Genomic DNA, 144,179 nt, shown 5'->3' with positions numbered 1-144,179 from the left:
CAGAAATGGACCATTAAGGTAAATGCATGATGCCCAAAGGCCCTTGAAATTGGCTGTAAAATTCATTTTAATCTAATCACCAATACTTACATCCTTATCACCACTAGGTGTCACTACAGATCCACAGCTCAAATAATCTGGTGCAAACTGGAAACCAGATGTGCACTGAGCAATTCATGTTTTTTCATTAAAAAGCAGCAAATGTCAATTGGGACATATGTGCTTGGTCACAGAGGTACAAAATAATAAACATTCTTTCAAAACAATAGAATAACCTTGTGATGGAGTTCCAATGGCAACCTATGGCTATCAGAAATTTATTTTTAAAAATTAACATAGATTTATTTATACTCAAGGAGGGGGAGAAAAAACCCTAGAACTTTAGACCACTTCCTTGTCTCCTACAGGTTGATCCCAAGTACTGATTCATGTTCAATTGTGTTTAGTATTCAGGGGCTGAAGTTTACCTTTAAACCACGTTTTTAAAAGGTTAGTCAATATTACTGCAATACTTTAGAAAGTATTACTTTTAATAACCCAAAAGAATAATTTGTATTCTAAGTCAGAATTATGCAAAGAAACAGATTTCCCAAATATCTCTCCACACGGAATACAGCTGGCCTAACTCAAGTTAAAGCTTAATATGAATAGTTGTAAAGTGTACTGATGTAGAAGTATCCAAATTACCTGACTTTATAAAGGCTCCTTATATTCATAAATTTGATTATCCTCTTCCCTAACTAGAAAATATTTTCAGAATGAGTCATATAATAATTACATCTTGTAAATGGAAGGGGCCCTAAAAATCTTCTGGTACAACTTTCATTTTGATGAGAAAACTGGACTGGACTCTGAGAGATTAAATGACTAGTACAAGGTTAAAAACTAGGTAGTAGCAGTCTCAACCAGGACCAGTACTCTTCTTTACACCGCAGAATGCTCTCATGTGAATTTACCTCAAACCTCTCTATGGTTCCTAACAGATTAAGGACATGCACCTAGACTGACAATTCCAAAAAAAATTCCATGCTAAGTCATGCACAAATAACAGCAGATTCCTTCCACATCCACCACTATAACTCTCCCTCTCATTTGGAAAGGTAGCAGCTACAGTTTTCCTGGTAAATGCTTATGGAAATTGAAGCAATTAGTATTTTTGTATGTTATGCATGTGCTCACCTCCAGCTTATTTTTCTGTGGGAGGAAAAAAGCAAACACAAAATGGAGAGAATCTAATTAATTTGAAGACTAATGGGTAACCTCATCTCTAATTAAGATGCAGTAGTACCCTAATTAAAATCCCCTAGCAATGACAAACTGTGGACTTGGCTATATTGTTGGGGAAAGGGTAAAAAAGGAGGTAAATTCAATTATATAGCAATGACAGGATCTTATTTAAATGTGTAATTAAAATCTCTACTTCTTAATGACATACTGGACCTAATTATGGATTTGCTGTCTACGGTGTTAATTAATTCATTCTAAGTTGGCAATATACATACAGCACTGATACATGTAAGTAAAGCCTACCATCGCCCAACCTAGATGACGGGAATCCAAGTTAAACAGGACTTTAGGATTGTCTTATGTGGGTGTTGGGGATTAAATGACAATGGCTGTGGGTGTTTGCTGATAGCCCAGAGAAAAAGTGTTTACACTGTCTAGACAAGTACGTACACAGGAAAGAAGGGCTTGAATTTTAAACAGTGAAGTGAATATGCATCTTTATACAGAAAGGGTTCTCTCACCAGAAATCCAGTTCACAGAAAGCTTTGGGAACGAAAAGCTTAATCATAAAAGGACTTCCAGAGAAAAAAATTAAAGAATATTAACTTCCCTCACATTTTTCCAAATCATGATTTATAGCTGCACTAGCTCAGAAAAATGATAGCTCCCCTTGGATCCAAGCGTCAGAGCTAAAAAACTGGGGAAAATTTTCTAGAAGACACAAGATTAGGACACACCAAGAAGAATCTAAACAGAATGAATTCCAGCTTCCACAAAATACTTAAAACTAAGAGCTAGAACTTTTCCTTAGCCTGCCAGCAGAGGTCAGTTCTTAGCCTGGGTTCCACAGATGAGCTTCAGAGGGTCTACGAAGCCCTTGAAATTACATTCACAATTCTATGTTTACAGAAAGAGAAATTTTCTAGGCTCAATCTATAGCTTTCATTCAGTTCATTAAAGGACCCCCGAACCAATAAAGATTAAGAACTGCTGTTCTACCTGAGCAACATAAATAAGACTGCCACTGATGACCCTTAGCTATTTAACAGTCAGTAAAAATACGGGCAGCTTTCACCATCTCAAGAGCAAGACATTCAAAAGATAAATAATCAACATGTCAATATGTTTAGCTAAATTTGTTTTTACTGGAAACAAGTATTTTTACTGGAAGCAAATAACATCAAAACAGGTGCCTATTATAGGCCAATCTAAAGCAATGTTTAAATATTCCTTCCTGGATTTCTCAAAGAAGTAAAAATAGAACCACCATCCAATCCAGCAATCCCATTACTGGGAATCTACCCAAAGGAAAAAGAAATCAAATATATAAAAAAAGATACCTGCACTGGTATGTTGATTGGAGCATTATTCACAACAGCAAAGATACAGAATCAACCCAAGTGTCCATCGACAGACGACTGGATAAAGAAAATGTGGTATATACACATGATGGAACACTATTCAGCCATAAAAAGAATGAAATCATGTCTTTTGCAGCAACATGGATGGAACTGGAGGCCATTATCTTAAGTAAAACAACTCAAAGACAAATACCACGTGTTCTCACTTACAAGTGGGAGCTAAATCATGTGTACATATGGAAGCAGAATGTGGACAGTGGAGACTCAGAGGGGTCAGGGAGATGGATGACAGGAAGTTGCTTGGTGGGTACAATGTACATTTCTTTAGTGACATATGGCGCTGAAGGCCCTGACTTCACCACAATACAATATATCAAGGTAGCAACACTGGACTGTACCCCATGAATATATATGAATAAATAATAAATGGAAACTAAATATTCCTTCCTGCCTAAACCCAAAAGAAAAGGATTTTCTGATCTATCATGCTACACATTTCTACAAGAATGCACCTCTATGAAAGGAAATGCAGCCCCTGCCTTTTGTAAAGAACTCCACGGCAAACTAACATTACTTTTCAAATCTCAACTGTTTTTATTTTTTTTTAAGTAAGCAGTGGTATATATGTCATCTTTTTAAACGTTTCTTTTAGGAACAGCTTATAGAAAATGGCACCCTGGGACCTTCAGCTCTGTGTTCCAAAAATTCTCTTTCAAGAATCTGATGAAATTTCTTTAAAAACTCTTAAAAACGAAGATAATACACCTGGCCTAATTAAAACAATCTGAAAAATAGTTGTATCCTGGTGGAAAGCTTCAAGTCTTTTCAAGTTCCTCAAAAATGCCACTATATGCCACTGTACTACAGGTCAAGGAGGATGGATTTCCAAAGTTATCACTTGTTGATGGTTCCTGGTCGTCTCAGGCGTATCCTATAATCACTGGTTACCACGCATCATTTCTTGTAGATAAATGGTATTCATGTGATAGGCTGCCATCCAACTCGGATGTCTCTGAGCATTCCAGTAATATGACTGAGATGCAGCAGCATAATACTCTTGCCATGCCCTGTAGTAAGCTCTCCAGTACTCCTCATAATCCTGATAGGTATCAGAAAAACTCGGATGTGTTTCCCCATGACAGTCACACCAACCATCTTCCTGGGGTTCTGTCTGCAATCGATAGGAAGATCGCCGGGGTAGGTGTCTCCGGCTCTGCTTAGCTCTCTGGCTGACCCCCTCTTTATGCCTTGCCTTTATCTGGATTTCAGGTGATTCCTGATATTCCTCTAGATTGGGGGTGTCATTTCCATTCAGAGTTTGTTCCAAAGAGATACAACCATCCACAGGAGCAGATTCAGAATCTTTCAGCTGATTATCTGAAGAACCTTCCAAGTATGACTTATTTCCTTTGCTCTGGGAAGAAGTCCTCGAGCTATAAGAATCACTGTCACTCTCAGAGTCTCCAGATTGGCTACTACTTGCCAATATCTGGACTCTCTCCTCAGTAACTCTATTTCTCACGAAACCATTTTGAGGATTCACACTCTGATCCCCAGCACCTGTATAGTGCCGGATGATTTCCACAGGTTTCTCTAACCCCTCTTTAATATAGTGTTCATAATCCTCTACCAATTCTGCAAAGGTGAAAGTGCATGGCTGATGGGTTTTAAAGGAAGACAGACAAGGAATTTTGGGGAGTGACACAGGTAAAGCATCTGTGACCTGGTGCTGACTGTTGGCAGAGTTCTCAACAGGGGTCTGAACAGATTTCTTCAGTTGCTCTTCTGATGGTATGGCACAGCCCAGTTCTTTTGAAGACACTGCTTTTTCTACGATTCCACACTCTGAGTGGCTTTTCACAGGAAGCTTTTGTTTGGTATTATTTTTTGGTTTGACTGACTGTGCAGATACAGAAGTATTTCTAGAGGAAGCCAAGTGGTTACCATGAGCTTTCTGAGTTTGAAAGGTTCTCTCCATTTTTTGAATTTGCTTTTTCAGGGGTTGCGTAGGTACACTTGCTAAGCTATAGGTATGCACAGCAGCTTTAACCTCCACATCCCAATCCAAACATTCTTCCATCAGACCAGGAGGAATGGGATCTACACACACAAAAAAGAAAGTATTAAAATTCTCAAGCTACTCTAGACCAGTATTTTCTGAATATTTCATAAAGTTGTTTTTTTTTTTTCTGAGACAGAGTCTTGCTTTGTTGCCCAGGCTAGAGTGAGTGCTCTGGCATCAGCCTAGCTCACAGCAACCTCAAACTCCTGGGCTTAAGCAATCCTACTGCCTCAGCCTCCCAAGTAGCTGGGACTACAGGCATGCACCACCATGCCTAGCTAATTTTTTCTATATATATTTTTAGTTGGCCAGCTAATTTCTTTCTATTTTTAGTAGAGACGAGGTCTCGCTCTTGCTCAGGCTGGTCTTGAACTCCTGACCTCGAGCGATCCACCCGCCTCGGCCTCCCAGAGTGCTAGGATTACAGGTGTGAGCCACCACGCCCGGCCTTCATAAAGTTTTCCATGGTCAAACAAGTTTAAGAAACAAAATATGCAAATAATATATACTGAGAAGCTTAAGAAACATATTAATATTTTAAAAGAGCTAACCAATGCTTCATTAAAGAAATTTGCCTGAGAAATACGTAAGATCCATCTCATACTCACAAGCACTACCAACCCTTTATTCCCATCAGAAAAGAGCTTACTCTAGGGGTGCATACAAATCGGCACCAATTCTCCCATCTTTTCTCCTGTCCCTTCCCCCAGCCCCTCCCCTTTATCTTGCTACTGCTGACAGCAAAACAAGATATGAGAAAATGGATTGTGCTCTCCAAAGCTTATCAACTAGGAAATATATCTGCAACTCTGTACACCCAACTAAAGCTGTCAGCCTATACTCCAACATGCGGAAATCACTGCCCTTAACAGCAGAAAGAAAACCTCTATGGGGAGAAAAGGCTAGATGACTGTGAAAAGACCTGTGGTACCAATGACACATCTAACTCTTTAAAAATTTTCTGGCTTCAAAATTTCCTATTCCATCCAGATGTGACAATTTTCCTCTACCTGTACACTCAGATCTTTCCAAAGTGTGACCAATTTTCGTCTTAGGCAGACAAGATATTCTGAGTCCCTGCTTTCCAAAGATCTTGCCTGTCTGTTGTTGTTGCTTATGTTCCATGTATCTGAAACCCACTAAATCTCTCAGGTCTGGATTCTTCAGTGGAGCTTCTTGATCCTTTGCTACACTCTATAACTAAAACTGATTCCTACTCAGATGATATCCCTTGCTTGCCTAGGCCTATCACACAGGCCAATTTCCCTCCTATCTCTGCCCAGGCACCTCATCTAAACAGTCCTTGTCATACAAGTTCCCAGTCCAATATAGATCAAACAGCATGAATATCATTTTCTCATGATTTCTGGGCTCTGTTAACATTACATAAAGATCCAAATATATCATTTTCCAGTATCTAAAGACAAATTTTATTTTTATCACTAGATGCTATGATACTGAATCCTATAAGAAATCATCTATCAATTTTCAATTTATGTTTTTCCATATCAAACTACCAATAGACCTATACATAGAAAGAACTGACAGTTTTAGAACTGATACAAAATCTAAAGAACCTGAAGGCCACCTACTCTAAAATATTTTATAAATCAGGACATTAAGCTTAGGGCAATTAAAGAGATTTGTAAAAGTTCATAAAATGAATTATTACCAAGCCAGAACTACTAGAATACATAGTAGTCCCAGATCTGTGCTTAATCTAGCTTTGTAAAATAACTGAAGAAATTAAATAAAAAATCGGCAAAATACTCAGTTATATTTATTCAATAACTACACATCCCATATTCTACGAGGTCACGCATACATTTATGCATATGTAGCTATATATGCATATTTATAATGTATACTCTCAATGTAACATGCACATCAAATAAACCATATTTCCACCCAAGAGTTTTTTAGGGTTTTTTTTTAAGGTATCATTAATAGTTTCAAACACTGTTTCCAAGATAACACTTAAAAAGCAGCACAAAAAATGAATGACTAAAACCAAGAAAAAAACACTTCAGATTTTTCAAGATAGTTTTCAAATTAAAGATACTATTCCTTACCCATGGTGACAAAGAATATGGCAAGAATTACCTTCACAGCAACTTAAAACAGGTAAAATATCCCCTCTTATATCAAAGAGCAAAATAAAATTGCAAGGCCACTAACTAAAAAAATACAGAATATTTTTCATTTACCAATAATAGTTAGCTTGCAGACCTCTCCCTACTACTTATTAGCTGTAACACCTTTACTTTACTTAACCTCTTTTATGCCTAAATATCCTCATCTACAAAAAACAGATAATAATCATACATATCTCATAGGATCATGGTGAAAATTAAATGAGTTACTATCATACAGTACTGGGAACAGTACCCAACCTATCAAAAGCACTGTTAGCTATTATTTTTATTATGCCGATCATCCCTACAATTATTATTTTGACAGCAAAATGAAACAGACAAAATATACCTGGTAAAGGGAGAAGGTTGATATTACATTTCTGAGCAATTTTCATCATTACATTTTCTTCTTCTCCCCGGCAACAGTAGGTCACTGTCAGTCCCAAAGTACCTAAAGCAGAGGGTATATTAAGTAGTAAATCATTTTCACCTAAGTGACATTCCAAGTCCACCTGTCACATTATATATTCCTCCCCTTAAAGAAAGCACTCAAACTTTTTTCATTTTCCTTTTTTTTTTACCAAAACGTCCAGCTCTGCCAATCCGATGCATATATGTCTCCCAGTCCAATGGTACATCCAGATTTACAACCAGATTCACCTTCTCAGCATCAATCCCACGGGAAGTCTTGAATTGAACAAGACAGCAATTATTTGTTTGCATTAACTATAGCCTGGCTACCAATATACACTATATTCTTCTAGTATAACCAAAAGCCAAATTAAGAACACAAGGATATTTATGAGCGGAGGAAAAGGAAATTCATTCCTAATGACTGACAAATTTTAAGAACAAAGATCAAAATATTAAAGACATTTTAAGAAAGCATTTTCCCCAGCATTGAAAAGATAATTATCTTCTGGTATTCTGGTTAGATACACCCACATAATAGATGAAATCTGTACATATGATAATAGAACATATGTCAAGATGGATTAGTCACCCAAACTGAACAGGAAATTTACCAAATCTGTGGAAATGAGGACTCTGCAATGAAACTGCTTCAGTTTAGCCATAGCATCAAGACGCTGATTCTGATTCATGTTGCCTGAAAAGACCCAAAAAGAAAGTCATAAAAACAACTAAGCTAATACATATTTATCAAATCCACAAAAAGCAAAAATCATAACTCCCAGTCTTAACACTTTAAATACACCATCCAGAGTTAATTCTGTCCTTCTGTGCAAATCTGGGTTAAGATCTAAAGTGGGGATCTTTTAAAATATGGTTTAAGTAATGAACTTGAAATTCAAAAATCAATTTTAAATGGTGACCACGCTATACCTATAGATATAACATTTTATCTGCAAAGTTACATATGAAATACAAGCCATTCTTAGGAAAATAAAATTGCTTTAATCGACTGTTTATAAATTTGTTGTTGAAGTGTGATCTATAGTCAAAATATTGGTTCATTAGAAAACAATCTCGCCAGTATCTCATGATAAACCACGACTAAACAAGCTCAAGCTAACAGGTTAAAAACTGAGACACAAACAAAACTCCAAACTCCAAAAAGGATCTCACTGATCAAAAAAATTCCCGTAAGTCTTTCATTCCTATTAGGCCAGTTGTAATAATTTAACTGTGGCAAGAACCAAATCACTTTTGCCTTCCACAAGACCATGATTCAGTCATTTCAGTTAGTAATTCTTAGCATTTTAACAATGATTACATAAAGAAACAAAATAGTTTTCTCTTAAGACAACAATGACAAACTTAGTTTTACAGAATTAAGTTCTTTGTGGATACAACTCAAAGAGATTCTAATAAAATTGTCTTTGCACACTAGTTTTCTAATTTTTTACTATATACCAAGTTACTTCTTAAAAATATAAGGATATTGATCAAATTCCAATGAAAAGTAAGCCTGAAATTTCCTTTACTCTGAAGATTCAGAGTAATCTCACACTCACAAGATAACCCATGAGGTAGCGTTTCTTTCTCCTGACTTTGGAGGCTTCAAGTCAGCACACCAAACAAAGATTAAAGGAAGAGATGAACCTACCTGAAATGCACTCAGCAGGAAAGCCTTTAGTAGATAGGATATCAGCCAAATGTTGTGCTCTATGAAAAATAACATAAAAGGCTATAATTTTACAAATATTGCCCCATGCCTATTCTTTTATTTCACAAATTCCCCAGATGACCTTTTAAGTTACATTACCTGCTGTGCAAATTAGAAAAGACTAAAGCTTGATTAAAAGGAATTCTGCTGAAGAGTTCCTGTAAATGCTGAGCCTTTTCCTCAAAAATCTTATGGGCCAAAGGGTATGAATTGACAATTTTGTAATACTGCTTCAAACCTACAAAGAAGTCAAGAGCTGTTAAACGTATCTGCTATCGCCTAATGGCAACTACAAAACAGCAATGGACAAGTACACAAAGGAAAGTTCCAGAATATCACAAAAAAAAAAAAAAAAAACCAACATAAGTATCCAAAATCTGTACACACCTATCAGACTTGGATCACTGGAATTCAGCCTTACAAAAGTGGGATCTCTCATGTACTTTGTCAAAGCATTAGCCAAAAATTCGGGGTAAGTAGCTGATACTGCCAACATCTGTTTACTGGCAGGCAAAGAAGAATAAATCCAACTGCAAAATAGAAGAAAAATATATGGAAATTATTCGGACAGTAATCACCACCTGGAAAAGCCAAAGATAGATACTTTGGGGCAACATTTTAACAGTCAAGTTAGTTAGTTATTTTTCTTACTTAATTTGCTCCTGGAAGCTGCCTTCTTCTAAGAGCTTATCTGCTTCATCAAGAATAAAGAGACGTATACTGCCTGGGTTCAAGTAGTCAAGTTCTATAAGTTGCTTAATCCTGCCTAAATTCCAGGAAAAAACATATTGAAATGTTTATGATATATCAAATTTGTGCAAACCTCAGCCAGTGTTGTTACTCTACTTATTCACAGGGTGTACTGCTCAATTTCTTGACTCAACCTTGTTATGCATTGACACACTAAACCACAAATTAGAAATCTTGAGTTCTGATCTTTTTTAAACCCATTATTTTTCCCTCATGTTCCATCACCAATAAGTATGAAAAATAAACACCATTCCTATCAAAAGACTTGAGTACTAAGGCACTAAATGCTAGATTCTAATTCTGAGTAATTCATGACCCAAAGACTAATAGAGAAGCCAAAGAATAATCCCAACCCATGACTGAGAAAGACTTCCTGAAAGTCATCTCATTTCTCCTCATCTCAGAAGTCTATCTCATGCATATTCTCAAACATCCTTATGATTGGAGATTTCATAAATTCCATTGGTAATCCAGCCATGTGCCTATATTTCATTGGTTTAATGCTCTTCATTTCTAATCAAAATAATTATCAGTTATCAAAAACTCCTACTTATCCTCATTATTATATCAAAAGTATTAAGTTGTTTAAAAGCTCATCACCAACAGACTTTGTTATCTTACCAGGAGATCCAACAGCAATATGACACTTTTTAAGTCTGGTTTTGTCTTGTGATAACGGGGTCCCTCCAATAAAGACATGACACTCTAAGCCTTCCATTTTGATTCCAATAGCTGTGATAACAGAATGTATCTGTACGGCAATCTCTCTTGTAGGAGCCAAGATCAAAATCTAAAAAAATGTAAAATATACTTTTAATGGGTCAAAGGAATAAATATACATGATTGGCACATTCATTATATAATGCACTGTATTTCATTTAAGTGACTGTTTAAAATGATGAGCTTTTACTGAAAAGGGAAAATACAGTTCTTCCTCAGTATCAGCAGGGGACTGGTTCCAAGACACCCAACCGATAACAAAATCAGATGCTCAAGTCACTTACATAAAATGACATATGTGCATATAACCTATGCACATCCTCCCATATATTTTTAGATTAGTTATAATACCTAATATAATGTAAGTACTATATAAACAGCCGTACTATATTTTTTATTTATTGTTTCATTGGGTTTACCCCCCTAATATTTTCTATCCAGTTAGTTGAATCCTTGGATGCAGAACCTGCAGAAACAGAGGGCTGACTATACTCCATTCATTCATTCATCCATTCATTCAACAAATACTAAGTAAGAACCTACTATGTGCTAGGCAACACACTAGTTCCTAGGGAATCAACTGTTAAGAGTACAGTCTTTGCCCTTATGGCACCTTCATTCTTAGATGATAAGAATATACACAAAAAAACAAAAATAAATGGCAGGTAATGAAAAGTATGATTAAAAAAAAACAAACAAGGAAAGAAGAAAGTAGTCATTCTAAATGAGGGAATCAAGAAGGCCCCCCTAAGGAGGTAACATTTGAGCACAGACCTACATGTATAGCATAGAGTAGAGCTAGCTATGAGACACCTGGGGAAGCATTTGTAGGATGAGGAAACAGCAAATGCAAAGGCTTTAAGATGGTAGCGTTCTTGGTGTATTTGAGGAACAGCAAAAAGACCATGTGGCTGGACAGCTGGACAGAATTAGGAGGAAAGAAAAGGAGATCAGAGATCTAGCTACAGGGTCTAGATCACAAAAGGCCTTGAGAGCCAGGTGACAACCTTATAATGTAATTGCTAGAGGAGAAGGTAAACATGTATGTTCTCAACTACAAAAAGGAAAAATCTGCTTTAAAAAAAAAAAAAAAAAAAAAGACTAGGAGAAAATATGCCAAAACTGTTAATAGCATTTTCTCTCTAGGTAGGTGAGATTACAGACTGTCTTCTGATACCTCCTCTCTTCTATTTTTCTGAATTTTCCTAATTTTCAAAAATGAGTATTACTTTGATACACACACAAAAGATAATGTACATAACTTTGATGACACAAAGATCTTAAATAAAAAATACGAATTTTACTTATGAAATTTTTCCAGGGTTTTGGCATTTGATCTGCTGCCAAATTGTCAGAAACCAAAATCTCAAATACACCTTAATCTACAATTAGACTAGCCCAGGTCCTTCAGAATTAGGAGGATTTCCTATGTGCAGCATCACCCAGAATTTGGTAGATATTAGAACTCAAAAACCTTCCCAGATGATGAATATTGGTATCCCAGGTTAAAAACCACTGTTGAAGATTCATCATCAGTCATACATGTGACTGAGAACTTCAAATAAAGTCTGCCATAACTACTAAATTATGAAATAGAATCATATCTAATTTATCTTTGAAATCCCAATGTCTGGCATACTGTTTATATGCAATATGGACTCAAAAAATCTTTGTTGAAGAAATGATCCTCAAACCCAAATCTGCTAATTTGGATAAGGCAATCTTAGAAATATTCCAAGACAACCTAAAAGATAGATCAATATGATACGTCACAGAGCTTTAACACATTGACTGACACACTAGAAAAAAATTTTTTTCCTTGGGGCCACGGTGTTTTATTACACAATTAGAATAATAAAAACTTTGAATACAAAATGATCCCTTCTAATTTAATGAAAAATGTTATTTTTTATTATTTACTGTGTTTTTTCAATAAAAAAGCAATATGAAAACTTGAAAATTAGTAATATAAAAAGTAATGTGAAAACTTGAAAAATAGTTCATAAGGGTCAAGTGTTTCTCTTGACTTGTTAGGCTCAAGTGTCATTTAAAGGTAAGCATAAATAGAAAAAAGACATTCATTGACTTCTATTCATTTAATCCACGTTTTTAGAATTAAATTGTAACAATAGGAACATCAACAAGTAATATTTTCACAAACCAACTGCAGGGTTTTGCCCAGGTTTTGCTTCATAAGGCCCCAGGCTCAAAACTAGTGAGAGTTAAACACAACTCATATGGCAGTTAATGTGTTAAGAACCACCTGCAGTTACCAACAATAGCCAGGGAACCACATTACCATGACTGCAGACAAATGCTAAGTCTCACCACAATCTAGTCAGTAAGTAAAAGAATAATGAATCCGTCTGTATTCTCAAATAATGACAAAACTGACACATACAGTAGTCTTATTCTATTTAAAGTAATAATAGAAAATTCCAAACACTAATAATGTATCATTGGTCACTATCCACACCACCACCACTCAACAACCTCAGTAACTATCTTTGCTTTTTTATACTTTTCATGGTTTAACTCAATCACTCATCAAGTTCACCTTTGAGCAGCTACTGATATCTCATTTGACCTGTGGTAAAATCCACATAACACATCTTCCTTTGGGTCCTCTGGGCTAACTCACCTGGGTACTTAAGTTTTCAAGAACAAGAGAGTCCAAAGCAATGGTGGAGAATACACAGGTTTTCCCAGTGCCAGATTTAGCCTGAACGATTAAATCTGCAGAAGAAAAAACAAAATCACCAGCCAGGATCAGCTTCAGTACCAACATGGAATCAGAAATCTCAAAGGGTGTCCAGAGGCACCTTCAGTTTCAGCTGATTCTCAAAAACGCACGAGGCCATATCCAGTCACATGCCTGGTCTCCGAACCGCTACCGTTTATCTTCTCAAACTTAGAACCACTTGTCAGTGCTGGAAAGGGCCCTAGCTTCGAGTTCAATAGTGCGCCCTCGTTTTACAAACGAATTCAGAGAGGCTCGAAGGAATGCAGGGCGCCAAGGCCAGCACCGGCGGCCGACCCCCGGCTCTTTCCCGGCCACCCCGCGGGCCAGGCCTCCGCCGCCCCTCGGCGCCCTCACCCTTCCCTCGGGCCCTCCCGACCTCTCCGGGGTCCCCGCCCTCACCGAGCCCGCAGCGCCCCAGCGGGATGGCCTTGAGCTGCACGGGCGAGGGCCTCTCGAAGCCGGCCGCCCGCAGCCCCTCCAGCACCGGCCGCGAAAGCAGCAGCGACTCGAAGTCCGCCGGCTCCGCCAGTAGGACGTCCCCCGTGCGGGTCCGCGGGCCGCTGACATCGTGAGCCGTCCGCAGGCTCCGCACGGTCCCAGGGCTTGGCTCTGGGGCCGAGACCTGCACGGCCACACCTTCCGCTGGCACAGCGCGCTCCGCCGCCGCTAAGGCCGCCGGGGGTTCAAACGCCGCCGCCATGCTAGCCGCGCCGCCAGGTCTCGCGGTACTCGAGAAGAGGCGCGGAGCCTGGGAGCGAGAAGAGGGAAAACTTTATCGATAGTCCTTCCGCGAAGACACGGACACGCCGGGCCTGGGAGGGGAGCGGCGGGGAGGGACGGAAGTCCCTCCGGAGAGAGACTCCGGAACACTAACGACAGCAAAAAAAAAAAAAAAAAAAAAATGTGGCCTGAGGAAGGTAGGAAGAAGAGGAAAGGTGAGGCTACCGGTGCGCCGCTGCCTGCGGCCTGCAGAGGGCGCCGCGGGCCCACGGTGGGGGCGCCGCCCCGCCTTATGCCTCTTCAGGGAGGGTCGTCCAGCCCTGCCGGCCGCGTCGCGGCCGCCGCCCTCTCAACGCTCTCTGTGATGCGCGCAGTGCGTCACTCCCCGGTCCCGCCGCGCGGTCGCCTCTTCCCTAACAGTTCTCCGTCCGCACCCCGACTCCCCACCTCCTCTGTGCTCGCAGAGAGCGCCCGGGGGCTGGCAAGACCTACGGATGTGCCCCGCTGGCTGGTATTTGTCTGTCTGCAGTACGGCCCTGTTCATCTCCGTGTCCCCAACCCCTAGCACAGTCCCCCCGGCATACGGTGATGTCTGAGAAAAGTAAATTGAGTTGGAACTTGGACCTGGACTGACAACTCCCAAGTTCATGTCTCTGCCGTAGATCTCTTTCTACACTCTCCACCTACCTCCTCAACATCTCCACTGAGATGCCTAATAGACATCTCAGATTTAACATCACTTCTGTGTGTCGCTCCTCCCACCACCGTTTCATGAGTAGTCAACTAGCGGTCTTTACACTTTTTCTTACAGGAGATTTCTGCTCAAATAGCACCTTTTCAAAGAGGTCTTTCTTAAACACCCTAAGACAGCTCTCCCATCCTGTCCGCTCCCTGGCTTTTCCCATCAATTTCTATTCCTTTGTTCTGCCTTATTTTCCTTTATGATACTTATAACTACCTGAAATTATATGGGTCTGTCGTTTGTCTCCCCCACTCTGTGAGGACCGAGACCTATTCTGTCTTGTTCTCTGCTGTATCACTAGCAGAAAAAACAGAATCCAACACATAGGAAATGCTCAATAATTATTAAATGAATGACCTCCTATAGCAAAGTCTTAGTCATAATGCCAAATTTAAATATTCTTTTCTGAAACCCAACCTTGTTCCTAATTCCAAACCTAAAGATATTCTGCATCCAATCCCAACTTTGTCCTCAGATTAGAATCCTGGTCATTGATTGTCCCCTACCCCATTTATACACACACATACACACAGGGATGGTCCAGATTCCGTATGATGTAGGAGGGGCTTTGGCATCATAATCCCATGAGAAGATGGTCCTGAAGATGCATTTTGCTTAGAAACTTACAAAACACTGAGAAAATGCCAAGTGTCCACATGAAGGAAGGGAGACTGATGGGAGAGTGGGATGGAACTAAAGGTCCCAGGCTTCCTCTTAGTAGCCCCACCTTGTTCACCCACCTAATCCTCAGACCGCAAACCTGGGAGTTATTGTTGGCTCCACCTTCTATCCTTCCCCGCTTTCTAACAATTTACTGAACACAGATAATTTTGCTTCCAAATATTTCATCCATTCCTCTTCTTCAGTCTCCATAGGATCTGCCCTATTTTAGGTCCCTTCGTCATCCTAACTATTGTGAAAACCTCCTGAATGGTCTCCCTGCCCAGAGTTTCTTCTCTATCCCAGCCATGCACCCTGTTGGTGCTGCAGTGATCTTTAAGTGGGTATCTTAGGTTGTTTGGGTCTAGCTTCAGATCCTGCTCCTTTTGACATCCTTTTTATTCCATACCCCAGGGTCCTACTTCACATTATAAATAATTCTAGTCTAGCTCTTATCATGTTTTATTTACTTGTTTATGTGTCTGCCTCACACTAAATAAACTATGAGCTTCTGAAGGACAGGAATTTTGTCATCCTAGGCTGCTCTCCAGCCCAGCACCAGGCACTTGGTGGACATAAACATTGAATGGCTGATATCTTGCTCAAAAATCTCTGCTGGGTCTCCTTGCTCACAACAGTGGTTGTTGTAGCATTCACACTAGACACTGCTGAGGAACCCCATACTCACCCCAAGAAAACCAGAACAATTAGTTTTTCAGAAAAGAACATTTATAGTTTTGTAGGCATTCTGTTATTGCATTTGTTGTTTATGATGTTTTACAGACAAAAATATTGGAGTAACATTATTGGGATTAAATTGTATTGCTGTGGCTAAAAACACAAATCAATAAAATTTTTTCCTCACTAGTTAAAAATTGTAACAATGTTGTTGACCATAATTTTTAGTGCTGTAAAGATAAAACACAAAGGCAATAGGTGATTTAATAAATAGGTAAGGTGTGAGAGTAACACATACAGAAATCGGCTGGATTGTGTCTGCCTCCCGGCTTTCCCCAGGATAAATCACAATGGGACCCCTGCCTTTTTGGCAGAGCAGCCCACCTACCTCCAACCAGACCAAACTACACCAACTCCTAATGCTCCATGGCTTGTAACACCTCAGTGCCTTTGTTTATGCTGTTCCATTTACCAGGAAACCCTTTCCAGGGAGCTGGAGGAGGGAGAGAGTCTTGGGTGAATGGAAGAGATAAGAGTGAGCCTTTGACTCACAAGGGATGTTGCAATTCAAATGATCCTGTCCAGTCATTTTGCAGCGGACGCTTCTGAGCCCAGAGGGAAGGAAAACAATGTAAATGAAGGCATGAGATTAAGGTAGCCCACCTTGAGTGTGAGGATCAGTGGGATGTGGAAAGAAGAGAAGAAAACTAAGGTTTTGTAGCCACTCTTTCTCCTTATTGGGCCCTCAAAGCAACAATAGGTAGGCAATGTTATTTGCATTCAATCCACAAATATCTCTTTATTCATTCTTTCAACAAAAATCTTCTGAACACCTGCTATAAATCAGCCAAATGCTAGAGATACAAAAATGGAACAAAATAAACAGAACCTCTGCACTCAAGGAGAAAGATGCACACCAACAGGTGGCCTCATTCACTGTAAAGTGCGGGATGATACTGAAGCCAAAGAGGGCCAGCTAACACACATGTGGTGTGCCAGGAAAGGTTTAGCAGTCAGGATTAGACTTGATTGAAAGTAAGATCCCGAAATAGGGCCGGGCGCGGTGGCTCACACCTATAATCCTAGCACTCTGGGAGGCAGGGGCTGGAGGATAGCTCGAGGTCAGGAGTTCGAGACCAGCCTGAGCAAGAGCAAGACCCCCGTCTCTACTAAAAATAGAAAGAAATTAGCTGGACAACTACAAATATATAGAAAAAAATTAGCCAGGCATGGTGGTGCATGCCTGTAGTCCCAGCTACTCGGGAGGCTGAGGCAGAAGGATTGCTTTAAGCCGAGGAGTTTGAAGTTGCTATGAGCTAGGCTGACACCATGGCACTCCTCTAGCCTGGACAACAGAGTGAGACTCTGTCTCCAAAAAAAAAACAGTCAGCCTGTTACAGGGGAGGGGAAGATGGGGGTCTGAAGATGAGGAAAACCATAGCACATTCTAAGAGAGTTTAGAATACAAATGGGAGAGTGAGCTGTGATGAGGCAGGAGAGGTGAGCTATAGGCCAGATCAGTGTCTGGACTTTATCCTAAAAGCTTTCTGTGTCTCAGATGCTAAAGAAGGTGCTGCCCTCAAGTAACTCCTCAGAGGAAGAATAAGTAATCTGTTCAAAGTCACAGAGGTCATAAATGGGATTGGAACTCAGATCTATTTGATAGCAAAGCCCAGGCTCTTTCTACCCCCTGTCCTAAAAGAGTTGATAGCCCAGCTGGGGAAATGGTCAAGCATGAAATATGCAAGTAGCACAAGCTGGTGTAAAATCATATGCAGTACTGACATTTTTCAGGGCCTTAGTTGTTCATAGTGTGGCTGTCACGTGGGAGAGAGTGAGAACTTCTGAGAAATTGAAGAAAACAGCTTTTGGTATTCAGAGAGCACTAGCTTTCTTCTCTGTGCCCTCCTCATCCCCACCACAAATCGAAGTGGCTTAAAGTGTGTATGGAATTATGAGAAAAACTACACATCCAAGATCATTCGTTACCTTACCTAATTCCCGGAGTTCAGCACTTTTGCCAAGATATCGGCACCAGGAGACAAAGCTCAAGTCCTGTGAGGCAGCGGGGGCCCATATTCTGAGCTTATCCCGAAGGATGAATAAGGAGTTCATCAGGCGGTGGGGGTGGATGGAGAGCTCACCAGGCAAAGTCTCAGAAAGATATTCTGGGCAAAGGGAACAGTTTGTGTAGAGGCGTGGAAGCATGAAAGCCCATAGTAGTTTAGGGAAGCTAAGTCCTTTGGTGTGAGCAGAGGCAAGTATGGCAGCAATTACCAAGAAATGAGGGTGCAGAGATACATTGGCCCCACCTTATGGAGCACCTTGTTGCCACCAGAAGGAGTATAAAATGAGCGTGTTATGCTCTTCCAAATGGGGGTAGTGTTATTTAGGGATAAAGAGAAATACAGCTGGCAATATAGATTGGGGCTTGATTTTTAAAAACTGAGAAGTTTGGAACTTAACTTGCAGACTTTGGAGGGTCACCTAAGTTTGGGAACTAATTTGAGGCAGGTAATGACAAGGCCCACTTTATACACTGTTTCGTATACCTAACAGCTCCTGGGTCTTTAGGTGTTGGTTTCCAAGCACCAGTGCTACCCCTACATACATGCTGTTTATCCAACAAACCATGATTGAGCATGTGCTTCCGAGTCCCTTTCCCTAGACTGGGGTATTTTCATTGCTATATTCCTCAGTGCATCTGCTCAGTGGACTGGCACCATCCATACACTTAAATTGTGTCATGTTTATCAAGAAACAACATCTGCCCTTCCGGATAGAATGTATGGTTTCGTGACCCTGCTCAGTCCTAACTGTCTATTTCCCAACATGGAGAATAGCCATTTTACATGTGTCCCCTGGCTTATGGGGTTACCATATCTTCAGTACTTCCTCAGACAGGAATTAGGAGAGAAGGAGAAGTAGCAAAGACCTGAGCCCCTGCACTCTGCACAGCCACCTCCTGCCATGGGGATTTGTCTGGCTGGCTTTTGGAAAAGAACCCTGGTGATCCTCCCTCATGCCCCAGACCAAACTCCCCTTGGTCCAAGGCCCGCATTGATTAATTGCCCCATTTAACGCCACTGCATCAGTATTTAGGGAGGAAGGCAGCACGATTGCTCTTCTCGGGCACATTTGCTCTTCTTCTTGTGAGAAAGGGGCCCAATTCATTCTTGTCCAGGCAGCATAATAAATAACCTACCTCTTTTGGCAGGGAGTTTATTAGAGACTGATGGGACACTTAACAATAACTGGGGGCCTGTGATTTATTAGGTAGGGAGGTTCATGGCGTCTCTGAAGACTGGGAACATGGAATTTAATTGATAAAGCGCCTGTCAGCAGCAATGAGATGCACTCAATAGAATATGCATTTGAGGGATTCTCTTTGGACCTGTCAGGGAGGGTTTCTGCTAATCATATTCAGCTCCTGTGGATGGTGGTGTCTGCTGGATATCTGGGTGAGAGACAAATGGCAGGGAGGGGACTCTGAAAGGGGCCCAGGGAGGGGTGCACCTGTCAGTTGCCTGGCGCAATAGAAGAATGTGACACAAATGAGCAAAAGGGAAAAGGATTTCCCTCACCCTAAGTGAGGGCTCCCATTCAAGAGGCCTTTGTCTCTCTTCTGTGAGCTACTCAAGAGAATAAGAGGTGCTGAGCACCCACTTCCTGGAAATAGAGGAAAATGAAAGGGTTAAACAAGAAAGGAGATTTGTTCTGAAATTTGGAAATCCCTAAACCTTCAGGTTTCTGCCCCAGAGACCCCTTTGCCTTTTCTTTCGGACACTGACACTCATACACACACACACACACACACACACAGCACAGTTACCTCACACCCACACATCAACCCCTGAACTGACTCAGGTGGCATCTCCTCCTGTCACTGCTGCTTCTATGCCAAGAACAGAACCCCAGGAACTCAGATGGACGGGGCTTCATCCTGTTGTTGTTGTTGTTTGTTGTTGCTACTGTCTCCCAGCTCCAGAGCCCCCAGAATCCAGGCTGAAATGCTAGTGGTCTGGTGGGTGCAGAGCATGCAGCTACATAACCCTCTTCACCTCCCTCCACCCCAGTTCCTGACAATAAGGGAGATTGGTTTTATCTCTGAGGGCCATCAGTGATGGCACAGCTCTGTCCTCAGGCAGCCTCGAGCCTTTGCAGGGCAGCTCTGCTCACATTTTCTATTCCCCCACCCTTCGGGCTTTGCACAGCCTTAAACAAGGCCATGTAAGGCTCGGCGAGGGGCTTTCTCAGGCCAGAGCCTGTTTTCCCTCCTTTGATCCTCCCGCATCTATTCTTAGGCCCCAGGAGATTGGTCTGCCTCCTCATTCCCTCCAGGGAGAGAAAGGGAGGGGGAGGCAACAGCCAGGGAAGAAGAAGTAATTGTCACTGTCTAATCTGAGCTTCGATGGTGACACTCAGGGACCTCTGAGCAGGATGGATACAGCAACTGGTTTGATTAAATCAAACCTCTCCCGAAACCTTGTTAAATTAAACTGACAGGCCCTGAGCAGATGAGGGAGGGCAGCAAGATCATCGCCTCGGGTGGGGGTGGGGGAGGGGTGTCGGTAAGAAGATCAGACGGAAGCAGAGCATCAGCCTGCCCTTTTTCTTATTTGCTGACTATAGATAGGAGATGAGATTTATGGATGTGAGATGCTTAAGTACCTGGCTGAGCACAGGCTGTGGAAACTGACGCAGAGGCAGACTGTTGCCTCCCAGTAGGCTTGGCAAATTCCCTTGGCAGGCAGGCCTCACATTTAGAACAGGGCTCTCAGCATTTCAAAGGCCTTTGCATACTTTACCTCCACAACAGGCAGGTAGCAGTGGGGTTATTTGTCCCACTTTATAGTTAGAGAAACCGAGACATTAGAGATTACAGGGCCAATCTAGAGTGGGTCCAAGAACCCAGGTTTCCTGCCTCCCAGTCCTGGCATACACCGCCTCCGACATTATGCCATATGGCAGAATTTCCTAGGATTTAGTCCCTGGAGCACCATCTTTTCTTCCACCCACTAGAAATGTAAACCACACAGCCTGCTTCCTGGGCCATCAGAAAAATGCCAATTCCCAACTGGCCTAGTGCAGGCTGCCTGCAAAGCACACGGCTAGCTTCCAAAGGTCCCAGGGCCGTTCTAATTTCCTCATATCGCTCTCCCCCATGCCCAAGCCCTTCCAAGTCATTTCCACTCTACCTAATTACAGTTCAGGGGAGGGGTGGTGGCGGGAGAGACATTGTTAGCAATACCAGCAAACAGCAACAGTAGAAGGATAACACTGATACCCTGCTGGCTTCCTCACCTGTCACCCAGCTCCTCTCCTGCCAAAGCTAATTTTCCACTCACCAGTGGCTGAGAGCTCATTTCAGAGTGTCTGAGCCACACACACACTCACACATGTAGATGGGTACACAGTACCTTCCTGAGCAGAGTAACGCCTCACCCAGGATGCCCTTGTCCTCACTTCACATGCACTCCAATGGTGTGTTTATTGACACATCCACCCCTTTCCAATCTCTTTTTCAGTCGGGAGGACCCTGGGATGGGGACGCTGGTAAAGGTGGTACACACTGATTACCAAAGCACAGCTGTTGGGCCCTGCCTCCTCCCAACCTCATCATACCTCAGGCTGCATATCAGCTAACGATCGGATCCTGGACAGAGGGAGCTAAGGACCGGGGAAGAAGAGAGGAGGACAATTGTATGAGGAAGCTGGGTGAGAGAGACGGCACACAGTGGTAAAATTTGCTTGAAGACAAACAATTGGAGAGTACCGATGTGCCACAGCAGACATGGTATCATCTTGCTCTTTCTTTCTCTATGGTTACCATGTGGGTTTTGGTCACTACTCATGACCCGAAAAAGATAGACAAACAGCAGACAGACAGATAGGTCAGAGATGCTTAGACAGACAAATATCGCCAGCCTCCTGAACTCATCTTTGCTGTTATGATTGGCCACACCCAAACCCAACATCTCCACTCTATCTATCTGAAATCATTCAACAGGTTCCTCCAAGGCAAGGAGTTGGATTCCTCTGGAAACGCCTGCCATAGTGAGGTGGAAGGAAAGGAAGTTTTGCCTGGGGCAGTGGTCGCTGGGCCTGGATTCTGTGCTGATTCTGCCCTTCCCAACCTGGGTGACCTAAGGCGAGTCACTTAACATGTCTGTGCTACAATTTTCTGACTTGTAAAATCACCTACTCCGGCAGAAAATGCAGTCTATTAGAGTTTTTAGAACTTTAGAGATCACAGAGGCGAAAACTGAGGCCCAAAGAAGTTAAATTCTTGTCCAAAGCCACACAGTAAGGGAGTGGAATGACAGAGAGGACACGGGTTCTGGAGCAAGGGCCAGTTCTCATGGTGGCCCCAGCACACCTGGCTGTGTGACCTGAGGCAAGTTACTGTCTCCTCATCTTCCCTTTCTCATCTGCAGAATGGAGGAACAGCACTTACCTCCCAGGGTTTGTGAAGAATAGATGAATGCCTGACACAAGGAAAGCCTTCAATATATGTTACGTTAGGACTATTTTTAGTAATGGAACAGAGGTTCAAACCCACATATCTGCTCTTCCGGTCTTTCAGTAAGGCCACAATGCCCTGATTAACTCTAAGGTCCTTTTTAGCTCCAAAATTCTATGATTCTATGTCAGAAAGATTAAAATGAAAGTTATTTCCAAAACCCTACAGGCAGAGACACAAAGGACTATTTGGGGGATTCATTATTCACTCTCTATTGCCTCAGTCACTTTCTGTGGGTGATGATTCATGGAGAATAATCACAGCAAAGAAAACCTGTCCAATGCCAGGGAGGAGGGAGGGCGATAAAACCCAAACTCCTTTGCATGTTCAGCTCCTATTCTCCAGTATGTATCTTCATTTGTTAAGTGGTGACAGTGTTTCTTGGCCTCATCGCCTTTCCTCGCTGGGAATTTGAAGCTTTCTCTTGGTATAGACTATTGTTAATGGTAGTCACTGCCCACCCTGGCACCACCCCCCAAAACCCCAGGGAGAGGATCCTGCCTCTCTCTGGCCAAGCAAAAGCCCTCACAGAAATAGCCGTTACCCTGGCTTCTCTCAGGGTCTCCAGGTTGAAATCTCCACTGTACTCCAAGGTGATGTCTGACCAGGGATAGGGTAGTTTTCTGGCCCCTGCAAAACAACAAAGCAGGCTCAAGAGCCACCCTGGTGAGAGCAAATGTTCAGTTAGCCAAACCTGAGATGTGGCCTCTTTTTCTCCTCACCCCATGGCCTCAGGAGGAGAAGCAGGTAGCTTTTCTTTCCCGGTTGCTAACAAGTCTCTCCCTGGCAGGCTGCCAACCCTCCTGGTCCTTGCTTACAGCTGGTGGAGATGGCCAAGTAGTATGTAATAAAATGAGCCTTTGCTCTCAGTTACCGGCTGTGGTAAGGTTACAGGGAAGCCTCTAGGGAGTCAGACGTTGCAGAATGTCTCCAAGAGGATTCTGGGAACAGCCACTTTCCTTCTTGGTATAGTTCACATCTACCAGCATTAGTTTGCACAAAAACCATGAGTATTTCCCTTAGCTATGCCCTGGCATTCCTCAGGTGTTCTTTGCAGTTGAAAAATATTTGCTTTTCCAGTAAATGTTTGCAAAATGGAAATATTTGCTTCCCAAGTAGCAACGGGACCTTTGTTTAGGCACCATAAGCACCAAGCCCATAGCTGCAAATAATTCCATATAGGAATGAGTATCAGCCCATAGCCTAACTTGTTCATCATTTGAACTAATCTGATTTTGCACTTAAAATTCTCACTGAATAATTCAGGAGAAAACTCCTGGGAGCATTCATATATGAAGTTTACTCAAAATACCATACTGCTATTTCTTCCTCCAGCACCTTCCTTCTGTCCCCCTCCAAAAAGTTTTAGCAACTGCATAACTGAGAGTCTGATCTTGAAGCCCAGTGACTTTGCAAAGAAGTTAAGGTTGTGATAGTGGTGGTCTAAGTTAGCACTATGGGTAAAAATGGTGGCAATGGTGGATGTGGAGCTATCAGAACTCACTCCCACAATAGCTTTCATCAGTTAAACAATCCACCTCCTGATTTCTGCAGAGTAGAGTAGTAGAAAAAGTGCTATCTTGGAAACTGGGAGACCCTATGAAACATTATACAGACCAAGCTCTTTGGACATCAGTTGCTACATCTACAAATGGGGAGAATGACACTCTGTTTGAAGACACCCAAAGCTAACAGAGCTTTTTTTGGGAGATAGAGTCTTGTTCTGTCATCCAGGCTGGAGTGCAGTGGCACAGTCGTAGCTCACTGCAACCTCAGATTCCTGGGCTAAAGTGATCTTTTCACCTCAGCCTCCCAAGTAGCTGGGACTCCAGATGCACACCACTACACTGGGCTAAATCATGGAGCTGTTTATGACTGGAATTTTTGATTCCTCCACCCAATTAGAAGTGATTGACTTTTCTTTAAAACCCAAAGTTAATGTTTCTTTTGGAACTGAGAGGCTTTCCCGACACATGGACCCCTTCATCCTCTCTGCTGTCCCTCCTGGTATTGGAATTATAAAGGGCAGAGGAGGCCAGACCTCTGTCTAAGGTGGACAGAGGAAGATGTCACGAAAGCTAGGAGTTGGATTCTTTCAAGAATAGCTGGGCCTCAGTCCAGTCCCCCCGCCCCCCACCATCCCGATATGTTCACACACAGACACGTACACAGTCTCTGCTCAGCACCTCTGGGCCAGCAATCAGGCAGGGTCCTCTCCCCAGAGAGAAACAGTTCTGCAGTGATATCTGAACACATTCCAACAGCACATGTTTATCTCTAGGGTCAGCCTTTCCTGTTGATGCTCAGGAGGCATCAGGGGAGGGGGGAAGAGGATTGGGATGATGGTTGTTGGCAGCCACAAAGGGCAAGGAATGAGGGCAATGGGGATACGGACCCCACCCTTAGGAGAGTGATGTTATGATGAGGTTTCCAGACTGTGTGTGGCCATGTGTTTCTTTCCTCACATCCCTAGCTCTTCTCTTATTAATGGAGATGTGAAGTTGGACACAGCCTCTTCCAGAGCTGGCTAGGACCTGGTGGGTGGGGACCTCCAGGTGGGGAACACAGGACCTGGAGCCAGGAGAATGGCAGCGTTTCCATTGCTCAGTGTAGGACCAGAGCTCTGTTGGGACATAACTGGTTCTACCTCTTCCTTTGAGCTCATCCATCGGTGCCAAGACCTTCAGGCTCTGGCAGTGGGACAAAGAGGGCCACCCCCTCTGACTAGGCAAGGCAATCAAATCCCAAGAGTTTGACACCCTTGGACACAGTTTCCAGGAGCCACACCCTCTCCCTCAGGAAAAGTGCCCGCCACCAGCCAGGGTCAATGCCCAGGTAGCTTCTCAAGACTCCATCCCCACTCTGAACAGCTTCGAGAAAGTATGTTCACAACCAATCTCAAGACTTTTGATTTCTTTATTATTTATTTTCAAATGAGATAATCTCATCCTCCCTCCAGGCTGAGTTCAGCAGGTGGGAGGAAGGAGGCTGAGCCATCTGATTCCTTTTTAGCAAAAATGAATCATGTCCCCCAACCCCCATTCTCAGCCCAGAAATATTTACCCATGTTTATGTAACCATGGCAACAGGCTTTATTCTGTATCACTTAAACTCCTAAAAAAAAAAAAAAACGAAAGAAAGAAAGAAAAAGAAAAGATAGAAAAGAAAAAGCAGAAGGCAACTCTTTCCCTACTTCTGCCTTTTCCTCTGCCCAGATGAGAGCTACCTCTTCAGAAACAAGGTGAGAGAGAGACCCACACACACTCCTGGCCTTCTCGGGGGCAAGGGAACAAGTAATTGCAATGGCCTAGTACCACGAAAGGACTTCAGAGGTAGACAGTAATTGTCCTCCAAAGTCCTGTGGGAACTACACAGTAATAGCACCTCTAACTTGTCTGGGACCTCTCTTTTGAGCTTTGCACTGAGATTATGGTTATCGATTTTTTTTCTTGCCTTTACCTTAAAAATGGATGGAATGTGAGCTGGCTTAGCTAACAATATATTCTTCATCTGTAAGATGGGGTAAACATTCTCCTGGGCCTGACTACTCCACAGATCATTGTCAGAAGAGAGTTTTGTAAGGAATACAAAGTATTAGACTCACATAGGTTTAACCTATAAACAAGGGAAATAGATCCAATAAAAGGAAAGCATTTGTGTGAGGTCATACTTTGTTGTCAACGGCATAGAAGACCAAAACACTCAGTGCTAGGTTCTTGCCAAGAGATCAGCCTGCTTCTTTTGGAGTTTTAACCATGGCTAGCCTTCTAACTTTCACGCAGATTCCAGCCCATGAGGTCTCAGAGATGGAGAAAACCAGGGCTTAAAACTTGACCCTAAAGACTATTTCAGCCACAGATCCACAAATGTTTAGTCAGTTTCTTACAGCCTGCCCCTGTGCGGGCGGGAGAGCTAACCGTGAGCAAACCAAGGCCCTCCAGGTTGGGAACCCTTTTGCGGTGTCTCTCACTATGTAAGGGGCCTTCCGTGGGCTGTCAGTGGCCGGGTCCTGCTGTCTGTACTAGAATATTCAACTCCAGAACTCGTTCAGCTGGGCTGGAAACAGCAGCTCCGCCTTAAGCTCCCACTCTGAACACCCCGTGAGTCCCAAGGAAAGGGTCTTTTGGAGAATTTACTGCCACAGCTGCAAAAAAGTGGGAGGGCCGATGCTGCCCAGACGGGCGGGGCCCCACTCAGCTGGCTTGGCGAGAGGCTGGCCACCGAGACAGAGGCTTCGGACCAGGTCTGTCCCTCCGGTGCTTCCCTTTACTTTGCCCATGCTCTCCCGCTGCCCCGGCTTCGCCCAAACGGGACTCAGGGCCAGGCCGAAAGGCGCGGGCAAGGTCCCTTGTGATTGAAGACCTGGGGTTAAATGGAGAGTAGAGGCCGTTCAGCTGGAATCTGCAGAGCCTTCACTTCTGCTAAAGAGACTCTCTCACTCTTTCTGTCTCTGCCTTCCCTTCCCTCTCTCCACCTCCTTTCCTAGTTAGCTGAACTGGCGCTCTTGGCTGACACGGATCGGAACGACCGCGGCGCTTGCGTTTTCCCTTCGCGCCTTCTCTCGCGTCCTTATAGTTTTTGTTCCTGCAGAAACCCCAAATCCTGCCTGGGGCCAACTTTCCCACGTTAGTCACCTTAAAAACCACACGTCGCTAATTGCTCTAATTACTCTCCCGGCCTGCGACACCGCCCCCGGCCGGCCCAGCCCAGGGGCGCGGCGTCTCCGCGCGCGGTGGCGACTGCGGCGCCGGAGGGCGCGGAGGCCGGCGCGGCGGGGCCGGGGCGCGGCGGGGGGGAGCTGCCCGCCCGGCCTGCGGCCCCTCTCGAGTCCGTCGGCCGCAACTCCGTCCCCCAGGGCCGGCTGGAGTTCGCACAACTCAGCGCCCGGGCTGTGCCTGTTGAATCAAAAATAACATCCGAGCATCTTCCAGTTCCCCCACCCGCTTCCCCAACCTGAAAGCGCTTCGCCAAAGGCCAGAGAGTCGGGTAGGATAACTGATGCGGAGTCCTGGGGAGAGAAAAGCCCCCTCGCCGCCCCCTGCCCACACCACTGAAAGCATCCCCATCCCATTACCCCGTTTTATGTGTTCATAAATAATCACCAGCTGAAGTTACCGCGTTTAGTGTTATTTTACCTGTTTGTCTCCCCTCCGCTCCTCCCTGGTAAGCTCTCGAGAGCAGAGCCCCCGCCTGTCTTGTTCCGCACCCGGCCCCGCAGCCCTGCCCGGGGCGCAGAGCCCCCACTGCTCTGTGTTAAATAAGAGAACGGAACGAGCGGCGGCTACCGTGCTCCGCAGGCGAGGTGAGGGCTGGGAGGACCTTACTCTAGGAGATGAGGTGGAGCCACACTTCCAGAGTCCCCTTTGGAAAAAAAAAAAAAAAGAGCTTCTAAAGGACTTCTGGGGAGATTGGCGGGTGTTCCCTTCCTGATCAGAGTTCGGGAAAAGTGACTGACACTATGCCTCTTGCTGAGACCGCTACCCAGTCTCTACTGACAAAACTATGCTCGCCGTTTATAACCGAACAGGGGCTCATGTGGTTTGTTGCCCGGCGTCGCGGTGCACCCCAGCCGCGCCGGCCGGGACCGGGGGTCTCCTCGCCAGCCCCGCGGTGGCCGCCGCCCGGGCCCTGTGCACACAGAGCGGCGAGGTCCACCCGCAGCAGCCCAGCCCGGCCCCCCGGAGCGCTCTGCCCATTGGCTGCAGACATTCCCCCTGAATTGCCATTGGCGGGCCCGCCCTTCCCTCCGCCCCCAGCAGCGACCGCGCTCGGCGAGCGGCTGGGGACCCGCTCCGAGCCCCGGCTCCGAGCAGAGGCTTGGCGCCGCGCTGCCAGAGGCGCGGAGCGCCCGCACAGAGAGCCCGCGGAGCGCCAGTTCTCAGTGGGGACAGGGCTCCCACCCGGGGACTCTCCCGTGGAGCCGAGCTCGACAAATGGGCGCATGAAGAAGGAGAGCAGGGAAATGGACTGCTATTTGCGCCGTCTCAAACAGGAGCTGGTAAGAGCGCAGCTGGCGCCTGGGGCGGGGACGGGTGCTTCTCCCCGACGGGTACCTGGCCCCGCCGAGACGCGTGCAGCCGGGACTGGTGCGGGAGGAGGAAAGCCTGGGAGGAGGGGAGAGGACGCGGACCCGCAGGCAGAGGGCAGGGCCTGTCCTTACAAGGGGCCACGAGAAAACTTCGAGCAAAGATTTGTGGGGAGGGCAGAGCAAGTGACAGAGAGACACAGAGAGCAAGCCAACCAAGCTGAAATGTGACACAGAGAAACCGAGGGAGAAAAGAGGGCACATCCAGAGACTGACAGACACACAGACGGAGTGAGACTCCGGCGCCGCTGACACCCAGGCCTGGGGAAGCAGACGCTGGTGCCCGGGTGCGGGGGCTGCGCGGGGCACCGCGGTGCGCGCGGACAGGCGGGACGCGGGAGGAGGCCGCGCGGGCCGGGTCTCTGCCCGGGGCAGGAGGTCAGCCGGACCGCTCGCTCGAAGGGAGCTGCCACCGCCCTGGGCCCCCAGCTCTGCCGGGCTTGGCAGCGCTGGCGCGGCTGCGGGGGCAGGCTTGGCCGGCTGTCTGCCCGGGCTTGTCTGCCAGCAGGGAGGGGGCTGGCAGCTGTAATGACGGGGGAGGGCCCTGCGCGGGAGGAGGGGTGCTGCCTGGCAGATCGCGAGCGGGAGCTGCGGAGGCCCAGCCAGATGTCAGGTCTGGGCTTGGGGAGCGCACAGGGAGCGTGCGGAGGCCCCGAGGTGCAGAGGCTGAGAGAAGTAGCTCAGTCTGGGAGGAAAAAGAAAAAAAAAAAAAAAAAAAAAACCACTGAAGTGAGAGGAGTGGGGTCTGCTAAAGCTATGTAAGGGAGGCCCAGGTTGATTCTCACTGACTTCATATACCACCCGCCCCCGATCCTGCCACCTGCCACCTGTCTTATTCCTTCATCCACCAGAGTTCAGGCAGTTATAATGCTCATGCGCCTCCTTCTCTGCTTTGCCCATTTCTCTTTCAAGCAGTCCCGCTCTGTGTCTTTGCCTCCCTCTCTGACTTTTTTTCTCTTTTAGTTTGTCCGTCTTGGACTTGACTATTCTCAGTCTCACTTTTTCTCCCTTCCCCTTCTTACTTTTCAGAGTCAGGGGCACCCAGGCGCACAACAGCAGTCCTGGATCCAGAAAGTGCCAGGTCGTGGTTTTCCAGATCCCCTGACAGCCTTTCCCACTCGTGCCTGCAAAGGCCACACTCTTCCTGCTTCAGATACTTCAGAGGGAACTTGGCACTGCTAGGGGCCAGCTTGGGGGGTGGGGTGGGCGGAGCTCGAAGCGGCAGGTGTGCTCATTGATGCTTCCTGACAAAGTCACCTTGCCACTCTTCTCTGTCGTCCCACTTCTGGGCCTGCCTTCTCAGATCAATGATCATTTCTTTAGTCCTTCCTCCGGTGGCTCTTTTTGTGGTGACACTCAGATGCAAAAGTTACTGACTCAGAGAAATACTTTTTCGGTGAAAGACAGAAATAACCATTGCTGCTCTTTTGAACTTATAAATGCCCCTTTCCATACTAGTTTTCACATGCTTCTCAGGTCAGTTTGGATGGCTGGCCCCAGCCCACACATAAATAATTCTCATTTTTCCCATTCATGTGTCCAATACCAGAAAGAAAGGTCAAGATTATCACAGATAATGTCTGAGATCCAAGACCCATGCTGAGAAAGAATCTAATAGAATCCTCCCCTTTGTGCTTGGAATTGGGGACCACACCACCCACCTCAGGATCTGCCTTAATAGAGGGTTTGTGGGTGTTCCTGGCATGGGCTCGAATTTTAAAATCCTACTGATTTGCATTTTTTACAGCACTCTAGGTGGGAGGTGGTGAGGGGAGGAAGACAGAGTCTGCGGATGCCAGGAGAATAAAAAAGGCAAATAGGAATCTTCACTAAGCTGAGCTCCAGATCTTGATTTGCACCCTCTCCTGCCAAGCACTTGAGCCCCCTGTGCCTGGGAGGAGGAAGGGGAGAGGCTGAAGGCCCCAAGCTCCCCATTAGCTTTCATTTGGCCCTTTGTCTGAGCAGCTTCAGCCTTTGACTCTCTTGGAGAGGAAGCCAAATGCCTGGCCTGGGTCCCAGAATGACACTCAGATGGGAGAGCTCTGCACCCCCACACCCATGGTGCTCCGCCCCTCCCCAGTGCCAGCCTGCTCAGAGATGAGACAGAGCAGAGGGACGGGCAGAGCTAGTAGGGTTTCACACATACTCTGCCACCTTGGCTCAACGCTTAGGTAGCTGGGCCAAATCACAGTGCCTCAGTATCCCCAGTGGTAGCAAAGGGGAAAGTAGAGCTGGGTTAGCCCATGGTCAGCCCTTTAGCTGCCTTTCTCTAAAGACTGTAGGGATTGAATTCAACGCAGTTTGGTTGTGGCTGAGATAGGAAGGTATTGGCTCGTTTATACCCCAGGTCTGTAATGGAGTGGGAAAGGCATACAGTTGGCTTATGTCATGAGCTGGGGGTGGTTGTGGGGGTTTGCACTGCAGATGGTTCATCCCAGGCAGGATCTCTCTTGCCACCCAGGAGAACTCTCTGTTGCCTGCCTCTGCCCTAAGTTGATGTGTACCCAGGAATGGCCTCATGTAATACTGGTCAAGTTCTACATTTATTTATTTCACTAAATTCCCTTCACGTTGCTTGCAAGAAGCAAATGTCCAACAGACACTGTGGGAAAAGGAAACATTAGCAGATTGTGAAATTCGCTTTGTTGTGGGTGTTTTGTGCTCCGCTCCTGCATCCTGGTCCTATCCTTGGCCCAGAAAAACCTAGACAAGAAGAATCTATTCTGCAAACCAAAGTAGCAGAATTTCCAAATTCCCTGAAACAGAAAATGTGCATTATAACAAGTAAGTACTAGGGGAAGGCTGAGGGCTTGGGGATCCTGGCTCAATTAGGTTGATATCTAGAGCGCCGGCCCTTTCCTCCTGTCTGCAAGGGGAAGGGGATCGGGTTTCAGGGATGAAATGTGGCAGGAGAAGTAGCAGCAGCTGACACACTTCTTCATTAGGATGAGAAGGTCAGGGCTGCAACAGCCCGGCAGGGAACACATCTCTTTCCCCCCTGCGGCCGGCAAAGAGGGGCCCGGCCTGAATACAAGGCCTTGGGACCAGCTGTTCCTTACACATGGCTCCCTTGTGGGCTTCCAACAAATGGGGTAGACAGAGGCACACAGAGGAAGCAGATGTAAGATGCTCACAGGGCATTCTTCGTGAGTTCAGGTCAGTGTAAAACAAATGCAATGCATAAAGGCTGAGTGATCGGGGCTCATGAACTACAGCCAGGCTGAGAAGGCTTCCTGGAGGACGGGAGGTTGGAGGAGGCCATCTCTGGGAATGTCCATCCTAGCTGAGGCATGAGGAAGCAGCAGACGGACTTCCCACAGGCTGGGGAAGGTCCTCCTAGGAAAACCTGGTATTCCCAGAAGGCATTTCTCTAGCCTCTAGTGGCCACAAGTTCAGATGGTTATGGGTAAGGATCAGGGCCTAAAGGCAAAATAAGAAGAAAAGCAGGAGATGGAGGAGATCCAATAGGAACAGCCTTCAGCTCTTGGGGCAAAAGGCCAAATTACCTGAGGCAGAAAAAGGCTTCTGCAAAGAATCTCATAATGCAGTCTTCCTTGATGTTTAAAGCTAGGGGGAAGGGGGCTTTGGGCCTAGACAGACAATGTGGTCAGTGGGAAGTATGTGGAGCATAGGATTTGGGGTCAGGCCAACTTGAACTCAAATCCTATCTCTGTGTATCCCTAACATTTTACTTACCCTGTGTCTTGGTTTTCTCATCTCTAAAATGGGGTTTAAAAATACCTACTTTATTCAGCTACTGCGAAGACTAAAAGACAAAACCAGAGCCTCCCCGACTGTATGTCCTTCATACATAACACAGCGCCTGACGTGTTGTAGGTACTTGGTAAACTCTTGATGATGGATTGATTAGACTGGTTTGCATAAGAGTCATTCACTCACAGAACATGTTTATTGAGTTCATCTTATGTTTAAGGCATTTACCAGGCACTAGTGCTAGAGTTACAAATATATACAGACACGGATCCTGTCTTCAGGGATCTCACAGTTTAATAGAAGAGATAATAACATTAATTGATGTTAGCGTTGATATGCCAGACATAGAATGTATTATGCCATTTAATTGTCAAAGCAACACTAAGAAGTTGTATTTTCATTATCCTCATTTTATAAATGAGAAAATAAAGGCAAGTTATAGAACTGCTAAGGTCATAGAGCTGCTAAGCAGAGGAGCGAGGTTTCAGACCAGCCAGTCTGGCCGCAGAGCTTATGCTCTTAAACCAGCACAGGTATGCAAACCTCTAGTACAGAAATAGAGGATTTGTGCTGTTTAAGAGGCACAGGTTCAGTGCTCTGAGAAGGGAGAAATAACCTCCAACTGGGAGATCAGGGAAAGCTTTGTGTCATGGAAGAGGTAGCATTTAAGCTAGACTTTGAGGGATAAATAGGGACAGGGGAAAAACAGCATTCCAGGCAGAATGAAACAAATGAGCACAGAAGCTGAAGTAGTGAGATATCTGCAGACCAACTTGAGTTTGGCTAGAACATAGGTTATGTGCAGAGAAACAGTGGGTAACAGGGCTAAAAGAATTGTTGAGTGCAGACTAAGGAGGGCCTTGAATGTTATGCTAAAGAATCTGACTTTTTCTATGTGCATTGGAGAGAGGCATAATCAGAGATGTGCCCTGGGATCTAGGAGGTGGGGTGGGGTGAAAGTGGGGGGAGGGAGGAAATTGAGGCAGGAGAATGAGTTAGAAGGTTATTACAAGAGTCCAGGCAAGAGATTATGAAGGCCTAAAGCAGAAAGGAGAAGAGGAAGGTAACTTCTTAAGGTCCCTTGGCTACCCAAGGAATTCGATTGACTGCAGTGGAGAGGAGCGGAAGCTGGCCGGAGGGAGGAGGGCTTGCTGAGGCTAAGAGGCCAGCTCCCCGAGGAAGCAACATCGCGCCCCTCTCTCCATCTGCCATCTGCCTCTTGCCTGAGTGTGTGACCCCCAGTGGATGGCTCCGTTGGGAAAGTGGGCTCATCCATTTCACATCCTGCAGTCCTCCTTTCTTTACTCTCTTCCCTCCTACCGCTCTTGGCACAGTTTTCACTTTACCTTCCTGTTGCGAGTTCCAGCCAAGAGTGCGGGGCTGTGAGGTCCCTATTCACTGAGCTGGAGAATGGGCCACTTGGCAAAAGCCGGGCTTTTCCCGTTTCCGGCCCTGAGCCTCCTCCTAGCTTCCCCAGGACTGAAAGGAACAGTGTGGCATCTTGTGAGTGATGGGGGGTGGGGGACGTGAGGCAGGGCACACTGCCAGGTCCACGGGCAAAGCTGGAGCCTGTGTCAAAAGATTCTGGCTGAGCTGGGAGAGGGCGTGAGATGGATGGATGGAGGGCACAGCTGTGGGATCAGCCAGGGGCATGGGGAGGCTTGGGAAGGGAGCCGAGGATGCTTACGTCACGCTTGCCCATCCCCACTTGTCCCTCACCACAAAGGGCCCAGCTAGTGCCAAGGAGGAGGGTGCTGTCCATGGCCGGCTGACCCCACATTACCCCCTCGAGGGCTCAGGGCTGGAGGTCCAGGATGGTGGGAGCTGGCTTCCCAACCACATCTTCCCTGTCAGCCCCAGGCACCCCTCTCCAGATGATTCAGTGAAGAGAAGCCTTCCGTGGAGAGCCGTGAAAGGAAGGACTTCATGCTCTTCCTCTCCATATGGTGGCAATTGCCCTTTGCACTTCCTGCTGACTGTCCTGGTTTCTTCGCACAACAATCCCATGAGGCTGAGAGGCCAGGGATTATGACGACATGGAGTCAGCCAGCCAGCCTTGGGGTCCCAGCCCTCTCACCAATAAGCCTCAGGACCTCAGGCAATAAATAGATCAGTGCTTCTACCATTGGTGCTCAGGATGATGTTGTGCAATGCTCAGATGAAAACCTTTAGTTTGATATATGTATATATATATTTATAGTTACCATCTGTCCGTGGCAAGTGATGGACACTTCATACAAGCTCCATTATAAATACATTTATTTACATAAATAGTAGATTTAAATAAAGTATTAAATAGGAGACTAGGCCCTGCGTAGACACGGTGAAAATCATGAAGGAGGTCTGGGGAAGAAAGCTTAGGAAACACCGAGGGAGAAGATGGATCTCTCAGAGCCCTGGTTTCCTAGTCTTTGAGGGGTTTGTGCCACCTGGTAGCCACCTCCCAGAGTCAGCGTGACGTAGAGGCACACGTGTGAGGGGTTATCCTTTAACGGACACAGAACCCGAGCATGAAAGGTTGGCACCGGTGCCCCGTGCCATGTGGCCGAGTTAGCCCGCTAGGACTCCAGGCCAGGTCCCCAGACTAGTGTGGGCCACGCGGCTCAGATACAGTGAGGAAGCCGGGGCTGGTCTACACCCCAGCCAGGGAGGCGGAAGTTTGACATGCAGAAAATGTTCAGAATGAAATCTCGGGAGGCCCAGGGGACGCTGGCGGTGGGAGGTGGACTGTGGGTGGTATGGAGGCAAGAGGGGGGATGGCAAGACCTTTCCCAGCCCTTCTCAGAAGGGATTCCCATGACCTTCCCTGGGATATGCTTCTTAAGGGCTTCACCTTGGATGGTGGAGCAGGTAAGCTCTGTGAGAGCCCTGCGGCGGGGAAGAGGGAGCGGCTGTTAGATCCATCAGGACCCACTAGACATGGTGAATTCTCCAGCTGACTCCCCAGACCAGGTCGGGCATGATTTGGTCCCTGTTCTGAGGAAGATCCTGAGGGTCTGAGACACGAGGAGGCCAGGGAGGCACTCAGCGCCCTGCTGCCTGGAGACTGGGATTCCGAACTGTTAATTTCTAGCTCAGGATTTTCTCTCTCTGAGCTGACCCTCTCCTTTGTTCCACACCCCGCACTGCTCCCTCTTTCCCCTCTTCAGTTCCTGAGGCAAGAGAAGCCCTGGGATCTAAGAAGGTCCCACGCTCCAGATGAAGAGAACAGCTTGGCCTCTGGCTCTTCCTTCTCGGGTGACATCAGCCCCCTGGGGTCAGTCCCGGAAAGGCTGCCCTGTGCTCCCCTCTCAGTCAACACCCAGCTGATGCTCCTGCTTCCCTGCTCTCCTGGCCTCCCGGTTTCCCACGACTCAGCTTCCTTCTTCCATTCTCATCCCTCTCACAGCTGCCTTCTTGCCCTTCAGTGTCAGCACCCTGTCTGGCTGGGCCAACTGGGCTCGTGTGGGAGTGGGCGGGGGATGCGGGGCATCCCTCTCCTTCCCCTCCCCTTCCCCTGCATGGGGCAGGGGTGCAGGGGAAGGGGCAGGACAAGACATGTATTTCTCCTTGATTAGACCAGATATGATGAATGCAATCCTGTCATTACTATGTGTTAAGTTTCACGGAGGAGGAAATGTTCTGGAAGTACACAGGAAGTCTTAAATTAACAGCCAAAATTCTCCGAATGCTTCCTTTGTGCCACGCGGAGATACCCATCACCTCACCTAATGTGTATCTAGCTGTATGAGGCGGGAACTATTATTCCCATTTTAAAGAATGGAGAAATTGAAAAACAGAGACTTTAAACAATATGCCCAGGTCACACAGCTACCATGTGGCAGAGCTGAGATTTGAACTTTGTCCCATTTGTCTCCAGAACCCAAGTTCGTAACCAATACAGAATATTATTTTCCATATGGGAGCAGCTTCAGCCCTTGCTTACTTAAATGGAGCCTCTGTTTTATGGGCAGCCCTGAATTCATGCACACCACACACATTCATTCTCACTGGAAAACTGTACAAAATGTCAGCATTATTTCTTATGGATTTTTCCACACTGGAAGAGATTGAATGGGGTCATTTCATTCCTCCCACTGCCTCTGACCTGGGCTGTGTTTAGCCTTCTGGCAGGAGGCCTGCCAGCTCGGGCTCCTTGCCTCTTGGTGACATGAAACCTTGGGAAACGCCCTGAGTCTTCCTCCCTGTGTGGTGAGTTACCGTGTGAAGGTAGCAAGCTGTCTGGAGGGATGCTGGGGTCAGAGTGGTACCCAATATATGTTTCATGGGTACGTAGCAAGTGCAAGCACTAGCGAGGTTCTGGGGTGACATAATGATGTACAGATCTCAGTCCCTGCCCTCAAGTGGTAGACACTCAATAAAAATATCCAGAGTGACTGAGCATTTAACCCCTGGAGGACATGAGCAAGTGCATGAGTAGCAGACTATGGGGAAGGGCACATTAAGTATTACAGAAGAGGTTTTAGCAGGAGCATGGCGGGTACGTCTAAGGGAGAAGGGTTGTGTCTGGAACTGAAAGCTAGAATTCTGTCATGGAGGGTCTTGACTGCAGAATAGAGTCTGGGTGATGGCGAGTCATGAGTGAGATGACAGGTGGTGTGTGCTGGGAAGACTGATCAGCCCCTCATGTGTCCGGTGGCTTAAAAGCCTTCTAGGAAGCTTCTGCAGTGTTCCAGGGGACGGGTGGAAAGACACAGGACATTTGAGGGAGGGGGAATCGAACACAGTACAGATTAAGTTGGATAGGAGCAGAAGTGGTTGAATGGAGAAGGCAAAAATGACTCTGAGGTTCCAGGTAAGGATGACAAGGACAGGGGCATTGAGGAAGGGGAGAAAAATAGGGAAGTCAGAAGGAGAAGCAGCTTGCCAGGAAGGAACCAAGTTTGGTTTGGGGCTTAAACTCTCCTCTGACTCTGCTCTGGGTCTTACCAGCTGCAGCTGGGTGCTTCTGAAAGGAAGGGGTCAGGATGGTAGAAGCAAAGAGGCCAGAGCCAGGGGCCATCAACAACATGCGCAGCCACTCCACAGGCTCTGTGTCCCTTGCTGCTGCTGCTGCCACCCAAATGGCGTGTACTTGCCCAAGCAGTCTGGCAAACCCAGAGCTGTCAGGGCCCAGAACCACCACTTCCCGCCCTGTCTTGAGGAAAGCGCACAAAGTGTGGGCAATCCCCACACCTCAGCAAAGGCCTCCTTGCCCTCAGGACAGTCCGTCCACCACTGTCCTTTCGTGCTGCTGGCTCACTGGGAGCCTGGCCCAGATCCCCCCATCCCTGCCAGGGCCAGGGTTGGCAGGGGAGGTTTTGACCCAGAAGCCTGAGAGGGTCAGCTGCCAGCCCAGCCCTGCAGAGCCTCCTCCACGCCTGCCCTTCTGATCCCTCTACTCCTCCACCCTCTGGGCTTAGCTCTGTGCATTAAGACAAGCCTGGGAGGTAAGATGATCCCACGGTTCTCTGGAGGGCTTAAGAAACAGATGGTCCCCGCACATGAGGTTTGCTGTTGGTAACTTGATCAGGATCCGGGCAGGGAGCTGGCAGGACCAAGGCAGCTTGGGCCCGGGGACTGGGAACCTTGTGAATGTTATCAGACACAGCCTCCCCTCCCTGGCCTCCAAATTCGGCCCTCACCCAAGTCAATCTCTCAACCCCTTCCAGCTGGCACATGGGATCCAGGCCTTAGACACTCACAAAGGGGCTGGGAGAACTGGCCCCCAGGATCCCCACTCTGGCTTGGCCAGGGCAGCACAGCAATTGGGCTGAGAAGGCAGGAAGAGTGTTGGAGCCAAGTCTGAGAGCAGCTGAGAGAGGACAGGTGTTTGGGAGGGAGAGACAGGCTGGGAAGAGCTGGGCAAGGGCTTCCAGCAAATAGGAGTTAGTTTCCTGGCCTTGTCTCCCTCCTGACCAGTCGGATGTGAACAGCAATTAAAGGAACCCCCAGGCCTACCCTTTCTCTTTGGGAATCTAAGCTCCTCCTCATTTCCTAATGTCCCTTTCAACCCTTCTCCACTGACCTGTAGAGCTGCAGCCCCCAACCCCCAGGCTGTGGACTGGTTTGGGTCAGTGGCCTGCTAGGAACTGGGCCACACAGCAGGAGGTGAGCCCGGAGAGCCAAGCAAAGCTTCATCTGTATTTACAGCCACTCCCCATCGCATAAGTGCACTGCATAACCTCTGCCTCCTGTCAGATCGGCAGCAGCATCAGATTCTCATAGGAGTGCAAACCCTACCGTAAACCGTGCATGCGAGGGATCTAGGTTGCGCACTCCTTATGAGAATCTGATGCCTGATGATCTGAGGTGGAGCTGAGGTTGTGCTGCTAGTGCTGGGGAGTGGCTGCAAATACAGATTATCATTAGCAGCGAGGTTTGACTGCACTTGAATCATCCTGAAACCCTCTCCCCCCGCCCCCACCCTGGTCCGTGGAAAAATTGTCTTCCATAAAACCAGTCCCTGGTGTCAAAAAGGTTGGGGACCACTGCTATAGAGGACAGAGCAGCCTTAAAACCCAGCTCTACTACCCAGCCATCTGGAGGCAGCACAGGTTGAGCATCCCTTACCTGAAATGCTTGGGACCAGAAGTGTTTTGGATTTCAGATTTCTTTGGATTTTGGAGTATTTACATATATGCAATGAGATGTCTTGGGTATGGGACCCAAGTCAAAACATGAAATTCGTTTGGGTGGGCATGGTGGCTCATGCCTGTAATCCCAGCACTTTGGGAGGTCAATGCAGGAGGATTGCTTGAGGCCAGGAGTTAGAGACCAGGCTGGGCAACATAGAGAGACTCCATCTCTACAGAAAAATAGAAAAATTATCTGGCTATAAAATTATCTGGCACATGCCTGTAGTCCCAGCTACTTGGGAGGCTGAGGCAGGAGGATCACTTGAGCACAGGAATTTGGGGTTGCAGTGAGCTACGACAATGCCACTGCACTCTAACCTGGGCAACAGAGCTAGAGTGTCTCAAAAAAACAAAACAAAACAAAACAAACAAACAAACAGAAAAACCATGTCAGTCCTCCAAAAGTTTTGGATTTTGGAGCATTTCAAATTTTGAAGTTTTAGATTAGGGATGCTAAACCTGTATTTGGTAGTTAGGACATTTGGAGTGAGACAGTCTTGTGTTTGAGCTCTGTGAGCTGTGAGACCTTAGGTAATTTACTTCACCCCTACCACAGTTTACTAATTGGTTAAAATCATAGTAGCAACCTCATTTAATAAAGATTAAATAAAATGAAGTGCATAGAGTCCTCAGCACAGTTCCTGCTACATAGTAAATGCTCACAAATTGTTATTGCCACCATCATCACCAACATCATTTCAGGGAGGCTCAGGAAAGAAGAGGGCTCAGATGCAAAAAAGGATAAGGATGGTCCCTACAACTTTGTGCACCTTCAGGATGACCTAAGCTCTACCTCTTACTATTTAATTTTGGGCAAGTTACTTATGTGCCTAAATGCCCTCATCCATAAAATGGGAACAATAATAGTCACTACCTCAGGGCAGTTGGGGAGATTTTATAGCTTAGGACAGTGCCTACCTTAGCGAGTTATTTGCCATTAATATTATTTCCTTTATCCAGCCCTGATCTGCACTGTACTAGTCTGTAGAGAGGTTAGTGGCAAGCTGGATGGCCCTGGAAGTGTGGGTTTGGTGGGGATCTGGGTTCAGGGCTGTGAGGGTCAGTGCTCCCCGCTGCCCTCCGCAGTTCACTGGCCCTGTGCTTCCTCTCTCCCCTGCAGATGTCAATGAAGGAGGTGGGTGATGGCTTGCAGGATCAGATGAACTGCATGATGGGTGCACTGCAAGAACTGAAGCTCCTACAGGTGCAGACAGCATTGGAACAGCTGGAGATCTCTGGAGGGGGGCCTGTGCCAGGCTGCCCTGAAAGTCCTGGGACACAGCCCGATCGCCCTCGATGGGAGGGTGGCAGAGGTCCTGCTAGGCCCGTGGTCTGCCCCGCTTCCAGTCAACCTACTCCTGGCGGCAGCAAGTTTCCATCCCGTAGGAGTGTCTGTGGGAGGGATTTAGCCCCCCTGCCCAGGACACAGCTGCTGCACCAGAGCTGTGTCCAGCATGGGCCAGAGCAGGTGGAACCAGATGACTGGACCGCCACATTGATGTCCCGGGGCCGGAATCGACAGCCTCTGGTATTAGGGGACAATGTTTTTGCGGACCTGGTGGGGAACTGGCTAGACCTGCCAGAACTGGAGAAGGGTGCGGAGAAAGGTGAGACTGGTGGAGCGGGTGAGCCCAAAGGAGAGAAAGGCCAGCCCCGGGAGCTGGGCCGCAGGTTTGCCCTAACAGCCAACATCTTTAGGAAGTTCTTGCGTAGTGTGCGGCCTGACCGTGACAGGCTGCTGAAGGAGAAACCAGGCTGGGTGACTCCCGTGGTCCCCGAGCCCCGAGCAGGTCGCTCCCAGAAGGTCAAGAAGCGGAGCCATTCCAAGGGCTCTGGACATTTCCACTTCCCAGGCACTGGGGAGCACAGACGAGGGGAAAATCCTTCCACAAATTGCCCCAAGGCCCTGGAACCCTCACCCTCCGGCTTTGATATTAACACAGCTGTTTGGGTCTGAATCCTAGAGACAGAAAGTTGACTGATCTGAAAGGGCCAGGCCCCTGGGGAGGAGGGAGGGCAGGCAGTATGGCTTTTAAGAGCTCAACTCCAAGTTCATTTTCCCCAGAAAGGAGGAAGAAGCCAGAGTTCTCAGCACAAGGCTGAAGGGAATGTGGTTGGGAGAGGCTGTCTCAGGGGCTGGCTGGTGGGGGAGGTAAGAGCTCCTGGGGGGGGGGGGGAGAGAGAGAGAGAGAGAGAGAGAGAGAGAGAGAGAGAGAGAGAGAGAGAGAGAAAGTGTGTGTGTGTGTGTGTGTGTGTTGCTCACTTTGGGGCTGGAGGTGACAGTAGGGGAGGGCAGAAAGAGGAGACCATGAAATCCCTCTGACATTCCTCCACTGCCCCCAAACACCTCCGGTGAACATTCTGTATGGAAAAGGGCACTGGAGCCTCAGGGTCCCCAGAAAGCACTCAATAAAGACCTGTGTCTGACGCCCCAACCTTATAACTGTCTGCTTCCCTAGCAAGGCATCGCTCCAGGCACAGGGATTGAACTCCAGCCCTCCTGCGAATTGGAGCAGCAGGGAGGCAAAACCGCACCCCTTTTTTTTCGTTGCCTTTGAGATTTCAGCCCAGACCTGGACCCTGAGCGCGGAGCTGAGCGAGCGCAGTGTGTAAGGAGCAGCTGCGGAAGGCCCCGGCATTCCTCACCTCCCCCCGGCTGCACGGGGAGGAAGGATACCGCCGTGGCACCGTGCACATCTGAGAAAGCCTTTTCAGAAACACGGTCTCACTTGTAAGCGGGCAGCCAAGGCGGGCGTTGGCCCATTTTGCATGCGAGGAACCAAGGCCAGAGCTGCTGCCTGTCCAGGAACACCGGCGGTGGTGGCGGTGGCGGGAGGTGGGACGGTCCAGGCCTGGCTGCAGAGTGGAAGCTTCGCCCTGCAGTGACCCGCGCCCCTCCCCAGCAGCGCTTGGAGCCCCCACCCCAAGGCCCTGCGTCCTGCACTTAACTCCCCCCCCCGCCCCGCCCCGGTCAGGTTAACGGGGAAATTCGCCAGTGGAGACTTCGAGCCCAGAAGGAATACCCACTCCTTGTTAACGGCCCCCTCCCCGCTCAGCCCTGACGTTGGCCTCAGTTTCCCTCCTCCCCCGCAGTCAGCCAGGGCGGAGGGGCAGGGCGGGGGCGGCAGTTCACCCCCAGCTTTTCTGAAGCCGTTCTGGGCACGTGGCTGGGGGGGGCAGACGCCGGCGGATCTGGGGCCCACCTCGGCCCGCGCCGCGAGCCACCGTCCCTCCCACTCCGGCAGGGACGCCCCCTGGGCGGGAGAGACAATGCGGGTCCCTGCGAGGCTGAGCCCGCCCGGGAGGACACGGCCTCTGCCCCTGCTCTCCCGGCCGCCTGCCTGGGCGTGACGGCTGCAATCAGAGGCAAGACGCCTCCCTGCCCTCCAAGCGTTGATAACAAACTGGAGAAGAAAAAATAACAAGAAAGGCTCTTCTGCCCGCTTCCCGGACCCCGGCGGCGGAGAAGGAGGGAGTGGGCTTAGAGCTCGAGTGGGAGATGGGGGGGCAGCGACGGTGGTTAGGTTCACCCTCAAACGCCCACACAGTCAAGTGGTAGATGTTTAGTTTTTGGTGGCGAAGGCTACTCGAGGGAGAGAAAGCGCTCGTTTTTGTTGTTGTTTTGCACACTCGCTATTTGCCAGGTAGTGTGCGCATGTCTTTCTAATTTAGAACAACCCTAGAAGGCATTGTTCTCCAGATACCTCAGTGGAACTTCTTAGGGGTCACGTAAACTGCCCAGATTAGGCTGCTTGCAAATGAAAGAACCAAGATTTGAGCCAGAGGGTTATCTGGCTCCCCAACTCCTGTCCTTTCCTCTCTTCCTGCAGTTTGCCAACTGCAGGAAGTTGCCAACTGCTCTTTCTAGAGGAGCCAGCCCTTGCCAATCCCTTGTGTCTCTCCAAAGAACTCTGACATTTCAGCCTTGGGTGAAAGAAAGTTTGTTGGCTGTGGCTGCCTTTGGCTGTGGTTGTGGTGGTGGTGCTGGTGGTGTGTGTGCACGTGGACAATGTGCATGTGAAGATGCCACCTACTCACTTGCTGATTTGTGAGAGGAGGGAGCAATGTGCTGCTGGGTGGTGGAGAAGCCATCCAGCCAATTATTCAAGATGACACCAGCTCCAAGTCTGGAATAATTCTATAGGAAACCAAGCCAAGAAGGCCACTCATCTGCAACTCATCTGTTTTGAGGATCGGTCATAGCAGTTCAGATCAATGGAACAAAACTTTGTGAACACCTCCCAAATGCAGGAATTGTGATGGGAACTAAGGAACAGAGCAATGAAAAGGACCCAGTTGCTGACTCCCAGAGGATCCAGGAAAACAAAGAAGCAGATTTTTAACCATTGGTTAACCAGAAGAGATTCAAGGGACTAAAAACTCATTTTAACTTGGGCCAGAACAAAATAATTAGAAGTGACACTTGCTGCCAACATAATTCACAGGTGCCAGGCATCTTCACTTTTGTGTTCTTATTTCCTTCTCATTACACCCTAAAAGTGGTTGCTGTTACTCTTATTAATATTTTACATGAATAGGCTCAGAGAAGTTAAGCAACTTGTCCAAGGTCACAGAATGGCAGAGCTGGGATTGAAACAGTTCCAAATGACTTCCAGTCTTGTGCTTTTCATACTGCCCCACAAATTGTCCATATCCACTCCAATGTCAAATCAAGAGGAACAACAAAAACCCTGTCCTCCCATATTATCCTTGTCCTTACACAGACAAATGGCATGTGACTGTCAGATGGAAGAATTTTGCCAGGGTCTTGAGAGGGCTGATGTACCCCCACCTGCTATGTCATGCTTTGCTAATGAACGGTTATGGTAATTCATTTCCCCTCCCCGACAATTTTTTACTTCCCTCCCCTCTGGACTCAATGGGAATGCCTGTGGGTAGGAGATAGTGGAAGTGAGCAGAAAGAAACTGACAGCTTAATTCTGCCTCTGGGACTCATTTTATGGCTAATTAGGACATGTAGAGAAGCTGAGAGCCCATTTGCTACCCTGCCTGGCATGCGGCCCCACCCCACACCTGGCCCACTTCCCTGGCAGGTACAGGGGCCACCTAACTGGCCCAGGCATCTGCTGAGGGCTCCAACTGCTTCTTTGTGGCCTTGTGGCCAGAGTGTGTCTGTGGATGTTCCCCAATAATAGCAGGAACCAGTCCCTGCTGGGCATGGCTGATGGGGCCTGCCTGGTCTCCCTCCTTCCCTTCTCTTTCCAGCCTTTCGGAAGATCTCTCTTCCCCCCTCCCTCAGGCACCCCTCTGCAACCCACCCCCCAGGGTGATTTCTGAACCCAAACTTGCCCTGAGGAGTGGAGATCCGGCTTCGCCCCCACCACGTCCCCACCTCACCTTCCCCAGGGCCTTGTGAGGGACAGTCTCCTCCATCTTTCCGGAGTCGCACCAGCCTTGTCCGTGGCCTGGACAAAAGCAAGAGCACATAGCCTGTCTCCTGGGGAGCCTGTCTGCCTTCTCCAGAGCAGCCATCAATCCATCTCAGGTGACTTCCCCACCCAGCATAGGTAAGGCACTTCCGCCAGCCCGTGGTGTGAGCACTAGGTCTGGAGTCGAGCAGAGAGGATTGGAGACCCATTTCCGTCACCGTGTAAGCTTCGGCATGTTGCTTGATCTTTCTGAGCCTCACTTTTCTTATCTGTGAAACGGGGATAATGCGGGGCCGCTGTGAGGTTAAAGGACATCCTGTACCTAGGGGTCGAGCCCGCTGCCTGGAACACAGCAGAAGCGCCACAGACACCGGACTGCCACCCCCGTGGGGCAGGTGCCAACCATGTGACCTGAGGCACACGTGCTAAAAAAAAAGTGTTTTCTCTGAGCCTTGGTCTCTTCTGTTAAAACATTTATGCTGACCCTTATTACCTCATGGAACTGCAGCAAGGATGAGAGCAGACAGTAGGTGTGAACACGTTTTTGTACATTATAAAAATATTGCCCAGAGGGGCTGTGACTTGCTGAATGGTGAACTTACACTGTTCCGGGAGGGGTGACACATAGGTGTGCTGTGGGGGAGGGGTGACACATAGGTGTGCCGTGGGGGAGGGATGACACATAGGTGTGCCGTGGGGGAGGGGTGACACATAGGTGTGCTGTGGGGGAGGGGTGACACATAGGTGTGCCGTGGGGGAGGGATGACACATAGGTGTGCCATGGGGGAGGGAGGCGGCAGCATGGCTGAGCTGCACAGTAGGTGCCTGGGGTCGCTTTGCCTGAGGACCTGCTCTAGGGAACACTCCCACCCCCGCAGCCCAGCTCTCCCTCACAGTCAACCCTAAGGACCCACATTGCTGGCAAGGGGCAGAATTGAAGGAGCCTCGTCCTGCTGGTTTGAGAAGAACGAGGCCTCTGGTCTGCTCTGTGCTCCTTAAGGCCTTAGTCGCTGGAGTCCGGGCCAGGCCCCACACCTCTCCCTTTCTCCTGCCTCCAGCCCCCCTCGGGGCTCATGGCCTAAAGGTGCTGTGGCTGTCCCCCTATCCATTCCCTCCTCATGAGCCCCTCATGAGAGGTCTTGGGGCTCAGGCTGTTGCTGCCAGAGAAGGGTGACAGGCTAGAGAGGTCTACGGTAAGACGCTCCAACTGCCATCATCCCCTTAGTATTAGTACTGTTACTAGGATGTCCCCTGCCTGCCTTTTGCCTCCTCTACCCCACCCTTAAAACCAACAGCACAATGAAATCCCCTCCCAAATTGCCTCAGAGGACCTTCTTCCCAGCCCCCTGCCCTTCAGTCGGTCCTGACACAGCCCCCTGCCCGCCTCCTCTAAGCCCCAGACATGTGCCTCGCAGGGCTGCAGGTCAGCCCTGCCAAAGTCCACATTTACAGTCTTGTCCCCCGCTGGAGTCCCCCTTCTGCCCCCACCTCTCACCTCCCAACGCTCCCAAAGAGTCCTTCTGTGTTCCTGGTCAGAGAGGGAGCTGAGGAGCAGCAGTGTGTCCCTGAACACAGCTAGGGGCAGGATTAATCTGACCAGGGGACAGTCACAGTCACCTTACACTTTCCCCTGCATCCTGGCCAGGCCACGGGGAGAGGAGAGGGCAGGATCACCAGCTTGACTCTGTACCAGGACTTGACTCTAAACCAGGTTCCAGGTCACAGCTGCCCTCTGTCCCTGGCTTCCACTCACACACTCTATTCACCCCCTACATGCCCCTCTGGGCATATCCCTAAATACGACTGCCCCTTTCCAGGGACGTGTAGGAGTCCCTGCCAAAACCCACCTCCCACGCACCTCCTGCATGCTCTACACCTCTGCCTTCCCGGGTTCCTACCTCGCCTCCCCCCACCACGACCCTGCTCTGGGCTGACCGCCTTGCCCCTCTTTGAGTTCTCTCCACTCCAAATGTGACACTCCTAGTTTCCCTCAATTGGCCAGGGAGGGGCTGCTCAGGCGCCCCATCTGAAGCTGCTAGCAGGTGTTGGTTTGCAGGGGAAGCTGTCCTCATCCAAGGGAAGAATCAGGCTTTGTTTTCTTGTTCGCAGCTCTGCACTTTGCTTTTGCCCAGCCTCTCCTTCAGCCCCCTTCCTCACCTCCTCCTCCCGCCTGGAGGCTGTAGCTTGCAGCTGCAAGGAAATGCTGCCCAGGGTCCGAAGGACACAGAGGAGCAGGTGCAGGATCTGTCTGTGAGCCCCTGTGACTTCATTGTCACTCTCTTCCTGCCTTTCCTGGAGTCTAGAGACCCTGCCCTGCCCAACTAGACCCCAAACTGATTTGCTCAGCCTCATTGCTGGGTACTTCTCACCACCCACTTTATCCTCCAAGTTGGGTGACTTTGAGTGCTCCAAGCTTGAGTCTTTTTTCATGCCACTAGGCCTTTGCACGTGCTGTTTCCTGAGGCATCCAGTTCCCCCACTGCCTCAGGCTAACTTGCGTGTCCTTCACCAGGCGGTTTAAAGGGCATGTTGTCTGTGAAGCCCTCCTCAAACGCCTTACCTGGGCCTCTACCCAAACCACAGTACTTACTCTGCAAGTCACTTCAGTGCATGGTTGCTTTCCCCTTTACATTGTGCTCCCGACGTGACCTCCTCTCCTCAGAGTGAGCCCTGGGCTGAACCAGCCTCCTGCTTCTCCTGCTTTAGGTAGGACCAGCACTCAAGGCCTCCTGAGCTGCCTCCCAAGGCCCACTTTTCACTGTACTCCCCAGCCCATCCCTCAGAAGAGAGGGGAGCTGTGGCCAAAGGCACTTTCAAGACAGCAGGGAAAACTCTGTCCCCAGCGCCCCCTCCCAGCTGTTATGCCCTCTCCTTTGTCCCCGGCCTGTTGCTTTTGCTTCTCCACCCTCCTTCCCAGGCCAGTTCTCTTTCAGTGCAGGCCATCTAGGGAGCCTTCGTTCTCACCCCTCCCACCGGGCTCCCTGTCCCCATTGTCACGCTGTCATTGGGCCGCCCAGAGCTCAGGCCCTTCAGATGATCACAGCCACTTCTTTCCCATGCCTGCTCAGTCCAAAGTGGATCTCAACTTCCACTCCACAGGAAATCATCTTAATCCCAGCCTCTAACTTTTTTCCTTTTCTTGCTCAATCCCTTTCTACTTGTCTTCCTGACTTGGCTCATCTTGTCCTTTTTGGCAACAACATCTGGCTCTGGACTTACCCTACTCTGGGATTTCTTCTAACTCGCTATGCTGGTGGCCCTACTGGGGACATTGAGTCTGCTAGATTCTCCTCCCCTCATTGTGACTACGGAGGGAGGGGCAGGGCAGGGCAATGGGGAAGGAAGTTGAAAGTTGGGTGTTCAGCGCCCTCCCTACCTCTAGCCCCACCACTGGCCACACTCCAGGCATTGTCTCCCTACCAGGGGCTGAGCCGCCAGTAAGGCAGCATGTGTACAGTCATCTGTGTGGACATGGCAGGAAAGGGGGTGGGGTGGGGTATCAGGCATTAAAAAAATAAAAAGCAATGGAAGTTCTTCCAAATGGGGTAAGTACAGCAACCTAAATCCCTGCATAGACTCAGCTCCCTGAGCAGCGGTGCCAAAGTGAGTGTCAGCATCCCAAACCACCTCCATGTCTTAGCCCAGAGCCTCCACTGGCACTCACACACCACACCACCGACCCAGGGAGCTTACCTGTTACTAGAGCAAGCACTGGGCCAGAGAGATTTAAGCGGCTGTTAGAGTCCCTGATCTGAGGTTGTAAATATCTGTTAAGTCAATTCAAATCCCAGGAAATAAGGGGTTAGACTTTGCATCGATGACTCCAAAGATCCAAAGAATTCCAAAGCTTCTGGCCTGGGCCTCAGGACCTTGCTGGGAGTGTAGGGATAAACTATCTTCTTTTAACTTCTCCATTAAATGTATCCCCTCCCCAAGGTAGACAGGCAGGGCCCAGTGCCTAGCCTCACTAGTCCAAGTTCAAGACTGCTTAGCATCCCCTTAATCCCAGTGGCTCCTTCACACTCCCCAATCTGTGCAACTGGAGAGATAGACATTAGTGATGCTAAAGGCAAGGCTGACAGGGGCTACAGAAGTGTGGCTCATGTCCTTCCTCTCACCACAAGAAGGTGTGACGGTGGCATCTTGGTGGAAAAGTGGCACCTAACAGATAGGGGTGGTAAGGGAAAGAGCCCTCTCACTAAGCCTTTGCAATACAATATGGTAGATTTCTACGAAGGGCCAAAGGGGCTGCTGTCTCACGCTGTGAAGAGCAGAGAGAAAACTTGGAGGGTGTGAGGAGGGAACTAGTATTTTTACATGCTCAGTAGATGCCAGGAACACTGCTTAAAAGTCTGAGGAGAGCAGAATCGTATCAGGTGAATCAGAGGAATCCAGAGCAAATTTTTCTCTTCCATCCTAACATCTTTGAGTGCCGAAGTATTAATGCTGGTTCCCTTCTAAACTGAACATCTGTCTGGGAGAGATCACAACCATGGGCCCCAGAGATCATTTTCATTAGCGAAAGGGAGAAAATGAAGTGAGAAATGAAGAGCGGAAGGACCACTTGAAGGGTTACCATGGGGCGTAACCCTTACAATACTGTGCTTTTCATCCTAATCAGTTCTGAAATTCTCCACCCCTGCCCTCACCAAGCCTCACCCGGATGATTGTTATGCCCTAGCTATTCACCTAATTCAGTCTAGTAGCTACTGTTAGCCTCTCATCCCAAGGCTGGCCATGACATGGCCCCAGTGCCCTTCCCCAGCCTATTCCTTCCACATTATTCAACACCCAATGAAACTTGATAACTTGTTGATCATTTCTGTTTTCTGAACTTGCTTTTTCCTGACATCTGCCTATAATATTCTTCCTCACTCTCACCTGTTGAAAATCCCACCCTTTCTTAAAGGCCTAGTTCAAACTCCCCTCCTTTGAGCCATTTCAAATCTTCCATAACAGAAAGCATCTGTCCCTTCTGTCTCACACTACTTTGCTTAAAACTTCTTTATGGGGCTTTTTTATTAGTTCTTTATGAACTACCAGCTTCTGTAGCTAAACACTGCCCATGCTCCTACCTGGGCAGCTTCCTTAGACTACATTCTACCCATTTAGTGTACTCAGTTTTCCTCCCATTCGCACACAAACATGCAGTTTCACCCACCTTAATAGGGCAGTCGATGCTCAATGTCTCCAATGTCTTTCTTCCCACTTTTCCCTGCATCTACTCCAGACACCATCCCCCACCTTCCACTGACAGCCCATCAAGTCACCAGTGACCTCCATGTTCCTCTAATTCCTCTTCATCTCCCAACCTCACGATGGAGTCCCTCAGGGACCTCCTTTCCATCCACACTCAATCTTACTGATACTATCTAGCTTCATGTTTTAATATATTAAATGTAAATCTCCTGTCCAGGCCTCTTCGCCTGAATTTGACTCATATCCAACTGCCTACTGTAAATCTCTACAGAATCTAACACACTTCTTACATTTAGTGTGTTCAGAATTGAACTCCTCCCCATTCCCCTTTTAACCTGCTCCTTCACTACCTTGATTACTGGCCGAAAACCTTGGAGTCATCCTTGACTCCTATCATACTCTACACGTGTCAGTAAATCCTATAGGCTCTACTTTCAAAATATATCTAGAAAGTAGCCACTTCATGGCTCCCACTGCAGTCCAAAACACCATTTCTCACTTGCTTCAGTCCCCTAACTGGTCTTTCTGCTTCAGTGTGTGTCCCTGTATAGGCTACTCTCCACCCAACAGAGTATTCCTGTTTACTGTGGTTGAGTCTGATCATGTTATATCCTTTGCTGAAGTCCTTTCCACGGACCCCACACAGAATAAACACTGAAGAACGTTTCCCCTTACCCAACCCCATCTCCTCTCTGTTACCTACTATTCTCCCCCTGCTCCAGCCGTACCGACCTCCCTGCGAGTCTTCTACCACGTCAGGCACACGGCCACCTTATGGCAAGTGGACAGACGATTTCCACTGCATGGAAGGCTCTCCTTTCCCCCAGGCAAGTGCATGAGCTGCTCACTTCAAATACTTCCTCAAGTACCAACTCCAATGAGACATAAACCTTTAATCTACCACCACCACATTCCCTCTGCCCAGAACTCCTGCCCCTTCACACTGCTTAACTCTGCATCACACACACGTGTGCATATTTTTTTTATCATTTTCTAAAGATAAAAACAATACAAGGGAAGGATCTTGGTTTGGATTGTTCACTGTTGTACCCCAGCATGCAGATCAGCAGCTGGCATACAGAAGCACAGTAACTATTTGTTGATAGGCCTGTAAGGATCATGTCCTGTTCTGCTTTATACGTCCTATGACATTTAGCACAAAAAGTTGAACATGTCGAAACTTTAAAAAAATTCATTGACAACAACAGCTTGAAATAAGAGTCACACCACTGTTTAAAATGGGAAGGTTTATTAAGGTTTTTCCTCAAGAGGAACAGCCAATCAATCTCTTGCTTCTGAAGAGAAGCAATTAGTGGGAAATATATGTCACATCTTGGGCCCAGAACCACAGGAGGCTGCTTCTCAACAAGCCCAAAGAATTTGCATCCCCCAATTCTCTTTTAAAACTTGTTAATGTCTGCAAAACAGAATCCATGTTGCCTTTCCAGAAAACTAGGTACCCAAAGCCTCCAGCTGTTCTCAACAAGAATATTTAAGCTAGACAGGGCAATAAATGGACTGCACATTCAACAATCTCAAGATGAAATTGCAGTAAGAAAAAATCCATGATCAATGTAATGTCTGGACTACATTTTCAAGAATAACTTACATTTTTTACATTTTTGGGAACATACACGCTAAAAGCTGGGTGGGCAGACTGCCTCAAAGCTGACATTCATTTCCCTCCCTGAAAGACGGCTCTTTCCAGATCCCGGACAAGCACCCAAACCACTCTGCCCTTTTAAGTTTGGAACTGATTCAACAGAGGCTATTTTAACACATATTTAGCACCTTAAATAAGTACAAACTCAAACCAGAGAAAAGGTAATTTTCCTCCTCCAAATACCTGACAATTTCTTCACACTTTGGTTTCAACAAACATACAATTCATAAGAGTATATTTTATGTTTTCTAACATTCTACTGTGATTGCTTACAAAGGAAAATTCCATGGTATTCCTTCTTTCTTTCTGTCCTAAAACAAAACTAAGGCACATGAACTGACAAATATATGTGTACCTATAAGGATAAGGAGACAAAATATCTTAAATTGGCCATGTCCAGAAAGTGGTTTATTACTACTCATATGTGGAGAAAAAGAGCTCCAAACCTGTTTTAATAAAGTTGGCAATAAAATAAAGATCAGTATTTTCCCTAAGAATTAACTTTTCCAAGTACATTATAGCTTCAAAGAAGTGGATTTTTTCACTGAGGAGTAAAAGGTGGCCATTTATGATGGCAGATGAAGGTACCAAATAGAGATTTGTTCACAGTTGTAGGGAGAAGAGAGTTATATACCAACAACCATATTTCTCCAAACCTTCTTAAGAGAACTACCTATGTGGCCACATTTCAGTAAATTAAAGTGTTATTTATATCTTTGATGAATTTTTTGTGTATCTTCCCTGCCCTATTAGATTGTAAACTCTGGAGGGACAGCCTCTATGCCTTTTTGTGAAGTATGCAGTGTCTATAGAACAGATGGCTTGAATAGGTACTTCAACACTTGTAGAAGCAGTAACTGATACTGAAGCTCCCCCTGGTGGAAAGATCATATTTAGATTATATATTTACTGTTAATTTCTAAAACTAGATTGTTTGGGGGAACTACCAAGCCATTAAAGTCATTTGTGTTTTAGTTGACAAAAACAAAACTATCAACTGTGGCATCAAGCCTCCTTAAATTATATGTCACTCATATAACCAAAGCCGTTATACTTTAGCCATAAATACTAATGTGGTATCAGTTCCTAGATAGTTAACATAAGAGATTCATATAATGTCCTAGAGATTTTTGATTTTTCAGCTATAAAAATACATCTTATTTTCAGGCACCCTGCCCTCTGGAACCAAGATTAAGGAATTCACTTTGGGATAATATAAAAACACACCTATATTCTCATTTTCTAACAGGATACCTTTCCATCTTACTCAGCAACCACAGATTTCCTTGAGATAGCAATGCACATCTTGGATTTCAGCTGGTTCTGCTCTGCACACCACTGTGTGCCAAAGGGTATTTTTTTGATGGTTCCACCTTTAACCCAGGTGGATTGTATAAGATGTGACAAAGGAATCCAATAACAGTCATCTTTCTCCATCACATTCTAAAATAGAAGACACTGAGTTTATGCTACTAGTCAAGCACACTGAAACTTGGAGTTAGTCCTATTTAATGGTCTACTTAATGTGGTAAATAACTACATAATCTACGTAACAAGGTCACATTTAGAAAATTTTACTGGTGACATGTATTCTACAGTTTTAAGTCCAAGGAAATGTTTGTGAGGATGTTTTAAAGCAGAATGATGTTAGAGGACTTTAAAATAAAATATGCCACCCTGACCTGGACAAACTGGCCCTAATGCTTCACTTATTTTCAAAATTTACTATATTTTTGGCCCCTCAATCCCATGCATATGCATAACTTAGATCAGCAGAAGGGAAGTGTTAGGTAACTAAGTTTATTAGAAACTCAAAAAAATACAATTTCCGATTTTTTAAAACAATAACAATTTCCCAGGTTGGTTAGATAGAGCTTACATTTGAAATCTGATTTTTAAATTTCAATTTAGTAACTGACAGGTTGACCACACTCCTGGAAAATCTCAGCAAGGCATGAATACTTCTTCATACCTAGTTGCAATGAGACAGTATCTAGATCCCTGAGCAATGATTTAGACTTTCTAGGATTGGTCTCCTCCTTAATATTCGGGGACAAGGCACAGGATTTCCTAAGCTTTTTTTTTTTTTTTTCCTTTTCTAGCACTTAACTGGCTGACAAGCTTTTTGCTCTACCGGTCGTTACAGAATCTATATGAGTAATATCACCCTGGGTCCATGTCCTAATTAAGCCCTATCTTTTATAAAAACGGAAATAACTGGGAAGGAAAAGAAAAGCACCACTATATAGGAAGCTAAAATTTTAACTTAGCAATCCTTTCCATATTAGTACTACCATCCTAGTTCATAAATAGTTGAAGCAAAAGTAATTAACACATTCCTTTTATGTGTTTTAACTTTCACTCACTTCTCAGAAATTCTTCAATCTACTATAAAAGTTTGAAATTTTTCACATTTAACACTTCAACGGTGGGCTCATACCCAACAAATTAACAATGGCAAAAGAATTCCCTTGATGAAATTACAAGCTGTGGAAGATTTGAAATAGTAAAAGTTAAACCCTGATACAGTATTAAACTTATGTTTTTACATATAAAAATAATACACAGTGGGATATTTTATTCAATAAGATACAATCTTTAAGATCAAGAGAGAATATACAAAACTATTCTATGTAGTCTGATGTATTTTACTGTATAGTAGGAATAAATATATCTAGAACAGAAAGTGCTGAGGTCTGTTCCTAGAGAAATCACCAGTTACTTAGTATAGTTTAAAGCCAAGTGTTCTGCAGATACCAGGCAGAAAGGAGCTACTGTTGCATTTAAAACAACATGGTCATTATAAAATAAAGGCCTTAATTCTATAAACAATAACAAAAACACACAAACCAAATGAAAATGTACTAAAATTTAATCATCCATAAAAGCTGTAATTTAATCTGACAGTAAAACACAAGAAGCAATATTAGAGTTGGTTTAGTATATTATATATTTTAGCTTTGAAAGCCATAGAAATCAGTTATCCCAGTTTTTTTCCTATAAAAGACCCATTTTTCCAAAGCATTATGCACAAACAATTTTAATTAGAATATAATGACATGATATTTCATAATTTTTAAATATAAAATGAAGTCAATGACTCAAAAAAGTTATCTGCTGCAATGAGTTTGAGGGGAAATTTCATAATCTATATCATTACAGATATAAAGTATAATGGTTCAACTTTTTTAGTGCTTGACAGGGAGGAATCATGATAAAAAGGTCAATATGAAATCATTTGATTATAGTAGCAATATCTAACATTTGAAATGCATCCATGCTCTTTTGTATAATCATATTAGAGTCAAGTATATTTATTTTCACATCTGTTATAACTGCTATTGCAAAGGAGAAATACTATTGTCTTATTTTCCAAGAGATATACACAGAGCAATTTTTTTTCTCCAGGGAACTTGTGCAAACCAATATAAGATCTAAATTCTTCACATAATATATAAAACAGGAGAAGCCTCTTTAGATTTATTTTTTGAAGTCTGGAATGCTGGCACTTTCCAATTAGGCAACAGTTCTTCATTCCTGTAATCTAGAACATTGAACAGATATGGATATACATATATATATGGTTAATCTCTTGATGTCAGAAGATGGCAGTAGTAAACAAGCAGACATTCAATAATATAGAAAGAAACAATGGTTTTGGCTGATCATTACTAGAGAACTAACTAAATTGGAACAAACTGCTATGGTAACAAGGCTATTTTAAATTCCCTTTAAAAATGTTTAAAAAATAATCAAAGATAGAAGACTGAGTTCACAGGCAGGAAGTCTATAATTGATCAACTTAGCTATCCCTGAGTTTTATTATACTTAATGTTTCACATTATATCTGACAGACCTGTTTATAAAGAGGAAAACAGTGGTATTTCATTTCTATCCCATTATCATCTTATTTTTAAAACTTCCTTTTCTACCAAAGAAACGACACCTGCCTACATAAACTTTCCCTGGGACGTGCTTTATTTCAACCATTTTATGATTATATATATATTAGGATTACCACTTCTACTACAGATTAAGGCAAGGGATGACACAGAAAGAATTGATCCCTGCATTCAAAGGCAGAAGAATCACAGTTAGTCTTAATGTCAACAGAAGAGAATTAGGTTAAAGGAAAAATTCCTGATGATGAATTTCTCTCAGAGATCTTTAAATATGGGATACATAAAAAAGAGATTAACATGTTTCAATGCAATTTTGCCTAAAGGCTATAGACAAGTTGCCCTGAAGGTTCATGTACTCTTACTTAAATGTTTGTAATTACTATTTAAATCTACCCTATATCTCAGTACTTTTAGAAGTACAGGAACAACATGGCGCTTCAAGTCTATAATCACAATAAAATGCACTGAAAACTAGTCTGATTGCCAAGTCATCTAGTATTTGGTATTATCAAACATCCACAGAGATCTCAGGTGACTTATTTAGTATATTGTAAGCTGAATTACATATCAGGGTCTAAGAATTTATGCAACCAGGATGAAAGTCTTATTTTCGAGATGTAGGCCAACATTTACCTCCTCTAAGGTAAAACTCATAATACACTGTCACACTGTTGGATGTGTATGAATGAAATTTTAAAATCACAAAAAGCCAGGAGATGGCACCTTTTTCTTTAAACATAAGCCAAGAGAATAGGAAACTAAACTAGGGCCAGCCAAGGTAATGGTGTCAATGAGGCAGTCAACTATAAGAGTTCTCATTTTCCCTACCTTTCCACCCTTATTTAAACAAATACAAACACCAGTAGTCTTAATAATAATCACTTTCAGGGAAGCGATGATTCAAAGTTATTGAATTAAGATTTCACTAAAGGCCTAAAGCAGTGGTTCCCAACCTTTTTGGTACCAGCGACCGGATGGGGCTGGGGGCAGGGGATATCACAGCTCAGGTGGCAATGCCGCCCAGTTCCTAACAGGCCACGCACGGACTGGAACTGGTCTGAGGCCTGGGGGTTGGGGACCGCAGGCCTAAAGCAACCATTTGGTCAGAAGGTGTCTTTCCTAAATTTGACTATCAGAGACAATCCCAATACTCTTTTCTTCTTTCTGCCCACTTTTCCTTTAAAAAGGGGGTATAATTACTCAGTTGTTTCCCTGAAGAGATACTCATTCATATCTCTAAGGAAGCACAAATTAGTTAATTTGGAGCTCTGGAAGGAATAATCTACTAAATGGACCCAAGAGACTTAAGTAAGAGTTAGTGTAACCAAATCCCAAGTGGGAACAGTTTACTTTCCTCTAACTGGACTAAGTTTAGTAATATTCATACCATTAGCATAAAATTATGTCATAAATCCACACCATAAAAATATTCTTTTATGATATTACTTCTGGAGTTGATGAAGTAGAAACTGTTCAGGGGATTTAAATACATAATTAAAGAAAAACAAACAAATAGTCCCCATAGGGCCTGGTCTTTCACTAATTTTTCTCCAATGGGGCCACTTAATGAAAACGTAAGTGGTACTTAGAGTCAACTTCTATTTAATACTTAGAAGCCTATAGATGAACTGTTTCAATGAAAGAAGCTGACCCACACCTGGGAAGAAACAACTACCAAAACTACAATGATATACAACCACACATCGACCCCAATGGCTCAAGTTAAAGGTTGACAATACCAATTTTGAGGGGGATATGGAACTCATATACAACCACTATGAAAAGCTTTTTAGCTGTATCTACTAAAGTTGTCCATATGTATAGCATATGATATGGCCATTCTATTCCTCGACATATATTCAACAGAAATGCATGCATATGTGCATAAAGACATATATGAGAATGTGCACAGAATTATGCATACTGATTACCTAAAAGAACCCAAACGTCTACCAATATATAAATATATTGCTAGTGTAGTCATACAATAAAAATGAACTATTGCTACATGCAACATGCATAATTCTCAAAAACATATTTTTGAGTGAAAGAAGTAAAATAATACTTTACATGTTTTTGTTTATGTAAAGTTCAAAGACAGGCAAAACTAATCTATGGGGTTAGAAATCAGGGCAGGGGTTACATTTGGGGAGGAGTGACTACTGTTGATACATATCAGAGTGTTCACTTTGAGATAATTCATCAAATGTGCCCTTATGTCTTTCTGTTTCACAGGAACCACTGTTTCACTTCAATTCAGGATGAATTTGGGAGTCGTCTAGGAAGGCATTCTGTTCATTCAACCAGTATTATTTGAATACCCACTCTTTAGAAGGCACTGGGGCCTCAGTGGTGAGCAAAACAGACTTGGTTCTTGCCCTCAGAGCTCAGAATCTCATGGGAAGAGGGCAAGTTATCCAACAGATTAATGTATCTACAAGTTATATATCACATTTACAAATTATAGATACTTAGAAGACTGCAATAGGTGAAATGGGAAATGGTTAAAGTTTGGAAAAACCCAAAATAAGAGGATGAGAAAGGCATTTGTTCTGCCTTTAGCATCTTACCTGGCTCAGAGCTGCTGCTGACTACGGGCCTAGAGCAGCAGACATGATTTCTTTTTAGGCTTCTTCTTTTCCACGGGTGTTTTTCTATTTATCTGTCTGACCAGGTCATAAAATATCTAAGTAAAAATATGAAAAAAGTACTTATTCAACCAACTTTTGAGAACTTGTTCCACAAAACAACACTGTTAACTATCATTCTGCTCTCAGATCTGTGTTTTGCTGCTTTGTTTTATAGTCAGGTTTCTTAGAAGCCCCAACCGACTTTCTCAGTCAGGGTAAAGGAGGACTTACCTATTCATAATGAAGAAAATACACTTGGTCTTAGAGATTCAAGTTAAGAAAAAAAATTGGTAGTGAAAACTTCAAATTTATAGAAAAATTGCAAAAAATAGCACCAAGAACTTCTGTGTATTCTTCCCAGATTCACCGTTTAGTAACATTTTGCTACTTTTACTTTATCATTTTTTCCTCTCTCCACCCACACACCACACACACACACTCTCTCTCTCTCTTATTTTCCTAACTCTCTGAGAGTAGTCTGCATACTACAAACTCCTTAATACATGAATGTGTATTTCCTAAGAACAAGCATATTCTGTTGTAGAACATTTTAGTTACCACATTAAAGACAATTAAGCATTGATACATTACTTTGTATTATCTACAGCAGTGGTCCCCAACCTTTTTGGCACCAGGGACCAGTTTCATGGAAGATAATTTTTCCACAGACCAGGGGGGTGATGGTGGAGTGGGGTGGGGTAAGCTCAGGTGGTAATGCTAGCGATGGGGAGTGGCTGTGAATACAGATGAAGCTTCTGAGGCTTAGCTTGCTGCCCCATTGCTCATCTCCTGCTATGCACCCCTTCCCCTCCAGTTTCTAAGTTTCATGGAAGACAATTTTTCCACCGATGGGGAAAGGGAGGTGGAGGGTGCAGAGCTCTGTGGCCCAGTCCCTAACAGGCCATGGACTGGTACCAATCTGCAGTCCAGGGGTTGGGGATTGCAGATCTACAGCACGAATTCCAATTTTTTCAGTTGCCCCAATAACTTCCTTTATAAGTCACTTTCCCCCACCAGGGACAAGATCCATCTAGGATTACACATTGCATTTTACTTCTGTCATTTTAGTCTTTTTAAATCTGGAGCAGTTCCTTGGCCTTTGTCTTTAAGGACATTGTCATTTCTGAAAAATAAAAGCTAGTAATATTATAGAATTTCCCTCCATTTGGTTTGTCTAATGTTTTGTCATGATTGGATTGAGGTTATACATTTTTGGCTAAAATAGGACAAAATAGACACGGTCTCCCTCTCAAGGTATCACATGTAGAGGGACATGATTTTTGTTTGCCCCCTTTTTGGTGATGTTAATTTTAGTTAAAGTGAAAAATAGAAAAAGTCTGCTGATCCTTGATTTGAAGTAACAAATAATATCTGTTAATAAATTTTTTGAATTCATTTTTGGAAAAAAAGTTCAAAGTATCAAAGGCAAAAACAATGCTTGCCTAAAGCAGATTATTTTATTTCAATAATTCTGATCTGTTTATAAACAGTGTCACAGTGCTAGGTATGCTAAAGTGTTGAAACACAAAATAGATCAGCTGAATATAGCTCTTTGCTATGAAATGCAAACACTCATTTACTAATAAGCTGGGATAAAAACAAGTATCACAGAAGCCCCTTACTGTTATTCATCTGGAATAAATAATGCTTTGCAAAGTGGATAAGAAATGTACTGGCTTTACAGGGCATTATAGGGACAACTGGCAAAATATGAATACATATACCAAACATGGATTGTGTCAATGCCAATTTTTCTGATTCTAATAATTATGCTGTGGTTGTGTAAAGAATGTCTTTGATATGAAAATACACGTACTGAAATAAGGGTAAAGATATATGTTTTCTGCAAACGTGGCAAAATGTTAATAACTGGTGAATCTAGATGAAGGGTAAACAGAAATTTTTTTGTTAATTTTTATAAGTAAAATATTTAAAAATTATTAGTCAACATTTATTTTTAGATGGTAAACAATTATATTTTTCAGATGATAAACAATTAAGTATTTACTTTTTAAAATGGTCCAAAGACTATAAGACTAAATTAACTACAAAAAAAGAAAAAAATACTGAGTGATGTTATATATTCAAAAGCTATAAAAGCGACTGACTATATTCTTTTCTTTCTGCCCCATCCTCCCCACTCCCATTTTCTCAAACCATTTAACTCCCTATTATCTTATTTCTAAGAAAAGTATGAAAACAGAATTTATAAACAAAATGGTAGTTTCTGTTTCATAACTCTAAAGTCCAAGATGTTTCACAATTCTGAAGCCTTCAAGAACTCAATATGCATACACCACGAATGAGCTCTCATTAGTTCCCTAGGCTCAATGCATAAGTTATAATATGGAAAATAATAAAAATGTAAACTAAAATAGTAAGTTGATCAAAATTACATGTAGTTTCTATTTCAGTTTCTTCATGCTAGCCAGCTTCCCGTTTCTGGTACTATACAGAAAGGTTAACTGGTTTTTGTAGTATTATTCTAAATTATTTCTTTGGAAAACATTGCCTACCTCACAGCAGCAGATGGTTCAGTGATGAGGGCAAGTTCGAACTATAATATTTGGTTAGAAATGCTGAAAGTCCCCAGCCTAGGTTCTTCCTCATCTCTCTGAACTATAGAAAAATCTAAAGGGAACACAGAATAGAGTTTCTCAATCCCTCTCCCATTCCTAAATTGGGATGTCTTGATTCTAATTATTATTCCAGCCTCAGCAAAGAACAATTAACCCTTAACACTAATGTGATTCCAGTATAGCTATATGCTACTTTCAGAATATAGCAAAAGTGGTGTGAATAAGAGTTAAAAAAAAAAATATATATATATGAACATATATCAGAGAATTAGAGGCCTCTTTAGTTAAACATTATGTTCTTGTTTGTTTTCAAATTTGAGGCCAAGAATTGAATCTTGTAAAAGTATCCCACTATCTTAGGGCATTCAAAAATCACAAAAACATTTACAAAACATAAGTGATCTGAGGAACAATTAACTATAAAAGGAATCCAGTAGCTGGATTATCAAGCTATAAAAAGAGAAATATTAAAAGAAACTCAAACTATTACACTCAAGAATTTTGAGTATGAAGTTTGTATGTTTTCCAAAAAAGTAAAGATTCTTAAGGTGACTAATGCATTTCATTTTGTTTTATTGTTTTTCCAGTTTTGTTTTATAAACCCTCATGTCAAGGGTTGACTTTAACAAGACTTCTATGAAAAAGTAACTCTGCAGCACTGGAAACTGTAACCTAGAGGAGGTTTAGTAGCACATAGGTTCCCACAAATATTTAATGCACTGTCCTCTGGCTCCCAAAGGGAGAGATCCTATGTACTGGACCCTGGCCCAACCTAGCCTCAGAGGAGCCTGATGGAACTTGGTGGGTGGGTACCAGTGAGAGTAAGGACAGGGGTAGCAAGAAATTAGATCCCTAAGGCCAACTATCTTGCAGATGGTGATTTCACACCACTGTTCCACTAGCCACGCACATTCACCAATCCTAATATGTTCTTTGTCAAAACCACTTTTTTCTTTAATAGTGGTTGAAGATCTCAGCAGGACTTGTTCCCTCAGTAGGATGTAAACTTCTTTACGGCAGGAATAGCGTCTGTCTGGATGGCTGTTACCCAGGTGCTTAACACTGTGCCAGACAATAGTACTCAATAAACATTTGCTGAATAAATGCAATTTATAAATTTCTTATTTCTATGTACTTGTTATGGTCTCATTTAAAAAAGCAAGCTTTGGCATTCTTGATTATTTGTAAAATACAGGATTTGTAGCAAGCTTCATTTTTTTCTGCCAGGTGTTTATTAGTCAAGGAGAAGTGACCTGCAGAGACAGGCCAGAGAGGAACAGCAAGCAGAAACACAGGACTCTGATAACCTGACCCACTCTTACTCTCATCTATGTTTAAAGTGATCTGAATTCTGACTGATTACCTGCAATGCTACTAATGGCAAGTACAAAGGCAAGAGTAAAGGAAAGGGAAGGAAAGAAGCTCCTTCTGTTTTGGTTTTTTTAAAAGGCTTATGGTAAAGTTAACAAAAGGGAACCTTTTAAGGTTTTGACTGGTGGGGATAGTTGGGAATTGCACTAATATTTTAGGGGCCCAGTACACTATTGGTCCTTTACACCTGGGCATGCAGTTTAATTGCTAAGTATTCCTGTCCATAGCTATGTTTTCAAGATAGTGGAGTGCTTAAATCAGGGCCAAAAAAAAAAAAAAAAAAGCACCTTGTGCACCCACGGTATTAGGCCTAAAAGACTGTGAATTCCACATACATGTCCATACTTACACAGATTACTCACTTTGAGTATGAAGTTTGTATGTTTTCCAAAAAAGTAAAGATTCTTAAGAATGCTAATGCATTTCATTTTGTTTTATTGTTTTTCTGTTTTCCTTTTATAAACCCTGACGTCAAGGGTTGACTTTCACAAAACTGCTATAAAAAAGTAGCTCTGCTGCACTGCAAACTGCAACCCAGAAAAGGTTTAGTAGCGCATAGGTTCCCAGAAACATGTAATACATTGTGCTCTGGCTCCCAAAGGGAGAGATCCTATGCACATCAACAGTTTATTATAATAACTACTTCAATTTTTGTATTTTCCTACTTGACTTTACAATCTGTTTATACACATCTAGATAGATAAATGTTATGATACAAAGGTGATGTAACAGTTTTCACACACCACTTTAAGGCATATCACTTAGAGGCTTAGCAGGACTTTATATATATTCTTTAATTTTAACCTCCTCTTGGACAATAGGGTCAATTTAAGTGTCCTCATTAAAGCCATCAAAGTGATCTAATACAAACTAAGATATGGTTTCTATAAATTGGTGTTTTCTATCAAGTGATAGAATCAAGAGTGCTTAAAAAACTTTTAAGAAAAAATTCTGGCTGTTAACTTAAAGCAAAAGAAACTAGGAAGGCACTTGTCCATGTGGCCCAGCAGCTGCAGGTTACCTCATTAACGTTGATCTTTGACTTTGCAGAAGATTCTAAAAAGGCACAGTTACACCACTGTCTTGCTAAATTCTGGCCCTGTTCTTTGCCAACTACTCGCTCATCTTCCAGGTCACATTTATTGCCAACCAAAATCATTGGAACCTGTGGAAAGGAAAAAACATAAAACGAACATTACTTATTACTTAGCCTCTTTTTATGAATAAGCAATTACCTGCCACCAACTAAAATGTATTAGGTTGGGACTGTAAGCTTTACCAAGTGCTAATAAAAACTGTATGCATGTGTGTTCAGGGGAAGGTGGAAGGAGAGGGAAGAGATTAAAAAAATATGGAAGAGATCCTACTATTAATACATACATATGTTAAATTATTTTATGAATATAATCCCCAAATTCTCATGTGGACTACCATTAATAACTGAATTTCAAGTAGAAAAATATGAAGGAAAAGGAACCTCTTGCAATACGGAGAATAAACTCATTGGGCCTAACTGGTTTAAATGCTTCATCTCACAGGTCCAACAAATGCCAAAAGTAGTGGCAAGACCAACATTGCAATAGGTTCTACTTCTGTATTTGACATCTACATCTGAAGACCTATTTAGGTGAGATGTTAAGGAGGATCAAATAAGGAGGATCAAAATAAAGCCACAAAGCAGCTATGTCTTCCCCTTTTCTCCACACCATAGTTGCTCGGCTATATGCATCTACAACTCCCTACTTCCAGTAAAACAGGTAGCTAACTGTACTAATTTCCTTAGTTAAAAGGTGTCCAGAGAACAAAGTCATTTATTTGAGGTCACAGACACTATAAAAAAGAATGGATTTAAGTGACATGGTGGACCTTCTACCTAAAATAAGCAATTATCATGAGTTAAACATACTAGGCATTCACAACTCCATCTTTTCTAGCTAATTACATGGGATGAAAGAATTAAAATTATCAGAGCTCAGTGATTTGCACATAATTCCCTATGAAAACAGAACTCTCTTGGATAAATTAGTCATGGGAAAGAAGAAAATTATTCATTACATTGCAGTTGGTCATGAGTCATGTGGTACAAATCCCTCCTGCCTATAATATTACTCAAAGTTAAGGTTCTGAACAGATTTATATGCTCCCATTATTAGAGAGAACACACAAAAACAGAAAGAAAAGTACAACTAAAATTTTATATCCTAATTTTTATAACTGAAAGGAACTTTCTATAGTTCAAAACTAAGATAAATGTATAAAATATACATTTTGTTTTGCAAAAAGAAAAGGAAAAAAACAACAAAAACAATGTTATTCATTGAGTAAGACAAGATTCTAAAATAAAATTTTTAAAAATCCAGTTAATTAAAATCTTTAACATAATTCAAAGGAGAAAATATATATAAGTAAAAATGTATTATACCAATAGAATTTTACAAATAGGAACATACCTTTATGGTTCTTAATAATGTTCTTTGAATATTATTTCTGACATAACTACCACCTTTCAGAGCTGGAGTCCCACTTTTTCTATGAAGTGTTCTCTGACTCCTCTTCTCTATTGCATTTTTCAGCCACATTGCACAATAAACACTTTATCACACGTCCTCATTTTCTAAACATCTCAGCATATAATTTGTAGGTTAATTTTGAAAGTTAAAATTTTTTTTTTTGGTCACAGGAGCTCTTTTAGGGATGTGGTAGATATCTTTCAAATACTCTACTGATACAGAAAACACACACTTCTTTATTTAGCCACAGAGAGATGGCAGTATGTCTTATAGAGAGAAAAATACTTACATCTTCTGTGTCCTTAACCCGTAAAATCTGTTCCCTCAGGTCCTGTAAGTCATTAAATGTGGACTGAGCTGTAATAGAATATACTAGTGCAAACCCTTGGCCATTCTTCATATATAAATCTCTCATTGCTGTAAATTGCTCCTATAATTAAAAAATACGCAATTATAAACATGTAAGTTTCTTGAATGTATACTCGAACAACTTAAAACAATAATCACTAGTGAACTACTACTTTTTTATTGCATGTTATCATGGCAGAAAACATAAGACATAACAACACATAGTTTCTAGCAACTATGAGGGAACTAGAAACAATGATAATGAACTATAGAATTAGAAGGAATTCCTAACCATCTTAATTGCTTTTGTGTTATTTAGCAGAACTGTATATAATTCTTTTTTTATATACAGATCCTAATTAGTCTTGATCCTAATTAATTTTATTTGCAAACACATGACACAACCACTGCCCAAGTAGAAACAATCTGAAGTATAAACCCAACAATGAACTATAAAATTATTTCTGTTTTAATTTTAGGCCCATTTCCTCTTATTTGGTGACAGTCATTACTGTATAACTACAGATATTAATATAAGAAAAAATCTCATTTAAAAAAGTTTTAGGATTTCATATACAGTATTAAGAAAGTACACATGGTAGAATATTAAAAATATATATATGTTGGGTCTTTGCTTTGGATCTTTGCACCTTTGGGTGCACAAACGTAATATAAGGCCTAAACCCACGAGGTTTCTTAAGTTTTTGGTGCCTTGGGTTACTGGCTCCCCATCATCACACTACCTCTATCTGTCTATTACACCTAGTGCCAGTTGTTCCACCTTGGCTGATGCACTCCTTTTGTATTCCAGGGAGTCAGCTATCCTAGCACTCAATCATTTCCCTAGATTCAAATTCTAGTCTTTGGTGTGCCACAGGAATATAGCTGAGCTTTCTGTGCTGCTGCCAGTGCGTTTTCTGGGAAAGATGTTAAAAACTGGGGGTTTCTGAGAGCTTTCCCGGAATATAACTGTGTATATTCCAGGATAGCACCATTATGGCAACCAGTTATATTTTGCCACTGTTCAAATGTTTAATTATATAATAAATGAATTCACTTGTAAATATAAGTGTTACAAATACCAGCAATATTATTCCTATCATGTTCTCTTGAGATCATAGTCTCTGCTTCTTACTAAATAAAAAAAAATAAACATATTAGGCAATCCGAGTTTTGAAAATCCAATTTAAGAATAGCCCTTACAGTACTGCTGTGGCTAGTGTCACCTCCTATGGAGAATGCCAACCTCCTTCTTAAGGACGTTCTGCAAGATTTATCCATCCAACAAATATCAACTTAGGGCCCTCTACGTGCCAGACATTGTTGTAGCACTAGGGATATACTTGGGGAACAAGAGAGGCAAGCATCTTTGCCCTGGAGGAGTGTACATGGAGACAAACAAAAATAAAGTATGACAGATAGTAAGAAATGCTACAGAGAAAAATAAATCAGGGGGAGATAGGGAATTTCTTTTGAGGGTAGGAATAGAAAGTTGTATTTTAAAAGACTGTGTTCAGGGAAGACCTCACAGGTAATAAATCAGTTAAGGATCTGAAGGAGGTAAGGGAGTAACTTCTATGGTTATATGGAGAAAGAGTATCCCAGACAGTGGGAACAGCAAATACAAAGCCATAAGGACGCTAGATTCACTGAAGCAGTGTTAACTAGTGAGTGAGTACAGCAAGTGGGGCCAGAGAGGGAACAGAGAGGGCGATGATTATCATTTGGACCTTATAGGCAAATGTAATAAAGACTTGGGCTTTTACTCTGGGCTGAATGCATAATTTAAGATGAGGAAGACATGATCTGACTTATATTTAAATGGGATTACTGTGGTTATCGTATTGAGAACAGTCTGAAGAAGGTCAAGAACAGAAGCAGGGAGACCAGTTTCGAAGTTACTGAAATAATCCAGGTGAGAGATGACAGAGATAACAATTACTTAGACCAAGATAGTGTCCTAAGGTTCTAGTGATGGTATTAAGTTTTGAAGGTAAAGCCCATAAGATTTGCTGAGAGTTTGGATGTACACAGAATTTAACAAAAGAGAGAGTCAAAGATGATTCCAAGGTTTAGGCACAACCAACTAAGAGGGTACCATTTACTGAGATGGGAAAGACTTTGAACAGACCTGGGCAGGGAAGGGGTATCAGGAGTTTAGTCTGGACATGTTATGTCTGAGGTGCTTACTAGACACACAAACAAGAAAAGACATGGAACAGGCAGTTAGATATAGGAGTTGGAAGTTGAGTTGGAAGTTGAGAAAAGAACTCAGGGATGGAGTTATAAATTTAGTAAGTACCAGCATACAGATTGTATTTAAAACCATCCTACTAAAAAAGATCTCCAAAGCAGTGTTGTTAGAAAAGAGAAGTCCAAGTATTAAACCCTGAGGTTATCCAACATTAAGAGGCTGGGGAGATAAAGAGGAATTAGGAAAGCTGACTTAGGAGTAACCAACGAAATAGGGCAAAAACCAGGCAAGTGTTGTTTTCTGGAATGCATAAAGGCTTTACAGTTCAGAATAGTGATTAAGTGAGTTGCTGAAAAGTCAAGAGAGTTGAGGATATACACAAGGGAATGATTACGATGATAGATTGTGGACTTGAAGCTATGTGCAGAAGGGGCTGAAAATATGAGAGATAATAAAAAGATGTTAGGATAAATGAACTGCAGGTTCTGATGAAGTCGAAGGGTACTAAAGGAAGTGAGATGGATAAACAAGAAGTAGTGAGTGGAGAGTGAGATACTTGGAAATGAGATTAGGGAGGTATTACAGTCATTGGTAATCACATAGTCTAAGGTAAAACCATGGTATGAATGGCTGAAGTAGGATGGAGATCAAGGAACTGACAGGCCTGGGATCATCTATGATATCCATAAAGATTCTATTTGGATAGTAAAATCACCAAGAATTTTGACTGAAGCAGTGTTGGAGAGAGTGAACAAAAACCTTTAAGGAGTAAGGAGTATGGAGTGATCTGGGACAAGATTAATGAGCATCAGCTACTTTCCAAGTCTTGTGCCAGGCACTGGGGACACAGTCAAGCAAACAGGCAGTTGTAACACAGTGTGCTGGGTGCTAGGATGGGATATGCACATGATTTTGGAGAGCACAAAGGAAAGATCTCGGCAGTAAAGAACTTCCTTACAATTTAGACAGGGGAAGAAGAGTGCCTTCACACTATGGAGGTGGTGAAAAGAAATAGAATGTATTCTTTTTAGCTACTGGGGTTTCTGAAAACAAAGGAAAATTTTCATTGATTCAGAAGCTAAGAAAATTGGGGGCTGCGGTACAAGGATGGAGAGACATCTTGATTTCAGCTGATACAAGAAACATGTAGTTCCAGTGATCCAAAGCTTCTCATGGGAATCAAGATTCATTTCCCCCCCAAAAAATAGAAAAATATAGTGTAATCAGTACTATATTGGTATATATAATTGCTCTAGTCTGCTTATACGCTTTTTTTCAACTATGTGAAACTTTCTCATCATTTATAAAATTATAGTGGAAAAATTTGTGCTGAATTTTAAACAACTTTTAATATTTAAGAATATCATCCATTTTAAAGTTGGGAATTGTCTAATGTATAAAGTATATGTGTATAAAGGAAAAAAAAGGAAAGGAAAAGCAAAAATTGCTTAAGGTATATATTTTGCAAGGTAGTATAACTGGAAATCATCAGTTATTAGTAAAACAAAATTATAAAGGGAGGCTGGGCATGGTGGTGTGTGCCTGTAACCCCAGCTACCTGAGACGCTGAAGCAGAAGGATTGCTTGAGCCCAGGAGTATGAGACCATCCTGGGCAACAAAGCAAGACTCTGTCCCCCCAAAAAAACTAAGAAAGAAATTATAAAGGTGATGGTACTAATGAATAAAAGCAAATACATGGATTCCACACTATGTAACAGGCACTGCACCAAGTGATTTATAATCATTATCTCATTTGACCATTATAAGTATCCTATGATGCACTAATGTCATTATAGTCATTTAAAGACAGGAAAAATGAGGCTCAATCCTAAAGATTTTTACCTTCCTCAGAAAACATGTATCTATTACCAGTCCCCTTGAAGATGCTAAGATGCTACTGAAAGGAAAAATGACCTTTAAAAAATGAATGACTGTGGTGTCAAGAAACAAAATCTTATTTAAACCTATAGAAATACCTATATTAACTAAAATTCTAGATTTAAAGTAATTTTTTTTAAAGAACCGATAGCATAATTCTTACCTCAATACAGGGAGAAGAAACCCAACACCAGATTTTGCACGTGAACTCAATATACAATTTGACTGTGATAACTGAGCATTAAATACATCACAGTGGATTTCACACATACAGAAAATTTAAGACCTACATTCAGAGAATTTGTTCTTAATCAGAATGATTACTTTTACTCAGAAGAATTATTCACATGACAAAACCTGCTCACAAATTAAAATTCTATCAAAAAAAGATAAAGCATCCTTACTGTCCCTGCTGTATCCAGGATTTCGAGCATACACTGTTGGCAATCTACTTCAACTTGCTGTAGGGGTGAAAAAAAGAAAAAATAAAGTAACATCAAAATGTGCTTCTGTTTTCCTCCCACCTCTTCACTCAAAGTACCTATTAGCAACTACAAAGCCTTTCTCCAGCAGTTTGCTGTACTGGCTAGGAATAAACTGGGTAACACAATAAAGAACAGGAGTCTCAAGCACAGACTGTTAATACTACAGAAGCCAGGATGGTTAACGCTGAGTTTAGACATCTGATCACTTTAATGATTTTTATTTGTTCTTACTAAAAGGCAAAAGGTCATATTTTGGAATTTAAGAAAAACTACAATAAACAAGTATACTCGTAGTTCTAATAGGAAAAAAGTATATAAATATGTATATTTATATTATCTTCAGAGAAAATAAGGCACAAAAATATTAAGTGGCTCAAAAGGCACACAAGAAGATTTCAAGGTAAACAAAATTTTGCCACTTTACCACATTCAAATTGTTAAAATTTTACTAAAATATGCACAAAATGTAATACACAGGAAAATCTGAATTTAAGACATAAATGAAACATAGAAATGCTAAAATAAATAGCACCGAGCTTACACAATCCTTAAGTCTTTAAGAAAAGCTCTGTGTAAAAGGTGAAATTTTACACACTGAATTCCATTTTCCCACTGTCTTATAAAAGAGAAGGTTGGCCTAAAGAAAGTATCATCTATCAACTGTGTGGAAAACTTTTAATAAAGAAGGGATTAAGAAAAGTGAGTTCTTCAGCATTCTAGGCACAGATCTTGCTATGCAGTTAAAGGTTTAACTAGCAACTTATTTTCAGGAAATTTCAATAAAGCAATACTGTCTTCTAAAAATAAATGTGTTAACCTAAGGACTATTTTAAACTCTGCTTCTGTATTGGATCAGAGATTGAGGAGCACCACTGGTGGTGCCATAAACTCGTCATCCCACCTCTATGGGACAGGTGCGGTAACCTGTAAAATCTGTAACTGGGTATGTTCAATGAATATGAATTACATCTATAGTTTCTCCATGTATCTTCAGCACAATTTTGTGTCCAATTTGAAGACAGTGAAATTGCTCTGCCAGTACTGCTTGATAAACTAAATTAATTCAACTAAAGTTATAGCACTTACAACATCTAAAAAAGCTATCCTTTCCTATTAAAAGCAGGTTTAATTTTTATTATTATTATTTTTTGGTATGTCATTGGCTACTAGTCTTTTATAGTGCTGTGTTTTCCCCCTAATATACCAGGGAAATAAAATCATAAAAATTTTCTACAATCCTAGTTAGTCTTACAATTAAACAGATTATTTTTTGTCAAGATCAATTATCTAATTTTTTTCCTTTTAAATAGACTTTATTTGTTAGGGCAGTTTTAGGTTCACATTAAAATTGAGGGGAAGGTACAGAGGCAGAGACTCCCTGTCCCCACACAAGTACAGCGTGCCCCCACTGTTACCATCTCGTACCAGAGTGGTACATCTGTTAGAACTAATGAACCTACAATGACATGTCCTTATCACCAGAAGTCCATAGTTTACATCAGGGTTTGCTTTTGGTATTATACATTCAATGGGTTTTGACCAATGTATGATATGTATCCCATTATAGTATCAAACAGAATCTAATTCTAACTTTTTTGTAGTTTAAATGTGAAGTATCTTTAGTTATTATATAAGTAAACAAAAGTCAAAACTTTCAGACACTGGCTAACTTCAAGCACAGAAGTGATCTTAATTTTTGTTAATAGTTGAGAACATACCTATACTATTTACATAAAGAGTACATTTTATGTAATTTATGTAAAAATATGTAAATCTTAATATAATTTTTTGTATATTAAAAAAATTCATCATCCAGAAAATATATACATTAAACAAGAAATTACTAATCAATAACAGAACATGGAACTCTGATACCCAAGCAGTATTCTATAAGAAACATTTTATCCAAGTGAAACTTTTAAAAATAGATGCAGGACATTCGTATCATTTCTCAAAACTATTTTTAAAAAACAATTCCATGGATGATCAAGTTTTAAAGACATAAGCAACTACTTGTAAGCATGTGTATACAGGTTTCATATTTTACCTTTCTGTAGGAATCTTCTATCGTTGGGTCATATTTTTCAACAAAAATTCCCTGAACAAACTGAACTGTCTGGGGAGAGAAAAAAAAAACAAGAGAAAATATAAGAACTTAAAAGAAAAATCAACTCCCATGAAAGTTACTTAACCTCACAAAGTTGTAAAGAGTAAATAAAATTATGTGAAAATTCTGGGTAAACACACAAATGTAAAGTATCACTATTATTTTTCAATATAAGTATAAATCCATAACTAAGAGCACATTTACTATAAAAGGATGTGGACATGTTAAAAATTGTCATTGATATTGTTGCTGACAGCCAGACGTGGTAGTGTGTGCCTGTAGTCCCAGTTACTCAGGAGACTGAGGTAGGAGGATCACTTGAGCTCAGGAGTTTGAGGCTATAGTGAGCTATGATCATGCCACTGCACTCCAGCCTGGGCAACAGAACCAAAAAAGTGCGGCTGATACTACACTGTTAAACAGTTACTTTATTAAGTTTTGAAATACAAGAGGCCAGGCCAGGCATGGTGGCTTACAACTGTAATCCCAGCACTTTGGGAGACCGAGATGGGAGGATCATTTGAGGCCAAGAGTTCAAGACCAGGCTGGGCAACATAGTGAGACCTTGTCTCTACAAAAAATTTAAAAAATAGCCAGGTGTGATTGCGCATGCTTGCAGTCCTACATTTTTAAACAGTCTTTCTAATTGTGAGGGAAAAGAGAAGAGGGAATTTAAATTTATCGGATGTCTATTATGTTCTACGCATTGAGCTAGTCACTTTTAATTTTTAATCACATTCATATTTCACATTCACCCCAGAAATAGTTATTTTTCCCATCTGCCAGCTGAGATTCAGACATACATGTTCCTGATTCTAAAGCCTTACTCTTTCCATTGGAAAACATTGCCTACTCATCTTTTTCAGATATTCTAGTTTTATCTCTAGGATATCTATAAGTAAGTACTAGAAACTACATATTTATCATTCAGAAAATGAAAAGAAGTACAGAGATAATTGTAAGATATTTCTTAGACAGCTTTAGAACAGGGTCTGTTCTATTGTTCTATTGCCTAAAACCAAGAATAAGAATGTGGACTGAGGTCATTTACACTTAAATTACTCAGAGGAATATTTTATACACTATTTTAGCTTGAGCTAAACAGATTAACTTGAATATAGTAAACTTAAATTTCTTTCTCCTACTAAGCTCCTACTATTTGAAGGAAGTTCAGGCTTTAATCATGCCAAAATTTTTAATCATTTTTATCAAGGATTCAATCACCTCATTGTCTCAGAATGACACATAATTTCAATATAAAAGGCAGTCTAATATGGCTTCCTAATATGCTTTAGACTAGAGCAGAGGTTCTCAAAATATGGTCCAGGGCAGAGGCTCCCTGAAGTCAAACTATTTTCTTTAATAACACTAAAATGTACTCTCCTTTTCTCATAAATTTACGGTGGAGTTTGCCAAACGGTATAGAACATGTACTACTGCAAGAGATTGGATGCAAAAGCAGGCATGCTTCTATAAACCAGGAATTAATGAGACTTGCAAAAATGCAAAACAATCACATGATTCTCACTTTTCTTACTAAAAGTAATCTTTCATTACTCCTCTGAATCCTAAGCTAACTCTCAATTCTCTGGGACATCTCATTCACTCATATAGATTATAATTTTATTCCTTTGGTTTCTATACTGGATCCCCTCTTCTCTTCCTCTCCTTTAACATTATTTTCCTCTCCACTGGATTATTGCCTCCAACATAGAAACATGCTCTACCATCTCCAATCCTAAAACAAAATCAAAAACCTCCCATAACCCCATGATCCCTTTAGCTTCTTCCCCTCTTTTCTGTTCCCTCTCATAATCAGTCTTCTTTAACTGTCTATACTCCATTTCCTCACCAATTGTTTACTCTTCACCCCTGCCCCTATATGGTTATGGCACCATTACCTGACTGAAGCTGCTTCTTTAATCTACTTCCTTCTACCTCCATGTTCCCACTCACCTCTTTCCTTTTTATTACTTGATTTCTGAGCAGTCAAGTAAAGATACATTCTTCCATGCTAGACCCTCCAATCCTACCTACTTTCTAAAGGTTGAGAGGTACTCAGAGCTCAGTTCTGAGCTCCTCTTCGCTTCTCTCTCTAGTCTCTCCATAGACAAACTCATTCATCCCTACGGATTTTTCAGAAAAAATTATCTTGCTTATTTTTGAAAAGATAACTCATGGACATAGTACCAAATTCAAAAGGCACAAAAGGCTAAGCTTACCTACCACCCTTGTTCCCAGGTACCCAATCCCACTCCCAAGGAAGCAAATGATGTTATCCATATCTTACTTAATCTTGCAGAGATATTCTATGTATTTTATAGGCATTTCCCCTTGAACTCCCACCTTTTTTTAAAAAATAAAACACAAATGATAGTCTATGCTGTTTAGTACTTTTTTCTCTCTAAATAATACATTTTGAATATCATTACATATCAGTATATGTACAGCTGTTGAATTCTTTTTAATGGCTGTATAGCAGTCTACTCTGAATATTAAATTTACTTAACTAGCTCCCTTATGGTAGGCATTTAGGTTGTCTCTAAACTCTTGTCATTATAAAGAATGTTGCCACGAATATCCTTTACCATGTCATTTTGCACGTGTGGACTTATGTGTGGGATAAATTCCCAGAAACGGAATTGCTGAACTGAAAGTTAAATGCAGCCAGACACATTTGTTAAATGCAGCCTCCTCACTTTGGGAGGCTGATGTGGAAGGATAGCTTGAGGCCAGAAGTTTGAGACCAGCCTGGGAAACACAGCAAGACTTTATTTCTACAAAAATAATAAAAAAGATATAATAAGAAAAAATAATTAGCCAGGCATGGTGGCATGCACCTGTAGTCCCAGCTACTCAGGAGGCTGAGGTGGGAGGATCGCTTGAGCCCGGGAGTTTGCAGCAAGCTGTGATGATGCCACTGCACTCTACTCTAGCCCTGGTGATAGAGCAAGACTTTGTCAAAAAAAAAGAAAAGAAAGAAAAAACAAAGTTACATATAAGTGAAATGACAGATATTCTCAAACATTTTCCAGAGGTACTAATTTACACTCCTAACAGTAATGTAACTCTCATGAAATTAAGTATCATCGACAGGTTGATGGCACCAATATCACATCACAAGCCTCTCTTTTAAGCTTGTATCTTAAAGATCCATTGGTTTATTGGACATATTTACTTGAACTTCCCAAAAACATAAAATTTGACATGACTCTTTGAGTTTTTACTCTCGCTGCTCATTCTCCAGTGTTTTCCTTCTCTTGTTATCCATTCAGAAAATTAGTAGGTCAAACAAGAAACTTGGGAGTTTTTCTTGACAGCTCATTCTTAGTCCTCATATCAATCCAGCACTAAATTATGTCTGTCCTATCACCTATTCAATCCTCAGCCATCTACCTGTCTTTTCTTCACTGCCGTGGCCCTAACCGAATCTGTCATAAACAATAATCTGGTGTACTGCATTAATACCCAATTTGTCTCTCACATCCACTCTGTTTCTCTTCTAAATTACTCTGTATTTTTCTTTCAGGGTATCTCTCTCACAGTTATAATCCAGTAGTTCTCTGTTTAATTGTACATTTATCACCTTTCCTCCTCTATCATGTAAGCTCTATGAGAGATTGTGACTATTTTTGTTCAGTGTTGTGATCCTAGAGTCTGACACTGTAGCAGCTCAGTGATTATTTACTGAATGAATACAGCATGTATACAAAAAATAACCTTCCTTCCATGTAAGTCTGGGGTGGAGGCAGGGGAGGAACTATCTCACTAGAATCTGTAATAATCAGTTTCCCCCAATGGAATGTAAATTCCGTAAAAATGAGAACAATCTTATTCTTCTTTGAATCATGAGCATTGGTGCTTGACATATGAGGCCAATAAATATCTGGTAAATGAAAGAATAAATGAGTCAGCATTATAAAACTACACATCTGTGGTTACTAAATGAGTTCCTGTCCTTTGTGGGTCAGACACTAGGTATATAAAAATAATGCCACCTTTTGTCTTTAGTGACTAGAAGTCTGAAAGCAAACAAATTTCAAAGTTCTTCTTGCATTAAGCTAATTAGATGTAGTGAGGGGGCTAACTTACCAGAGCAGACTTCCCAACGCCTCCTGAACCAAGGACCACTAGCTTGTACTCACGCATGATGTGGACAGTTTAAATACTGATAATCTGAAAACAAAAAATAAAAATCAAAGATTAACAAATAAGCTAAGAACATCCCAAGAATGGACAAGTAGTACATCAAATACGGGATTGTGTTTGTTTTGTTTTGTTTTCCCCATAAGACTATCAAGGGCACAACAGAGGCTACAAAGCAAAAACTGTATAGATTTTTAACAAGTTTATAAGACTATTGCCAGACACTTTAATTCACTAAAGATCATCTTTGACTAGGCAATTATTACCCTGTTCACGTTACTTTTAAGAGTGCTTGATCAGACAACAAGATGACTGAAACCAATAGTTGCCTTAGAACAATTACCATGAACCCAATTCTTGGCAAAGCTTTCATTTAAGCAACCTATATACTTTTTTGAAATGTTCATTCATGAGCTTTAATATAATGTACATGCTATTTTATTTGCTTAAAATATCCTATATTAATTCTCTATTTTGTTCATTATTGTATTACAGGTGAACCATGTAAAATGTCACCTTGAAAATTATTAGTATCCAAACAGAAGATCAGAAGAAACTATTAAACTCTATAGGCAGGTAAAATATTCTATAAGGCCCAAATTGCCAGAGGAAATAAAAGGAATAAACTTTATTTTTTATCTCCATGGTTATCTTAAAACGCAAAAAGGCAGGAAATAATTTTCAATGGCCACGATGGAGAAACTAGGAATAGACTTTTCATCTCGCAGTAATAGCTAGAACACCGAGCAAAAAATATGAAACTTTTCAGACATTGGATAATAAACAGTACAGGACTGTAATTTCTGAGATTTACAAAAGAAATAAAGTGAAACTTGGCTTCTTTGGTTTTCTGCCTACAGGCACTTTTCAGACTGTGGTGCAGGGAGAAATAACTCAAGCAGAGCTTAGAAGTATACCAGAGAAGTGAGAGTTATGCACAGAAAGTTCCAGAATCTGCACAGGGATCCACTTCAGTCTGTGGCCAAGCACTACACTGGGCACAGAGATTGAAACTCCACGAGGTAAGGCAAAGAAAAAGTGGAGATCTATATGTGGAACAATTCCCAGAGTTCATATGGTTCATATGGTTTCAACTTCCTTGTTGAAAAACCAGGAATTCACTAGAAACCTAAGAAGATTTATACTTTAGCAGCAGGAATAAACAAGCCCTAGAGTAAACAATACTATAGATGATTCCTAACAAAGCTTACAACAAGCCTCAAAAACATGGAGCTGATCTACAAATAACTCAACTGCCTGTCAGAACAACGTCCAAAATCCTTTTTAAAAAGTAGAAAAAAAATTTCACCACTCAACAATATAAAATTAGCAATGTCTTGCATCCAATCAAAAATTAATAGACATGTGAAGAAGAAAGAAAATATGACCTGAAACCCATAAGTCAACTGAAACAGAAATGAGTTGATGAAATTAGTCAACGAGGACTCTAAAACTACTATTATAAATATAGTCAAGGATTTCAAGGAAAACATAATGAAGAGAAAAATGGCAGACATAAGAAAGCGAACCAAAAAGAACTTTTAGTATTCAAAAACACTACCTGTAATGGAAATATCATTGGATGAGATTAACAATATATTAAATACCGCAGAAGGAAAGTTCAGAGGATCTGAAGACACTGCAATAGAAAGCACCCAAAGCTAAACATAGTTAAAAGGTGATGAGAATAAGGGAAATTGGTGGAAGGAAGAGAGGAGAAAAGGAAGAAAAAAAGCAAGGGTAGAGGGGTGTGGGGTGGGCAGAAGAAGAAAGCAAAGAAGAATAGGACTACAGGACAATATCAAGCTAGCAAGTAGTCTAATATATGTTTAACTGGAATGGGGGGCAGTGGTAGTATTTAAAGTAATAATGACAAAACATTTTCCACATTTGATAAAAACTATACAACCACAGATTGAAGAAATTCAATGAGCCATCTCCTCAAGGAGTATAAACCAAAGCAAGGCACAATAATCAAATTCCCAAAAAGCTGTCAAAAAGAAAAATCTTACAAGAAGCCAAGGGAAAAAAAAGTTTAGATAGAAACATAGTTAGAACTGTTAAGGAAATACGTAGACTTCAGAAGTTATGCAAGACAGTAGAAAATGAAACAACTTTAAAATGCTTAAACAAAAAAAAAGGTCAACTTAGAATGTTAAATACAATGAATATATCATTCATAAATTAGAATAAAATAAAGATTTTTTTCTAAACACAATTTTAGAAATTGCTGGGGGGAGGGAATAAATTCATCAGCACACACTCAAAATGGTGAATAAGAATAAATGTGTCACCATCAAATTGGTATTAACTGATCAACACTTAAGTGCACATATAGTAATAACATTCAACAGGTGTCGGGCAGATGAGAGTGGGGAGGAGGGGATGGGTATATACACACGTAATGGGTGTGGCACTCACTGTCTGGGGGATGGACACACTTGAAGCTCTGACTTGAGTGGGGCAAGGGCAATATACATAACCTAAACATTTGTACCCCCATAATATGCTGAAATAAAAATACTTAAAAAATACAGAATAAATCTAAAAGATTTTTTTACCACTTAAAGCGAAAATAACATATCATAGAGTTTACAACACATGTATAAGTAAAATATATTACAACGATAGCAGAAGAAAAAGAGAGAAATGCAAGCATACTGAAGGCTCTTAGATTATATTTTAAGTAATACAATGTTATTTGAAAGTCAATTGCCATATGTTAAAGAAGCTTATTGTAAGTACTAGAGCAACCACTAAAACAAACAGGAGGCATAACTAATAACTCAAAAGTTGAGATAAAATGAAATATCAAAAAACCCCAAAGTATCAGCTCATCCAAAAGAAAGCATGAAAAATGCAAACAAATAAGCAAAACAGAGCAAGTAAAAGATAGGACAAATATGAAACAAATAACAGGATGGTAGAAATAAAAGGAAATCATATCATTACATTAAATGTAAATTGTCTAAGCATTTCAATTCAAAGGCAAGATCAAAAAAAGCAAGATCTAACTGTTGCTTCAAGAAACAAACATTAAATAAGGACACAGAAAAGTAAGAGTAACATCTATCGGTAACAAAGTCACAGTTGCTAATATTACTATTGTGGTTTATTGGTTGCATTCAGAAAAGAAGGAAACACTAAATTTCATTCAGAGGTTAGTGGAAAAAAGGAGAATATATATAATTTTTTTTCCCTATACTAGTGCTGGGAGCCCTGGATTAAGAATCCCTACCTATGGCCAGGCACGGTGGCTCATGTCTGTAAGCCTAGCACTTTGGGAGGCCAAGGTGGGAGGATGGCTTGAGGCCAGGAGTTTGAATCCAGCCTGGGTAATATAGCAAGACCCCATCTCTACAAAAAATAATAATAAAAAAATAACCAGGTGTGGTGGCATGTGCCTGTAGTCCTAGCTACTTGGGAGACTGAGGTGGGAGGATCACTTGAGCCCAGGAGTTGGAGGTCGCAGTGAGCTATGATTACACCACTGAGACAGAGCAAGACCCTGTCTAAAAAAAAAAAAAAAAAAAGAATCTTTACCTATTTTAAGCAGTTAGCATTTTAGGTTTCTGCATCTATTGATGCCATATGGCTTTTCATTTTATTCTATCAATATGTCTGCTCTCACCACTTCTATTCAACATTGTACTAAGCTAGGCATAGTAGGTTCTACCTAGCCTATGCAAAGGGAAGAAGTAAAACTATCTTCATTCACAGATGACCTAATCCTGTATGTAGAAAATCCTAAGGAATATACAAAAAAGCTACCAGACTAATAAGTGAATTTAGCAAGGTTGCAGGATAAAAGGTTGACAGAAAAAAAGCAATGGATCTCATATCCCATACAACGTAACGGTGGTCTATCATAAGATTATAATACTGTATTTTTATCATACCTATTCTATGTGTAGATATGTTTAGATACACACATATTTACCATTATGTTAAAATGGCCCACATTATTCAGTATAGTAACATGTTGTACAGGTTTGTAGCCTAGGAGCAATAAACTGCTATACCATACACAGCCCAGGTGTATAGTAGGCTATACCATCAAGGTTTGCATAAATACACTCTATGATATTATAGTACAAGGACACAATTGCCTAATGACACATTTCTCAGAATGTATCCTTGTTGTTAAGTGATGTGTGACTAAATTTCTATGTATTGGCAAAGAACTGAAAAATGAGATTTAAAAAATAATACCACTTACAAAAGCATCCAATAAGAAATAAACTACTTATAGATGAATTTAACAAAATATGTGCAAGTCTTATATATTGAAATACAAAATATGGCTGAGAGAAATTAAAGACTTAATAGAGAGATATGCTGTATTATATTAACATTTGCTCATATTATTAAGTTGTAAATTCTCTTCATGTTTATCTGCAGATTCAATGCAATCTCAATCAGAAGGTTTCTTTTTTGTAGAAACCGACCAGATAACTTTAACATTTATATGAAAATGCAAATAATTCAGAATAGCTAACATGGTTTTGGAAAAGAACAACAAAGTCTTGCAATATCTGATTTCAAGACTTACTCTAAAACTACAGTAATACTTATAGTTTGATATTGGTATAAGGACAAACATATAGATCAGTGGAACCGAATTAAGTCCAGAATGTACTCATTCATTTTTGATAAACATAGTGTGATACCCATCTTCTAAGATGGTTCCCAAGGAATGGTCTTGGCCTTCTGGTATTCATACTTTGTATAGCTCCCTCTCATTATTCATACCCTTTTGTAGTTCCCTCCCATGCTGAATCAAGACTGGTTGTGTGACCAATAGCATATGGCACAGGTGACAATATGTGACTTCCAAGTCTAGCTCCTAAAAGGCACTGTAGGTTGTGCCACTGTCTCTTGGACCATTTGCTCTGAGAGAAGCCAGTCACCATGTTGGGTGGACACTTAGCCTTCAGAGAGGTCCACCTGAAGAAAAACGGAGGCCTCCTACCAATAGCTAGTACCAACTTGTAATCATGTTAGTGAGCCACCTTTGAAGTGTATCTTGCAGTTTTAGTCAAGTCTTAATATAAATGACTGTAGCCTCATGAGAGATCATGAGACATAACCTTCTAACCAAGCCATCCCAAATCCCTGATCCACAGAAACTGTGAAAGGCAATAAATAGTTACTGCTGTCTTAAGCCAATAAGATTTGGGTTAATCTGTGACATAGCAATATGTGATTAATATATGGGCAAAAGTAATTCAGTGTGTAAAATATAATTATATTTTCAACAAGTGAAGCTGGAACAAGCTGGAGGGCAAATGAACTTCAACTTTTATCTTTGTTCATGATAGCCCAAATCTAGAAACCACCCAAGTATCCATCAAGAGGGGGATAAATTATGATATATCCAATTAATGGAACATTATTCAGTAACTAAAAGGAATAAACTACTGAGAAATGCAACATGGATAAATATCAAAAACATGTTCAGAAAAAGAAGACAGAAAAAGTAAATACTGTATAATTCCACTGATAAAAAATATGGAAAAGACAAAACTAACCTTAGTGACAGGAAGCTGCTTGAGGCCAGTGGTGGTGGCACACGGGTGGTGACTACAAAGGAGCGCAAGATTCTTTTTGGGGTGATGAAAATGATCTGTATCTTGTGATGCTAGTTGCATAGGTATATTTATCAAAACTTATCAAACTGTACCTCTAAAATAGGTATGTTTTATGACACGTAAATTATAGCTTAATAGAGTTAATTTAAGACAATTCAATGTGAGGAAATTTCTCAGAATCCCAGTTAAATACATAGTAAGGATAAATTAGTCTACCATGCAACAGACATACTGGCAAGTGTGATTGTTGCTCTGAATCAAGTATTTACAAAGTATCTCCTAGGTACCAGTTCTGTATTAGGTGTCAGGGAAACAAAATGAAAAGTATATGTTTCCCATCCTCAGTAAGATCTATAAGCTTATTACTAAAGGAGGACAAAATAAATAACTACAATATAATGTGAATAAAGTTAGTACAGAGACAAAATTAAAGGATTGGAGAGGGATGGAGGAACACAGTAGAGTCCAGGATAGTTTTTCAATTCTGACTAACTCTTACGACGAGCTAAGTTAAAGAAAAAAAAAAAAAGAAAGAAAGAAAGAAAGAAAACCTTGGAAAAAAAAAAAAGAAAATAAATTACCAAGGATTTAGGAGGATCTGTAGTTTTTCAATTTTGACTAACTCTTACGACAAGCTAAGAAGCTAAGTTAAAAAAAAAGAAAACCGTGAGAAAAAAAAAAAAAAGAAAATAAATTACCAGGGATTTAGGAGGATCTGTAGCTGCTTCCAGAAAGAAAGGAGCCTGCAGATTTGGTGTGTCGAGACAATCTAGTGTGATCTGCTGTTGAAATGTCTATATTTCTCATATATAAGATGGGGATAACATAACATTCTTGTGATTTTATTTAAGTAATGTGCTCTAAGTTTATATATGCTTAAAATGATACCTGGCATATAATGAGCTCTCAATAAATGTTAGTATAATTTCCATCACTATAAAAAAAATGTGTGGAATATTCCAGGTATGTTTGGAAGGTCTTTCTGAGCAGAGGAAACAGCTGAAGCAAATACACTAAGGCATAAAATACAGAAAGTTCCGGGAATACCACATAGCTAGGTGTGGCTAGAGGACAGGGTTTACAAAAGAAAGTATGGAAGATGAAGCTGGTATGGAGACTGGTTATGCTTGCAAAGGCATCTGCCATGTTAGAGTTTCCATTTTATCTAGTAAGATATAGGGAGAAAACACAGTATTTTTAAAAGATTAATATGGTTAGGCTTATATTCTGGAAAAACAACTGATAAAAATATATAAAATGGACTGAAGAAAGGACAGACTAGAGGCAGGGAGAATGATGAGGAAGCTACTGCAATAGTTCAGCTGGGGGATGACTTGGATATGTACAGTAGCACTGGGGCTGAAGAGGAGACAGTGCTTTTCTGAACGTAAAAACTGGCAGGACTCCATAACTGATAAGAGGTTATAAGGTGAATGAAGAAGAGTCAAGGATAACTTCTAGGTATTTAGCTTCAGCAAGTAACTGGCCAGCAGCCTACCTCCAATTAAGACAGGAAATATAAACGAAGTTTTAAAAAGAAAAGATAACACCTTCTTGCAAAAATCGAGTGTGAGATTCCTATGGGAAAAGCAGGTAGAGATATCCAATAGATATTAAAAAATCCAAGTTTGGAGTCTCAGTAGAAACCAATGGACTAGAGGTACAGACTCAGGAGTCACTGCTATAATACAAAAAATGGTAGCAGTTGAAACCACAGTAGTGGAGAATATCAACTAAGGACTAAGTTTACTCTGAAAGGAGAAGAAAGCTAAGAACAGGGCCCTGAAAAACAACCACATTTTACTACACAGATATTTAAAAGAAGGGAAAAAGTGAGGTGGGAGAGGTTTGTGTTGGACACTAGGCATCCTATACCTCTCTATTTATTAGGTGGTTCCCTCATTTTCATGGAAAAAAAATACTGACAGTTAAACACAAGAGCATGTCTCATGCAGAAAGATCCCCATATCCTTAACCCCCTTTCCAGGCCTCTTAGCCTGGGGATTGCTGTCATTTTAACAAGAGATGACTTCACCATCTCTCTAATCCAAAAATGTGTATCTTTCAAGAGGGAATCCTAACATAGCAAGGATCATGTATATTTCCCAAATGCTTCCAGCTTTTCTAGGGCAACAGAAATTGGGAAAGAACTCAGAGATGGTCAGATTATTTTGGGTATTCTGCAACAACAAAATATTTGGCCCCTGTTCCTCAAGTGGTAAGATATTCAAGTTCCAAAGCCATTTTTCACATATGGTATGTATAGAAAATCTTCTTTATGCCTAACAAATGTCATGAATTATGAATGTATTCACCCAGGTATACTTGAAAATACAATAATCAAATAGTTGATACAAGAAAACATACACAAATTCCCAATAAGAATAATGTGAGTTAATATTTTCTTTCTAAATGGAGTTAGTTCTAACTCATTACTGCCAAGTTAGAAAACCACTATGTTCTTCCAAGCAAATCCTATGCCTTTTTATGGAAATCTCTTGTGCCCTGCACTCCCAACACAGCACCAGAAAATTTCTTACTCTGGTTAAGATTCCCTGACAAATACGGAGGACAGGAATAAACATTACACTATGTTTAAATTTTAAATCAACCTTAAGTCCATAACATTATGGTCCAAGTTATAATAATTTTTTCATTCTTCCTTCAGCAAAACCACTTCTAACTTTTACAAAATAATATAAACCTGATTGTCTTTACAATTCAATCCTAACTTTGTTGTTTCTGCATTTTTAAAATATATAAACTAATAAATTATAAGACAAAAGTTTCTCCTGCACAACTGAACCTATAAAACAAAATTCATTAAAGGAAATCTAGTTGTGATGAGAAATTCTGGAGAAAAATTTTTTACATTAAGGAACACTAAAAGTAGTTTCTTAATATATTGTTTATTGTTAAATACTTACAGATATAACAAATATTTTAAAATTGACAACAGATGACAACATGCTGGGAGAAGGGGAGTAAATATGGAAATCATGGTAAAATTTTAACTTTCTAAAAAAAGAACAATGCTCTTTAGAGTACATCATAATGAAAACTCAACTTTTGGCAATATGAAATCACATAAATATCTCATTGAAAGAATTATCTACTGTGATACATTCTCCTTTTGTTCTTTCCAACTGTCTCAAGACTGGTACTTTGGGGGAAGAAAGTATATATAGAGACACTGATCAGACATAATATATTTGTAAGTGAATTTTATAAATTAGTCTTCATACTCTAAAACCAGGCACACCCAGCCCAACAGCACTTGCTATCCCTTCCTACAATGAAAGTATATAAGGTCCTATAAACAGAAAAGGCTATCAGAGATTCTTAAAAAGAGCAGATAGTCATAGATTTGAGGAAAACAATTTGACAGAGGCAATAAATTCAACAAACTGAAAAACAAAAACCAAAGAAAACAGTTAAAAGGACCTGTAGAAGACAGTACAATAAATGTAATATCCTTAAATAAACTCTTGAAGTTATCATGTCTATGTAAAAGACATATTGGAGACTTAGAAAATCAAAATATGACCATCAAAATAAGATTTCAGTAGATGCACCAAAGAGGAAAAAAAGAAGAATTTTGTTGGAAGAGCAAATTAGTGAACCACTATACAACCCAGAGAATACAGAACAAAAGAACAGAGAGAGAATGAATGAAAGAAAGAGGTAGGAAGGATAGATCCAAAAGTTCTACCAGCTATCTGATAGGAAGTCTAGAAAGAGAACAGAGGAACCAAAGTAATAAAAGAACATTTCCATAGGTAAACTAAGAAAGTTAGGAATCATCAGATTCAAAATGCCCAATGAATGCCAAACATAGGGGGAATGAAAAAAAAAAAAAGAGGCACACCTGGACAACTGAACATATTGTAGCTGAAATTTCAAACCACTAAAAATGAAGACAAAATCCTAAAAAGCTTCTAGAAAGTAAAAAACATATTCTCCTCCCCTTGATTATAGGTGGGTTTAGTAACAAATAAAATACAGTCAAAGAGATGTTATCTGACTTCTGAAGCTAGTACCAGAGCTTCCTCCTGGATCTTTCTCTTTGGGGATTCACACCTATGGAGCCTTGAGCTGTCAGGGTGCCCAAATGCCACCACTTTGGAGAGACCATGGTGACAGACAGAGTTGCCTGAAGAGCCTCAGCTGTTTGAGTCTTCCTACATTTGTGAGTGAAGGTGGCTTCAAGATGATTCCAGACAGTTAACACCTTACAGCAATATCATCAGAGACCTAGGCTAGATCCATCTGACTGAGCCACTTCCTAATTCCATACTCAAGAAACTATGAGTTTCTTACATTGTCCTAAAAACCATCAATCAAAGGAGCAAAGAACAAATGGACAAACTGAAAATAAATGGAAAGATGTCAGACACTCCAAATATATCAATACATTAATTTTACTAACTTTTGTTAACATATTCAATAGTAAAAATAAAAATTTAAATATAAAGCAAAATATAAAAAGCAAAGGTGACAGAACTAAGAGAAAACTAGGTAAATGTACTATCACAATTAGATTTTAATCTAATCTCTACCTTCTCAGTGCCATGGCATTTTCCTTCTCTCTCTCTCTCTTTCTATCTCCTTCTCTCTTTCTTTCTCAGGCAAGTAAATAAACTTTCCTTCTGGATATCCTAAACCCTGTGTGAGAAATCATTGCCCACGTATGAATTTCACACCGTTTCAGTAAGAATATATAGAAGATCTGACCAGATAATGAATCAACCTAACAGACATATATAGAACACCACACCCAACAACTGCAAATTACACATTCTTTTCAAGTGCGCATGGATCATTTACTAGAACAGATCATGCTTGGCCATAAATCAAGTCCCAACAAATTTCAAAACACTGAAATCATACAGAAGGTATTTTCTAATGCAAATGAACTAGAAATCAGTACAAAAATATAACTACATTATCCCCAAATGTTTGTAAATTAAGCAACACAGCTCTAAATAACATGGGTCAAGGAAAAAAATCAAGATGGAAATTAAACAATTTGAACTAAATGATAATTAAACTAAATAATTTAGTTTATTTATCAAAGTAAACAATTAAAATATAACCTGTCAAAATTATTGGAGTTGATACTCCAACAAAAACCAGAAAATGATGCAAGAAAAAGGCATAAGAACAGAAAATCACGGCAAACAATTAAATTAGTAAAAATTATAGTTAGAAACCTAGTTCTAAGAAAAGTCTATGTTGACAAATATAGGACTTAGAAAATAGTACACTTAACTTATATGTAGTAAATCTTACATGAATAGCTGGTTTTGTCCTTTGTTTTAAATATTGAAGTCAGTGTTTTAACAAAACAATGCCTGAAATACAGTAATTATTTCTTCTGTGGCAATCCATTCTTAAAACATCTCTAGATATGGTCATCTAGCCCTCTGAACTATCCTCACAAAACAGTCCATTTAATTTCAGTAATCTAATTGTTAGAAAGTTCTTTACACTGCTCTGTTTCTTTGTAATGGCCACTTTTACTGGGTTTTAGTTCTGTCCACTAATATAAAAAAAAATAAAGAGAATTCTTCTTCCATTCTATACTCTTTCAAATATTTGAAGACAGCTCCAAATTCTATTACCAGTCTGGTCTCTTCTGCAAAAGTTTCAATTCTCTCTTGCTCTCTTAAAAGCAATGCATACCTGAATAGCACTATTAGGAGGTATTACTAAAAGGCCTGTAAGAAAAAAGAATAGTCACTATATCTCAGTCTACAACAGCTAATTTAAACTTCCAGCTGCTTCTTTCAGTATTTCTCTTCATGTTTTTATGTAAGATTTATACTGCTATCTCTTCATTCTTGCTTTTAAAGATATTGCTATTACAGTAGATGAGAATAACACTACACTTCCCCTTTCATATAATTTGTGTTTAGTCTGTAATTATCAACATAATTTTCCACCCAGTTAAACTTACCAGATAATCTATCAGTTTCGTTCCTTTTTCTCCCACCTCCTCCAAAACCCTTCTTGGATCTTGCAGTACTCTGTACCAGTTGTTCTCTAGGTCTGCTAATGGTTGTCAACCAGGGACTTTCTTATGTACTGGTTTAGCACAGTGTGCTTCAAAGTGCCTATTCACAAAGTGCTACTACTGTTTGCTACCAGCCCTACAGAAAATAAGGAGCCTGCACGGGTACTTCTTATGTCTTTGCTAGGCACACTGTTTAGTTCAGCTGAAGAGTGTGAACATGTAATACAAGGCTGGTGACAATATATTTTTTTTTAAAGAGAAAAAAAAAACACTAAATTATAGATCATTCTTGGTATTGTGCCATCACTCTTTGGTACAAGCATCAAAAACTTACTAGTAATATATTTTTTTTAAAAGATGAAATCTTGCTCTGTTGCCCAGACTGGAGCAGTGGCATGATCACAGCTCACTGTAGCCTTGAACTTGTGGGCTCAAGTGATCCCCTTGCCTCAGTCTTCTGAGTTGCTGGGATTATAGGCGTGAGCCACCACACCTGGTTAGTAACACTTTTTTAAAAAACACTTTTAAAAGTACAAGGTTTTCACAATTTCTCAGGTTCACGCATTTCCTGCATATCTATCCTATATATTAAAAAGGAACACCTATTCTGTTTTAAAGAAATTCATTCAACTATATTCCCAAATAAACCTTCACCAAAATCTTTTAGTAAAATATGATTGAGATAGTTATTTCATTCACTGCACCCTTGAAATTCTCCAAATATTCAAGTAAAGGATTAAAATATCTAATTCAATTGTCTTGCTTACTTAAGAGTAAAATTTTTGACAAATCTGACAAGTGGTCTATTTGATACACTATTATGACAACAGATGTAATAACCATTTGAAATTATTCTCTGAACAAAAATGTGTTTGCGGATACATTTTCTCTTTTATAAAAATTTGTTGCATCTTTAGTTATACCTCCTCTTTCATTCTTATTGTTTATGGCTTCTTTCTTTTGGTCAATTTAAAAAAGTTTATTAATTTTATTAGTCTTTTTCTAAAAAGCAACTTTGGCTTTGTTGATGTTTCATCGTAGTCCTCTTTCATATTTCCCTAATATCTGTTTTTATGTTTATTTTCTTCCTTTAGTTTATTTTCATCTTTTTCTAACTTAAATTAGATACTTGGCTCATTAACTTCGGCCTTTTTTCATTTCTAATTAGTATCTCAGATCCTCCATTAGGGATCACTTTCCTTCTATCTAAAGTATATCTTTTGGAATTTTTCTTAGTGATGTTCAAGGGGTGGGGGGTGGGGGAGAAAACTACCAGTTTTTATTTGTCTGATAACTTATGTTTCATTCCTGATATTTTAGCTTTAATAGTTATTTACAGTACACTATAGTTACTATTCTATTGTCTTCTGATTGCTATTTTCCTTTTAATATGTCAGCTGTTAGCATGATTGCAGATCTTTTGAAAGTCTTCTCCATCTGGCTATTTCTGAGATCTCTGATCATCTGCAAATTTAACTATTAAGTCTTTAGTTTTAGATTTCTATTTATTCTGCTTGGGATTTATTTGACTTCATGAATTTGTGTCTTTTTGCAGTTTTGGAAATTCTCAATCATAATCTTAAATATTATCTGTACTTGACCGTTCTTCACATCTGGAATTCTGGTTGGACAACTATTAAGACCCTGTTGGCCGGGCGCGGTGGCTCACGCCTGTAATCCTAGCCCTCTGGGAGGCCAAGGCGGGTGGATTGCTCGAGGTCAGGAGTTCGAGACCAGGCTGAGTAAGACCCCGTCTCTACTAAAAATAGAAAGAAATTATCTGGCCAACTAAAAATATATATAGCAAAAAATTAGCCGGGCATGGTGGCGCATGCCTGCAGTCCCAGCTACTCGGGAGGCTGAGGCAGTAAGATCACTTAAGCCCAGGAGTTTGAGGTTGCTGTGAACTAGGCTGACGCCACGGCACTCACTCTAGCCTGGGCAACAAAGTGAGACTCTGTCTCAAAAAAAAAAAAAAAAAAAGCCCCTGTCATGCTCTTCTTATGTTAGTTAGGATGTAGACTAGGCTGCTCTAATAAGAGACCTACAGTGGCTTAAACAAAATTCAAGGTTATTTTCTTCTCACATGGCAGTGAGAAGAGATGGCAGCTAAGGGTTTGTTTGGCAGCTTACCAATCTGAGAGTCAAGCTCTTATACTTTATTTCTGTCATCCTCAGAGTATTGCCCTCTTCTACATAGCTAAAAATATTAATAGCTCACCACCAAGTCTACACTCCAGTTCATGGGAAGGAAGAAACAGAAAGAAGAGGGCATTACCTCTTTCCTCTTATAGGCATGACCTAGACGTTGTACACATTTCCACTTGGATCCCAAACTGCAAAGCCTTGTCACATAGTCAAATCTATCAGGAAGGCAGTGAAATGGAAGCTTTAGCTGGGCAACAAAACATCCAACCAACACATCCATTACTTATTAGAAGGAGAAAGGTATCAGGGAAAACTAGCAATGTCTGCCACAATTTTCCTTTCTTCTCTTACATATTTCCCATCCTTGTGTCTTTATTTTGGATAACTTATTTTCCAGATCATCTTTGAGTTCACTAATTCTCTAGTATAATCTATTATTAAACCAGTACACTGACTTCTAAAATTTTTTTTTTTTTTGTATTTCTAAAAGTCTCCTCATCCCCCCAAAAAAGCTATTTGGAACTTTTCATACTCTCATTCTCTTTCTCATAAGCAGTACAGTGAAATGGTTAAAAGCCTGAATTTAGGATCCATACTGCCCGGCTAGGATCCTAGCTCTACTACTTACTAATCTTGGTCAAGTTACTTCCCGATTCTGCGCTTCAATTCCTTCATCTGTAAAATGGGAATAATTATAGTCCCTATATCACAGACTTATTGTGAGGATTTAGTATGTACAAAGTTTTAGAACAGTTTGAGCTTCTCAGGAAGTACTACAAAATGTTAGCTATCATAATCCCATTGTTCTTATATTTTTAATCCTTCTTCATCTTGCTAAACATCCTGATTTTAAATCCCGTGTCTAATAATTCTAAAATATGAACGAGGTCCAATTAATTCTGCTGCCTGTTGTTTTGGCTGGTCCTTGTTTTTAGTACCTTTTTTGTTTCTGAGTTGTATAATTTTTCACTATGATATGCATTTGATTCTGAGAAGTGCCTGTGGCTACTACTGGCCCGAATTACTTTAAACCATATTGGAAGTGTAAGGTATTTTTGCGCTAATCCAAAATTGTGACTTAGATATGCAAACCCAACATAAAGGCTGGGTTGTAACCACACAATGTCAGAGAGTAACACCCCCAAAACCTGTACCACCACTTCAACTCAGTGTCATAATTTGAGACAGTCAATTTCCCTTGTACCTGGCAGGGGTATGGCAGGGGAAGACAGAATTAATAACTGGTCCTGAGATATAAGGACAAAGCAGGCATTAACTGAGTAGAGAAGAAGAAGGCATTTCAGGCAAAGGGAATAGCTTGTGCAAAAGTCCTGTGGCAGAAGACAACATATCAGGTTTAAGGAACTAGAAGATGGTCAGTTCCTTATGTGGCTGGCATAGAGAATAAATAAGGGTATGGGGCAAGATGAAATACATAGAGGCCAAATCATTAAGAGCTTTGAGGACTTCTTCTGGAGTTTAATCTTTATCCTAAGAGCACAAGGAAATCATTTAATTGTCTAAGAAGCGTGGTGACCATGATAAGATTTGTATCTTGAAAAGATCGCTCTGGCTGCACTGTAGGGGAACTCAAGTGAGCAACAATGCTAGTTAACTAGTTAAGAGTCTGTTTCAGTAGTCCTAGGAGAACAATAATGGCTGCTTAGACTAGAGTCACGGCAGTAGAAAAGAAAATGAACCCTGACCCCTTTGAGTCAAAACCTTATACAATCTCAAAGCATTGGGTATCTTTCCTAAGTAATACTGATCACAGTTGCAAATCGATGTTTATTTTTTATCTGTGTGATTATTTGATGAAATTAGACTGTGAGATCCATGTGGGCAGGATTGTTTGTTCACCTAAAACATTAAAACTGCTATAGAGTATACTTTAAATAAATATTTGTTAAATGAACTAATGAATGAATGAATACCACAATGGATCAATATTAACTGATGATTTATAGGAGACTTTCCCTCCCTGACATATATTTTAAAAAGAAAATCCTCAAATATACACATACTCATACTTTATGGCTTTCTGTAATTAATTCATATAAGCTAAAGTAGCTTAGATTATGGATTTAATTAACTACATTAACTATCATTCTGAGGAAAAAAAGCCTAATATCATACAAATTATTTGTCACAAATAATAATCTCAGAATTACTGTTAACTGAATTTACATTCTACTTTAGAATATCTGTAATGTGATCTGAGTTCTTACATTCAAGTACTACTATATTGTTATAAATAAGGAGCTTTTTATCTAATCTTTATCAAAAAAGTCTCAAGATAGATTGTTTTAATAATTAATTCCAGATTTTAGGTATAGAAACTAATAAATACATGCACATGTTGCATGGCTGAGTGTTGCCATGTAGAATCATACAAATAATCTCTAAATGACAATATTTGCAGGTATCAGTATCAAGTAATATAAATACCTAATTTGAGAAAAAATTCATTGTTCTAAATTTTTTTCTGAAAGACAACTAGGAAAGTAAAAACATTTTTGTGAAACAACTCAAATATAATAGCTTTGTTCCCCCGTTATGCATTTTCATATCATAAGGCAAACGAGTTAACAATCAAAAACAACACACTTTTTGAAGACTTCAAACAAAAAGAAAAGAAATCATATCATTTCCTTTATGCTTTGTCAATGCATTTTAAAAATATTCTCCCTTTATCGATAGCATTAGTTTAATTCAAACTGTCAGTGATCAAGGTGAGAGATGACATAACTATACCATCAGATTGAGCCATTTTCTTTCTTCTGAGAAACAAGTATTTTAGAAATAAATAAAAGGAAACAAACAAAAATACTTTCAAGATAAAACCTGAAGCCTACTAAAATTGTAATTTTAAATCAGATTAAATCTCCAAAGTAAAATATATGCTTTATACTTAAATAATTTAAAAGAAAGAGATGATCTCCTTTCCCATATACCAAATACCCGCCAACTGTAACTTTTCCTCCTAAATGCTGAATACTAGGAATGCCTCAAACAGAAAAAGGAAGAATATTACAACATCCAAAAATATCCTGTACTCTGTCCCTTTGGGAACGACATGTGCTCTCTGATCCATGAGCTGTCAAAAAGCAGTGAATGCTCCCGTATCCTGTTTTAGCAACATAGTAAATCATCAAAAAGTGCATCACCAGTAAACATCTGACTAACGGAAATGGAAATGAAAAGGGGACTGCTTTTTACATGTATTACCATCTATTTAATAAAATGAACATTGTTCAGTAACTATTATCATCATAGGCAAACAAAACATTTGTAAACCATGCAGAAAATTTTTATGTTAGTGACTAATACTTTATAGGTTGACCAAAAAACATTTTTTAAAAAATATACTGGAACAGGTGTACTCAATTATGCTAAGTATAGCTAAGTATATCAATTCTGGAATCTTCATTTTTTTTTTTTTTTTTTTGAGACACAGTGCCGTGGCATCAGCCTAGCTCACAGCAACCTCAAACTCCTGGGCTCAAGCAATCCTCCTGCCTCAGCCTCCCAAGCAGCTGGAACTACAGGCATGTGCCACTCTGCCCAGCTAATTTTTTCTAGATATATTTTTAGTTGTCCTGCTAATTTCTTTCTATTTTTTTTAGTAGAGACGGGGTCTCGCTCTTGCTCAGGCTGGTCTCGAACTCCTGAGCTCAAACGATCTGCCTCGGCCTCCCAGAGAGCTAGGATTACAGGCGTGAGCCACTGCGCCCGGCCTGGAATCTTGATAGATACATTTCCGTAAATAGAGGTATTTACTCTAACTTTATTCCCTTAACAGCACTGCCACATAAACTATGTATATTTCATAATCTTAAAATTAAGACTTAACACAAAAGCCAACCAAAGCTAATGAAAAAGTAAGAATTTAGAATAATTCCTAAAGCAAAAATGCATAATTGTCATTAAGTTTCTGTTCTTTGATTTTTAAAGACTATGTCACTGCTTCTACCCAGTGGGAAGAGAAAGTAAAACCATTTGACCAAAAGCAACTAAATTTTACATAGCATTCTGTCATTTACAAAGCTTTTTCCTTTATATTTTTTTATTTAGGTTATCTAAATTAAAACTATATCATTATCCCCATTATAAAGATGAGAAACCATACAGGTTCAACTTGGGTTAAATGCTTTAGATGCAAAGTAACTAGGAGGCTGTATTCAAACCTATGTTTCCAAGTTTCTCTTTTCAATATATCATGCTTTGTTATATAATAACAACAACAACAACACAACAATAATAATAGCAAACATTTACTGAGTGCTTACCATGTGCCAGGAACTGCTATAAGAAATTCTCACAATATGTTCAGGTGGTAGGTATTAGTAATATGCCCAAAGTCACACTTCTAGGAAGAAAAGCCATGATTCAAACTCAGGCAGCCTGGTTCCAGACTTCACAGTCTAACTAACATGTTAACTTGTCTCCATTCATACATGCACATAAAGTTGCATAAGCTCAGAATACCTCTGAAAGGAAATTAAGGAATGAAAGGACATGAAAAGAAATGATTTTTCACTGTGTACCTTCTATGTATTTCTTGAAGGTCTGGAAGAGGAAATGAGTGTGAGTAGAGGGAGTAGTATACACATGGAATTCCAAGAAAAAAGCCACAAACTCAAGAGAATCTTGAAGAATCTAATGGAACAACTATTTAAAAAAAAAAAAAAAAAAAAAAAAGGAGTCTAGATGGCCTGAGCATTTACTGTGAAAAGTCGCAAGAGGGAAGGAGTCAGTATGTGGTTTTAAATAGCAAGCTACAAAAATCCCTCTATGATATCCTAAGAACTTGAAACTTTCCTATCAGAGGTGGAAAGCCACCTAAGGTTTTTGAGCAGGGGTTAAGCGTGGGGGGACCCGCCTCTATGAGCACTGTGTAAGCTGGAACAGAGGCATAAGAAACTGGAGCAGGGAGTTAGGAGGAAACAAACCTTTTTTTTTTTAAGTGTCTGTTACAATGTCTCTTAGTCTTCAGCAATCCTTCAAGGCAAACATTATCTTCCCCTCAAAATGTAGATAAAGATGCTATTCCTAGTGCCCAGAATAGGACTTGGGAAATAATAGATGTTCAATAAATATTTACTGAATAAAAGAAAGAAATGGCTGAGCTTGGATTCAAAGCTAGATTTTGTCTAACACTACTGCCTACGGACTTTTCCACTATATTCAATAGTTCCGTAATCCAGACAACTTTTTAAAATCTGGTGAGAATGGGACTAGGCCTTTAGAAAGAGGGTTAATCTTAAAGTAAGGGACACAGTTCAGCAACATTGCTGTCAACACTAAATGAGATAATGCATATATAACACTTAGTAATATGGCACTTGGCAGAGTGCTTGGCAAATACTGTCTGTTAAAAAAAACCCTACTACTATCACTACTTTACTACTATAACTAGAGTGTTACTGGTATTTTGAGAATAATTTTGGAAAAGTAATATAAGAATGGATAGCACTGTCAGGTTAGGAACCCCAAATCAGGAGGCAGCATGATCAAATTTATTGATTCTTAATAGAAGGATCTACAGTTCTTTGAAAACTATATCACACACTGGGGGAGATGAAGGTGGTGTTAGAGACCAAGGAACCCAAATTAATGATCCCTGATCAAAAGGAGAGAGCCTTCTGCAGGAATATCTGGGTCCCATACCAGGCTCTATTAAGTTGCATGAACCTAGGTAAGTCATTTGCCCTGATTAATATTCATTTTCCTTATTAACAAAACAAAGCTGGACTAAGATACCTCACTGGTTTCTGATAGTTAAACAATATAGCATAAGTATAGAAACTAAATGTTTTTTTTCTCTCTCAAACTAAAAAGAGAAATCAATGTTTTAGTTGATAAAAATATGCCCACATTAGAAAACTACTATTAGGATCCCAGTTTACTAATCTGCTTGCTTTAAGAGTTTCAAAGTTATCTTAGCATGGCCAGAGTGTTGTGAATTTTCTATTCTTATAAGTGCTATATAGTTCTACACAAGTTCCTGTTCCCAGAGGTTATTGGCTTTGTGAAGACAACTAACATTAGACATAGACAACTTTGTCTTGAAAATATCCTGTTGAGGAACAATCTTAGTACTAATCGACTTGTTAGTTTTGGGGGATGACAGGAGATTGGGAAAAACAGTAAGAAAGTGAGTTAAAGCCTTATATTCATGAAACATGAATCAATTTGATTAGGTTTTAGAAATGGCCATTAAATAAGAAAAATTAACTTGGAATCTTTGATTTTATGTGGAATGCTAAGAAATATACAAAAGATACATGACTATTTGACATATAGGATTTCTAGGATTTATTTTGAAGAAGAATTACATTGGGTAAGCCATTTTACTATCTCATAATGGAACTCAAAGGAGATCCTATAAATTAAATTGGAAATCTTAATCTGGTGATCAGAAATTACGAATTGCTGACCACAGATGTATATAAATGGATTTCTTCAAAGAATCAAACAGTTCTAAACATTCTTTTTGTATGGCCATCAAACCTAGTAAGACTAAATAAGCTGCCATCAGTTTGTATCTGGGTCTCTGCAATAGGCTCCCATCTGATCTCACATCCAGTCTTTCCCTGCTCACATCTACCCTTTACAAGGACACTAGAAAGATCTTTATATGACAACTAATTTCATCACATTAGTGACCTCCTCCTCAATTCCTCCACTTCAGATACTTCAGTGATTTCCCATTACCCTTAAGGATAAAGATCAAAAATGTTAACATGGCCTATAAGGGTCTGCATAGTTTGGTCCCTAACTCCCACTCCAGTTCATCTCGTAGCATTCCCAATGCTCCAGCCAAATGGCTTTCTTTTCATTTTCTCCAATGTGCCATGCTCTCTCCTGCCAAAGAGAGAAGTGAGTTGGTCAAGTGTTTCAGAGAAAAACAAAGCAGGAAAGGGGAATAGGGAGTGCATAGGGCATGTAGGTTTGAGCAAATAGCTAAAGGTGATGGGAAGTTAGAGAACAGTTATGCAGACATTTGAGGGAAGTAGAAAAGCCTTGATATATGCCTGGTGACTTCTATAAGGACCAAGAAGGGCACTGTAACTGGAGGGCAATGAGGGTGTGATTAGTAGTAAATAAGGTAAGAGGTGAAACAGAGAGCTAAATACAGGCTTTTAGGCCTTGGTAAAGATTTTGGCTTTTACTTGGTATTGAGAAGGGAAGCCATCGGACAGTTTTGAGCTGAGTTTCCACTGAAATTTTAAAAACATCTCTCTGGCTGTGAAAGAGGAGGTCAAGGACAAAGGCAGGAAGAACAACTGGAAGGCAATAGAAGTAACCGAAGAGGTAGGAACATGGACCAAAGCAGTAGCAGAGGAGGTAGTAAGAATTCGCTTCCAGATACATTTTGAAGACAGGGCTAAACAGCCAGAGGCATTGCTGGCTGCTAATAAAAAAATTAAAAAAGACTGCTAAAAAAATAAACAGAGGACAGACACCAAACCACAGACCCAGGAAGCCCAGAGAACACCAACCAGGATGAAATACTAAGATATCCACACCTAAGCATATATTCAAACTATAGAAAATCAAAGAGAAAATGTTGAAAGAAGTCAGTGGGGCCGGGCGCGGTGGCTCACGCCTGTAATCCTAGCACTCTGGGAGGCCGAGGCGGGTGGATCGCTCGAGGTCAGGAGTTCAAGACCAGCCTGAGCAAGAGTGAGACCCCGTCTCCACTAAAAATAGAAAGAAATGATCTGGCCAACTAAAAATATATATAGAAAGAATTAGCCGGGCATGGTGGCGCATGCCTGTAGTCCCAGCTACTCGGGAGGCAGAGGCAGTAGGATCGCTTAAGCCCAAGAGTTTGAAGTTGCTGTGAGCTAGGCTGACGCCACGGCACTCACTCTAGCCTGGGCAAAAAAGCAAGACTCTGTCTCAAAAAAAAAAAAAAGAAGTCAGTGGGGAAAAAAAACATGTTACCTATAGAGGAACAAGGAAAAGAATTATAACAGGCTTATCTTCAGAAACCAGGCAAGCAAGATGAGAGTGGAGTGAAATATTTAAAGTGTTTAAAGAAAAAAATCCACCAAGCTACAATTCTATATCCAGCAAAATTACCCTTCAAAATAAAGGATTTGAAATACAGACTTTCTCAGACAAACAAAAATCAAGGGAATTTGCTGCCAGTAGATTTTCCTTGCAAGAAATATGAAAGGTTCTTCAGAAAGAAGGAAAATGACTTAGGTCAGAAACTTTACTTTTCTTGTCATTAACTGATCTAACAGATAACAGTTTGTTCAAAATAATAGCAACAATGTATTAGGTGATTATAGCTTGTAGGTAAGTGAAATGAATGACAGCAATGATATAAGGCAGCAGTCTCCAAACTTTTTGGTACCAGGGACTGGTTTCATGGAAGACAATTTTTCCAAGGACCTGGGGGGAGGTGGGGCGGAGCTCAGGTGGTGATGCCAGCGATGGGGAGGGGAGCAGCTGTAAATACAGATGACAGATGAAGCTTTGCTCGCTTGCTCACCTCCTGCTGTACACGTCCAACCCCTCCCTAAGTTTCAAGGAAGACAATTTTTCCACAGACTTGGGGGAGGGGGCAGTAGAGCTCTGTGGCCCAGATCCTAACAGGCCACAGACCAGTACTGGTCCACAGCCCAGGGCTTGGAGACCACAGTTATAAGGAAATGGTGTAAGGAATTGGAAATATTCTGTTATAAGGCACTTGAACTACTTATGAAGTTGTATAATGTTATATAAAAGTGGACTTGGACTGGTTATAAATGTATATTGTAAATTCAAGGGCAAGCACTACAGAAAGTAAAAAAAAAAGAATTATAATCAATATGGTAACAGAAGAGGAAAAAATAAAAACATAAAATGCTCAATTTAAACCAGAAGGCAGAAAAAGAGAAGATAAAAAAGAAACAAGAGCAATGAATAGAAAACAGTAAAAAATATGGTAGATATTAATCCAACACCAATTAAAAGTGAGAGACTGAAATGCAAATCAAAACCACAATGAGATATCACTTAACTCCAGTGAGAATGGCCTTTATCAAAAAGTCCCAAAACAACACATGTTGGCGTGGATGCAGAGAGACAGGAACACTCATATACTGCTGGTGGGACTGCAAACTAGTGCAACCCCTGTGGAAAGCATTATGGAGCTACCTTAAACAAATTCAGATAGACCTACCATTCGACCCAGCAATCCCATTATTGGGCATCTACCCAGAAGAACAAAAGTCATTCTACAACAAAGACACCTGTATCTGAATGTTTATAGCAGCACAATTCACAACTGCAAAGATGTGGAAACAACCCAAATGCCCATCAATCCACGAATGGATTAGTAAACTGTGGTATATGTATACCATGGAGTACTACTCAGCTATAAGAAATAACGGTGATACGACATCTCTTTGGTTCTCCTGGAGAGAGTTGGAACCCATTATATTAAGTGATGTATCCAAAGAATGGAAAAACAAGCATCACATGTACTCACCAGAAAATTGGTTTCCCTGATCATCACCTAAATGCATATCGGGGAAGGGTACCAATTAGATATCAGATTGAGATGGGGGGTTGGGGGAGGGGTTGGGTGTATGCCTACATGATGAGTGCATTGCGCACCGTCTGGGGAATGGTCATGCTTGAGGGTGCTGACTCGGGGAGGTGGGGGATGGGGGGAGGGGATGGAGGTATGACTACATGGTGAGTGCCAGGCGAACTGTCTGGTGAATGGACACGCTTGAGGCTCTGACTTAGGGGGGATGGGCAGGACATGGACATTGTATATAACCTGAACTTATGTACCCCCATGATGAGCTGAAATAAAAAAAATAAATAAATAATGTAAGAAATTAAACAATGGGTGTTAATTAATAAATTTAGCTAACAATTTAAAAAAAAAAGAGAGAGACTGTCAGAGTAGATTAAAAAACAAGAACCAACTATACATTTTCTATAAGAAATGTACTTCAGATATAAATAAGGAAACTCTTCCTTATCCATAATTTCGCTTTTAACAGTTTCAGTTATCCACAACCGTGGTCTGATAATATTACAGTATTTGAGAGACAGAAACCACATTCACGTAACATTTATTGACAACAACAGTAGTAAGAATAATTATAACAATCTCTTACTATGCCTAATTTATAAATTAAAGTTTATCATAGGTATGTATGTATAGGAAAAAACACAGTATACGAGGGCTGTCTGGAAAGTATCCAGCCATTGTTAATGTCATTTTTCATATTACATGACTGGATACTTTCCAGACAGCCCTTGTATATAGAGCTCAGCACTATCTGTGGTTTCTGGCATCCACTGGGGTCTTGAAACATATCTCCCATAGATAAGGAGGGATTATTATACACAAACAGATTAAAAGTAAAGGCATGAAGAAAGATAAATCATACACTAATCAAAAGAAAGCTGGAATAATTATACTAATTTTAGACAAAGTAGACTTCAGAGTAAGGGAAATTATTAGGTATATGAGGGGCACTGCATAATGATAAAAGGGTCAATCTCCAAGAAGATACATGATTCTTAACGTATATGCACCTAACAACAGAGTGTCAAAATATGTGAGGTAAAAACTGATAGAACTGCAAGGAGAAATAGATGAACCCATTATTACAGCTGTAGTCTTCAACACCCCTCTGCCAGTAATTGACAGGCAAAAAATCAGTAAAGTTGTAGTTGAACTAAACAGCACCATCAATCAACTGTATCTAATTAATAGTTACAGAATACAGTCATGCATGGCATAATGCTGTTCTGGCCAATAAGGGACCACATACTCGACTGTGGTCCCCTAAGATTATAAAGGAGCTGAAAAATTCCTACCGTCTAGTGACATCTTGATGATCCTGACCCTGTGCAGGCCTAGGCTAAAATGTATGTTTGTGTTTTCTTTTTTAACAAAAAAGTTAAAAAAGTAAAAAAAATTTTAAAAACAGAAAAAAGCTTACACAATAAGGACACAAAGAAAGAATTTTGGCAAAGCTATACAATGTATTTGTGTTTTAAGCTAAGTATTACTACAAAAGTCAAAAAGCTAAAAAAACTTGCATACAGTGTTTATAAAGTTTGCAATGGTATATAGTAACGTCCTAGGCCTTCACCTTCAACCATCACTCAATCAGATCAACTCCTAGTCCTGCAAGTTCCATTCAGGGTAAGTGCCTTATTCAAGTATACTATTTTGTATTTTTTTATACCCTATTTCTACGGTTCCTTTCCTATGCTTAGATATGTTTAGACATACAAATCCTTACCATTGTGTTATAACTGCCTACAGTATTCAGTAGAGTAACATTCTGCATAGGTTTGTGGCCAAGGAGTAGTAGGCTATACCATACAGTCTAAGAGTGCAGTAGGCTATACTGTCTAGATTTGTGTAAGTACACTCTGTAACATTCCCAGCACATCAATGCAATAACCTAATGACGCATTTCTCAGAATGCATCCCCATTGTTAAGCAAGGTGTGAATGTATTTCTATAAAAATGAAATTTAAAAAAATATCATTTAGGCCAAGAGTGGTGGCTCACGCCTATAATCCTAGCACTCTGGGAAGCCGAGGTGGGCAGATCCTTTGAGCTCAGGAGTTCGAGACCAGCCTGAGCAAGAGTGAGACTCCCGTTTCTACTAAAAAATAGACAGAAATTAGCTGGACAACTAAAAAAAAAAAAATATATATATATATAAAATATATATATAATATATATATTATATATATATATAAAAAAATATAAAAATTAGCTGGGCATGGCGGCGCATGCCTGTAGTCCCAGCTACTCGGGAGGCTGAGGCAGTAGGATCACTTGAGCCCAGGAGTTGGAGGTTGCTGTGAGCTAGGCTGACGCCACGACACTCTAGCCCGGGCAACAGAGTGAGAGACTGTCTCAAAAAAAAAAAAAAAAGAAAAAATATCATTTACAAAAGCATCTGATAAGAAATAAACTATTTAGAGATGATTTTCACAAATTGCTTAATGAAGGAAGCATTTCTCATAACGTATCCCTGTCGTTAAACGATGCATGACGTAGTTCATCCAACAACAAAATATACATTATTTTCAAGTGTGCATGGAACATTTGCCAAGACAGACCATATTCTAAACTATAAAATAAGTTTCAGAAATTTATATAAATTTAAAGGAATTTAAATTATACAAAGTATGCTTTCTGACTACAATGGAATTAAATTAGAAATCAGTAACCAGAAGATACCAAGAAAATCCCCCAATATTTAGAAATTAAATAATATACCTCTAAAAATTCCATAGTTCAAGAAAGAAATCAAAAGGGAAGTTACTATTTTGAAAAGAATGAAAATGATAATACAACATATTAAAATTTGTAGAACAGAAAGCTCAGAAATAAACCCCTCACATATATAGTCAAATGATTTTGACAATGGGGCCAAGACCATTCAACTGAGAAAGGACAGTCTTTTTAATAAATGATATTAGGAAAACTGGACATCCACATGCAAAAGGATGAAGTTGGACTCTTACCCTACACATACAAAAATTAACTCAAAATGGATCAAAGACTAAACGTGAGAGCAAAACTATAAAATTCTTGGAAGAAGACATATGGGGAAAGCTACCTGACAGGGGATTTAGCAATGGTTTCTTGGATATGACACCAAAAACACAGGCAACAAAAGAAAAAACAAACTGGACTACAAGTTGAGTATCTCTTATCCAAAATGCTTGGGACCAGAAGTGTTTCAGATTTCAATTTTTTTTCAGATTTTGGAATATGTGCATATACAAAACAAGATATCTTGGGAATGGGACCCAAATTTAAACACAAAATTCATTTATGTTTCACTTTCATCTTACACACATAGCCTAAAAGTAATTTACACAATATTTTTGTTTTCTTTTGAGATGGAGTCTCACTTTATTGCCCAGGCTAGAGTGTTGTGGCGTCAGCCTAGCTCACAGCAACCTCAAACTCCTGGGCTCAAGTGATCCTCCTGCCTCAGCCTCCCAAGTAGCTGGGACTACAGGCATGCGTCACCATGCCCGGCTAATTTTTGTTGTCCAGATAATTTCTTTCTATTTTTAGTAGAGACGGGGTCTCACTCTTGCTCAGGCTGGTCTCGAACTCCTGAGCTCAAACGATCCACCCTCCTCGGCCTCCCAGAGTGCTAGGATTATAGGCATGAGCCACTGCGCCTGGCCCACAATATGTTTTAATAATTTTTAGAAACAAAGTTTTGACTGCGTTTTAACTACAACCCATCACTGGAGGTCAGGTGTGGAATTTTCCACTTATGGTATCATGCCAGCACTCAAAAAGTTATGGATTTTGAGCAGTCCAGATTTGGATTTTCAGATTAGAGATGTTCGACCTATACATCCATAAAAATTTAAAACGGTGCACCAAAAGACACATCAACAGGATGAAGAGGTAACCCACAGAATGGAAGATGATACATGCAAATCATATTATCTGATAAGGATTAATATTCAGAATATATAAAGAACTCCTACAACTCAACAACAAAAAATCTAATTAAAAAATCGGCAAAGGACTTGGATAGACATTCTCCAAAGAATAGCCAATATATAAATGGCCAATAAGCACATGAAAAGATGCTCAACATCACTAATCATTAGGGAGATACAAATCAAACAACGAGATACTACTTCATATTCATTGGGATGGCTAATATAAAAAACAAAAACAGAAAACAAGTGTTAGTGAGAATGAGGAGAAACTGAAACCCTGGCTGGTGCACTGATAGTTGGAATGTAAAATGGTACAGCCACTATGAAAACAGTATACCCTCAAATAATTACAAACAGTATCACCATATGATCCAGCAATTCCAATTCGGGGGGGGAAGAATTAAAAAGAATTGAAAGCAGGAACTAAAAAGGATATTTATGCATCCATGTTCATAGCAGCCTTATTCACAATATCCCAAAGGTGGAAGCAATCCAACTATCCATCAACAGATGGATAATCAAAATGTGGATTATCTACACAATGGAATATTATTATTCAGCCTTAAAAAGGAAGGAAATTCTGATACTATATGGATGAAACTTGAGGACATTATAAGTCAGTCACAAAAGGACAAATAATGCATGATTCCACTTATATGAGGTACCCATAGTCAAATTCACAGACAGAAAGTATAATAGAATGGTCGTTGCTACAGGCGGAGGGAAGGGAATGGGAACTTATTGTTTAATGGGTACAAAGTTTTAGTTATGCAAAATGAAAAGAATTCTGGAGATAAACAGTGGTGATCTGCACAACAAGTGAATGAACTAAAGATTACTGAATTGTACAATTAGTGATTACAATGGTAAATGTATGCATATTTTACCACAATAATAAAAAAATACAATGCGATTTACCACATTAACCCCCTCCCCCCAAAAAAATTCATAGGTAGAGAAGCCATCAAAGGAGGACAAGAAGGAGCAACCAGCGAAGCAGGGGGAAAACCATACGCGTGATTTCTTGGAAAAAAGAGAAGAAAATATTTCAAAGAAGAGGAAGTAATCAACTGTCAAGTGCTGCCGACAAGCAAAGTAAGATGACACTGAGAACTGACCACTGGAGGTCACTGGAGACTTGATAAAATAATTTCAGTGGAATAACCTCAGGGACAAAAGACTGATTGGTTCAGGAAATATTGAAAAGTAAGAAATTGGAGATAGCATTATAGACAATTTTTTTGAGAGATTTGCTTAAAGGAGGAATAGAGAAATGGGGTGGTCACTACTACAAGAGAAAGGGGAATTTGGGTTCAAAAGGGGTTTTGTTTATTTTATTTTTATATACTAGTAGGTAGAAACTCAGTAAATCAAACACTTAACAGCTACTCAGTAAAATATTTGGCAAGAATGAACTGCTCTCAAGACTAGGTTCTCTGCTTGACACTAGAGGTTACAGTGTCGCAATTCTGAATTTTGTTCCCCTGCCTCAACGTTACCTCATCATCCTATTCTGAGGTCATTGAAGTTTTTCATAACTATTTAACAGATAATATTGCAATAAATGTACAATAATTTAACTATCCCTCTTGCTGGGTATGTGCAAATGTTCTCTGCTATTATAGATTATGCTGCAATGAATATTTGTTCATACATTTTTATCATTTTTCCTTGGGTTATATTCTCAAATGGACATTACTAGATCAAAGGTTAGAAATATTTTTAAGGTTCTTCATGCAGATTGTTTTACCAATTTACATTCCCATCAGGAATCAGTGTGGGCCCCATTTTACCATATCTTTAACTACAAAGAGTTTCAATTTAAATGTTCTTATATTGTTAACTGCATTATCAAAACTTTATTATTCTAGGTTTCTTTAGCTGGTGAGGTTAAACAGTTTTTCAAATATTTATCAGACGCGTGTTTCTTTTGTGAATTGCCTGTTCTTACTCATTTGTCTTCGAAAAAAGCTGTTTTTCCTATCAAGCAATCTGTTCTACTTAATAATAGCAACCTTTCTGATTGATTATTCCAAGTATACCCCTCATGTTGTTTGCATTCAGTTGTTTATCATACTCAAGTTAATTTTTGCTAAATTAATTTTATTAAATCTATGTCCTCTTTGTTATTTTCTCTTCAAAGTTTACAATTTTGGTTTATAACTGCTAAGGATTGGGCATCACTAGATTAAAGCAAAAGACTGCGTTTAAGAATGAAGGTTCCGTTATAAGGAAGTTAGAAAGTCTCTTTTGCTATTAATACCTGGTCTATGGCCTGTTCTACATTTAAATGAAAGCTTATAAGGCTAATAACTTTATGTCAAGAAAATAAGTATGTAACAAAATCTGGTAAAGGCAACTAGATAAATTAGCAAATAAGACTTGGATTCAGAACACCTGTATTCAAGTGCTGGCTCTAACACTTATTAGCTGGAAGACTTTGGACTTCTTAACCTTATTCAATTAACAGTTGTTTTTAACACTCACTAAGGACTTACTATGTGTCAAGCATAGTTCTAAGAATTTTACTTTAAGTCAACTTATTTAAAACAACTCTATTATAATCACTTTACACAAGAGAAGTAAAATAACTCAACAAAACTCGCACACAATCAAATCAAATGGATTAAAGACTTAAATCTAGGACCTGAAACTATGAAACTACTAAAAGAAAACATAGGGGAAATGCTTCAGGACATTGGTCTAGGCAAGGACTTCCAGAGTAATAGCCACAAAGCACAGACAACCAAAGCAAAATCTGACAAATGGGATCCCACCAAGCTAAAAAGCTTCTGCACAGCAAAGGAAACAATCAACAAAGTGAAGAGGCAACCCACAGAATGGGAGAAAATGTTTGTTAAACCACCTATCTGACAGACAAGGGATTAATAACTAGCATACACAAGGAGCTCCAACAACTCAATGGGAAAAAGTCAAATAATCTGATTAAAAAATGGGCAAAGGATCTGAATAAAAGAAGACATACAAAGGGCCAACAGCTATATGAAAAAATGTTCAACATTATTAGCCACCAGAGAAATACAAATCAAAAGTACAATGAGATTATCACCTCACCCCAGTTAAAATATTTTTTATCAAAAGTCAAGCAATAACGAATGCTGGTGAGGATGTGGAGAAAAGGGGAACCCTCATACACTGTTGGTGGGACTGTAAATTAGTGCAACCACTATGGAGAACAGCAAGGAGGTTCCTTATAAAACTAAAAATAGAACTACCACATGACCCAGCAATCCTACTGCTAGGTATATATCCAAAAGAAGGGAATTCAATATATTGAAAAGATATCTGCACTCCCATGTTTATTGCAGCACTATCAACAATAGCCAAGATTTGGAATCAACCTAAATGTCCATCAACCGATTAATGCATAAAGAAATTGTGGTACATATATACAATGGAATATTATATAGCCACAAAAAGAATGAAATCCTGCCATTTGCAACAACATGGATGAAACTAGAGAACATTTTGTTAAGTGAAATAAGGCAAGCACAGAAAGACAAATCTCATGTTCTCACTCATATGTGGGAGCTAAATATTAAAACCAAATGATCTCATGGAGACAGTAAAGTAGAATGATAGTTACCAAGTTGGGAAGGGTAGCAGGGAGGGGGGGATAAAGTGGGGATGGTTAATGGGTACAAAATATAATTAGATAGAATGAACAAAATCTGATAGCACAACAAAGTGATTATAATCAACAAGTTAGGGTATAATTTAAGATAACTAAAGGAGTGGAACTGGAATGTTCCTAACACAAAGAAATGATAATTGCCAGAGATGATGGATACTTCAATCACCCTGATTTATTAACTCACATTGTATACCTGTCTCAAAATATCACATGTACCCTATAAATATACATAACTATTATGTACCCATAATAAATATACATAACTATTATGTACTCATAATAATTAAAAATCAATTAAAAAAAACTGCAGTAAAAAGAATTAGAAAAAAAAACAAAACAACAAACTCCACACAACTAGTAAATGGCAGAGCCAGGATGTGAACTTAGGTTTTCTGTCTCCAGCACCCCCATCCTGGCTCCTAACCACTTTATTATCTTTCATCTTTAAAATGGGAACGATACCATCTACCTCTGGTGTGGTGAAAGAATTAAATAAGGTAATACACATGAAAGAACTTTATAAAGTGGCAAGTATAAGGAATAGTATTAAGGATTTTTGTTTTAAATAACAAAACCGTATGGACATTTTGTATGATTTAAAATAGATTAAATAATAATAAAAAGATGGGAGCAAATTCCTCAAAGCTTATGCTGTGAACCAAAAGCCTTACAAAATCCTGTTAAAAGTAACATGGCAGAGAGCCCCTTAGGTTGTTGCTTTCTGGCTAGAATCAAAAATCTTGCCTTAGGCTAGAAGAATATACAGTTTATTCCATGAAAATAACAGTGCAGGCTAGGTGCCGTGGCATGTGCCTGTAGTCCCAGCTACTCAGGAGGCTGAGGCAGGAGGATCACTTGTGCACAGGAGTTCGAGGTTGCAGTGATATAGTGCTATGATTGTGCCATTGCACTCAAGCCTGGGCAACAGAGAGAGACCCTGTCTCAAAAAAAACAAAAACAAAAAAACAAATGAATGAATAAATGAGTAGGAAAAAGAAAATAATAGTGCAAAGCATAATCCTTAGCAGGCCAAATTAGTCAATATGCCAGTTTAGAAGCCTCATGAAAACAAGAGACACTTGCCTTGGCTTTCTTCTTACATCTTGCCACTTCTGTCAAACAACAATATCTTACTTACCCTTTCCTGGGACCTATAATGCCATAATTACTTCTTTTAACAATCCAAATCCTCTATGCCCTTTGAGGTGCACTTCAAGCCCCAACTTCAGAGTCATATCCATTAATTCATGCCTATAGTTTTCTCTTCTTTCCCCAACCTCTCATTACTTTTTTTTTTTTTTTAACTCATCTCTGGTTCCATTTTCTTTTGTTGAGATATAATTCACATACCATAAAATTCACCATTTTAAAGTATATTCTTCAGTGATTTCTAAAACTATATTCACAAGGATGTATAACAATCACCACTAATTAATTTCAGAACATTTTTATCACCCTAAAAAACCCGCATCCATTAGCAGTCACTGCCCATTTCCCTCTCCCCACAGCTTCAAGCAACCACTAACCTACTTTCTGTCTCTATAGATTTGCCTTTTATGCACATTTCACAGAGATGGAATCATATAATATGTGGCCTTTTGTGTCTAGCTTCTTTTCTTTAATAGTACAATATTTTCAAGGTTCATTTGTGCTGCAGTATGTGTCAGTACTTCATTACTTTTTTGTGGCTGAATAATATTCCATTATATGGACATGCTATTTTGTTTCTCCACTCATCAGTTGATGAACATTTATTGTTTCCACTTTTTGTTTACTGTTATGAAAATTTGTGTACAGGTTTCTGTATAAATATATGTTTCCAATTCTCTTGGGTATATACCTAGAACTGCTGGGTCATATGGTAACTCTATGTTTAACTTTCTGAGGAACTGTCAAACTGTTTTCCATAGCAGCTGTACCATTTTATATTCCCATCAGCAAAGTATGAGAGTTCCAATCTCTCCACATCCTGCCAACACTTAGTATCTTTTAAAAAAATAATTATTATAGACATCTAGTAGGTGTGAAGTGGTTTCTCACTGTGGTTTAATTTATATTTCCCTAAGGTTTCTGGTTACATTTTATGTGATATATATTCCTCTAATTAATAGTCAGCAGCCATTATTTTCTTTTTTTAAAATTTATTATTGTTGTTTTTTTAGAGAAAGGGTCTTGCTCTGTTGCCTGGACTCGAATGCAGAGGCATGGTCATAGCTCACTGCAGCCTCAAACTACTAGGCTTAAGTGATCCTCTTGCCTCAGCCTCCCAAGTAGCTAGGACTACAGGCACACACCGCCATGCCCGACTCATTTTTTAAATTTTTTTTAGAGATGGGGTCTTGCTATGTTGCCCGACTAGTCTCAAACTCCTGGCCTCAAGTGATCCTCCCGCCTGGGCCTCCCAAAGCAAACATTCTCTGTAAAGGGCCAGGTAATAATTTATGCTTTGTAAACCACACATGATCTATGTTGCTTTGTTTTCGTTTCTTTTTTAAAAAAAACCCTTTAAAAAGCAAAAGCTATTCTTAGCTTGAGGACCACACAAAACAGGCCTTGGACTGTAGTTTGGCAACTTCTCCTCTAATTGTTTCATAATTAGCCTTGCCTTCTCTATCAATGTCAACTTTGCTGAAAGCAGGGTAAGGACTATTTGTATTCCCTCATAGAGATTTGTGCAGGGCCCATGAATATAAGAACAGAAACTCTAAAAATACTTGAACTAAACTTCTTGCACAAAAAAAGTCCTCAATTAAATATATATTATATATATACAATTAAAAAATATATATATATATCTCCCCCTATAGGCATTACACAAAATAAAGCATACTAGTTTTAAAAATTATTACAACAAGTACAAAGTCATTTTTCTTTTTGAAATTGGACAGCTTAAGAATTTTGTAACCAGAGAAAGAATCTTTCATGTTACCCTGTGAATCAAAATTATAATCATAACCTATTAGAATAACTTTCTAGCATCAGATGTATTCAGAGGACATACTTCTAAATCAAATATTTTAAATCCCAAAGCTATAAATAATTTAAAATTACAGTAATACAGTGTGGCAGAACTTGCTATCTGTTCCTCTTACTTGATATATACCCAAAACAAAGAAACAAAAAGGTAGGAGCACAGAGGATTTTTAGGCTATGAAACTACTCTGTATGAAACTGTAATGTGGATACATGTCATTATATATTTGTCCAAACCCACAGAATGTACCACATCAAGAATGAACCATAATGTAAATTATAGACTCTGAGTGATAATGTGTCAATGTATGTTTATCAATAACAGTTTGGTGGGTAACTGATAATTCAGGGGGCTCACATGTGGGGGGGGTCAGGAATATATGGGAAATCTCTGTACCTTCTGTTCAATTTTGTTGTGAACCAAACTGCTCTAAAAAAATTAAGTCTATTAAAAAAAAAGCTATATACTTTTGGCAAATGTGAAAATAACAACAATTTCAACAATCTGAATTTTTACATTCTGGGAATTGTAAGTAGGTCACATAGAAGGAGTGATTCTACATAGAAACTCTTTGATGTAGTAGAATAAAAACTAATATAAAAGATAGCAAACATAACTATTTATTTCTGGGTAAGTAAATGAATTTCTTTGAAGCCCACATTTCTCATCTTTAAAAGTAGCAGTGATACCATCTGTCCTACCTTTTTTCACAGAATTGTGAAGATCAAATGAGACAGAGTTTGTAAAGAACACCCTACAAATACTATTCACATGTATCGTTACAAGTGAAAACCAAGTTTTCGCTATTAAAATAAGTATAAACAAGAATTCTCTGGGTCTTCATAGTTACAACAAGTATTTTTCCTAATAGTCCTAATGACACCAATGAACAGTGTGGTTGATTCTTTAAGCCTTTCTAACAGAGGAATAGAAATCAGCCCAAATTGGTCTCACACTCTGAATGGCATAAAGGTTAACCAAGTGCATAAAAGCATTCAGACCGGTTCCCCAGGTCTTAGCAATCTAAGACAACGTTCATTCTTGTGCACCTTTAGCTTATCCTAGCTAAAAGGAATAATGTATTAAACATTCCTTTAAATACTAACCTGCTGCTAAAAATTCTATAGGAACCAAACAATAACCTCAAAAATTAAGTCAGAATCAGTAGTAAAGTTTTGATCATCAACAGCAAAAGGGACAATAAAGCAATAATATCTAATATTCTGTGCTGAGTACCTTATATGGACTATAATGTTTAATTTTCATGACCACAGGTAGGGGTACTAGTAATATTATTATCATTCATAATTTATAGCTAAAGAAAATGAGTCTAAGAAAAGCATCTTAGCCAAAGGTCACAGATAGTCATCTGTGTAGCTGGGATCAGAATTCAGGCAACAAGACCCCAGTGTTCATACTCTTAAACTCTATGCTGTCTTTCCTATGCACTGGCTAAACTGTGTGTTCATCAGATTTCATTTTCTATAGTAAAAGCAAAACAAAAACAAAACCCAAGAAAAAGGCAAAATTGCCAGATGTGTGCTTCTATCACATTTCCTTTCTATATCCAACTACTGGGGAACTGACGAAAAGTAGTTAATAACCAGAAGACCACTGACAGAAGACCAATGAATGACAAACAGGGTGATGTATGAAGGGTTGAGATGACACTTCTTACGTGTACTCATTCTAATAACCACTTCTACCTAAATTTGTAAAGTTCAAAATTATGCCTTGTTTCTTTGTTCACAGTGCCTGAATTCTTTTAAGTAAGCCCAATCCAACAATGACTTTAACTCTGGAGTCAACTGTGGTTGAAAATGTGCTACAGTACTTGCTGCAGAGTAGAAGTACATTAAATACTTGAAATATTGTTTATTGGTAGAAACAGCACTGGAAAATATTTGGAATCATCCAGCTCCACCCACTTTCCATCATTATAACCAGCTACCCCTACCTCCACTTTCCCATCTCTCATGATTATTTGTATGTATACGTCAATGCAAGGTCTGGTAAATAATGAAGTACTGCTTGCAGAAACCAATATATTACAACAGTCTCCTTGGAAATGCAATTCTGATCAAAGCTTTACAATACTTTATTACTTTGAGTATAACATTTCTGCTGGAAAAATTTTTGACTGGAAAGAAAATGAATCCTGGAAAATACCTGCTTGATGAAAATAGCTGCTTGATGATAGTATCTAATTCTATTTTATAAAAGTTATGTCAGAATTGTATGTACCTTTCTTGTATCTAAAGAAGAATTGTATAGGGACATAAAAAACAAAACCTTGCATATGACATCAATATGCTGAAGGGCAGTGATCAAGGGTCACAAACATGCAAACATTTAAAGGTATCAAAAGAGCAGCAAAATAAATAACATTTAATAAAAAATAATTAAAATTACAAAAATAAAATGCGGGAGTATGAGAACAATCCTTAAAATGTTAAAAAAGAAATATTCCTATAGTAAATGATAAAATTTCCAGGCAACCACACATGAAAAAACCTTCAACTAAAAAGAAATTATATTTTAGTTTAACAGTGACTTTGTTATAATACACCTGAAAAAATGACTCTAGAGGAATTTCTATGTAGAATTATTAATAGTGCTAAACACCAACTATACCAGCTATTTTCACCAAAGAGTAGAATTCTCAATACAGTATGGACTTGAAAGACTGATAATGTTATCTGTAACATTCATATTGGTAAGGAGAAATTTCTCAGTATATAGACCTATCTTAACTCTTCAGCATGTATGAAAGTATCAGAATGACGCATATACAAACAGTGAAATTTGAAAAATGCTACATATAAATGAATTTTGAAATGACCACTTCTTAATGTTATGTTTGAATCTAATACTTTGGACTCACATAATTCTCAAGATTCTTCAAAAATGAGTTACTACAATCTTTTGTTGTTATTGTTTAACACCTTACCAATATAAATAACGTCACATTAGTTAAAAGATACCAACCAATAAAAAATAAGTACTAAAATTCTCTACAAGAGTAAAGACAGCTTGCTTTGGTGCCCACATTTGTTTTTTGTTTTTTTCTTTTGAGACAGAGTCTCGCTTTGTTGCCCAGGCTAGAGTGAGTGCCCTGTCGTCAGCCTTGCTCACAGCAACCTCAAACTCCTGGGCTTAAGCGATCCTACTGCCTCAGCCTCCCGAGCAGGTGGGACTACAGGCATGCGCCACCATGACCGGCTAATTTTTTCTATATATATTTTCAGTTGGCCATATAATTTCTTTCTATTTTTTTTTTTTTTTAGTAGAGACGGGGTCTCGCTCTTGCTCAGGCTGGTCTCGAACTCCTGACCTTGAGCGATCCACCCCCCTCGGCCTCCCAGAGTGCTAGGATTACAGGCGTGAGCCACCGCGCCCAGCCGGTGCCTACATTTGGACTAAGAATGTTACTGGAAAAAAGTATTTGCAGTCAAATCAAAAACCACCTGAACACAGGAGACACCTTAAGTATTACTAAAAGCCTTGAGGTTCAGGGTTCAAAGGAAGAAACAATACTATGATCAAATTTTCTAGAAGCTATAAATAATCCTAACATGTATTAGATCTAGAGCCCTGATTCTAACAATATCTTACACTGGCAAGAAACAGATAATTGAAATATCAGACTGAAATATCAATGTGTAAGGCATACTGAGCACAACAAATATCAAGCCTTACCTCAATATCCAGTTAGAGAAAAAATATTACAATGGTCTCTAATATAATGACAAATATCTATTTTGTTTATCTACTAAGGATATGAGACAGTGAGAAACAAAGGAAAATATAACCAATTATCCAAATTTAATTCCTTTTCTCAAAGTATTAGTTTGATTAGCGTTATGTTTGGGTAACAAAAACTTGGAAAAAGCCAAACTTAATTAGTTCTGTACTGAGACAGATGCATTCCACTCTGATGAATGCTTTCATGTTTTATTCCCTCTGTCTGCATTTGATGAAATTTATTTACAAATTGTGCATCAAGTTAAAAAAAAAGGAAAAGGAAAACTGGCAGAATTTAAAGACAGAGAGATAGATATATACTCTCTTTCCAAATGAGAACAAAACATCACAGTTCTAACTGGCAGGCATCCCCTATTAAATGGGAAGAGGTATGCTAGTAGATATAAACACACTAAAATTAAAAAACCTGCCAAATTCATGTTATGAGAAAAAAGAGAAAGCACAGAAAAAAATCTGGCCATTTACTAGGGGTTCTGTCAAAACTGGGGTGGCGGGACATATAAAAGGAAAACGAGGTTTACTTTCATAAGAATTCCTTACTGCCTCTTCTGCTATAAAAAAGGGAGCAAAAAGAATTGTGCAGTGCAAATGACTCATGAGAAATGCTCCTCATCATTAAGAATTACTGGTAATTGTCTAAACTATTTTCCTTTTTGTTCAGCACCTGACCTGATATAAACATGTCCCCCATGATATAAGCATGAGGAATTTGAGGAAAACCCCCACAGCACAGGTTTTCCACCTCAATGAAACTTCAAACACTTTGAGGCCTTCATCTTCTCCCAGTCTATCATCTCCTGTCCTTTCCTCTTAAACCTGGACCCCAAGGGTGATCATCAGTGTAGTTTAGGAGTTACAAGCACAGACTTTGGAACCTAAAAGCCCAGCTCTGTCACTTACCAGCTCTATAATCCTAAGCAAGTGTCTTAACCTCTCTGTGCCTCAGTTTCATCATGGGGATAACAGTGCCTACCTCACAAGGTTATTTTGAGTAAATGAATTAGTAACTATAAAGCATATGTATTAATATATATGTGCCCAGCACAGAGTAGGGGCTCGGCTCTATAAAAGTGTTAATTATAACATCACCATCTTTGTCTAGGTCTTTGCTCAGACTCCTATATACCTTGTATTCCTGTTGTTTCACCATCAAATCAGCCAATATAACATCAACTCTGAATGAATCTTAAAATTTCTCTTCACTGCTAGAGAAAATATCATTATGTAAGTGATATTGCTACTATAAATTCCTGATCTAAAATCTCACCTGGGCCCTCAGTACTGTATGCATCAATCCCTTGACCAATTTTTGCTCCACTTCCTCTCTCATTCCTTTTCCTCTTGATAAACCTATCATATCCAGTTACTATCATCTTTTTTCCTCAAATCCCACTCAAAGTCTCAGGCTGTCTCTACTCACATTTAAGGTCAGTCCTTTCACCTGCCCTCTGTATTTCCCCCTGCAATTCCTGGCAAGCTAAAAATGTACAACCCATACTTGACTCTGCTCCCCATATATTATACAATTGATAGCCAAGCTGATTCTGTGAATTTTGTGTCTTAAATATTTCTTTAAATTGCTTATTCTTTGTATCCCTATGTCCACTGTGTTAAGATGATCATCATCTCTTAACCAAATTCCTCCAAGAGAAATCAGAGATTAAGGAGAATGAGGAGAGTGCAAATATCAAGAGCTACGGGAGGAGATGTAATATTTTGATTGTTCTTCAGCCTCCAGTCTTATACTCCTCAAATCCATCCTCTAATATAAGCCAAAATGATTCGCTTAAAATGCAAACTTTGACTATTGTAGTTCCTCTGCCTAAATACCTTAAATAGTTTATACCACTTTCTCCCTACGAGTTCTTAACCTTTCAGGTTAAAAGACTAGATCCTCTCCCCACCAACCATGGATGTATTTCAGCGGATATAAGAACCTTTTGAAATGCTTTGCAAAACAAAACAAAAACAAGCCTTTTTAAAAGCATAGATAGAATTTTCTAGAGAGAGAGGGCAGCTCAAAATTTGGTCCAAAAATTTCAAATTTTCAAAGGGGTCTATGACCCCCACCCCCCATTCATTATTCTAGAGGATAAGGCCCAAGCTCATTATCAGGGCTTATAATCGTCTACATATTCTGGCCCTGATCCATGTCAGTTTTACCAGCTGTCCCTCTATGTGGGCAGATATTAAGAGTTGGTAAAGTGGACATCTGTTATTCTTCTTTCTTTTGGTAACAGTATCCTGACTCTCTGCTAGGAAACAATCCTTATCTCCCTGAATGCAGTTTGGGTGGGAATGTCAACCAAGGTATCTCACCCTCTACTGGGCAAGCAAGACATGTGACCCAAACTTAAGCTAGACCAATGAACTTGAGTTTCTCAGAAAGCTAACTAAATCTTGAGCAGAATGATGTGATGATGGAAAATGGTTAGAACTAATTCATTATAACTGTAGCACACTAAAGACACTGTTCCTTACTGCTACCTAGGTCCTACCCCTGCAAACTGCCCTAGTTCTCAGAGCTCCCTGAGGCCTACTTGCACATTTTTAACTTAAATCCTGTTATTTGACATCCTTCAAGTAACAATTTTTCTGCTTAAATTAACCATTCTAGCCATTTGTTCATCCTTTTATTGAACAAATATTTATTGAACTCTGTGATGGCTGTAAATGTCAACTTGGCTAGGCTACAGTACACAGTTACTCAAACAAACAGGAATCTACGTGTTTCTATGAAGGTATTATGTAGATGTGGCTAATATCTACAATCAGTTGACTTTAAGTAAAGGAGATTATCCTAAATAATGTGGGCAGGCCTCATTCAATCAATTGAAAGGCCTTAAAAGCAAAACTGAGGTTTCCCTGAAGATATTCTGCTTCAAGACTGCATTACTAGCTCTGGCTGGAGAGCTTGCAGCTTGCTGACCAGCCCTATAGATTGTGGACTTGCCAGCCCCCGACAATCGTGTAAGCCAATTCCTTGAAATAAATCTCTTTATTTATATAATGTGTGTGTGTGTGTGTGTGTATGCATGTATTTGTCTTACTAGTTCTGTAGGTATCTGTCCAGTTCCCTGACTAATACAAACACCAACTATATATTGGTGCTAAGGATAAGCACGGGTTGTCATCTGTTTGCAGCTGTGAGTCTGAGACAAAGGTTCATAGACATTCGAAAAACATTTAAGTTAAATTTTGCACCAAAGGATAAAATCTCTAGTGAATAAAACAACACAGTGGTGTTTCTGTTGCTTGCAAAGAACCCTAAATATAGTTACTTACGTCATTGTTTGAGAGAGAGTCAACAGTTTCACTATTTCACATGTGTTAATAAAGCAGTTTAGGCCGGGCGCGGTGGCTCACGCCTGTAATCCTAGCACTCTGGGAGGCTGAGGTGGGCGAATTGCTTGAGCTCAGGAGTTCGAGACCAGCCTGAGCAAGAGCAAGACCCCGTCTCTACTAAAAATAGAAAGAAACTATATGGACAACTAAAAATATATATAGAAAAAATTAGCCGGGCATGGTGGTGCATGCCTGTAGTCCCAGCTACTCAGGAGGCTGAGGCAGGAGGATTACTTAAGCCCAGGTGTTTGAGGTTGCTGTGAGCTAGGCTGATGCCACGGCACTCTAGCCTGGGCAACAGAGTGAGACTCTGTCTCAAAAAAAAAAAAAGAACAGTTTAAGTTCAAACCTGTGAGTAGAATTTTTAAATTCTAAATTTGATGCCAGAAAAATAATTTTCTAAATTACTCCAAAGTACAGGGAAATTAAAGAATGAAGGCATTCTCAAGAAAGAAGAGGTGTCTAATATAGTTGTTAGAATGTGTAGGCTCCTTTACTCTACTTAGGGGTCAATAAACTATGGCCCAAAGGTCAAATCTGGTCCACTGCCTATTTTTGTGCAGCCTATGAACTAAGCATGGTTTTTATATTTTTAAATATTGTTCTAAAAAAACCAAAAAAGGAAAATAATACTTTGTGACATGTGAAAATTATTTGAAACTTAACTTTCAGAGTCCACAAATAAAGCGGGCACAGCCATGCTCATTTGTTTACATATGGTCTATGGCTGCTTTCACCCTACAACAGCAGAGTTAGATATTTTCAAGAGACCCTAAAAACCTGAAATATTTATTATCCGGCCCACTACAGAAAAAGTTTGCTAACCCTTGCTCTAGTTTATCAGAGGAGGCATTAACTTCAGGAGGAATGGGCAAGAAAAGGGTAAGAAATGTTAGAAAAGAGGATATAAGAAATCAATTAATTGAAACTTATTTATTGCATACTTTCCATGTACAAAGTACTATTTGAGTACTTTACATGTGTTAATATTTTTAATCCTGACAATGTTCCTGTGGGGTGGGGACTATCATCCCCACTTTATAGATGAGGCAGAAAGGCTAAAACTAATTTGTCCAAGCTCAAGAGACATAAATTATAGAACCAGGATTACATCCCAGGCAGTTTGGCTCCAGCATCCGTGTGGCTAACCACAATTCCATACTGTCTTATCAGTCACCTTCTTGTCTATCTACTCTGCACTGCACAAATGATGTTGATTTTCCTTAGAATTTAAATATTACAAACTCTGTGGATGAACCAATATTGGAATAAATCAATATTGGAATAAATCAGAAGTTTGTGGCAGTACATTTCTTAGAGAATCTGAGGGATTACAAAGACCTACGCATGCGCATATATCTTTCTTCTTGAAGGCAGGAAAATGGGGGGGGGGGAGATGGCCCATTGAATTCAACCATTGCCTTCCCTCAAACTATGCTTGAACTCGGAAGCTCATGCAAGCTTTTATATGCAGACTAATATAAAGCATGTTCTCCTCCCACATGCCTTGCGTCATTATGACCAATTAATTAAGAATCTAGATGGTGAAGTCAGAATGTGGGTATTTCTCCAAGCTCCCCAGTTTAGTGTACAGCCAAGCCATGGTTGAGATCCACCACAACCACCCACTCTTCCTCTCCTTTCAAGGAGAATGGTAATGAAAAGAAAAGAATAGGAGTGAGGGGAGAAGCAGAGGTAAAGATGGGGGAAACTTGACAAAATTTAACTTTGAAGAATTAATTTTTATTTACTAGCATGTTAGCAGGTGTGAAAACAAAACCAATTATTTCTATACATGCATATAAGTACATTTTTACAGGAAATGTATGTAAAGATACATAGAAAACTGATAACCATTATTTTTGTCTCATTTGTATTCTTTTTTTGATCTGCCCTTTTTTGTGTTATTTATTCCTTTTACTATTAAAATAAAAATAATGAATATTTTAAAAATAGTGTGACTAAAAGGATGTCAAAGATTACTAATACTTTGAATAGAAAAATGATTATTAAAAGGGCTAGTAAAAATTACACGATGCTTTCCTGAAAGGCAGCTTACTTTTATAGCACAAAACATAAAAATAAAATCTCCCAACCAACTTCTATAAACAGTGGAGATGTATATTCTAACAAAACCTATTAAGGAATCCTTGCTACCAAGTGGCTATATTACCAGTTAGTCTTACGGGTACTAATTTATCACAATACTTACTGAGAGGCAAAATATTTTAGATAATAAGAAAAGGGAAATATCTAAAACACACATCACATACATTCTAATTTTTGTAATCATTTATAATCTCACATAATATTTAGTTAAAATCAAATATCTTCCTTTAAAAAAATCAAATATCCTCCTTATATGGACTATTCATTTACATGAGTCTAAAGTTTTTATATGGCTTTAGTCTTCAGAAAACAAAGAAGTAGGTAATGAGAGTGCGTAAGGCTGTATCTAAGTAATCATATAGGCTTGGCCAAAGGTCTAAAGTCACACTGAGTTAACGCTCAAGCATGGGTTGTCCATTTGTTTGCAGCTGTGATTCTGAGATAAAGGACTTCACTTCATGTACATTCACAAAGCATTTAAGTTTTGTACCAAAGAATAAAATTTCCAATCTAATTAAATACTAAATCTCAACAGACAAAATCACTGTTGAGATGTTAATGTTTATAAGCATACCATGTGTGAAAAACAAAAACAAAACAAAACACCACCATGAAGGAAAAGAGTTGGTTTTTCACTTTGATAGATGAAGACCCATAATCCAAAGCAAGGTAAACCTTTGAAATGAGCCTAACTTAGCTGTGGTGACAAGTCAACTCCAAGAAAGGCTAATCTTAAAAAATTGTCCTGTCTTACTTGCCTGGGTACTGACTATCATTTATTATATTTATTATGATTAGTCTTCATCTTAGTGGTGAACACAGTACTCTTGAGAGAGATTTTTTTCATTACAAAAGCAAAGTAACTCTTCTAGAATAAGCAAAGCATTTGAAAATCTCACTTGAGCGTATGTCCCAAGAAAGAAAGTTAGCTCACAGATAGTATCACAGTTGCTGAAAGTATCAGAATCAACATTTAAGGATTTTAATAATGGTGTGAGCAGCTAAATTTAAAAGACAGTCTCCAAAAAAAGTAGTGCTTTTCATTATAAAAGACTAAAAACATTTCTACTTTAAAAACCAAAGCATAATTTTTTTAATTCTTTTGTAACGTTTACTGATTTCTCATAAAGAAATCTGCTTGAATCCAGCAAAAACTAGATTAAGAATCTATAAAAATTAAATGCTGATTCACAAAAGTGTTACTTAATATAACATCTATTCTGATATATTTTAAACTTTATTAGACTCTAAACCTCAGAAAAATCTATGAATAACTCTGAATACATAAGCATAGCAACTCTATAAAAATAAGCAGCAACAGCATAGTATGAGACACCTAAAATAAGTACATTCCCAGAAATGTAAAAGAGAGAGTATATCTCCTTTAAAAAGAATAAAATATAGCAGAGAGTGTACAAGTCCAATATACTTCAATCAATAAACCAAAGACTAAAAGGCATATTTGACAGAAATACTGTAGTTCCAAGAATTCCCAGAAAGCTCATAGCTCAATAGCTTTTCTGTTCACTGTGCAACTTACAGGTGCTTTTAGAGTTCTGAATTATTGCCAGGCACTAAAAGTTCTCAAAATCTGTATTATTCTATTTTAAAATATATATACTTGTCTTAAAAAAAAAAAAAAACCTCGCCAAAATTAAACTGTGAGTTGTAATCTGAAAAATATAAAGGCACACCTGTCTACTTATTAGAACATTTTATATTTCCAGATATAAAAGTATAACATTGTAAAGCTATAGTAATTAAAATCTGGTACCAATACCAGAGTAGGTAAATAAAGGAATAAAAAAACAGAAAACACAAAAAAAGATGTGAGCATATAAAGTACTTTCAATTCTTAAATGACCCAGCAATTCTACCACAAATGGGAATTTATGACACAGAAACAAACAAGCAAACAAAGATGTATGCAAAAACAAAACAAAATAGAAAACAGAAGATACTTCAACAGAAGACCGTACAAATTACTCCACATCATACAGCTTAAAAGAAAGAGATAGAATTCTTTCATAGTGGTGTAAAGAGATGACCAAAGTCCTTTAGGCGCAATACATCAGGCAGAAAAGCAATTGGCTACAGTTAAGGGACAATGGATTCTTCTTTTGAAAAAGATAGTTATAGCTATATATAATTTTTACACAAATAAAATATATAGCTTTTCATATCAGGATACACAGGAAAAGGCTGGACAAATATTCACTTTAATGGTGGTTGTCCTTGGGGAAAGGGATTTTCACTTTCTAAGTTATATATACCAAAAAATATTAACATACAGAATAACTCTACTTCTTGGAATTTATCCTAAAGCAACAATTAAGGCTGCACAGAAAAATTCTACTACAATGATATTCATAGCAGAGCTTTTATAAAAATTGAAAACTATAGAAAATCATTTAAGTAAATGATGCCAAAGTCACATAATGGAATACTATATATCCATATTATTTATCCATTAGATGATACTATTAACATGTACATAATTTGTCATGAAAAATTCACAATACATTTAAAGAGAACATGAAATAATTATGTATCTGATTTCATTTTCGTTAAAGAAAATACATATATGCATTGAACACCACTGAGAAAGATGTACACCAAAATGTTAACACGCTGAGAAGTAAAATTAAGGGTGACTTCTTTTAGCTTATTGCATGCATTTTCAACAGGGCCAATAATGCCCCAATGGGGTGAAAATTGGCTCTCGAGGGGCCAAAAAATAAACCTTACTCTTTTAGTGTATAAAGCACAGATACACATACAATACATAAGCAAATATATATACAGTTATATCTGTGACATTAAAATTTCATGATGGAGACACTTTGTAAAAAGATATCCAAAAAGACTGGAGGGGGATGATAATGATAAAAAGGTTGAGAAACATTGCCTCATTGGTACTTTCTCACTTTTTTCTGCACTGAACTTGGTATTACTTGGGTTTGACTCCATTAATCTATGTACATTTAATTAATTAAAAAGGTAAAATGGAACATACAATGGAAAGTTAAGACCATTAATTTTCATTACTAAATATGAAATGTACTCCTTTATTCCTAATGCTTTGAAAATACCATACTAAAACTGAAAATATAGAGAGGAATAAATTGAAAAAGTACTGCATCAGAATCATCTGGGGATCACCTAGAGGAGTAAAATACAGCTTCCTAGGCCTTATCCCAGACCTATAAAATCAATATTTCTGAGGGTGGGGTTATAGAGTATGCATTGTAAGCCACAGGAGGTAGCTTTCATTAAATGAGGCACATTTACATCATCATATCACTCCATGGAAATATGAAATCCAGACAAATATATTTTAATTTGGTCTAAGAAATTCTTAAAATGATGTACTGAAGTGATAAAAATAAAAATAATCCAAGAGCCAGGAAATCTTGGAATTCCCACTAAACTCTTTCCTTTAATGAACCGGAAGGTACAAATTTCTTCATAAACTAATAAATACCATCTATTATTCATCACAATATCTGTGTACAATATATTGTGAAGGATATACAAGAAATAAGCAATATGTATAAGTTGACACTAAAATAAATTTACTGTATTACTGTAGTGTTGTAGAAAAGCAAGAGTTTCTCTAGATCTGCAAAAACCAGCATTAGCCATTGGCTTTCTCTGGGCACTATCAGTCACAAAGAAATATAGTTTTTAATCCTATGATGAAAATATAAAAAGTAGAAAACAAAAGTCACTGTTGCATAATAAAAACTGAAATACTATCAGTGATAATTCTTTAGTCAACAGATTTGTTTGGCATATCAGCCTTGAAATATGCAGGATTCAAAATTTTGTCTACACTAGATTACAAATTTCCCATGTTAAATACTTTAAGTCTAAAATGCTTAGACTTAAATGCTAAAGACTTATTGTGTACATAAATAATGAAACTACTTACATGAATAGCTAACAGTACCGCTTAAATACACAAGTTTGTGTGGGGAAGACACAAGGTTAATCAAAATAGGGGATATGAAGCGTAAGATACTGTACCAGCCTCTAGTGATCTTTTACTCCAGTTCGTAGAGACAACAATGCCAACTTTTTGGTAACAGCAGTAATAATATTTAAGTGCTTTCTGCATGTCAGGCATACTTATTTTATCCTCAAACAAGACTAAGAAATAGATGTTGTTCTTTTTCCATTTTACAGATGAGAAAACTGAGAAATAAAGAGGTTATGGAACAGCTGCTAGGTACCTAATGCAAACTTTTGCCAAGTGTTTTGTCTGCTGACCACAAATACATTATCAAATGGCCAAATATTCAAAATGACATTTAACATACCATTTATATAAATAAGTTTAAATTCTATAATTAAACACTTTTCCATAAAACAATATATACATGAATGTAACTAAGGCACACCTGAGTTAGAAGAATAAAAAAGGTTTCCAAGGCATGGTATCAATAGTGCAAGACTCTTTCCATTTAGGGGTGGGAAGCCTGTAGCCTTCTGATTTCAAGATTCTTCTTTTTTAAACACCAAAGGAGGCAAGAAAAGCTTCATCTTTCTCTGCTGCACCCCTTTTAATAAAAGGATTTGTTCTACAAAATTTGGATTCAGTCAAAAGGCCGCACTTAAGGACCTAGGAGGCCACATTTTGCCTTACAGCCGCAGGTTCCCTACCCCTGCAAGGCAACTCACTTTTGCTTCTGTTTTAAACTACAAACTTTTATCATAACATATAATTCCATTTCATAAATTCTATTTAATTCATTTGTAAAGCCTTTAAACTCATTTTATCCCCTAAGAATCTTCATCTTTAAAAGTTTCATTATATTTAATTTCATATTCTATAATGAATTCATTTTAGAACTTTCATTTTCTGGTTATAAAATATATGAGCAATGTATAAAGCTCATAAAATAAAAGGTTTAAAGAGGAAAATAAAAAGCACTTGCAATCCCACAACTTGAAGATAACAATTTAGGTTCTTTGGTGTATTTCTTTTTAGCCTACATTCCACACATGAATACTATTTTGTAAAAATAAGCACCAAAATCATACTACGTAAACACTGGCCATTTGTTTTTTTCCCTTAACAATAGAGCACTTTTAAAAAATAGGGCAGACAAATGCAATTTTATGACTGATTTTCTAAAGAACACTTTGACTCACAGGACTAAAAAAAATAGTTTATTATATTTTGAAAATTAATCACAGGGTCGGAGGGGATAGGTGGTCCTTCACATAAAAAGCTCCCTCTCTTTTGCAAGTATTTGAATGTTTTAAAAAATCATTTTAAAATTTTACTGATTAGACAGGCATTTTCTTTTCACTACTGAAAAACTTCACATGTCCATTCTCAGTATGTCAGCACACAGGGGACACTGAACACATGGTTATGTGTTATGGTTGCAAAAGATCAAAACTGTGACAATTCACTGTGAGACACAAGCTCAGCCCAGTACACTTGAAACTAAGCAGAGTCAGCTAAGAGAACCACAAAGCAATGATTCTTTATGTCCAGTTATCTAAAGCCTATTATTGCTTACATACACATGTAAGCAGATGGCACTGAGTGGTGACACGATCTCAAGCTTGTGCTGTTGATGAAAGTAATACAAGCCTAAAGCATAATGGGAATAACAGAATGACTACATCATCTAAAATCTTCCTACCCATGGTTTCGACTGAAGATTTTGGTTGGTTCTTGAATTTTAATGCTGTCGTATTCCAATGTAAAAATTATAACATTTGAGTGAAATACTAGTCAGATATTACTAAACAATTATTTAAAAATCAAAGGGATGTTTTACAATTGAAATTTGTCCTAAATGTGAAGCTCAATAGTCAAAAGGCACAGAAACATCTTTAAAAAGCATACATTATTTGACGAATTTTGAGTTACTATAGTCCAAGACTTATCACTTGAATGTAAAAGAATCACCAACACAATAACATATGAAAATCTAAACATACAAATAAAGGTGGGTCTGATTATAAGATTCTCCTTCCCAAATCACTTACCCATGGTTTTTCTTAAATCAATCTGATATCCTTAAATAATTAAATTTATAAAAGTTCCACCCATATCCGTTTTTAGATATACATGGCCTGGTACAGTGGCTCACATCTATAATCTCAGCACTTTGGGAGGCCTAGGCAGGAGCACTGCTTGAGCCGAGGAGTTTGAGACCAGCCTTGGCAACACAGCAAGAGTACTTCTCTACAAAAATTTTAAAAATCACCCATATTTTTTAAATGTGTGTAGTCCCAGGTCCTGGGGAGGCTGAGTCAGGAGGACAGCATGAGCCCAGGAGTTCAAGGTTATAGTGAGCTATGATTAGGCCACTGCACACTCCAGCTCTAGGCAACAAAGTAAGATCCTGTCTCAAAAAACAAAACAAAACTCTTACTAAGATATTAATTAATTTGAAGAATTAGAAACTTTATAAACATGGGATTTAGAGATCTCATAGTTGTACTCTGTGTCAGTACAGACATCAGTTGAATAAAAAAACCTTCTCATTATACATATTTCCTTATACCCTTCTAACCATTAAATGCTCCAGAATTATCAGTTTGTATTTTTGAACAAACCACACATGCTGACATACTAACAGAAGAGAGAAACAAAAACACACCCATCTATACACACACCCCACTGTGATAGTCAGACATTAGGTAGATAACTAATGTTGGCTACATAAACTTTTTTTGTGTTTGAGACAGGGTCTCTCTCTGTAGCCACAGCTAGAGTACAGTGGTGTCATCATAGCGCACTGCAACCTCGAACTCTTGGGCTCAAGTGATCCTCCTGCCTTAGCCTAGCTGGGACTACAGATGCACATTACCACCCCCAGCTAATTTTTTCTATTTTTTTGTAGAGATGGGAGTCTTGCTCTTGCTCAGGCTAGTCTCAAACTCCTAGTCTCAGGCAATCCTCATACCTTGGCCTCCCAAAGTGCTAAGATTACAGGCGTGAGCCACTAGCTCAGCCTACATAAACATTTTGACTACAGTTATTCAATCACCTCACTTCAGAATACTATAGTAAATTGCTAAACAGTTACAAAAATAGCTAAGAGATACAAACAGAACCAAAAGATGATATTAATTGTGCATATATTTTTTTAAAAGCTGAAAACTTTAAGTTAACAAAACCTAAGAGAAAATTACACTAAGTGTCTGGTCGTTATTTCCCTCCTCAGAATTTTTACTGTGTGATTTATTACAAGCAATTTAAACATCATTGGGGAGGGGTGTTGCAGAAAAAAAAGATAGGTGAAATCAATTATTTCTGAAGAAATTTCCTAGACCTCTAGGAGAAAAATGTTGTGACCCACAAAAAAACGATTACAGGGGCAGAGGCAGTCTTCTGTTATTTATTGTTATTCACTCTCTTACTCATTCATGCATGCATGTAAGCAAGACACAAATATTTACTGATCAACTATTTTTCTGCTTTGCACTGCAGAAGTACAAGAAGGGACTTCTTGCATGATCCTCTATAATTAGAGCTGTGTGAATTTTCATAAATCATATAATTACTTTGAGTTTCATCACCTGTAAAAATTGGACAATAACCAATATCTACTTCATAGATTTGCCGTGCAGGTTAAATGGGATGAAAGGGGTCTACCTTCAAAAAAAAATATTAGTACTCCTCTCCCTGTAGGTCTCCCTAGAGATTAGGACATTTATCAGTGGTTCCCAACCTTTCTATGAAAAATCTCTCTTATTCTCCATGGATTCTATGTCTTTAAAGATTTTTATCTACCAACTGCATTGACATTTTATTAGCCAGATAAGTAAAGGCTAATCAGAACTATCACACTGTCAGACATAAAAACTAATGAAACTCTGGCTGGGTACAGTGGCTCATGCCTGTAATCTTAGCACTCTGGGAGGCTGAGGCAGGAGGATCGTTTGAGCTCAGGAGTTTGAGACCAGCCTGAGCAAGAGTGAGACTCCATCTCTACTAAAAATAGAAAAAATGAGCCGGTGTGGGTGGTGGGCACCTGTAGTCCCAGCTACGTGGGAGGCTGAGGCAGGAGGATCTCTGGAGCCCAGGAGTTTGAGGTTGCTGTGAGCTAAGCTGACGCCACAGCACTCTGGCCCCAGCAACAGAGCGAGACTCAAAAAAAATAAATAAATAAAATAAAAACTAATGAAACTCAATGCTAGGTTCTTGAGAGGCAAGCACAATATTTTATTTCATTAACAACTTGCAAGTCACCACATTGTATGGTAATAATTTGAGGTAATTAGTCCCAAAGACTTGAGTCAATATAATTACTGGTCAACGAAAAGATGCACAATATTTTACCTGTATAAATCTTTTTGGAGCAAATACACAATTTTCATAAGACTTTTTACAGGATTAAAAATAATTCCGTCCTATCTCTGCAGACCCCAAGGAAATACATAATTTATGGACCATACGTCAGTGATTTTGTATGTCTACAAAAACTATTTACCCTTCAGGTTTGTTTCAAGTCAGTATAATGAATAACACGTCTTCAAATTTGAACATGACACTTTTTTTTTTTTTTGAGACAGAGTCTCGCTCTGTTGCCTGGCTAGAGTGAGTGCCGTGGCGTCAGCCTAGCTCACAGCAACCTCAAACTCCTGGGCTTAAGTGATCCTACTGCCTCAGCCTCCCAAGTAGCTGGGACTACAGGCATGCGCCACCATGCCCGGCTAATTTTTTCTATATAGATTTTTAGTTGGCCATATAATTTCTTTCTATTTTTAGTAGAGACGGGGTCTCGCTCTTGCTCAGGCTGGTCTCGAACTCCTGACCTCGAGTGATCCACCCACCTCGGCCTCCCAGAGTGCTAGGATTACAGGCATGAGCCACCGTGCCCGGCCACATGACACATATTTATCCGTAAAGAGAAGTAATGATATCCAGTGTCTTCCCTTTATATTTATAAGAACAAAATCCAAACCCTTTACCATGGACCTATGTGATTTGCTCCCTACCAACCTCATCTACTAGTCTCTTCCCAGCCTTGTGGTAACAAGAGCCTTCTTGTTATTCTTTAAACATGACTTCCTACTTCCCACTTTAGGGTCTTTGGCACCAACTGGGCCCTCTGCCTGGTTCCCTCTTCTTGCAGGTGTGTGGTGTTTTGTCATTCAGGTCCCACATTAAATATCACCACCTCAGGGAGCTTTTCCTCAACACTCCATTGCCCTATCATTTTATCTTGCTATAGTTTTTTCATGGCATTTGGGTCCTCTGAAATGATCTCATTTACTTGTTTGTTTACTGTTTCTCTGTACTACCACCAACGCTTCACTGGTATAAAACGCTCCATGACAGCCCATCTTATTCACTGCTAACTCTCTTCTTCCTAGAATAGTAGCAGACACCCAATAATCACTCAATAAATATTTGCTGGATGACTAACCAACTGTTTAATATTATTTTGGGGGAATGACTTATTTCTTAGTAAAGAACTTACGCTTAGCATTCAAAATTGCTGATTCAAAAGGAATAAGAAAAAAACTTTCCATAAATAAGAAAAATGTACACAATATTGTATTTAATCAGTGGATTTCATTTTATTTTAATCCTTTGGAATAGAAGGATATAAAAGTCTCTTCATGTTTCAGACTCTTCATATGGCACCTCATGTAAAACTTGACTGAACTATCTTATAATAGTATACCATGAACTGCTAGCTACTTACCTAACAATTTATTCTTCTAGAGAAGATGCAAGCAGGTTTCTTAGAATGTAAGACATACAGAAAGGCCATCATAGTGCCAGTGCCAGCCAGAATGGCCCAAATCAGGGAATATCCTGTTCTCTCAGCTATTGTTTGAGGATGCTAGCGGGGGTGCGGAGAGATAGCAATCAGTACTAGGAGAATGATTGTAGTTCTGATTTCTGTTGACAAATAGGCAGAAATATCCTCAAACCTATCCAAAATAGACTCAACTAGAAACTTACAGTATGTGACATTAAATCATTATTTTGAATAGTAAATGAACTCATCATTCAGTTGACCAGATGTGGGCTTTTGTAGTTTTGCATAAGGAAAACACAGTATTTGTAAAAGAATAACACACACAATCTCCAACTCTATTTGCTACATTTGCTAATTAATTTAAAAATATTTTCAAGATATTTTCAAGGATACTTTAAAAGGGAAGAGATCTGAATAAAAATAACAAATAAATAAGGACTTTATTTCTGAATTTAGACAATATTTGAAAACTAAAAAATGCTAACATTTTGGAAGTATCACAGCCTGAATTTTTAAAAAATTGGGGGTTGCATCTTTTTTGACTGCAAGATAGTGAGCAGATAATTCATAGCTCATATGAGGTTACTGATCAGTCAAAAAGAAATACTATTAATATCAATCTTTTGGCTACCTGGCTTGTATAATATTCAGCCAAGTGGAAAGTACAAGTAGAAACACAGAATGACTAAAAATGGCATCTACAAACTCATTTTTTAAAATTAGGAAATTAAGGGGTAAGAAAAAGAACAAGAATACTAAAAGCAATATTTTTTCTAAAGATCACACACTCAATTTCCTATTTTATTGTTGCTCCATATTTCACTGCCTTTAATATTCTAAGCTGCTTAACAAACAAGAAATCTATATTTCACTTCTCATCACTTCTGCTCAAACAACTGGTATTTTTAAAGTCTAGCAGTAATCATGAATGTTATAAAAACCACATACAGAACAATTTCACCTTATAGTTAAAAATTTTAAGATAATACCTCCAGAAATACAAAGTTTAAAGTAAGGATTCCCTGTGTTAACCCAAAACTCAAAATGCTAACTAAATAATATTTCTGCAGGAGACTATACATATGTTTAAAAAAAAAAGCATAAACATATGCTTTTCCCTGATGAAACGATAGGAATCTTTTACCCTTTAATTAAAAAAAAAAAAGGTAGTAACAACCAAAGTGTAGTGAATCCTATCTTCTTGAAAAGGTTGCCTAAGTTCACGTGGCCTAGATGTTAAACTCAGACTGTTTCTTTTAAATTCAATTTCCAAATTGGTTACACAGAACTTTACAAGGGTGACTCCCAACAATTGCCCCAAAACTTTCCCTCTCATTTTCCATTAGACCTTCAGATTTTGCCTTACCTGTGTTATTAATACATCCTCACTGTCTTCAGTCTCTTCCTTCCTCAATTCATTCTGTATTCTGTAACCAAATTCCTTTTACTTTTGATGAACGCTCTTATCAAGTCATTGTCTTCATACCAAAACTTCCTGTGCTCTTGAATAAAGTTTGCACCAAGCATTCAATAACTAATAAAGTCTAGCCCCAATCAATATGTATGGCTTTATCTCCATTATCTTCTAATTATACAAAAGCCTAGGTTCTGTCAAACCAATCTCCTGTCATCCAACTACACCCAACTACTTTTTATCTTGGCACATGCCATTCCTACCACAAAGAACATCCATCATTCTCCTCCCTCTGCCATTGCTCACCATGGCCCATTTGCATCTCTGTATTTATTCATGTAAACAAGGACACAAAAACAAGATATTTCCTGCCCTCTAGGAGACTGGCAGAAAAAAACAAATTCAACAAAAACAGATTTTATTAAATACCTACTGTGTGCCAAGCACTCTTACACATTATTTCTAATCCTCTCAACAATCCTCTGAAGTAGGTATTATCACTCTCCTTTTAAAGATAAGAAAGCTAAGGTTTAGAAACATCAAATCATATACGTATTTAGTAAGTTGCCTCAAATCATGTACTTAGTAAGTGGCAAAGCAAGGATGTGAACTCAGGCTGCCTAATTCCAGAGCCATTGCTCTCAACATGAACAGTTATCAATGTTTTTTTTAAAGTCAGAACCATGTGACTACCCACCTCATCTATCTGAAATAATTAGTTTCACATTATATTTCTACTTACTACATACTATATAACATGCTTTCTCATGTTTGTAGTTTTAGTAAAAGAAGAACATTGAAATTCTATTTCTCTCCAAAAAAAGAATAATGCTCAAATTACAACTTCAATCCAATGTCTTCTGTCACAAAGATTACTTTTACCAAAAATATTTTTAAAGAAAATCTTTCCAACCAACTTTTTGGAAGACAACCGCAAATTACTAGTCATATACTACGAAGGTTTCACAGATTATTAATAATATGAGGAGTTTGTGATTACCACCCCAAGAATGTAACAGATATCTATCAAATTGGCAAAGATTATAAAAACTGACCTACTCAATGCCATTGAAGGTGCAGTGAGACACACACTCTTATACACAGGGTAATCACCCTCTGATCCAGTTATCCCACTTCTGGGAATCTATCCTATAGGAAGAAAAAAAAAAACAGAGACGCAATCAAAGATAAATGTACAAAAATGTTTGCCCCAGTGTTACTTAAGATAGTCATATTATAAAGAATCAACCTTAAAGTCCCACACTAGGAGACCAACATTCCATTCAGGGAAAAGAGGTAAGATCGAAACAGTATATGTAAAGGTATAATTCCAATTTTTGTAAAAAACTTAAAAATTTGTACATGCAAGGAAAGAATTGGAAAAATATACATTAAAATGTTAGCAATAATTTTCTCTGGATGATGTGATCATAGTTGATTTTCAATTTCTTCTTTATACTTATGTTCTTTTCAAAATTTGTCACAATGTAACATGAAATACTTTAAACAGAAAAAAAAAATGTTTAAGCAGTCATAGCCACTGAAAATGATCCTGAACCTAACAAGCGCACATTAGTCAGAGTAGAAACTATATTTCCTAGTGCAAAGAAAACCTTAGATTTGTTTCCACCTTCTATTATGTTCATGTTTACTTTCAGATTGTGTAAAGGATGTCATCCAAAACTCAGTAATACCTGTATTTACAAAACTACAGAAGGCCCACTATCTAAAAGTCAGGCAATGCACCAAAAGCAAGCATCGCAGTTAAGTGGACTGAAAACTATATGTATCTATTGAGAATAATAAATGTCTAATTAATCCTAACTCAAAACATGCAAAACGGAAAAACCAGAAAAACTATTCTCATTTTGTGAACTAACTAAATATACTATTGTTGCCTTATAAGCACATCGTAATTAGGTCTGGAGTGGGGAGGAACTTAAAAATAAAACTGGCAAGCTACCAACATTCACTAAAAATGCACATTGGTGCATTTTATCTATTTGTACATTTCTGTCCTAGCTGATAGTTAACTTTAGAGTCACAGGACGACTTTAATCAGTGCAGAAAAAATATTAACAAGCTGTTCTACAAAAAAAGTCCCATAGAATTAAAATTGCTGGCTAAACAAGGAAACAACTTCCCTACAATGTGTTAAGTATATACATGTGTGCGTGCATGCAAAAAAAACAATTTACAAAAAAAATGTCTTGGACTGAAGCAAAATAGGCAGTAAAGCAAATAGTTCTTATTTTACTATGTTTTAAACAACTCGGAAATTGATTTGCTCTAATACTAAGAAGCTATTAGAAAATAAGATCACAGAAAGAACTGTTCAACAGCTAAGGGGGCACTTAAAATAGTCACACTGATTTTACTTAGAATATGAATATCATTCTACTTTTACTCTACCATGAAAACACATTTATTTACAAAACATATGTAAGGCTCTAGCAAACAAATTACTAGACTATAAATTAAAGCAGAAACTACACTTTTAGAGCTGTGTCCATCAAAGAGCCTAATTTTGGGTCACTCAAAACACCTGTTCCAAGATTGGGTCTGAAATCTATCAATGAAATTATGCAACATTTCCACAAGCATACAATGGGATTTAAACGGCAGTTTCAAAGGCATCAACAGATTTGGGATAGATTGTAAACTACATAAAATTCAAAGATTAGTGTTAATTTTCGACTTCTACAATAATTAACTGCTTGGTTGCTTGCTTAATGTTTTATAATATAGCCAACTTGTCCAGAACAGAATGACCCTATTTATAAATGAATTTTAAAATATCATTGAAAATACAGTGAATAAATTTAATCTCCAAATTACACATCTGACATAACTGAAATGTATAGTCTGCAATAAGAGATTTCCTACTGCTAACTTAGAGTCATGCAAACTGCATTTGGGATTTGTCCAAATAATTGCATCCAGTTCTTTGCACCTCTCTTTATAGTTTTCTCTTTGATAGCTAAACCAGTCTATCATGAGCAAAATTATTTTGTATATCCAGAATAAGTGGATATAGCATAGAATTACAAAAAAACACGAATAACACAGGTGTATATACTTGTGAGTTTAAGGTAGGGTGTTCCAAGTTTTACTTAATCCAAGAGTAGCTTTTATCAAGTTATTTGTAGTTCAGTATATTCCTGTTCTTATGAAATGTGGCCTAATTTAAACATATTCTGAGACCAATCATAGGATTATACATTTGATTTTAAATTTGGTTAACTTTAACACTCCACACATTGACCCACTCACTACCAATGTGAAGTAAACAGGCTAGAGACAGGAAACACTGGGAAAACTGGAGTGATTTATAAAGAATTTTTTTCAGACTTACATAGCCTAAATAAGTCATTAGTGCTTTTAAAAAAGCCATTAACTTGTCTAACGATTGAAATTTATTTCATAAAACATATTAAACTTACATGTATCATGGACTTCTGAAAATTATATTTAAAAGATTATTTTTAGGCCACTTATAAAAGCTCACTATTTCCTGTTTCAACTCTACCTTAATAATCACACACAATTTCCTTTTTTTATTGGGGGGGTGTATGTGCATGCTTCTACCTTCTACCTCTAAACGGCCTATTTTCAAGCGGAAATGAGAGCATGGCACAGTTCTCTGCTGAACTGCTTTGTTGATCAGAACATCATGATAATGAACAAAGCTAAGCTTATAGGTTCAATACTCATCTGGATCATTTAACTTTGAAACAAACTGCCCTCTCAACCAGTCATCTCAAAACTGCGTGCCAAGGGGACTGGGAGGGTGTGAATCATTCAGTGCAAACCCATAAACACTGTTATAATACAAAAAAATAAAAATGTAAATAGACCAATATTATCTTTGTATATGAAAGACTGAAAAGCACATGAAAACTACCACTTGTAATCCCCAAATTTCAGGTCCATAAAAAAGGGGAAAAAGAAGAAAAAAAAATGGACAATTCAACTGTGTCAGTAACACATGAAAGCCTAAATATTTTTGTTTAATGCTGAACTTTTTCATAAGATGTGAATTTGGCATTAAGTCATGCAAAAACTATGTAATGTCAGAATGAGCAAAAAATACTTGGAGATATGCCATACCTCTTTTACAAGTGATTAATTGTAATCAATTAATTATTATAATTGATTCATATCATTGGAAAGGAAACATTAGGGGAAAGTAAGCTCATGTTCACAATTTCAAATGCACCACAATATTAAAAGATAAATATGAGTTATTTTTATTGAATATCTAAAACCAGAGAATTTTAGAACTGGTAGCCTAGAGGTTATCTGAGGTTCAATGAACACTTACTGTGTCCTTAGCACATATCAGACACAGAGCTAGGTGCTTTCAGGTGACTCAATTAGTTCAACCTGCTCCCTTTCAGAGATGTTGAAGCTCCCTGCTTATGCCAAATCAAGCCATCTGGGTTTCAGAACCAGAAATGCTGAACAAAGCCCTCACAGTGGTATAATTTTCTATCAGAACGGACTGATATCATCCTCCCCTAAACTAAAAAAAAATTTCAAAGATGCAAGGCTGACCTTATTTAACAAAAACAATAGTCTCTGTTTTCTAAATAACTATGAAGAATTTCAACAACTTAAAAATTCAACTATGAGAGTCCTCAACTAAGTACCTGTTGCATAATTTATTGCAAACAACAAAACATGGGGCTCTTAGCTATAAGATTCTAAAATCATACAAAACAGAAATTAATTACAAGATACCATTAAAAATTCCTTTGTAAAAAATAAACAACAGTAATTACCCATATGAAAAATTGGCTGCCTACCTGAAATACCTATTTTATATAAAAGATCATCAACCATATACTAACAAAGTTAGTAAACACTGGCTAGATCTCGAGTTATTTAACTATCATATATTACCACAGACTGTAAAACTCCCTGAGGGCAGAAACCCTGCCTAATTCATCTCTGTATCCAATAATTAGCACCCTGTTGTTAAATACTGGAGAGAGGTGAGCTAATATATGAACTCTAAATGTAAGCTATTGAAAAATTCAACCTAACAATCTAAAAGTTTTCTTTTTATGACTGAAATTATTTTTTAAGTGCTAAATAGTAATACCCAATGCAAATGACATTAACATGAAATTTATGCTCAACAACTGTGGGTGTCAAAACTAGTATAACCTACTCTTTGAAGGCAATTCAGATATACATCAGAAGACAAGTATATTCATACACTTTGATCCAGTAATCCTTCTGGAAATGAATCCCAAGGAAATATTCCAAAAGAAAAAATGTTGCATATGCATGTGTTCACTTTATTATTTTAATAAAGAAGGGTTATCTGGAGTTAGAGGAAAAAAACATAAAGGAGGGAAAAAGGAAACTACCTATATGCCCAACAGCAGAAAGATAAACTATTTGTAATCACTGAAAAAGGCTAGAAATTAAGATTATTTACCTCCTAATTGGTCTTCCTGCTTCCACTCTTGCCTCTCCCCACCCCAAGTTGATTTCCACACAGCAGCCAAAATCATGCTCACAAACTTAAGTCAGAACAAGTCTCTCTTCTACTCAAAACCTTCCAGTGGTTTCCCATCTCATCCAAAGTTCTTACCAGGGTCTACAAGCCTTACAGTGGCCCCAGCTACTTCTCTAACTTCAAGACCTTTCACTTTCCCTCTTGCTTACTGTCCTCCAACCACAATGGCCTTCTAGCTGTTCTCAAAAAGCCCAAGTACACTCAGGTGTCTTTGCACTTGCAGTCCTCTCTGCCTGTAATCTTCTTCCCCAAGAGCGTACACACCCCTCACTTCCTGTATGTCTCTGCTCCAGTCTCAGATCTTCCCTGACTACCCTGCCACTTTCTCTTTCTCCCCCCACCCTACTTTAATCTTCTGGATAGCTCTCATCACCTGACATATTCTATATTTGGTTATGGCCTGTCTCTCCTGATTAGAATACAAGCTCTATGACAGAAAGGACTGTTTTATTCACATAGTAGGCATTCAATAAGTGCTTGTTGAATCAATATTGAATGTTGATACGATAATTATTAAGTACATGAAAAACCATGTATATGAATAAGCTTGAAAAGGGAAAATGAATAGTTTGATTTGTGAACATTTTCAAGTGCTGATCATATTGCTAAAAAGTAGTTTGTACAATAAAAACCATAAGTCAGTTGTGATTATGATTTTAAGCAGCCAAAAATTACTAGAAAAATCTTGTTCTCAAAGACCCAAAGTTTAGTCTTTAAATGTAGATCCTGTCATTCCTGAACCCATACAAAGAATGAACAGACTTTTGAACAGTTTTAATATGAAACTCCGTAACACACAGGGATTCCAGTTCACTTGTAAGACAGGTGTCCATGGTTGGCTTCAGAGGGTCCCTAAAACTGAATACAAAATTTTGCGCATAAATATCTATTAACTTTTTTTTCTGGAGAGAGAGTTCATGTATTTCATCATATTTTCAAAGGTGTCAGTGGCCTAGAAAAGGTTAAGAATTACTATCTTATATATTGGAAATGAAATGCAATATCCTAATATAAGGTACCTCTCAAAAAGAAGATATACAATAGATACATCCTTGTAATCATTAAATTCATTCAACAAATAGTGAACATGTATGATCCTCAAAACCTTATACCTACTTGTATCTGAAACAGAACATAATTCAAAATACCAAGGAAAGAAGATTCATTGAAACATCACACTAAAAAAGAATATCAAACAATATAAATATAATTCCAAGACAAAAAGTGTTATAGCAAAACATAGTAAAGACAGAAAGAAGGTCTAGGGGCTTAATTTAGCACTTATTATGTCTAAGTATCACACAAATCAATTACATCAAAAGAAAAGAAAAACTACCCATAAACATGTCCACTCCCACACATTCTGACAGGAAACCCAAAGAAAGTTTCCAAATCCTGTTTCCAGCAGCATCTCTTCTGAGACTGCCTGTCAGCAAGCTTTTGAAGGTAGGAGCCTCAAGTTTTAAGAGCTGATACTTTACTCTTAATGTAATAAAAACATCAAGAATCATCATCTGCCACCCAAGAAGCAGAAAACAGTGTCTACCTGTAAGGCTGTGGCCCATTAATCTTCTGCCCTGTTATTCCACTTCATTTTTTATTCCCTCCTCCCTTCAACGCGGTGACAAAATTTTCCCTCCCCAAATGGAATACACTACTCCTCAATGCTAGTTCTTTTTTCGAGAGGTCAAAGGTCCCCTAAACTCTGGTTCTCAGCCCTATGAGGAGATCCCATCTTTCAGGCACAAATGTCTTCCTCTCATCTTCTCCCCAGAGCGATACATTACACAATTCAACTGAAGACACCGTCCTTAACTTCCTGAGGGGGAAAGTGACACTTCTACCAACCCTAGTTTGGAGGAAAATGAGAATCACACCGTGACCTAAAAGCCCTAACAAAATCCTGGGAAGAAGCAGAGACCCAAGCAAAGGCGAACACATGGCATGTTACGGAAGACACGGGGTAAAGAGGGCGGGAAAGGGGCTGGAAGGTGGAGTGGGCTGTAAAGATGTCAGCCTTATCCACTGGGGGAATAAAGGAAGAAAAGGGAGACCCTGAACCCCGACACAAGTGAACACGCAGAGGGCAACGCTCCAGTCTACCCGTACCTCTCTAGCAGAGGACAGAGGGCAGAAAATTCACCCAGCCCTCCAATTTCCTCCTCGTGTGCCCCCAAACGGAGAGCTGGGTTTGAAGGAAGCTCTGACCCCAGTCTGGGGACACGCAAGAGGAGGAGGAAGGCAGAGATGTCCAATCTTCCGTAACTCTCGGGCAGCGAGGGGCGAGGGCACTGTGTCCGGGGAGACGGCGAAGGAAATGGGCTTGTGCTATGACACCTCGGGGAGTGGGAGGGTGGGGGACACAATGTCCTCTTTCTCTCCCACGGCCGACCCGGGCCACTCCCGACTGTCTCCCGCAGGCCCAGCCACAGTCAACCGGCTCGGTCCGCGGGCGTGGCTGGCTCTGGCCCTGGAGGCGGCCGGGCCTTCCTAAGCCCCGGCCCCTCCCGCCGGCCAGGCCCCCGGGCCGCCGCCCCGGACACCGAGGAACGCGGAGGAGGAAGGGGGAGCCAGGGGACTGACCAGCGACACGAGCCGCCTCAGCCCCAGCTCGGCCGACCCGCGCCCCCCGCTCCCTCTGGGACCGGCTGGGGCTCCCCGCCCCTCACTCACCCCCTGGGTCCGGCGCCTCCTCCACCTCCTCCGCCTCCTCCTCCCTCCTCTCGGCCGTGGCTCCTGCTCCGGCTCTGCGCGGCGACGGCAGCAGCGGCGGCCTCGGGAGCGGCGGCGGCGCCTCCAGAACGCGCACGCACGCAGCACGCAGGCCCCGCCCCCCAGTTCCGCCCCGCCTCCCTGAGTCGGCGACGGCGGGGCTTCGGCCCCGCCTTCCCCGCGGAGTTGGGGCGTTCGCTTAAAGGAGCCGCGTAGGAAGGGCTGGGGAGAGCCGAGAACTAATGGAAAAGGAGCGGGGAGTTTCCGCTTCGCAGAGGGAGGAATAGGGGGTGGGTAAGGCCAGAAATGGAACGAGGAGGGGGTCTAAAGATTCGGGAGGAATAGAATTTGGAAGGAACGCAACCATCTGGCAAGTACTAATTGAGCACCTATTAGGTACCAGGCACTGTACTGGGCGCAGGGGATAAAGCCATAGAGACAAGCAAAGGCCTTCATGGAGTTTGCATTCTAGTAGGGTGGGCGAGGGGAGACAGACGACAAACAAGTGACAAAAGTTGCAGATAATGATAACTCGTGCGGAGAAAAATAAAGCAGGGGATGGGATGACTCTCTAGCTGGTTAGATGTTACCTTTCAAAGAAGACCTTTGAGCACATACATGCATGATATGAAGGAATAAGCCTAGCAAACACTGGGGCGGGGTAGGGGCTAGGTAGAAACAGCATTTCCAGGCGGAGAGAAAATCAGCCATAAACCCGGCAGGGAGTGGGGGGTATGCACCTACCTTGTTGCTGGAACAGCAAAAGGCTAGTATGGCTGAGCACAGTAAGCCAGATAGCAATGTAAAATAGAGAGGTGAGAGGTCGGGAAGTGGCCAGCTCCTGTGGAGCCTATGGGACATTATAAGAACAACTGGAGGCCAAGGGAGGAGGGTGAGCCAAGGAATGTCCACATCAGATACACACATTTTTAAAAATTAGTCTTGCTGATGTGTGTCAAATAAGCAACGGGGAAGCACAAATGTCAGGAGGGAGACCAGTAAGAAGGCTGTTCATGGTAGCTTGGACTAACTAGGATGGCAGCCGCATACAGGATGAGAAGAGGGCTATTTTATTTTATTTTTTAAAGACACATTTTGATTAGAATGCCTTTGGATTGGGGGACAGTGTGTGAAGGAACAGAAAGATCATGGACGGTTCTTAGTTTCAGGGCCTGATAACTAGGTTAAGGTGGTGCCATTTAATGAGATGGAGAAGAATCAAGGAGAAGCAAATCTGGGGTGGGGAAACCAAGAATTCTGTTTTGCATGTGTTATGTTTAAGATGCCTGTTACACATTCAAGTGGAGATGTGGAGTAAACAATTGGATATGTGAGTCTAGAGATATAAATTTGGGATTCATCAGCATATAGATGCTTTTTAAGCCTTAGGTCTACTTAGGGTCACTTAGGGAGTGGGAGTAGCTAGAGGAGAGGGCCACACTTGGAGGTTAAGTATGATAGAAAAGGAGTTACCAGTCAGGTAACAGAAACACCAAGAGAGGGGTGGAGTGTTGAAAGAGGATTGTTTCAGAAAGGAGGGCATGATCAGTCTTATCAGATACTATTGAAAAAAGAGGACTGAGACTTTGAACACTGGATTTTGCCTGATGAAAGTTGCTGATGACTTTGATGAAAACAGTTTCAGTGGAGTCATAGGGGAGAAAGTCTGATGAGGATGTGTTAAGAGAATGGGAGGTGAAGAAGACAAATGGTTTATACCAAGTCTAAACAGCTCTTGAGGAGCTTTGCTTTAAAGAGCAACTGAGAAATGGGCAGTAGCCAGAGGGTACTTGGGATCAAGGAAGGGTATTTTAAGATGGGAAATGCTTCCTTACGTTGGTATCTTGGAATGATCCTTTAGAGATGTAAAGTTGATGATACAGAACACAGGAGGAGAAAATTGGAGAAAGATTATCCCCAAGAAAATGAGAAGCAATGAGACCTAGCACAGAAGTGAAGGGGTTGGCCTTGGATAGGAGAAAAGAGAATGTGTTCACACACTATTTTTGGACAGGAGGAGACTGTATGGGTGCAGATGCAGGTAGATCAAGCAGTACATTTGGTGGTGGCATGCTCAGCCCCTGCAAAGCAGAAGGGGAAGGTGGGGGGCCGAAATTCAGCTCTTGTTTTGCTACCAAGCTGTGTGCCCTGGTGGGGCCACATCAGTCTGGAGGAAGGGGCACTTTTCTAATTGACCCACCTCTAGGGGTGGTGCCTTTTAGCAGTCCAACATACAACACACTATATCTATGCACCTTTTCCCGATTCGCACTGAGTACTTACTGGGATGGATGAGGTAAGATCTGGTCTGTGTGCTTTCCTTTACTCTGTGCACTAAAGAGCACAGAATAGGTGAGTGGGCAGAGGCTGTTGGCTATTTAAGGAGATAGAAGAAGGTGAGAAATAATACCCTTGATGAGTGGAAGAGTGACTAGAGAAGTGTAGGGACGACACTGAGGGCCCTCTGGAGTTGAGGCAACTCAGCAACATTGAGTGGGTGTCCTCCAGCGACACTCCAGTCTCTGGGGGTTGGAGAATTGTATTTGACTGATGAAAGTCAATGACAGGAGTAGGGGTGTTATGTAAGGGGGCGATTTTGGTGATAGACCTTGCAATCTAAGCTGGGAGGGGAGAGATCAAGTAAAAAAAGTGGTGAGTTGATGGTTTGGTGGTCCTTGAGGGAAGGAATAGCTGGAGAGGAAGCAATCGAGTAAATAAGGGCAAGGGGACTTTCCAAGGATTGAGCATGGGGAAGGGTGAGTGAGGAGGTTCTGGGAGAGGAAGTACAAAGTATCTGTGAGAAAAAGGGGTTTAGGCTGGCAGCAAGGAGCTAAGGAAACAGCAAAGCCCTGGGCAGGCCTCGGCACAGTGTATGTGAGCCATTGGTCTGGTGAGGTCGAGGAGCTGGATCAACCACCTGTCGTCTTCAGAGAGCTGCACAAACTGGGGAGAAACTGAGTGCAGGAGGGGATAAGCAAATTAGGTCCTGCTGGGGCTCTGTCACAAGCTTTGAGATAGCTCAGTGGGTGCTTTTCTTTCCCCACCCTTTCCTTTTGCCATGGACACCCAAGCATTTGTGTAGACACTTTATTTCACCTGGTGTTTGACAGAAACTTAACCGACACCTTTCCTCCTAAATCCAGCTCTTCCTCCTCCTGGATTCCCTTTTTCTGCTCATGGCACTACCTTTCTCAGTCAGCTGCCACACCTCGGTGTCCTGTAATCCTTCTTCTTCATCCTGTGCCCAGTTAGCCCCCATGGTGTAGCGAGCTGAGCTAATAGAATGTTCCCCCTTGCCATCAAAAGACACGGTCTTTTTCTGCATAGTGCAGTACAGTAGCCACGTGAGGCTATGGAGCACTTGCAATGTGGCTAAACTAATGTGACTGAGGAACTGAATTTTAAATCTCATTTCGTTTTAATTACATTTAGATTTCAATACCTGCACATGGCTATTGTACCGGATTGCACAGGTATAGATACTGTACTTCCTACACAATGACTCTTCCATCTGCCCTTACCTATCTCCAACCAGAGGTGGTGAACCTGCAGCCTTGGGGCCGCATGTGGCCCACCAGGTCCCCAAGTGCAGCCCCTTGACCGAATCCAAACTTCATTAAACTTTATTAAAAGGATTTGTACTATAAAATTTGGATTCAATCAGAAGGCCACACTCAAGGATCCAGAGGCCACATGTGGCCCCAAAGCCCCGGGTTCCCCAATCCTGCCGGGCAGGCAGCCCTTCAATCCATCTTGTGTTCTTGCCAGACTATCTTCCTAAAGCAGTGGCCAGATCAAGACTCCACTCTGTTTTTTTCAATTAAGTTAATTAATTAATTTATTTTGGACCACTCTGTTTTAAAAATGATCACTAGTTCCCCGTCAAATTAAATACAGACTACTCAGTCTGCCACTCTCCATCCTATTTTTCCAGACTTAGTTTCAGTACGCCCTTACACATATATCGAACTACTTGCTGTAATTTCTACCAACTTTTTACAAAGGAGCCAACTCATTAAATTGTCTCTCTGCCTGCAACAAATGTCTCCCATCCTCTCCGCCAAACCTAAAACCTGTTGAAATCCTTGAAAGCTTGCCTCACATTGCAGCTCATAACTGGAGTCTTCCTCTAAATTCCCATGGTTTCCATTTGTACCTCCTCTGTGACACTTATATGCTAGCTTGTAGTATATTTGTGCATTCATTTTATTCCCATTACTAAATATTACCCCTTGCAGGTCACTGAGTTTTAATTATGTTAGTGCCCCTTTCAGTGTAAGTCTTGCACCTTATAAAATGAGGTACTCCTAAAATAGCCACTGAATTGAGCTAAACACTTTCTTGAAGTCTGTAGAGCATTCATTCCCCTGTCTAATATTAATAGTAACATTACTAATTCTCAAAGAGAAAGTCTTTATACCCTTTAAGAAACTTCTCTAACATGAAATTCACACTTTTGAAGAGAAACAGATTAATTATATTTGTTTTTCATGTTACTGTTGGCTGAGAATTTCTTCCAAATGCTTCCCAAACTTAGAATACTCACACTACTCAGTTATAGTTTATAATCCTAGAGAATGCGGGTATTCGTAGAACTGACAGGACCAGCATAGCTACTGCTAGGATCAATTTATGGAAAAGGCATTTAAGAAGCATTCAGATTGTGATACAATCGATAAAAAGAGGCTTCCATCTAATCAATGTTTAGAAAATGTATTTTTAGAGCATGAACTCTTAGAAACCTATAACCCAAGAGTAGAATTATATATGCTATGCCTGCAATACCCAACGTACCTTTCTTTCCTGTTGGTGCAGTGAATTTTAAGGATTGGAAGAGCAAGTATAATATTTTAAACAAAAAATGTACTTCACACATATAGGACCTTACGCACATTTATTCAACAAACCTTAACTGTGGCTCCCTACTTGGCAAGGACTTATGCTTGTTGCTGAGGGTACAAAGATGGAAAGATATGGTCTCTCCTTTTAAAATGATTCCACAGTATCTAATTTAATCCTACCAATATCATTAAAGTGGTGTTATTAGTCTCATTTTGCAGAGGAAAAACTTGCTCGGAAGAATTAAATGAATTACACTATAGCACAGAGCTATTATAATAATTGGCAAGGCTTCAAACTGGTACTCAAATCTTTGGGTATTAAAACATTGGTTGAATTAGAACATAAATTCCCTGAAGGCAGGTACTTGATCTGTTTCTTTCACTACTACATTCTCAGAGCCTAGAAAAGTACCAGGAATATAGTAGGTTCTCAACAAATGTTTCAAGAATAAATATTCACCAGTGTGTGTGTGTGTGTGTGTGTGTGTGTGTGTGTGTGTAAAAAGGCGGGGGGCAGGCAGAGAGAATATAAGCCAGACATCTAATTCATTAGTTATTTGTTATGTTTTAATTAACAATGTACTAGGCTGATCTTATCTATATTAGTGTTACTTTACAAAAGGAATCATTTTTGGCAACTTGACTTTGCCATGATATCCAAGCAAGTGATCGATGGACTTATCTAGTTGAACCAGGGCATAGACCAGTTCAGGTGTTGCCCAACTCTTGCGCTGAGTCACCTGTGGTAGAAGCTGTGTACTAGTCATATATCGTCTAATTGAATCCTACCATTTTGGCCATTTACTGCCCACCTTCTCCTCCTCCTGGGTATTCTTTACTATTTAACAAAGAGAACACTTCATGCCTTTGAAGTGAAAGATTTGACAACAGATGTGAAATTTTTTAAAAAAATCTACTTCTTTGCCACAGAAGCTCTACTGATCTTATGATGCAGGGCAGCGATCCCCAACCTTTTTGGCACCAGCGACCAGTTTCATGTAAGTCCATTTTTCCATGGACTGGGGATGGAGGGCATGTTTTGAGATGATTCAAGTGCATGACATTTATTGTGCACTTTGTTTCTATTATTATTACATTGTAGTATGTAATGAAATAACTCTACAACTCACCATAATGCGGAATCAGTGGGAGCCATGAGCTTGTTTTCCTGCAACTAGAGTCTAGCTTACTTGTCTCTTGCCACTCACTGATAGGGTATTGATATGAATCTGCAAGCAATTGATTTATTATGGTCTCTGTGCAGTCAAACCTCTCTGCTGATGATAATCTGTATTTGCAGCTGCTCCGCAGTGCTAGCATCACCACCTCAGCTCCACCTCACATCATCAGGCATTCAATTCTCATAAGGAGCCCACAACCTGGATCTCTCGCACATGCAGTTTACAGTAAGGTTTGCACTCCTATGCAAATCTAATGCTGATCTGACAGGAGGCAGAACTCAGGCCACTCACCTCCTGCTGTGTGGCCTGGGTCCTAACAGGTACCAGTGGTCATCGGCCCAGGGATTGGGGACCGCAGATGTAGGGGCATTGTTGAGTAGTAATGAAGTTTATGAACTATGTGAGATTACATAGGTTTAAGTG

General features: G+C 40.1%; 3 protein-coding genes across 5 annotated transcripts; 1 reads left to right on the top strand and 2 right to left on the bottom strand.

The window, feature by feature from the left end:
- Nucleotides 1–3,158: 3,158 nt before the first annotated feature.
- On the bottom strand, nucleotides 3,159–13,987 carry DDX20 (DEAD-box helicase 20). Its single transcript, XM_045546800.1, has 11 exons — nucleotides 13,526–13,987; nucleotides 13,025–13,119; nucleotides 10,285–10,453; nucleotides 9,565–9,679; nucleotides 9,301–9,443; nucleotides 9,013–9,151; nucleotides 8,854–8,912; nucleotides 7,811–7,893; nucleotides 7,367–7,472; nucleotides 7,135–7,236; nucleotides 3,159–4,688 (listed from the first exon to the last, which is right to left on the bottom strand). The coding sequence occupies exons 1-11, from the start codon at nucleotides 13,824–13,826 to the stop codon at nucleotides 3,526–3,528; spliced, it is 2,475 nt and encodes an 824-aa protein (XP_045402756.1). The 5' UTR covers nucleotides 13,827–13,987; the 3' UTR covers nucleotides 3,159–3,525.
- Nucleotides 13,988–28,237: 14,250 nt separating this feature from the next.
- Nucleotides 28,238–41,055, top strand: INKA2 (inka box actin regulator 2). Its single transcript, XM_045546324.1, has 2 exons — nucleotides 28,238–28,447; nucleotides 39,986–41,055. Exons 1-2 carry the CDS (start codon nucleotides 28,391–28,393, stop codon nucleotides 40,820–40,822), a joined length of 894 nt encoding a protein of 297 aa, XP_045402280.1. The 5' UTR covers nucleotides 28,238–28,390; the 3' UTR covers nucleotides 40,823–41,055.
- A 12,916-nt stretch (nucleotides 41,056–53,971) lies between these two features.
- RAP1A (RAP1A, member of RAS oncogene family) lies at nucleotides 53,972–137,816 on the bottom strand. Of its 3 annotated transcripts, none has more exons than XM_045546798.1 (9): nucleotides 137,696–137,816; nucleotides 130,548–130,641; nucleotides 75,215–75,298; nucleotides 71,063–71,131; nucleotides 68,935–68,991; nucleotides 64,399–64,539; nucleotides 62,621–62,764; nucleotides 57,590–57,705; nucleotides 53,972–54,661 (listed from the first exon to the last, which is right to left on the bottom strand). In XM_045546798.1, exons 3-8 carry the CDS (start codon nucleotides 75,269–75,271, stop codon nucleotides 57,619–57,621), a joined length of 555 nt encoding a protein of 184 aa, XP_045402754.1. In that variant the 5' UTR covers nucleotides 75,272–75,298; nucleotides 130,548–130,641; nucleotides 137,696–137,816; the 3' UTR covers nucleotides 53,972–54,661; nucleotides 57,590–57,618. The 3 variants fall into 3 exon arrangements, with proteins under 3 accessions (XP_045402754.1, XP_045402753.1, XP_045402755.1); XM_045546797.1 differs by having other exon boundaries at nucleotides 130,552–130,641; nucleotides 137,696–137,807; XM_045546799.1 differs by lacking the exon at nucleotides 130,548–130,641 and having other exon boundaries at nucleotides 137,696–137,807.
- Between the last annotated feature and the right edge of the window lie 6,363 nt (nucleotides 137,817–144,179).

This window comes from Lemur catta, chromosome 3 (genome assembly GCF_020740605.2).
Source record: "Lemur catta isolate mLemCat1 chromosome 3, mLemCat1.pri, whole genome shotgun sequence".
Classification (NCBI taxonomy): domain Eukaryota; kingdom Metazoa; phylum Chordata; class Mammalia; order Primates; family Lemuridae; genus Lemur; species Lemur catta.
This window is presented reverse-complemented; position numbering and strand designations above follow the sequence as displayed.

What these genes read in the sequence shown, in the direction of transcription:
- DDX20 (XM_045546800.1), bottom strand. Translation starts at nt 13,826, where the DNA reads ATGGCGGCGGCGTTTGAACCCCCGGCGGCCTTAGCGGCGGCGGAGCGC. An exon ending in TATTGCTGTTGGATCTCCTG is followed by an intron (nt 9,680 to 10,284) that starts GTAAGATAACAA and finishes CCTGGAATTTAG; the next exon opens with GCAGGATTAAGCAACTTATA. An exon ending in TTTTCTAATTTGCACAGCAG is followed by an intron (nt 8,913 to 9,012) that starts GTAATGTAACTT and finishes TATTTTTCATAG; the next exon opens with AGCACAACATTTGGCTGATA.
- INKA2 (XM_045546324.1), top strand. Translation starts at nt 28,391, where the DNA reads ATGAAGAAGGAGAGCAGGGAAATGGACTGCTATTTGCGCCGTCTCAAA. An exon ending in GCCGTCTCAAACAGGAGCTG is followed by an intron (nt 28,448 to 39,985) that starts GTAAGAGCGCAG and finishes TCTCCCCTGCAG; the next exon opens with ATGTCAATGAAGGAGGTGGG.
- RAP1A (XM_045546798.1), bottom strand. Translation starts at nt 75,271, where the DNA reads ATGCGTGAGTACAAGCTAGTGGTCCTTGGTTCAGGAGGCGTTGGGAAG. An exon ending in GCGTTGGGAAGTCTGCTCTG is followed by an intron (nt 71,132 to 75,214) that starts GTAAGTTAGCCC and finishes TTCTCTCCCCAG; the next exon opens with ACAGTTCAGTTTGTTCAGGG. An exon ending in TCCTGGATACAGCAGGGACA is followed by an intron (nt 64,540 to 68,934) that starts GTAAGGATGCTT and finishes TTTTAATTATAG; the next exon opens with GAGCAATTTACAGCAATGAG.